The 111,429-nt window shown below is 40.1% G+C and overlaps 1 protein-coding gene and 2 long non-coding RNA genes across 4 annotated transcripts; 1 reads left to right on the forward strand and 2 right to left on the reverse strand.

Annotated features, from left to right (window-relative positions):
• Window positions 1-19,148: 19,148 nt before the first annotated feature.
• LOC130855773 (uncharacterized) lies at window positions 19,149-23,946 on the reverse strand. Its single transcript, XR_009054371.1, has 3 exons — window positions 23,867-23,946; window positions 22,782-22,928; window positions 19,149-19,463 (listed from the first exon to the last, which is right to left on the reverse strand). It is a non-coding gene; the product is annotated as an uncharacterized LOC130855773 (long non-coding RNA).
• A 208-nt stretch (window positions 23,947-24,154) lies between these two features.
• Window positions 24,155-25,437, reverse strand: LOC130855772 (uncharacterized). Its single transcript, XR_009054370.1, has 3 exons — window positions 25,302-25,437; window positions 25,081-25,162; window positions 24,155-24,912 (listed from the first exon to the last, which is right to left on the reverse strand). It is a non-coding gene; the product is annotated as an uncharacterized LOC130855772 (long non-coding RNA).
• Window positions 25,438-29,256: 3,819 nt separating this feature from the next.
• KLHL24 (kelch like family member 24) lies at window positions 29,257-64,470 on the forward strand. Of its 2 annotated transcripts, XM_057738839.1 has the most exons (10): window positions 29,257-29,368; window positions 30,213-30,289; window positions 32,759-32,894; window positions 34,302-34,343; window positions 37,207-38,187; window positions 48,342-48,526; window positions 49,651-49,769; window positions 53,494-53,682; window positions 54,769-54,957; window positions 60,242-64,470. In XM_057738839.1, exons 5-10 carry the CDS (start codon window positions 37,268-37,270, stop codon window positions 60,440-60,442), a joined length of 1,803 nt encoding a protein of 600 aa, XP_057594822.1. In that variant the 5' UTR covers window positions 29,257-29,368; window positions 30,213-30,289; window positions 32,759-32,894; window positions 34,302-34,343; window positions 37,207-37,267; the 3' UTR covers window positions 60,443-64,470. The 2 variants fall into 2 exon arrangements, with proteins under 2 accessions (XP_057594822.1, XP_057594823.1); XM_057738840.1 differs by lacking the exons at window positions 29,257-29,368; window positions 30,213-30,289; window positions 32,759-32,894; window positions 34,302-34,343; window positions 37,207-38,187 and adding an exon at window positions 40,334-40,566.
• Window positions 64,471-111,429: the final 46,959 nt, after the last annotated feature.

Raw genomic sequence — 111,429 nt, forward strand, 5'->3', positions numbered from 1 at the left:
TCATAAATCTCCATTTTCTTTTACACAGTTGATTCAGAGTTTTCTGATATTTAATGCCAAAAGAATCCTGAAGATAAAGAGTAAGCTTAAGGGAGGTGAAGCATTGGAGGCAGAGTGTAGATAACTCTTTTGAGATGTTTTTCTGGGAAGAGAGGCAGAGAAATGGTCTGACAGCTGGAGGTGGATGAAGAATCTCGTGAAGGCTTTTTTTAAAGATGGGAGACGTAATAGCCAGTTTGTGTGTGTGTGACACCCACTGATGGGAATGATCCAGTAGAAAGGGGATAAGGCAGAGCTGCAAGCACAAGCATCTTCTTGCCACCTCACTTAAAGTGCATAGTCTCTCCTGGAGTCTCCCTCACTTGTCTTGTTGATGCCCCCACATAAAAGGGCCACCAGTTCTCACAGTATTGTTTCCATTGTCAGACTACGACTGCTTGCCTACTTCCTCCCTAGGGGGTCTGTTAGTGGAATCCCTCCAGCCATCTTTGAGCTTTTTCTTTGTCTGGAGTAAAAGCAACAGATGATCTCTGCAGGGCTGTTCTCTCTAGGACAACCTCTGCTCAAGAGAGGCTGGCAGGAGTCCAGCTTTTTTATTTTCATGTGATTCTTCCCAAGGAGATCCCAATATTACAAAATTTTACTTTCCCTCACTAAGAAACACAGGCTACTCAAGAGCCCAGCTTGCAAATTGCTTATCCTCCAACTTGAGCCTGCCCCTAAGCCCCATGTTACCCAGGGCTGCAGACAGCTCAGCTTAATGAAGTTTGTTGTTACTTAATCCCTTCCCTTCACAACATTTTGCTTTCCAATTACAGTTGACAAAAGGGCACGCACTCATGCCTGTTGCAGTATATAACCCCTCTCCTCCAAGGTGGAAAGCCTGGTCTTCAGGTCAGCAGCACTCTCCCCTTCCTAGCCTACTGAACTCACATGCAAATGAACTTAGCGTACAGGGTCTTTCCCCAGGAGAACAGAAAAATTCAGTCCCAGCTGGCACTTGAGCTATATCTGAGTACATACTGAACAACAGTGATCCAAAAGGGCACTGCTGTAAAGCACTTCCAGTAAAAATATAAAAACAATGCAAAGGACCAAGTCAAGAACGATGTTGATTTGCCTTTCTATTGCTTCCTCTCCAGAGTAATGATTTGTTCCACTTTTCACTTCCCCTACTCATTTAGCAGTAAAACAAGATATGTAGCCTAAAATGTTTAACATCCTTGCTGTGAGGTACGATTCTCTACAGTCATATAGAAACACCTGGTAAAAGCCAGACAACTGAGTTTCGTTTCCTTATAAAATTGTAACAATTCATTAACCAAAACATTACAATTGACCAAAATATTTTAAATATCTAAAACCAGCTCCCTTTGTTGATTAAATTCAAATTGATTTACTAGTTTTTGTTTTACCACATTTTCTTACTAATGTAATTTTGGCTAAAATATAGACTGTGTTTAAGTAAAGAGCAACAAACCAGCCAAATACTCACTTTCTAAAATCTTCACACTTACTTTTAATCACTGGGAATAATATTTCCCACTTAGAAAAATAATTTAAACTAAGTCCCACTAGAAATTTTTAATGATATTGACTAAAGCATTTTAATACTAAATTAATTTACTTTCTGGGTTTGTTATATTAAAATCTGCACCTGTGCATATTTTAAGATTTAGCTGCCTCATATCCGTTTTTAGAATAGGGCAGTTATTAATTAATTAAATATTTTGTGTTGATCTTTCTCTAGATGATGAGTCCTTGCAATCAAAATCAACATTACATGGTTGTAGGAGACTCCTTTTGGGATTCTCCTCTGAGAAATGCCCTTTCTCATGGGGGTAATTTCCATAGACCTGTTCTTGTTGATTTCACTTCCTTGGCCACATTTGATTGGTCCAGAGATAGACACCCGGCCAAGCTGGGCCAATCAGATTTGGAATTGTATCTAGCCATTCTAGTCAGGATCCCCATTAAGAGGATCAATGGGTCACTAAGCAGATAAAAAAAGCAAAGGGTAGAAATGAATGAAGCATAGCTCAGAGAGGCAGAAATAAAAGACCATGGAGCATCAAAAAGAGAGGTAAAGAGGGATAAACAGCTTGGTTTCTGATGGCTTTCCAGCACCTAACCTGGTACCTCAGAGGCTCTCTTTCATTTAGTTCTCTGAAATACCTCTGTAGACTTGTGTCTTTATTTAGTTTATGCAAGTTTGAGTGAGTTTCTGGAACTTTGAATTGTCTTCTCTAAAACAACAATGAAGCGCTCGGGGCCTACTAAAGCATAGAGAACAACTAGCAACAAGAATAACGCTAAATTTCAACATGCTTTCTCGAGTTCCTGGGTCTGATCTTTGTTTCTTTGATATGTTAAGCACTTATATAGAGCAAATAATGCTTTCAAAGTATTTCTGACCGCAACACACAGAGTGACATCATCAAAATGGTGAAATAAGAGTTTTCTACTATCTTTCCTCCAAAGGTCACTGATTCCAACAATCACCCATGGACAAGAGTTCATTTGTGGAATTCCAGGAGTCCAACGGAAAAGTTACAGCACACAGTTGGAGGGAGAAAAATCTGATATTGGACACATTGATGAGAGTAAGATGAAACCATTTGACTTTACCTGTGTCACTCCTCCCCCAAGGAGCACAACTCAATGCCAATAGAGACCTACTCAGCCCATGATTTCTACCACAGGAGAACGTGAGAGTGTGTGAGTTAAGTACCTAGCTTCCCCAGCTGTGTGAGATGCTACCAAAGAGACCCACTTCTTTCTCACCCCATCTAGAATATTGAGGGGTGCTGCTTGACTTGGAGGCAGAAAGTGGCTGGTAGGCCAACAAATGGGGCTCGTGGAGGGTATCAAAGGGACAGAGGTCCTATTAACTGTGTCATGGACTCCATCAGGAAGCCTTTCCATGAGCTATCAGGAATACCTCACCTGCAGATCCCCAAATGGGCCACAAGAACCCCCAGTGCTCCACATGCCTCACTCACACACACCCCACCATTTGGTGGGCTCCCTGTGTGCACCCTGGAGAGCAGAGAGAGTGAGCCTTTGTAGACAGCTAGTGAGCACACACAGAAAGCTGGCCGAGCACTTCAGGATTGGGAGAAAGCAAACAAACTTGTGCATTAAGCACCACCCTAGCCTGGTTTTGCATACAATCTTAAGAGATACCCCCACCAAGAGAGAACAAGAAATGTGGAGTAGAGATATCCATAGAAAAGGTCTGAGAAAGTGTCAGAATCCCTAAAAGGACTAGCAGAAGCTATTTCTATTCCTTTCCCAAGCCAGTCAGCAAGGATTGAAGGAGGTGACTGCTTCTTCAAATGCAAGGATAGCAATGCAAGACTTAAAGAAACATGAAAAATCAGGGAAACATGACACTATCAAAGTAATACAATAATTTTCCAGTATCTGACCCCAAAGAATTGGAGAACTGTGATTTGCCCAATAAAGAATTCAAAATAGTTGTTTTAAGGAAGTTCAATGAACTACAAGGAAACAGAGAAACACAATTCGACAATGTCAGGAAAACAATACATGAACAAAATGGGAAGTTTAACAGAGAGATAGGAATCATAAAAAAGAACCAAGTAGATTTTTTGATGATGGCCATTCTAGAAACAATAAATGTTGGAGAAAGTATGGAGAAAAGGGAATCCTCCTGCACTGTTGGTGGGAATGTAAATTGATACAGCCACTATGGAGAACAGTATGGAGGTTCCTTAAAAAACTAAAAATAGAACTACTATATGACCCAACAATCCCACTAGTGGACATATACCCTGAGAAAACCATAATTCAAAAAGATACATGTACCACAATGTTCATTGCAACACTATTTACAATAGCCAGGACATGGAAGCAACCTAAATGTCCATCAACCGATGAATGGATAAAGAAGATGTTGCACATATATACAATGGAATATTACTCAGCCATAAAAAGGAACAAAATTGAGTTATTTGTAGTGACATGTAGTGACATGGATGGACTTAGAGTCTGTCATACAGAGTGAAGTAAATCAGAGAGAGAAAAACAAATACCATATGCTAATGCATATATATGGAATCTACAAAAATGGTATTGATGAACCTAGTGGCAGGGCAGGAGTACAGATGCAGACATAGAGAATGGACTTGAGGACACAGGGGGAAGGGAAAGCTGGGACATAGTGAGAGAGTAGTACTGACATATATATACTACCAAATGTCAAATAGATAGCTAGTGGGAAGCTGCTACAGAGGACAGGGAGATCAGCTCGATGCTTTGTGAAGACCTAAAGGGGTGGGATAGGGAGGGTGGGAGGGAGGGGATATGGGGATATATGTATACATATAGCTGACTCACTTTGTTGTACAGCAGAAACTAACACAATACTGTAAAGCAATTATACTCCAATAAAGATGAAAACATTAAAAAAAAAAAAAAGAACGAAGTAGAAATTCTAGAGATGAAGAATGCAATGAATGAAATGAAAAACACAATAGACAGCATCAACAGCAGATTGGATCAAGCAGAAAAAATCTTTGAAGTAGAAGATAGGTCATTTGAAATTATCCAGAGGAGAATAAGGGAAAAATTAATGAAAAAGAGTGAAGAAAGTTTAGGTGCCCTATGGAACACCATTAAGATAATATTCTAGGCACTATTAGAGTCACAGAAGGAGAAGAGAAGGAGAAAGGAGGGGGAAAGCTTATTTAAATAAATAATGACTGAAAACCTACTAAATCTGAGGAGAGATTTAGACTTCCAAGTTCATGAAAGTCACAGGTCCCCAAAATAGTTCAATTCAAAAAGATCTTATCCAAGATATAATAAAACATTCTAAATCTAAAGATAAAAAAAAAGATTTTTAAAAGCAGCAAGAGAAAAAAGATCCTCACATACAAGGGAACTCCCATAGGACTATCAGCGGATTTCTCAGCAAAATCCTTGAGGCAAGGAGAGAGTGAGATGATATATTCAAAGTGCTGCAAGAAAAAAACTGCCAACCAATACTTTACCTATCAAAGTTGTCTTTCAGAAATAAAGAAGAGAAAAAGACTCCCAGACAAGTAAAAGCTGAGAGTTCATCACCACTAGAACTGTCTTACAAGAAATGCTCAAAGGAATTCTTCAAGTTGAAATGAAAGGATGCTATTAGTAACATGAAAATATACAACATGTAGGTAAAGGTAAGTATATTGTCAAATCCAGAATACTCTAATATTCGAATATGGTGCTGTGTTAATCACTTAACTCTAATATACAGTTAAAGGGCAAAAGTACTAAAAATAACCATATGTATAATAATTTGTTAATGGATACACAATATAAAAAGATGTAAGTTGTGATATCAAAAAATAAAATGTGGGGGAAGAGTAAAAGGGTAGAGTTTTTATATATGATCGAAGTAAGGTTGTTATCAGCTTAAAATGGACTGTTATAGCTATAGAACATTTTTTGTAAGCCTTGTGGTAACCACAAATCAAAAACCTACAGTAGGTACACAAAATAGAAAGAGAAGGGAATCAAAGCACACCATTGTGAAAAATCATCAATTCACAAAGGAAGACAGCAAGAGAGGAAAAAAGGAACATGGGAACAAAACAGCCAGAAAGCAAGCAACATTTCATACGGCTATAGCTGCCATAGATAGTGATTCCTCTGATGGATCTGGGCAAACTGAAAACCACCTGGAAAGGATTCTCCATTCTATGTGCCACTAAGAACATTCATGGTTCATGGGAAGAGGTCAAAATATCTATGTTGACAGGAGTTGAGAAGAAGTTGATTCCAGCCCTCATGGATGACTTTGAGGGGTTCAAGACTTCAGTGGAGGAAATAACTGCAGTGGTGGAAATAGCAAGAGAACCAGAATTAGAATTGGAGCCTGAAGATGTAAGTAACTGAATTGCTGCAATCTTATGATAAAACTTTTCACTATTTTTTCTCTGTGCCTCATTTTAAATTTGAATTTGAATTGCTATGGCTTCAGGTTCACTGACTTTTTTCCTTCTGTCATATCTGCTGTTAATCTCATCTACTATTTTTTCATTTTACATATTGTATTTTTCATCTTTAGAAGTTCCATTTGGATCCATTTTTCATCTTCCATTTCTATCTCAGGTGTTCCTTTACCTTCTTAACCATATAGAATGTATTTATAAAAGGTGCTTTAACATTTTTGTCTTCTCATTCCATCATCTCTGTCATTTCTGGGTCTGTTTCTATTGGTTGACTTTTCTCTTGCTTATGGATCATATTTTCCCACTTCTTTGCATACCTGGTAATTTGTTTTATTGGATACCTGACACTGTGAACTTTATACTTGGGTGCCAGGTTTTGTTGAATTTCCTCAATTAGTGTTGGATTTTGTTCTGGTGTACAGTTAAGCTACCTAGAATCAGGTTGTTCTTTTCAAAGCTTTCTTTGAAGCCAGAGAAGCCTTTAATTTAGTCTAGGGCTAATTTAGTCTCACTACTAAGGAAGTAGCCTTCTGACATCTCTAGTTGATGCCTTGGAAATTATGAGATCTTTCTACCCTGGCTGCTGGAGCATAAACTATTCCCAGCTCTGTGTGGACTCCAGGCCTTGTTCAACTTACCACTTTGTTATGATCCTTTCCACAGCCTCAGTAGTTTTTTCTCACACATGTGCAGGTCACTCAGCCAAAGACTTAAGGAAGAGTTTTTTTTTTTTTAAATATACAGAGCTTTTCCTTTGTGCATTTCCCGCCTCTCCTATACTCTGCCCCATGAGTTCTAGCTACATTAACCTCTCTGAACTCCAGCTTATGTTTCTGGCTCAGAGAGTTCCTTCTCTCTGCACTGAGTCCATTTAGGATGTACACTGAGTCAATTGTAAAACTCACCTCCTTTGTTTTCCTTTGCTCAGAGATCTATTCTATCTGCTGTTCAAATTCCAAAAACTGTTGTTATATATTTTGTCCAGTGTTCTAGCTGTTAAAGGCTGGAGGGTAAATCCAATTCCTAATATTCAATCACGTCTGGAAGCAAAGTCAGCTCACAGAAATTAGACAGGAATCACCCCCTTTCTATTTAAAATACCACTGGGGACTTCCTAGGTGGCACAGTGGTTAAGAATCCACCTGCCAATGCAGGCGACACAGGTTCCATCCCTGCCCCAGGAAGATACCACACGCTGTGGAGCAACTAAGCCCGTGCGCCACAACTACTGAGTCTGTGAGTCACAACTATTGAGCCCATGTGCCACAACTACTGAAGCCCATGTGCCTAGAGCCTGTGCTCCACAACAAGAGAAGCCACCACAGTGAGGAGCCCGCACACCACAGTGAAGAGCAGCCCGCAGCTTGCTGCAACTAGAAAAAGCCTGTGCACAGCAACAAAGACCGAACGCAGTCAATAAATAAATAAATAAATAAATTTATATTAAAAAAACATTAATAATTATGGCAAATATTATTAGTCACGACAAAAGAAAAAAGAAAAAAAATCAAGTTAACACTATTATGTATTTAGCAAATACAGACATACTACCCATATTGTGCCAAGACTATTTCTGGTCATGCAAGTCTTAATGCAGTTCTTTGAGGATTGTGATAGAAGAGTAAAATGTTCCAGTCCTCAACATACAGGAGATCTTAGGGAACCTATGTATAGAAACCAGTGAGTTGATGGCCCACACTTCTCTGCCTATTATAATCAACACTTAGTTATGAAGTTACAATCATGCTGCCCTCCTATTCTTCATTTTATTACCACTAAAGATCCTATACATCATGTTTTTCTTATTTTTAAATGCATACTGTTCCTGCATGTTCACTATACAAAAAATCAGAACATACAGATAAATTAAAATGAAAGGAACATTCACCCAAAGTTTAGATATAGACTACAGGGGACAACAATTAAAATGCCATGTTTTAAAAAACTAAAACTCCTTGGCAAAATTTAATAAAACAAAACTACCAAGAGTATGAATGACCATTTAAATAAATGTAATCATAATTAAGAAATGTGTTTGATATGGAGCTAAAATCAGGAAAAAAATGACAAATGAAATTGAATCAAGAACAAAGAACCCAGAAATAGTTTCAAAATATCAGACCTGAAGCACTTACTATACAAAATAAGTAACACATATGAAACATTTAATAAATATTGGCAATGAATTAATATTGTCTTTAACACCTCCTGTTCACTATTTTAAGCTGTAGATGTATTAAAGAACTATTTTAAAATTTTTATTTTAGTGTATGATAGATAAGTTTAAGATTATTAAAGAAAAATAAAATGCATTTCCATTATAAGAGATATATTTTATACAGAGATACATACAAAAACCTCAGTGCAATGAAATGGAATAGGACCCAACCACAAATAATGCAGACTGGGGAAAAATATACAAGGTAAGTGTGACTGAAAAAGCTCATAAAATTCTGAAAATTTGAACTTTACATAAAAGAGCAGGTCTCAGCACCCACCACAAATGTAATTATTTTTAAAGTATCATTACTGCCCAGACTTTAGAAATAAATACACCTAGACATTACATTCACATTTCAAATTGGTCCAATTTTTCTCAGCACCAACTGTCAGGCAACAAAGCTCTTTATACCTTCGACCTAATCATTTAACTTCTGGAAATACAGCACCAAAGAAATTTGCATTCTGGGCAAAAGCTTTTATGCTAGTACTGTTTTAAATAGTTTAGACAAACAAACCTTAGAAAACTTAGAAACTGCAAAATCTATAGCTACAGAAAATATTTAATCAAACTAAGATACTTCAGTTTGATGCAATACTATACAAAACAATATGAACAATTGTAACCACCTATTGAGCGCTTGTTATGTGTCAAGTACTGTGCTGGGTGTTTAAATATCCTATTTTGTATTTTCACTTAACTGTCTAATAGTCTGTATCTTAGGTACATATTTACAGATGTAGAAATTAAGGCTCAGAGAGGTTATGTAAGGGCTCTGCAACTAATAATAGCAGACAGAGGACTTCCCTGGTGATGCAGTGGTTAAGAATCCGTCTGCCAATGCAGGGGACACAGGTTCGATCCCTGGTCGAGGAAGATCCCACATGCGGTGGAGCAACTAAGCCTGTGTGCTACAAATACTGAGACCATGCACCACAACTACTGAAGCCCGCACCCCTAGAGCCTGTGCTCCGCAAAAAGAGAAACCACTGCAATAAGAAGCCCGTGCACCAAAATGAAGACTAGCCTCTGCTAGCCACAACTAGAGAAAGCCTGCGTGCTGCAACAAAGACCCAACACAGCCAATAAATAAACAAATAAACAAACAAGCAAAACTTTTAAAAATTTTAATTAATAGCAGACAGACAAATCAGGTCTGTTTGACTCCAATACCTTTCAAAAACTCTTTGCTCTTATCATGGAGTTGCAGGATCCAAATAGGACAAACCCCAAAGCTTGTAGAAAACGTCAGAAGACATAAACCTTTGAGACCAAAAGGATGCAGTATTCAAAATAAAATTCTCTATTACTGGCCACCTACAGAGATCTTCCCAGAAAGACTTGTAATTGTGATTGCTACACAAGTTTTCAACACTGTACTCTTTGATTAAGTACCCAAATATGTGTTTTTGTTGATGTAATACCATTTTCAATCAAAAGCTTCATGCACACTTCTTGGCCCTGTTTCCAAACCCTTTCTCTGTATTTTCTCTGCCTCCTTGACACCCTTGTCACAAACTGTCCCTCTCATTCAATCAATTCCTGCCAGTAGCCCCCCTCCCCACCTCCTCGCATCACATCTACCCATCCCCCATGCCTCTCCACCAAAGGAGCAGATCCCTCTGCTGCAGGAGGGACCAAGCACATCTTTCAAGAGTTGGGAAAGAGAATTTAAAACTGATGTAACAGGTGGTCCTGAAAGCTCACTCCTGAGAACTGAGCAGGGCAGAAAAACACTGAAGGGAGTGGATCCGGCAACTCCAGGAGACCACTATGACCACCGCCCCCTTCCCCAGAGGAAGGGACTGAAGTCCAAGGGAACAGCCGCACCACGAGTGACCAGTGGGATGTTTTAAATTTTTTTCTATGTGAGATATAATAAATATGTAGTTTCAATGGTTTTATTTCACAAATTCTGAGATAAATATAGAAAGACTTGCTGATGAATGTAATTGCTTTATCAGTTCCTGTGAATGGACCCTTTGATATGTGGAAGGCATGAATTTAAAACGTAACTGATCAGGGAGGAACTGCAGATTTTTAAATGATTTGAGAATCATCAGGAAAACCTTCAGATACATATTGATAATGAAAGAGGAGAGAAAGAACCTACCTGCATTTACCTAGGACTGTCCAGAGGAGCGAGACAAGACTTAGTGAATTCAAATCCCTAAAAACGTGTACCATATAGTGGAGGAGAAATTCTCCATGCTCTGTTATAGCCTAGCTGATGCAATGGGTGCGTGGACGCTTGTGTACACACACACACACACACACACACACACACACACTCTGGGCTGAACTCAAGAGGTACAAACAGGAAATGGCTTTATTTGTCTCCTAACACTTCCTTTAACATGCCTCACCAGATCTCTTTTTTTAGCTCCTGGAGAGAACCTCAGGAAGATCTTAAAGTTTCTCAGGCTCTTGTGGTTATAGGCATAGCCTCAGTTGGGGACCTTTAAAAAGTCCAGTCCACAGTAAGCAAAAAAACTCACATCCAATCCAATACTTCTCTCTACCCCACCCCCTACCTGCGCCCCCTGCCCCAGGCTTGACCAGTGGTTCAGAAATCAACATTGGGTAAGAAGGCACGTGTGGTCTGCAATTTCACTCTCTTGTTCCACCTCATCTACCTCATCTTCTGGCTCTTTCAGGATCTGGTTAGGGGGAAGGGAAAGGAAAGGTCTCTCTTGACTAACTGAGTTGGCCAAGGTTCACATACGAGGTCTTTAGAGGGGAGGCATCAGTGGGATCTTCAGGGGCCACCATGGTTCCCTGATGTGGGTGATGTCCTATACTCTCTGGCTGATCTACTGCAATCCACCTCTGCATCGCCTGACCTCTGGAGATAACCACCACTTCCTCAGACTGCTGGAGTCCTGGCAGATAGCCCTCTGGGACAGGAGTCCAGCAGGGCAACTGAAAGCCCACCGCCCACGTCAGTGTCCATTTGGCCAGGGAACTCACCATCCTTGCCCCACCAAACTGTTGCCCTCTCTCTAACCACACCATCATAGTCTTCTCCAGCCTGCCTCCTACTTTCAGAATTCTCCAGGTTGGAAGCAAACACCAGTACCTAAACTCACTCCCAGGGTCTGTATGTCAGGCTTCCTCAAACTCTCTTAGCCCCAAGCTCTGGTTCTGCAGAAGCACAGGGGCTGTAATTCCTTGTCAGCCCATCACTTAACCACATCACTCCCTCCTAGGCAGACTCTGAAATGAGCCACCTTTGAAATCCTAGTCCCCTATGAGGCTGGAGGTGGGTGACAGAAGCTGATAGTCGCAGGACCAGCTCTGTCATCTTTTAGGAGGCCCTGAAGGTATGTCTAACAACATTCTTTAGAGAGGGGAGAGGTCCTTATCACTGGCTTTGAGAGTTTAGTCAAAATTCTGAACATCAGAAAAATCTCATTTCATACCCTTTTATATTAACAACAATTCAGTTCTATTTCTTGACATGGTTATTGGTTACTTGAGTGTGTTTACATTAAGAAAACTTCATTGAACTGTGTATTTATGCTTTGTGTATTTGTCTTTTTGTAGGTTATGCTTGCATAAAAGTTTACTTACAGGAAATGATCCTGAACCCATTGCATATTGGATTCTGTGCCAGGCATTTTACACATCTTATCTCATTTAATCAGGCTCACTACCATTTCGTAAGCATTTATTAGAGGTAATAAAATCAAAGCTGAGAACTGAAAGATGAGTAGGAGTCAGGCAGAAGGATAGGAAGAGTAGTAAAATGTTCTCGGCCAGAAGTTCTCAAAATGTGTTTCCAGACCAGCAGTATCAGCATCAATTGAGACCCTGTTAGAAATGCAAGTTCCCAGACCCTTCTCCAGTCCTACAGAATCAGAAATTCTAGGTGTTGGGCCCATCAGTATTTGTGATTCTAATACATTGTATAATTTTTTTAAGAACTTTTATTGAGATATAATTGACATACAATAAACTGCATATACTTAAAGTGTACAATTTGATTTTTTTCTTATTAGTAGTGTATATATGGTAATCCCAATCTCCCAATTCATCCCACCTCACCCCCCCACCCCGCTCTCCCCCCTTGGTGTCCATATGTTTGTTCTCTACATCTGTGTCTCTATTTCTGCCTTGCAAACTGGTTGATCTGTACCATTTTTTTAGATTCTGCATATATGTATTAATACACGATATTTTTCTCTTTCTGACTCACTTCGCTCTGTATGACAGTCTCTAGGTCCATCCATGTCTCTACAAATGTCCCAGTTTCATTCCTTTTTATGGCTGAGTAATATCCATTGTATATACGTACCACATCTTCTTTATCCATTCCTGTGTTGATGGACATTTAGGTTGCTTCCATGACCTGGCAATTGTAAATAGTGCTGCAATGAACACTGGAGTGCATGTGTCTTTTTAAATTATGGTTTTCTCTGGGTATATGCCCAGTAGTGGGGTTGCTGGGTCATATGGTAATTCCATTCTTAGTTTTTCAAGGAACCTCCATACTGTTCTCCATAGTGGCTGTATCCGTTTACATTCCCACCAACAGTGCAAGAGGGTTGCCTTTTCTCCACACCCTCTCCAGCATTTATTGTTTGTAGATTTTCTCATCGTATAATTTAAGAATCATTGATCTAAGCTGGGTAACAAAATGTACAAAAGCCTGGAGAGAATGTGGCTTCCTTCCCTTACAAATCATACCCCAGTTACAAGAACGATGATTCCAGTGCCTCACCTGAGATGGCAGCTCCAGGCCCAGCTGAGTCCATGCATAACAGAAAATAGAATAGGGAAAGGCTACCATCTGTTAAATACACCTATGCTTCACATAGTTTCTTTTATCTAATCCTCACTACATGCCTGTTATCATGCCCTTTTCACAGATTTGGAAATTGAGATTCAGAGACAGTAAGGAACTTTGCCTAACCTCACATAGCTAGTAAGTCCTAGAACTGGGATTTGAACCCAAAGATTTTTCTACAGCAGCCTACTGCTTCCAGGGAAAAGAGCTCCAAATTGAGAGATGAGTACAAGACGAGAACATGGGTTCAGCTCTTGAATGAATGGTACCAGATAGGGTGGAGAAAGGAAATCCAAGTCTCTCCCCATGTTCCCTCCTCTCAGACTCCCACTCCCCAGAGAGGAGATGACCAACGGGCAAGAAAAAGGAGGCCAAGCTCTTCTACTCAGGACTAAAATGGAAGTGAGGAACCCAAGCCCAGGGTTTCTCAGTTGAAAAACTCTTGTTAAAGCCTAATCAAAGCCTATGTTTCAGACAGAAGGCTTGTCGGAAATAAAGGATATAATTATCTGGAAAGCAACTTGATGATCTGTAGTAAGAGCCTGAAGCTTTCAGATGCTAACCTAATCATACCTATATACAAAATATAACAATGAGAATAGTTGTGATATATTATTAAGAAAAAGGTGGGATAAGTGTGATTCCAATCATGTTTAAAATGCCATATAAAAACACTAGAAGGGAACACATCGAAATGTTAAAATAGTTTTCCTCACAAAAGAGCTTAAATTTAAGAGAACGATTTATGTACCAAGATGCTGTTTATAGTATTTTAACAGCAAACTAGAAGCAACCTAAATAGTGAACATAATGAAAAGGGATAGATTACATTTTGATCATGTGATAGAATATAAAGCAACCATCAGAAGTAACAGTTTAAAAAGGTATTTTTGTCAAGTCCTTGGCTCCTGCCTGCATTCACCTGCCCCCAGAGGCAGGGTCCAGATAGCCTTCCAAAATGATGGAGAGAGGCAGAGCCACAGAAGGCGAAAATCAGCCACCTCTTCTGGGGCTTCCTGGAAATGTTCAGTTACGGGGGAAGGTCCTAGCTTTCCTCTCTCAGGGAACTCATGCCACTGTGGATCCAGAGAACCCCAGACTAAATGTGGCTGAAGCAGATTTAAATGGAAAGCAATCTGTTTAAATCTCCTCTCTTGCTGGCTTCACCCCCAGCACCCTACACATCCTAGATGGTGAGTTTCCTGCAAGTAGAAATGTGACCAAGTGACCTCTGAATCCCTGAGGAGGAGAGTATCATCATTTTCACTGTCAATAGTGATTTTTATCCGGTGCTGCCCCTTGTTCTGCACCAGGGCAAACCAGGCATTGGATTCTCTATGCCCAGAATCAGCCAGCTGCCTCCCACGAAGTAATCTGACCCATCATCAGCTCTGTAGGTAGTTTTTGTTGTTGTTAAAATGTATTTATTTATTTATTTTATTGGGTCTTTTTTGCTGTGCGTGGGCTTTCTTTGGTTGCGGTGAGTGGGGGGCTACTCTTCGTTGTGGTGCATGGGCTCCTCATTGCCGTGGCTTCTCTTGTTGCAGAGCACGGGCTCTAGGCGCGTGGGCTTCAGTAGTTGCAGCACATGGGCTCAATAGTTGTGGCTCACGGGCTCTAAAGTGCAGGCTCAATAGTTGTGGCGCACGGCCTTAGTTGCTCCGTGGCATGTGGGATCTTCCTGGAGCAGGGATCGAACCCGTGTCCCCTGCATTGGCAGGCGGATTCTTAACCACTACGCCACCTAGGAAGCCCTATAGGTAGTTTTATTGGAACACACATACAGAGTATATTTGTGACCATGAGAATAGTCATGATATTTATTAAGGAAAAAATGTGGGTAAAAATTATATATACAGTGTGATTCCAGTTTTAAAATGCTTAATGAAAAGACTAGGAGGAAACATACCAAAATATTAAAATAGCTTCTCCCTCATCTAATACAACAATTCATTATAGTAATTATGCCTACTCCACAAGGTGCAGGAGCAGGGTGATAGCCTCTGAAGAGTGGAATTGTGGGTGGCTTATTCCATTTCTTTGCACTGCTTTCTATATTTTCTATAATTCCACCACTTGTTCTTATCCCAAGAGGTGGGAGGCTGAGTCCTGAAGGAAAAATCCAAAGATGATCCCTGATGCTCAAGTGAACCAATCCCCTCTGCCCAAAAGGCACAGCCTGCCATCTGTCATGGGCCTCTGTGGAAGTGAAGATGCAGGTGGGCACTGGGCTTCCCTGAGAGGTCTGGTTCCCTGAAGGCCTAGAAAGACCATCCTGTGGGTGCAGCTGTCTTTAAAAGGTAATTAATTGTAAAATTAAATTTAAATTTAAAAAACCTGAACCATCCTGATTAATTAAACTTAATCCAATTTCTTTTTTTAAAAACCTGATCAAAGGAGGGCTATGATCTCCCCTCAGGGAAATTTGGAAATTTCCTGGTGCTGTCTCCAGCCCTCCAGCCTCCATTTCTGCCTTATCCACTCCTCTGGTTCAGAATCTCTTTGTAAACCAGAGAACAAGCTTCCCTCTGATGGTTTACTGATCTGATACCTCTTTATACCCACAGTTCACCCAGATCCTGTCTGAGCCTGGTGGTGACCCAGCCCTTGGCTTCTGCTAAGCCCCTGACTTCCTGTTCCTCCCCTGCTGGCCACCCACCCAGCCAGCACCCTCATACCAGCTCTTGGCCTTGTCCTCAGCACACAGATAGACTCAACAGGTAGCGATGCAGAAGAGTCAGATTTTATTTCTGGTAGTGACATCAGCAGGAGTTTTTGTGGCTCCTGTCTAACAGCACAGAAACTAGCTCAGACAATTTGAATGCTCTCCATTTTTGCTCTTTCTCTTTGTCTGCACTTGCCACTGCCTTTCTTCCCTCTAAGCTTTGCTGTTACCGTTAAATGTTGTCTCAAATAGAAGTTCTCTGATTGTGAATAGAGTCAGACCCATCAGTTGAACCTTAAGTCCCCCATCTCCCAGTGGTTCTTTAATAAAGGTTGGGAACTTGTGAAGTAAACAGAGGGAAAGTTCTCCAGAAGCACTGCCCAGCCTCCTGCTCTGCAGGGCTTTATATGTTACTTCCCTCTAGGCTGCAAATTCACCTTACACTCCAGGGCAAATTTCATTCCTGGGAAATCTGAGGTGCCTAGACCAATAATTCAGGCTTCTGTATCCTCATCTTGCAGCCAGTTCCACTCTAAACCCACTAATGAGATGGGAATAGTTTGTAACCAAGCCCCTGTCTTAAAACCTCAGATGACCTTCACCCCCTTTTCTTGGGTTCCCAAGTCCAAGCCAGCTTGGTATCCCAGGGATATGAAGACAATTACCCTATAGAAGAACCATGGACTTCTCAGGTACTGTCTCAGGTGCTATTGTGAAGTGTTGTGAGCAGAGGTAAGAGGACCCCACCTGGGGTCTTGGCTTACCTCTGGCCTAAGGTAAATGGGATGGACCTTGGGTGGTAACCAAGGGGTGTCAGACAGACCTCAATGGAACAGGAGCCTTAGAAACTGATCCCAAGACCACCAGCTGCAGGGGCTCTGCCCTGCCTCCTGCTGGGCTCCTAGGGGGCTCCTAAATTAGGTTGGGTTTAGCCACAAAGGATATCTAGGACCACAGTTAGGAGGGATGGGGTCAAAGTCAGATCCCTTTCCCCTCTGTAATAGTTTCGGTTCCCCAGAGAAACAGAAGCAATGGGATTTATTATCAGGAATTGGCTCACACAATATTGGAGGCCGAGAAGCCCCAAGATCTGCAATTGGTAAGCTGGAGAGCAAGGAGGACCAATGAGTGGTATAGTTCCAGTCCAAGGGACCCAACGGCATGAGAAGACTGATATCTCAGCTCAAAGACATCGGGCAGAAAGAGAATTCTCTCTTACTCTGCCTTTTGTTCTATTCTGGTCTTAACTAATTGGGTGAAGCCCATTCACATTGAGAAGGGCAATTTGTTTTATTCAGTCTACAGATTCAAACGTTAATCTCATCCAGAAATACCCTAACAGACACACCCAGAAATAATGTTTCACCAAATGTCTGGGCACTCTATGGCCCAATCAAGTTGACACTTAAAATTAACCATCACACCCTCACTGGGCCTCAGTTTCCTTGAGTACATTGAGGAGATTGGTTCTGGTGATATTCAATTTTATTTCTGATTCTATGAATGGACCTAGCCCATTCTGTAATCAAACAGGATAATAATGTTACCTAAAAGGTATGTGTTGTGAGAAGTAAATTAGATACTACACTCTATAAAACAGTGAGATTATTATTCCTTATTGATATTATTAAAGTGCTCGGCAAAGTTTATGTGATTATTATTGCTATTAATTATCATAATTATCATGCCCTCTCCCTGGCTTTTAACCATTATATCCTATTAGTTAATGCTATTACTACTGTCAGTTACATCTTGTAGCCCTACAGTTCCCTCACGTCGTCGCTATGTTTTACCCACCATCATCTGAATCATTGCTAACCTTAGCACCTGTTCTAAGACGTAGGTTTCATTATTATTCAAGTATAGTGAGGCAAACACATGAGGAGGTGACTGCCTTTGTAAAGATAGTTCATTATTCAGAGTTCCCAAAGGCGGGGGGCACATCATGCCACACAGGGCCACAAGGGGAAGCACTCGTGTTGATCAGGGGACAGAGGAATCGAGGGGAAAACGTGGGCAAGAACCCTCATTACGGTTTTCACAGGAAGGGGTAGGTAAGGCAGGGTAAGCAGGTTTAAGATTGGCTAGTTGGAATAATTTCAGCAGACTCTGGGGGCGTTGGGGCTGTCCCTAGCTGCCAGGTACTTAGCCCAGGTGATTAGGACAGGGGAACAGTGGACCAAAGGTGAGAGTTCCGTGAGCACCCAATAAACCAGGTGGTCAGGGTATGATCTTGAGTTGGTTGGTCTGTGCTCCCAGGGGAGTTGTTTGTTATCTTTAGGAAGTTGCTAACCCAGAAGACAGAACCTTCTAGTGTCAGCAAAGTTCCAAAAAGTATCAAAATAAAAAGACTTAACCCATCCCAATTCTTAATACACATCCTGACTAGGTATTAATCCTTACTATCACAGTTAATTCAATTGAAACTGAGAGTTCACAGTTAAGAGAGGTCTTTCTTTCTCTAACCTTCATTTATTCACTCAACAAGCATCTATTAAGCACTTACTATGTACGGAGCACTATGTTAAGCCCTGGGATATAAACAGGAAAAACAGTCCTTTTCTTAAAGTGGGAGTAACAAAATAAAATGTTTAAATGTCTTTAATAAATGTTACAATAACAGAAAGTCTGGTGTTCCATAATAGGAGAGGCCCCAAACACAGCCAGAAAGGGACCAGATTCCACAATGCCCCCAAATCCCCACGCCCACACCTCCTCCAACTCCATAGAGTGAGGCTCAGGAACAGAGCCTGTGGCAAAAGAGCTGAATAAATTCTCCTGTCTTCTCCCAACAGCTGCTCCAATAAGCTCCCTGTGAATAAAACCTTTGAATAAAATTATTTTCCTTCTCCATTTCTGAGAACTAACCATAAGGAAATCATGCAGTAGAAGCAGAAATCTATATGCAGAAAGAGGTGCATTGCAGAGTTATCAAAATTCGGGGGAAAAATTGATGCAACAGAATTATCCAAAACCAATGGAGTAGTTGAACAAAGTAAGTACACCTACCAATGCACATTATTAAGCAAAAAGAACTGTATAATGTCTCAGAAGGAGCACAGACCCGAGTCAGATTTTCTACGCTCCAGCCTTTGGGCAAACTAGTTAACGTTCCTGAATCTCAGTTTTCCCATTTATGAAAGGGGGGCTAGCTAACAATAGTTGCAACCTCACAGTGTTGTTGTGGAGATTAAATAAGATGACGCAGATAAAGCACTTAATAAACACCTAGAATAGTGCTCAGTAAATGTTGGCCATTACTGTTCTCATTATTAGAGTCAATGAAAACAGTTAATTGGGTGGACCTAATACATCACAGAAAATATTTCTAATACAGTCTTAAATATATATATATGTGTGTATATATAATATAATATAATATAAATGTAATCATATTCTGAGCCTATGCGAAATGTATATGAAATGTTTAAATAGTTGTATTGATAGCATAATGGCATTATGAGTAATTTTTTTTTTTAATTTATTATTTATTTATTTATTTACTGGCTGTGTTGGGTCTTTGTTGCTGCACACGGGCTTTCTCTAGTTGCGGCGAGCAGGGGCTACTCTTCTTTGCAGTGCGCGGGGCTCCTCACTGCTGTGTCTTCTCTCATTGCAGAGCACGGGCTCTAGGCGCATGGGCTTCAGTAGTTGCAGCACGTGGGTGCAATAGTTGTGGCTCACGGGCTTAAAACACAGGCTCAATAGTTGTAGCGCACGGGCTTATTTGCTCCACAGCATGTGGGATCTTCCTGGAGCAGGGATCGAACCCGTGTCCCCTGCATTGGCAGGCTGATTCTTAACCACTGTACCACCTAGGAAGCCCTATGAGTAATATTTTAATGAAAGATTTACTTTAATCTTATTGCAAATTTCTCTTTAATAAAAAATGAAAGGGAGGGATATAAAAATAAAAGTAAAAACAAAAGTAAGGGAACACTGCAAGTAATTGTATGCTAAGAAATTCAAAAACCATTGATAAATTTGTCCTGAGATTCATGTCTGCAGAGTTGATGAGCCTAAATCACTTTCAGACTGGGGAGAGACATCTTTTTTTAGCATATAAAACTCTAACTCTTCTCAATATGTAGCAATAACATGCTGATATAAGCTAGTTCCAAGCTGCAGGTCAGTGTCATTGAGACTGCCAAGAGGCAAAAGATCAAGACAGATCAGAGAGAAGGAAATAGAAAGCCACCTATTAAATGGTGATATATGAGTTTATTTTGCATGTATAGTATTAATTCAAATACATAAAAATATGTGTAAGTAGCTATCAACACACTATAAATATAGGGTACAAAGAAATAAAAGATTGGAAATACATTGCTAACAGTAGCTCTCTTTGGGTTGGAAGATCATAGATGATATCCAATTTCTTCCTTATCCCTTCTAAAGTTTTCTACAGTTGCCATGTAATACTTTTAAATTTGGAGGAAGGGACCTTTAAAAACTATTTATTTCTTCTTTTTAAAGCAAGGGATTATTCATGCGCAAGGTAAGTGGGAGAGTACAAGCCAGTAATGTCACAAATTCCCTAGCACATGTGTTTGTTTACTCCCAAAAGTCCCTGAGTTGGGAGCTAAAAATAGAAAGAGCTGGGGGCTAAATTGGGGGGGGCAATAAGTCCCACAAGAAGGGCTGTGAGCAGGGCGAACTGAGGTGAAGCACAGGAGTGAGGTGACTTGGAGGGAAAGGTGGTTGACTAGGGTCCTCCCTTAGAAGTGGGGCTACGTAGGCAGGTGGTGCCGATCCAGGGATCCAGCTTGGAAGGGCTTTGTGGAGGGTGTTGCCTCAGGATAGGAGGATTGTTTTAATAATTCAGTAGACAAATAATTCAGTTTGATCCCAAAGGAAGCAGCTGTGTCCTCCCCAAATCCCGTTAGTCTGTCAAGGAGGCTTAGCACTCCCAGAGCTGGAACTTGATTTCTGGTCATTTGTGGCCTCTTCTTGCCGCCCAACTCCTTCCCAAAGAGTTCTATGTGCCCCCAGGAATTCCTGATTTGGGTGTTTGTTGAATCAAAAGAAATTTTCCACTGAAGTCCTTTCAATCAAAAAAATACACAAATTTCCTGTACTTCTGAAACTAGACAGGCCTTTAGAAATAGTTTAGCCAAACACCTTCATGGGTGCAAGGCACAGTGCTCCTTTGAGAGGTGAGGAAACTGGGACTCAAAGAGATTAGGTGATCTGTCCAGGGTGGCTGAATAAGTTATGGCAGCGCTCCCCAGGATCCCTCTCTTTTCTGTGTAATTTTTCCATCACCCATGTTGTTCTTTGTCAAACAGGAAGAACCTTCCTTTGCTAGGATTCGTCAATGCACCGTTATGTCCTGTCACAATAGTAATTATCATTATATTTTGACAAAATAATACTTACCATTGTGTCCTCACTGAATAATACTTAACCATTTATCGAGGCCTATGTGCTCTTTTCATAAGCAGTCATTTGATTCTTATAATAAGAAGGTATTATTAGGTTTCACACAAAAAAGCTGAGCATTAGAGCAGTTAAATAAACCATCCACTGTCACCCTGGCAGTGGTAGCAGAGTCAGGATCTGAACCCAGTCCATCTGAATCCAAAGTTATCTTTTTGATCCTCCACAAAGAAACACTGTTGGTTATATATGCACAATGGAATAGTATTCAGCCTTAAAAAAGAAGGAAATCTTGCTGTTTGCAGCAACATGGATGAACGTGAAGGACATTATGCTAAGTGAAATAAGCCAAACACAGAATAACGAATACTGCATGATATCACTTGTACGTGGAATCTAAAAACTGTTGCATCTAAAAAATCTATAAGCAGAGAACAGAATGGTGCTGATAGGGGCTTGGGGATGGGGGGGTGGGGGAAGATGGAAAGATGTGGGTCAAAGCATGTAAAGTTTCAGTTAAGGAAGATGAATAATTTCTAAAGATCTAATGTAGAACAATATGATTATAGTTACCAATAGTTTATTGTACACTTGAAATTTGCTAAAAGGGTAGATGTTAAGTGTTCTTATCACATGAAAAAGGAAAAGAAGCTGGGGAAGGAGTGGCAGGCACCATTCCAGCTGCAAAGTGGTAAGAAGCCCCTGAAAATGCCCAAGAAGCAGGCCAAGGGGATGGATACGGAAGATAAGGCATTCAAGCAGAAACAGAAAGAGGAGCAGAAGAAACTCAGGGAGTTAAAAGCAAAGGCCTCGGGGAAGGGCCCCCAGGTCATAAGCGGAATTAAGAAATCTGGCAAGAGTAATCTCTTCCTTGTGCCTGAGGCAGTGATGATCCTTAATTCCATTCCTGGTTAAACATTTGAATTCCCTGCCATAACAACTGCTGCCCCCTATAGCTAGATGAAGTGTAGTCTTAGAACCTTATTCTACATTTAAGAATAAACTTTTGTTTAAAAAAAGAAAGGAAAAAAAGAAACCGGTAACTATCTTAGGTGATAGGTTAATTAGCTTGACTGTGGTAATCATTTCACAATGTATATGTACATCAAATCATCAAACTGTACAAACTGTACTGTCAAATATAGCCCAGTAAAATTTTTAAAATAAAAAAATAAAAATATCTTGACTACACATACAAAAAATATTCTGTTGGGGCTGGTCTTTCAAGGAGCTGATTCTCCATTAAAGTAAATTCAGTATTCCTAAGTTCTCTCATTAGTGCAACTGTCTTTTCTTTGATTAAAATGGCAACATTTAAGCATCTTGACATTACATAAGAACTAAATTCTTAAATTGGATTCATTCTGAACACCTCCATAGAGTTATCAGGATAAGAATTTTTACCTTGGATTTGTTTTTATTTCATTTGAGTGTGCAAAGTATGATGATGATGTATTATTATAATACAATAGTGATTTGCACACTCAAGCCAAAAAAAAAAGGAACCCAGGGTAAAATTTTTATGAGAACCATAAAGGAGAAATTTTAGATACTCCTTTGTGTGTGTTTGTTTTATTTTCCATTAATATGGCAATCTTCAAAAGTTTAGCATTGTAAAACATCAACTCTGGCATTTAAAATAATAAATAAAAAGCAAGGTGTCCTCCAATTCCTTACTAGTGCTGGGGACAAAGATCACTCAGAGTTCATCCTGAAAAGCATCTAAATTTAGAGATTTGCTACCGGAGCAAAACTTCCACGTACCAGTAATAGCACCAGACAGTCTTTCCAAAGTATGTCAGGCATGTGTTTGCAATGCTGTCACAAGCAGGGTCAAGAGTATCTGTCCCTGTGTGCTGGTGACCTGGGAGCTCTCACTGTTTTCTAGGCCAGTTGCAGAGAGATCTGGGGCTGGAAGCAAAGGAGATTGCACAATAGTTAGCACAAGTGCTTATTTTAATCACAGTCAGGCAAGGGCTTTTTAAAACTTTTTTTTTAATTTGAAATGTGCACATATGTGCATAGTTGTTTACTTTTTTTTTAATGTCAACGCTTACTGAAAGAGGAACTTCCCTGGTGGGGCAGTGGTTAAGAATCCGCCTGCCAATGCAGGGCACACCGGTTCGAGCCCTGGTCCAGGAGGATCACACATGCTGCGGAGCAACTAAGCCCGTGCACCACAACTACTGAGCTCACACGCCACATCTACTGAAGCCCGAGCACCTAGAGCCCGTGTTCTGCAACAAGAGAAGCCACCACAATAAGAAGCCCACGCACCACAATGAAGAGTAGCCCGTGCTCACCGCAACTAGAGAAAGCCCACGCAGCAACAAACACCCAACACAGCCAATAAATAAGCAAATAAATAAATAAATTTATTTTTAAAAAAAGAAAAAACAAGCTTACTGAAAGAAATAAAGGTCTCCCTCAACCCCTACTTTTAGTCCCGTGGTCTGCAACTCAAAGGCAACCACGGTTTAAGCTTAATGATGTAGCCTTTGAGTATGGATATTTTATTAGCAGAAGCAAACTGTTTTTCTACATCTCGTGGGCAGTCTCTTTCTCTTTTTCAATCTTATAAACGCTCATTGGGAAAAACAAAAGAAGGACAGGACCCTGGTGCCTGTTCAGAAAGTCTGGTTTTGGTTTCCAGGTTTTCTAAATCACTTCATTTCTTCTGGCTTGTTTATCAAATCTAGTTTACAGAGATTATATGTTCTTTTACTCTTCCTTTCTTTCCTACTTTACCCCTCCTAAAGCAGAGGACAAAGCATAGAGGACATAGCTAGAATTGGTGGAGAAGGGGACAACAGTAATAATAAGAACTTTGGTTGTTATTGAGCACTTACTGTATCCCGGACACTTTTTTTTTTCTCATTTCAGCTTCAAAACAATTCTATGAGGTAGGTGTTTTTAATCCCCATTTTTGCAGCTGAGAAAACTGAGAAAGATTAAGTCATTTACTCAAGGATATATAGCTAGTAAGGAACAAAGCTAAGTTTTGAATCTTGAGTCTTCAAGTCTAAAGTCCCAGGGGAAACACTTAGATTTCAAGTCTTTACAGGGAGACAGAGAACATGACTGTCAAAGTGCTAAGCTACGTAAAGGAGTGAAAAATGACATCGCGCAGATTAGGGTGATCCCGGCCTAGCAGTGTGTGGGAACTGCTCTGAGATCTGCATTAAAGTTTTTGAGAGGTTGCACTGTTCACAATAGAAGCTTCAGACAGAGCATCCAATCAGCACAGTGTCAGGTGAGCTTACTAAACTGAGAATTCTTGGGCTGGAGATGGGCGTACTAATCTCAACCAACACAATTCCTTAAGAAACTGGATAGAGTCTTTCAAGAACAGGAAGCGTCTGCCGCATATACTCACGGTCAGGTCCAGCCTTTTCATACCTGCTGAAGGATTCTTGGAAGGCTGCCCATTACGCAAAAGGGAACCAAAGATGGACAAGACACACTGTCAGAAACTGCAGGCATTTGGGAGAACAGTGCCAGAGACAGCAGAGGAAGAGCAAGTTGGAATTAGTACATGTCTCTTAAATGTCACAGGGTGGCAAGAAACTGGAGATGAAGTCAAAGTCCGCAGGGACCAGCAGCCGGAATTCTGTATGGACTCATATCTCTCTGTGGGGCAGACTGCTGAGCAGCGCTAGGACGGGGATGATGGTCATTTTTTAAAACTGGCCTAAGCTTGTGACCAGATGCCATGAGCAGGAGAAGACACGTTCCATACGTGTTCATACCTGAGAGGGTTTTGCAGAAATCTCGTGACAAGGTGTTATGAGGTGTCCCTTGGAGAACCAGGCCTACCTAAAGCAGTCAGGGCAGGAGTAACTTCCAAAACATCAGGTTTCTTCAGAGACCAGAGGGGCCACCTGAATTCTCATTACTGGAGAAGTAATTAAGGAAGAAAAGAAGGAGGTGAAATTAGATGTCCTTGGGGCAGAAGAATGAAGAGAAAAACAAGGACGGGCATCACATGCAGGGAGGATACAAGTATGCCTCAGTCCCCTGAAGTCAGAGCCCAGGGCTCACGGTGATAACCAGGCATCCTTACCTGCATCTGGTGTCGCAAGTTCGGTCACAAACAGGATCCAAGGCCACCTAGGTACCAATTCCTGGCACCTATCAACTTCAACCTGTGAAAGATGGTGTTGAGAACAAAGCAAGGCTAGCCACCCCACCCATCCCACTCCCAGGAGAAACACTTCTTGTTTCAGAAGGAAAAGCTCCAGAATGGGAGCAGGGAACTCACCTTCTAGGTGGCAGAAGACTTACCTCTTTTCCCAGATCTCAAAATGGAAAATTTTCCAACTATGTCTTTCCTTGCTAAATCCTAACACTATTATGTTTGACCCCAAGGTTTAACTGGCCTAGGGGGACCCATGACTATCTGGGCTTGGGTAAGATAGCCTTCCTAGTAACTATAGAGCCAGAGAGAGTCAGAATTCTGTACCCAAAAGAGCTACAGAGATGAGTCACGCCTGTCTTCACCAGAGAAGGGAGGGAAGGGGTGGGCCTCAAGACTGGAGAGGTTCAGGTGCCATGAGCAAATAGTGTATTGTGTTCACTCTTGTCCTCACTCAACACTTTGAGGAGGTATTGTGTAACAAACTTGCTGAGATGTTAAATATGTCTGTGGAGCAAAACAGGGTGGGGGTGGGGTGCACTGAGATAATTTGTTATTTATGGTATCTCTGTCTTCTGAAGAATTGAACTCTCTTGTTTGAAAGGCGATGAGTGTGAAAATGCAAATTACTGGAAAAGAGATGGCAGGGGTAGGGGTAGGGGGTGGGGGTAGGGGGTGGGTGGAAGGGTAGAGGGGATTGTCTAGGAGGAAGGTGGCAGAGATCATGGAAAGCGAGGAACCCCAAGCTTATGGCTGGAGAGAGGCTCAGAGACAGGATGTATGGTGGGAAAAGAAGAGTAGCTGGTACCAAGGAGGGGCTGGTGAGGGAGCAGAGATGGTTAAAGGGAATTGTTATGGGGTTTTGCAGTGTGAGATGCTATGTAATTCTCTCTTTGTGAAACCTTCAGTAAAATCTCCATTCATCAAGTGCTTTGCAGCTGGGGCTTGTTCCAGGGGAGGAGCAAATGTGCTGAGCCTGTAGCTGGTCGAAGGATCCAGCTGCATTCAAGGGCTGGGTATAAACGCAGTGCTGGTGTCACATTATAAAGGATGTGGGAGGTGTGCACAGCTTCACAATAGGTGAGGGAGAGAGACGATCAGAGAAGGTGGCACCAGAGATGGGCCTTAAAGGATGACCAATATTTCTACTAGAATTAGGGACAGGGGGACTGCAAGTGCAAGAGACCTGGAGCAGAGGCAAGGAGGTCTGAAAGTGTGTCATATGTTTAGCGAGTGATGATTTACCGAGTCCCAACTGTTGTCTGCATGGAGAAGAGAAGCAGGCTGGAGAGAAAAAAAATGGCTGGAGGAACTATGGATGCTTGGCCACCTTCAAACCCTAAAGGCTGTCATAAATGCTCTGGAGAGCAAAACAAGGACTTCCATGTGGTATGTGCAAGAATATGGAGCAATATACTATATCCCTGAAAGGAGAGGAAATAGGTCTGGAGACCCTCTGATTCCCCTCAGTCTAAGTAGCTGCCTCCTTCAAACGACCAAGCTGACAGAGACTGTAAACACTGTGTAACATAGATCATGTTACCATCACTCAGTTTCAGCAGATGGCCCCTGGACTTAAGAGCTCTGCTTCTAGTCCGGTCCCAGCGGAGGAAAAGGCTGCCGAGCAGCCATGCTTACTGATATGTGGGGTAGGCGTAACTCCCAGGGCCCTCTACCAATGCCAAAACCACCTCTATTTGGGGGGCTGCCTGAGGAGCTCCAGCACCTCCCAGGTAGTCCCTGCCTGTCTTCCGGGCTGCTGTCCTGTGAGTCCCCTCATTCCCTTCCACTCTTAGAATCGTGACTGATCACCCTGCTCCCATCTGCCCAGAGAGAATCATCACGTGGACAAGTCCAAGTGGATGCCAAGGAGTCTGGAGGCACTTTTTTTTCTCTCTAGCCCCCTTAACCTCAAGAAGTAGAGATCATCACTCCACCGGTTAACAGATACGTATTGAACATCCACTAGGTATACTACAACACAAAATGAATAAGACATCATCCCTGACCTCAGGGATTTCAGAGGGTACTCAGTGGGAAAAGGCATGTAAATGCAGTTGACCCTTAAACAACAAGGGTTTGAACAGCAAAGTTCCACTTATATGCAGATTCTTTTTTTTTTTCAGTACTAAATACTACAGTACACCATCCAGGGTTGGCTGAATCTGTGGATATGGAAGCAGGGATACAGGAAGCAGAGGTATGTGGAGGGGTGACTATAAACTACACACAGATTTTCAGGTGCGCAGAGGATGAGAGCTCCTAACCCCTGTGTTAGTGTGATGTCACACAGTTAGTATAACTGCTAGGAGGTAAGGACGGGCTGCTGTGGGAAGATGGAGGGGAGATACCTGGCCCAGAGGGCAATGAGGAGGAATGGAGGGTTTCCAGGAGAGAGGATCCACGGGCTGACTCCTGCGAGGAAGAGCAGGAGCTAACTTAGTGAATGCGGTGAAGGGGAGGAGGGGGCATAAGAGCATAGGGGCAGGATATGGATGGGAATGCCCTGGAGACAGCAAGACTCCTTAGGGCAAGAGTCCTGTGGGAAGTTCACTGAGGCTGGTGTTCAGGCTGCAGAGTTGGGCCCCAGGGTGCATCAAGAATCTGCACTTTCAGGGAGTTGGAACTTTACAACGGTAGTGAGGACCCACAGGTACTTAGTTGCCTGCCTACTCAAGGAAAAACGAAAAGCCATCCAAGAAAGGACGTTGTATACTGTTTACCTCATCATTGAATAACAGTCTTAATAACATAAACATTAATTATTTAACCAGAAATTTATGATATTGGAAGGATAGGGGACAGGAATGACAGCTCCCTTAATAGGAAATAGACACATATTATATGGAAAGATAAATGTAAATATCAGAATAGCTCAAATAGTTGAAAGTGGTTGCTTCTGGAGAATCAAGAATGAGGAAGGATGGGAGATGGTACTGCTGTTGTACTACTAGACTTGTAATATTTAACTCTGTAAATATACTTTTCAGAAAGATAATTGTGTGCCTATATTACTATATATAAAATTATTTTTTTTAATGTGTCAACCCCAGCCTCAGCACTTAATAAATGAGTGTCCAGGGCCAAATCTTTATCCTCTCTGTGGCTTAGTTTCTTCACCTGTAAAATAAGATAATAACACTATCTTGCTGGAATATTATGAAGATTAAAGGATCTATGTAAAGTACCTAGTGCTCTGTCTGGAGCTTGGCAGACACTCAATAAATGGTAGGTATTCTCATTTTTAATAACAGATGGAAAAGAGGTATAAAAACCTTTTTAAAAGGCCTGGACACAAGCCTTCTATATTATCTACACCTCTGGTCATTGGAACACATCCCCTTATTTAATAAAGGCATAACTGTATTCATAAAGTATGGAAGAGAGGGAAGTTATAATTCTGATATCAAAACCCAAAAATTAGTTAAATGTTTCAAAATCTGGAGGTATACTCAACCTTGAAAAAAATACTTGCAGAAACAAAAAGACAAAATAATGTCTTTCGTGGACTCTGCTTCAGAAAACAGGGATTTGTGGCAACTTTGTCTGATTGTATGTACGTTTAAAACAACAACAAAAGGTAACCCAGGATGATACAGGTGACAGTAACAGATTTACAGAGAAATTTTAGTTTCCCTGAGCCGTCTAGCTACCAGGGTTCTAATCCCTTTCACCTTTCAGGTCCTCAGATTTCCCGATTGTATAACAAGGGGTCAAATAAAAAGGTCTCTAAGGCTAGTCCCAAACTCTAGGGTTCTGAGAATTCTTGATTATGTGCTTTTGCCTTGGGACGTGGCAATAAACATCCGACTGAGGTTTCCCACTAGGCTCCTAACACGGATGCATTTCCTTAACCTATTCCAACCTAAAACTAAGCGTTTCCGAATCAACAGTCCTAGGGTTGGATCTCCTCAAGCCCCGCACCCGACACCCGCCCTATAGCGGTAAAACCAAACAGCTGGGGCGGCCACCCCCTGCCCCCCCCATGGTAACTACATCTCCCAGGGTCCCCCGGGGCGGGGGGTGCCCACTCGGATTGGCCAGGGGTGCGTGACGCTCAGTGTTTTGGCCTGGGCGGTCACATGTTTCCTTTGTTGTGAGCTGCGGAGGGGCTGGTGGCTCGAGGAGACGCCGGCGCTGGAGAGGACGCTGCGCCGCCGGCCGCTAAGGGACCGCGGGGGCCGCCGCTGCTGGCCACTGCTCTGGCTGCTTAAAGGTACCCGGGGATGACAGCTCCGGGACCGGCCAAAAGGCGAGGAACCGGCAAGAGCCGGGGGCGGAGGGGCGCCCGAGGTCCCGACGACGGGGGTGTCTCCAGGAGGGAAGCCAGCGGCGGCCGGCCTCTTGGAGCCAGAGGAGGGGTCCGAGGAGAGATTGCGGCTGGGGCTGCAGGGCCTCTGTTTGGGGCGAGGGGGGCTCCGGGGCTCCCCTGGGGGTCGTCAGCCCCCGTAACGACACTCTGAGAGAAACGGCACCCCCAATTCCTCGCACTACCGCCCCGGAACTGCGGCGCTGCTGGCGCGCCCGCTGGGGGCGGATTGGGAGGGGCATGGCCGCCGGGGCCGGGGGTGGCAGGTGCGGGTCACCCCTCCGCCTGGGCGACGGGGGACGGCTGGCCGACAGGGCTGGGGAGAGGGGTCCTGCGTATTGCCGATGGGCTCCGAACGGAGCGCTGCTCTTTTTTAATCGAAGGAAGCTCTGAGAATGCGAAGGTTTGAAATCGAGCCCTCCTGTTTGGTGGGGGCGACAGTTTGATCCTGACGGGGAGGACTGACAGGGTCAAGGTGGGTCCCAGGGCTGCGGGCCAGAGAAGCCCCATTAGAGGCACATTGCGAAATGTGCTCGGCGCCGTCACCTGACCGTTACCCCCGCCCGCGAGCCTTTGTTTACCGCCGCGCGGCCCGCGCCGGGAGCCGGGCCCTGGAAAGACGGTCCCCCCGGGAGTCGGGGCGGGCGGGGGAGCGGGCGTTCCGCCGCCGGCGTCCCCGCCTAACCTCCCCTCCTTCCCACCACTCCAGGCCTCGGTTTCTTAATTTAGTTCCTAATGGCCCCGCCCCCAGGTTCTGGACGCTCGGAGGCGAAGACCGTTAACGCGGCGGGGATTGGGCCCTGCGGTGCTTGCGGGCGGGACGACGGGGTGAGTTCCGAGTGTTTACTGGCGGGTGTCTTGTCGCGAGGTGGACTTGGCCGGGCAGCTCTTCCCCGCCCCCTTGAAGGTGATCTGGAGGACGCGCGGGGGCGCGCGCTCGCCTTTGGTGCAGCTGCGGCCCGAGCGGAGCCGCCGGCGGTGCGCGCTCGCGCCGGAGGACTCGGGTGCGAGGCCCAGCTGTCCCGCCATCCCTGGGTGGCCGCCGCAGCTTTTTGCCTGAGCCTGTAGGCAGTTCTGGGGCCCACGGAGGACCGGAAAATTAGCCCTCTCTAACTCCTGTCGCCTCATCTACCCAGATGGTAGGAAAAAAGCCCTCAGGCGAATTAGTTCTTGCCTGTTCTGAAAACAAGGTTTAACTAGCTTAATAAGGACCATAACGCCACATTTTACAGTGCCTCACAGTCACCCCTGAGGCAGTGACTATTCACAATTAATTTTAGTGGATTTTAATGATTAATCACTGTTCTCTTGAAGAGCTTTTAAAAAATTGTCTTAGTATTTGCAGCTACAGACTAAGTCCACCAGCGAGGTTGGTTTTTGTGAAGTACGTAAAATAGATCAAAAATCTGCCTGCTGTCGACTAATGTAAAATTAGAACTCTATTTTTAAAAAAGATAATTTGAGGATATCCTGCCCCCCTCCCCCCCCAAAAAAAAAAAACCAGCTCATCTGTACACCGGTTTAGATGAGTTGTTTCCTTGTTTGGGGCTAATAGCTCACTCTTCTGTGATGACAGTAATAAAATCTACCAGAACAGTCATTTTAGCCACAGTGTGTTGAAGATGCGGTTTTCCTAATCTGTGATTTAATAGGGTACGTGGGTTTTATCAGATTTTCTTTTCCTATAAATCTGTGTGAATTCACCCAAAATGGTGCATTTCTGTAGGAGGTAGATTGAGCTCCCTGGTGGGTGAAGCAGGAATTGAGTATGAACAATTCTCATTGGCTGTGCATTCTTAATTTATTTTTAAAATTCAAGCTGGAATGACTACGCCAGAAGGAGTAGCTTCTGTGATCCTGAACTGCCTCATCGCTTGTGCATTGAAGGCATTTAACATTTCTAAATAAGTACACGATGCAAACCTCTAACCTTTGTAAAAAATAAAACTACCACTCATAAGCCTGCTTATCCAGACAAAGCCTGTGACTTAGTCTCTAAACAGAAAGAAGAAATAATATTCTGAGTTGGAGCTATCAGCTTTAATTTAAATTTTCTTGGCTTTTGTCCAAGTTGCTAAAACCTTAATGCTCTTTCAAAAAACTTTGTTTTAGCTTCCTTGTTTTTCTGCCATTTTATTAAAACACAAAGGTCAAGCGGGTGAAAAACAAATACTATTTATTAATCGAGGAGCTGCAGGGTTTTTTGTGTATACTTTTTACTTTCCTAGGAATTTGGGACGTCCTTTTTCAATACATATTTATGTATGGACTGTATAAAAAATGTAAATAAAATATCCTAGTATATCCTCATAAGTATATATGAACTATATAAGCATATACATTTTGTATGATTCTATTTCTGTTGTGACTGAAACGAAGAGTATGTGGCCACTTGACAACCGTTAACATTTTAAAACCCTTATTCTTTGTCATATTAAAAACAGTAGCTAAACTAGCTTTTTTCAATTAGAGTTTGTCACTCTGCCTAAATTCATCACCCAAGGGATACAATTTTTTAGCATTTGGCACATCTTAAAGCCTACTAAATTGATGTCTAAAAGTCATTAGGTTTTGCTCTTTACTCAGTGCTTTCTAAAACTTACTTCTGTAAATAGTTTGTGTCACCACTAAGGCAAATAAAAATCACTGACTTAAAAGTGCTTTTATACATAGAGAAGTCATGTAAAATATTGAATCTCAGACTTGTACAAGTGGCAGAGTACTGGGTAGTGTCCTTGCAGATTTAATTCATTCTGATAAGAGAACCAAAAACATTTTGCTGAAAGAAAGCATAACTATATTATATATCTACAGGTCTTAAGATTTTAAAATAAAAAAAAATGCATTAGATATCTAAAGGAAACGTTTCTAGCAAGATAAAACCAAAGACATTAAGTTTACGTGTCAAGTAGGTTCAATAGGACAGCTTTGCTGAGACAGCTTTAGTTTGAGAAAATGCTTCGTTTCAGATAGTTCCATGTTAAATATAATTTCCTGGTTATTTTTAAATAATAGATTTACAATGTTACAGTGTTTTCTGGCTTTCTGTTGAGTTACTGTATCTTTAAAGATAAACCTCTTATTCCTTAGTCTTTTTGCTATTTATGCTATGTCGTCCTTCACTCAAAATTCAATTTGAGAAAATGGAATGATGTGGAGCATAGCATGTAGCAATTCATTACTGCAAGTTTCAGGGACCATGTTAGTCAAAATGTTGTTGGTATTTATTAGTCTTTGTAAGCCCCCTCACTAACCCATACTGTCTTAAGGCTGATAGTAACTTCTTTCTTTGTATAGGGTTCCTGCATTCTAAAGGAAAAATAAGCTTGATTGAAGTACAACTACACTCTAAGATCAATTCTGATACTGTATATCTCCTTTGGACTTTGTACACCGATCTCCTCTGTTTCTTGCCCTTAAACCTATTAGGTTGGTAAGTATTACCTAAAAAACCCTGCAGAAAATGCCCAGGTGAATTGCCTTGCCCTTCTGCTCCTTAAGGTATAATTCTAGACTAGATCAGTCATGAGAGAATCTATTCCAATTTGCACTCTAGCAGAAATAAGTTGTTTTCTGCTAGAGAAACACTGAGAATTTGAATCTATCTTAGTATCCATCTTTGAGTTCTTGTTTGATTCTAATCTTAGCCAACCCACAGTATCTAAAATTGTATCTGAATCCAGTATTCACACTCCAGTGGCAGGCAGAGGGTGGGCTCTCTAGAATTGTTTCTTGAAATGCTTGAACCCCTACATTGGCTCAGGATCTTATTGTCTGATTGGGAAAAAAACTTACTTAGCTAGGACTAACAGTCCCCTAATTTGACCAAGTTGAAATATTCTTTACCAAGGTACACACAAGTTAGGTTGACTTCTGCAAATAAGGAAACAAGCAAGATAACATTCACCTCACAGGCAAAGCATAATCAGGCTATAGAGATGTGTGTTTCTGTATACATGTAGAAAAAAACCAGTAGTCCATATCTTGGTTTTCGGGATCCACTTTTGAATTTGCCTAAACTTCTTAAGAATTTATGAGCTCTATTTGTAGATATCTAGGCCAGAATCCAGAACCACTTGTGTTTAAATACTATTAGTATTCTGTGTACAGTTCAAATTTCCAGTACTTTCTCTTAAGCATTCCTCTCTTCCCCTTCCACCAAAAAAAAAATTGTGTTGAATTGGTTGGTTTCTACAGGTACTAAAGTCTATAAGGATCAACAAAGCAGAAGAAATATGTGTTTATAGACTAAAAGATTTAATATAATTGATAAGCATGATGATTCTAAATGGATAACCTAGATAACAAAGAATTAGAAACTAAAATTTTTTTCCTGAATTACCCAGAATACTTGAGATTTTCTCATTGATTTCATAGTTATACAAAATAAAATGACTGAACTGTTTGTTTTGGGTAATATTGATAGACCAACTCAGAATTATTTAATGACCCCAAACTCAGATGAAGCATTAATTATCAGACATTCTTCAAATACCCAATGCAGAGTTGTCATAGGATATGTTTCCTCATCTCACTTCTACCGTTAGCTTGATGTTGGCATGAATGTTTGTTTACTCCTCTTTCACTCAAGAAACCTTACTGCAGGATAAAATTGTCAAGTAAGGAAGTTGATAAATAGGGAAACTATTAGATATAGCATAAAATTATTAATTTTCTTTAAGGAATTATTATTCAGGATTGGTTTTCTATGTAAAAGCAAACTTCCAGAGACAAACTGAAATCTACTGAAACCTTTTTTCAACATATTGGTGACTAATGCCAATTATACATGAAGTGATTACTATTTGATTTATATGTTGCTGTTCTCCATTTATTTTAGGTGTGGAAAAACTGGGGCTTAGATCAAGCAAATGCTAAAAAGGTATTATATTTATAATATTTATAAACTAAGCATTGTTGTTAGGAAATGTAAATCATTTTCTTTTAACCAGGGGTCACTTAGACCGTCAGAATAACAGGGAAACATTCTATCCTCAATATCATATAGGAAGGTAGCATTGCAGTCATTTCTGTTACCAGATAAACTATTTACACACTCCTTTCTGCTCCCTCCAAATATGCTCAGTCCCTCTTCTGCCGTTTCTCCAATCCTAGAGACACATAAGTTATCTCCATTCATTTTTCTGGGACATAGGCCAAAAACATGTAATTTTTAAATCTACCTAGCTAGCAATCTGAAACTAGGTCTACAGCATTGAGTTCTGCCATTGAAAATAAACCCTAGAGTACCCTTAACCAGAAGAATCTTTCTCTTAAAAATCTTCGAGTGAGAGTGTAGCTCCAAGAGTAAAAGCTCCTGAAGGAAATGAGGGAGAGAAAGAAAAGGATACTAGCTTTTGGAGAAAAATCATGTGACTTTGGCAGTCAGTGGTTGAGAGTCTGCTCCCCCTTTCATCCACTAACTTATGTAGGTATTATTTTCAGTCATTGTATGTCTTTGGAACAAACATTGTCTTCTTTTGTCCAGAGATGCCTACTTATTTGCTACTTTTTCCTAATGGGAATAATGATGCTTTGATATTTGCTAAATATTTAGAAGAATTCAGTCTAATTTTATGCTTTGTTTGCTTGATTGTGTATGAGTTCATTTATGATAAATCTTAAACCTATATTAGATATTGTGCTTTGAGATGTGTTTAAACTTGTCTTTACATTTTTGACCATTACTAGTTAAAATAAAATACTTTGTGTAAAATGGGAAAATAAAGTCTACTGAATTATACCTGGAAGCCCAAAAGATACACTCTGAAATGCATCTCATATTCCTAAGACACTCTTGTGCAAATCATTTAGTCTGTCACCAATACAAAGAGTTTATATTTCATGCTGTTGTGGACTAGTTCATAGGAGTGTTCTCAGAAAGTCCAGAGACGGTGAGGCTGTCCAAAAAGCCAGGCAAAAGCTGTCTATGAGGTAGTCTTTTTTACACACAAAGCAGTAGGCAGGTATCTTGTTGCTGTTGAATGCTTTTAATAACAGGTGATTTTATAGCTGTTGTAATTCAGGATTTTCTGGTAAAGCAGTGGAAGACCTCTTGGCAGTCAACAATCAGGGAAAACAGCCATGAGAATTAAGGGGCAGAAAATAGCATAAAAAGACCTGTAACTCATGTAAAATTTTAACTAGCCTTATATTACTGCAACTCACTCAATATGCTATCCCCGAATTTATCAGATACAGATACAGTAAGATACCAGATAACAAATACCAGATGCAGTAAAATTATTAGATACAGAAAGCAGAGTATCTTTTCATTTGTTTACTTGTCGCTTTTAGCAGAAAGGGAAGTGCTTAGTACTTGTAGTATGTTATTTTGTTTTGCATTCTGAACACATTGTCATTTAAACTTCGAGGAAACAAAAATGTATGGAGGGACATCCCTAGTGCTCCAGTAGTGAAGAATCCACCTTCCAGAGCAGGGGACATGGGTTCAATCCCTGATCGGGGAACTAAGATCCCACACACCACGGGGCAACTAAGCCCGCATGCCACAACTACTGAGCCCTGTGTGCTGTGGAGCCCACGCGCCACAATTAGGGAGAAGCCCGTGCACCGTAGCAGAGGATCTCACATGCTGCAACGAAGATCCGGAGTGTCACAACTGAGATGCAGCCAAAAATTAAATAAGTAAATATATATTTTTTTAATGTATGGAGGCAGAATCCAATTACAAATACATTTTGGATCATGTATCAACTCACAGAGATGTGAAAAGAGAATAGGAGTAGAACAACCGCCTTAAAAATCAAAATTTAAGAGAATTGATAGCTATTGTCCAGTGTCTCAATCTAACAGTTACCTGTTTATAGCCGTTTCTGAGGGAGATTTCAGGATGTTTCTTATTAGTGAAAAGGAGCAGGGCATAAATAACGTACGTTTTAAAAAATCTAGAAACACAGTACTATATAATTATAGTGCAGATTTGGTAGGAAATAGAGAAAAACAGAAGATAAATAAGTCATTTATCCTTTTGACATATGTGCCTCCTTTTTCCTATATCTAGATGCACTGATACTTAAATTTTTCTATTTTCTTTGCATAGGTTTTGATATCTGCTTTTCACTTACTATCTGGTTAATGCTTCCCCATGTCATTAAATAGTCTGTATAATTTTTAATGGCTGCAAGGACTGTGTTCCATCCTCAATATGTACTATGTTTTAACTAATCCCCTCCCTATTGTAGGGTACTTAGGTTATTTTAAGTATTTTCTTTTAATACAGCACTGAACATCTGTAGATAAATCTTTTCATATCATCCTGATTATTTCCTTAGGAAAGATTGCTAGAAAGGGACTTACTGGTCGGACAACATCATTGATAGATATAGCTGAAGTCTTCTCTATCAGCACTATATTAAAATAATAAACATTTACATTAGGATTTGAATGTAGTCAAATTCTTTGTCTTGCAGCATTCTGACTTAACTCTGCATTCAGTAGATGAAACCCAGTTGTGTAAAAGGGAAACAGAAGGGTATTAGTAATTCACAAAGTATAGTATCCTTTCAGCTGGGGAGTTTAAGTACTGTTACAAATTACCCCTAATGTTCTAATTGTATAAATTTTTATTTATCAACTTTTACTAAAATGAGATAGTGCTCTGTACCACGCATGAAATACATTGATTGTGTAATTTTATTGTAGTGTTTACATCAAAATGAACTTATGTAATTTGAATACTAAACTTTTTACACATTGAAATGTTTTAATTTTTTAACTTTTAGCCACATAAGGAAGATCCCTAACAGTTATTTCTCAACAATTATATAGTCATCTGATGTAACAATGGTACTAATATTGGGACGGAGACTAAACAGAGAGGATCTCGGGGTGCGTGATTCACCAGCAACAAAGCGTAAAGTTTTTGAAATGGACCCTAAATCTCTGACAGGCCGTGAGTTTTTTGACTTCTCTTCAGGATCATCCCATGCTGAAAACATACTCCAGATATTTAATGAATTCCGAGATAGTCGATTATTCACAGATGTTATCATTTGTGTGGAAGGAAAAGAATTTCCTTGCCATAGAGCTGTTCTCTCAGCCTGTAGTAGCTACTTCAGAGCTATGTTTTGTAATGACCACAGGGAAAGCCGAGAAATGTTGGTTGAGATCAATGGTATTTTAGCTGAAGCTATGGAATGTTTTTTGCAGTATGTTTATACTGGAAAAGTGAAGATCACTACAGAGAATGTACAATATCTCTTTGAAACATCAAGCCTTTTTCAGATTAGTGTTCTCCGTGATGCATGTGCCAAGTTCTTGGAGGAGCAGCTTGATCCTTGTAATTGCTTAGGAATCCAGCGTTTTGCTGATACCCATTCCCTCAAAACACTCTTCACAAAATGCAAGAATTTTGCATTACAGACTTTTGAGGATGTGTCCCAGCATGAAGAATTTCTTGAGCTTGACAAAGATGAACTTATCGATTATATTTGTAGTGATGAACTTGTTATTGGCAAAGAGGAAATGGTTTTTGAAGCCGTCATGCGTTGGGTCTATCGTGCTGTTGATCTGAGAAGGCCACTATTACATGAGCTCCTGACACATGTGAGACTCCCTCTGTTGCATCCCAACTACTTTGTTCAGACAGTTGAGGTGGACCAGTTGATCCAGAATTCTCCGGAGTGTTATCAGCTGTTGCATGAAGCAAGACGGTACCACATACTTGGGAATGAAATGATGTCCCCAAGGACTAGGCCACGCAGGTAAGCAGACCCTTTACATATTAACTGCAATATAATTAACAAAAGTTTTTGTTCTTAAAATATTTTAAAACTTCCTGAGTGTAATCTCAGCGTAGTCATTTATATGTGTCACCTACATGTGGCTTTGTGTAATTTGAGATTTGTTGTAGATTATAAATAATTAGAATTTCTCTCCCAACGAAGCCTAGATTCAACAATAGCATTTTCGTTATTGTTGTTCTAAGCTATGAGACAGTATTGCAGAGGGTCTTTGTAGCTATGCATGTTTCAACCTATTTCTTCTAATTTCAGTTAACCTTTGTTGGGTACCAAGTTTATTCCACTTTTTTTTCCCCCAAAAGATCTTTGGATGTAAAGGAACTAAGGACTTTGTTAGACTCTGTTGGACTGCCTGTACTAATAAAAAACAATGTCTATATTCACAGACTAACCTTCTTCCTAACAGACAACATGAAATATAGACGTGAAATGAGTAAGCTGGTATAGATTGAAGGGATTCTCAGATGTAAACCCAAGGTTTGAGATCTTTTCTCATTTCCATAGTTACTATATTTAAAACTGTCCTATAGGATTTAACTCATAAACTATAGAAAAATAATCTCTATGTCTTAATAATGGAAGGAATAGTATTAAATGTATTTTATTGTGAATAAGCAAAAATTGGCTATTATGAGAAAGATTATAGTATAAAGAATCTTTTAAATATATTTCTAACAAAGCTAACTTTTTTTGGCGTATGTGGTAAAAAAACACAAAATTTACCATCCTAATCATTTTTAAGTGTACTGTTTAACAGTATTAAATATATTCATATTGTTGTGAAACTGGTGTTTATTTCCCCACACCATCTCCACTTTTCCTATAAATTTACTATAGCATAGCTCTCAAACCACATTTTTAGCATTGATTTTGATTATCATTTTGGAATGTGATTAAAATTCAGCATATTGTGAGATAACATGTTTTAATTAAAATTCAGCATATTGTGAGATAACATGTCTTTAAAACCTACACTAGTTTGGATATAGCAAGATTTAATCTGTTTCCTTATATACAAAATGAGAATTATGATAAATAGTACTTATACTTCACAGGTTTTGCCGTTGAAACTGTTAGATGCAATAATAACTATTAGATGCAATAATCCTTAAGGTACTCAGCAAAGAAAGTGTTTAAAAAATTACTGGCTATTACTAGTTATATAGTATAGTATTAGTCGAACCCACTTTACGAAAACTCCCAGTCCTTGACAGTCTGAACATTTTTTATAAATTGGATATAATATTGAGTAACTATTATTACAAAAATTATGTAATATTTCTTTGTATTAGGGTTAGAGTGCATTTTTTTCTTCAAAGTCAGCTGACTTTAGTTAAAAGTAATTGTTTTATAAGAAATAAATAGAAAATATTTTACTCCTAGTCTTTTAACAAAGAACAAAAAACTACAATTTTATTCTGTAAAATATACTGATAATTTTTTTTTAAGATCTTCTTTTAGGACTGTTAAGAGACTTCAGCTGAGCCTAAGTGAAATGTGAATGTGAAAGACCAAGGTTCTTAAATTATTAATTAAGAAAGCTAAACAGCTTTGGTGCTGTTCCAGAACTTTTCTGAACAAACAGTATCTCTCCAAGGGGAGAACTGTGTATTTTTCCAAACAGGATCATCTGTGGTAGACAGAATGGTTTGGGGTCAAAGAGAGTTAATAATATCTATCTTACGTATCTCCCATCTGCATAGGATTAGAATAGGGACCAAGGAATATATGTTGTAGAATCAAAAGTCATTTATATTAAAATTATTTTTTTATAAAGACATGACCAGAATGAAATCACAGTGCAGCCTGAAGGTAGTTAGGCTTAGATTATAAGTAGAGAATTTTCTGATTTTCTTAGATATTTGATATACAGATACACAGTTTTACATCCAGTTTTTAAGGGAACCAATCCATTTCATACAGTGAAACACATCTGTATATGATTACGATATCACTTTTCTTGAGGAAGCTAGTAGAAAAAAAATCAAACTATAGTAAAATTGAATTTGCAGACTTATAAATATAATAGCAGAAATTTATTTTATGTAAGTTTTATATTTTATGTATTATATGAGGAGTCTAAAGAGGAATCCTTTATTTTACAACTCTGCCATCACCTTCTGTCCTTTATATTCTGTCTTCCACTTATCTGTTACTGCATGTTAGTACTGATCACTAGGAATTTCCTTACCTGAACAGTATGTATTATTTATACAGGTTCTCATCTTTCTGAGAAGCTACAGACTTCTTTGTAAGAGGAGTGATGTCTTCACTTCTTCAGCTGCAGCTCACTCCTCTGATTTCTGCTGCAGTCACTCTACTGAAACTCCTCTCAATCGGGTCATCACTGACCTTCTATTTGTTATTTGTTAGCCTCTTCTCAGTCTTTATTCACGTGGATCTCTCTTTAGGATCTGACATTTTTAATTGCTTTAATCCCTCTTGAAATTCTCCTTCATTAGCTTCAGGAGTACAGTTTCCCTCATGGTCCTCTTCTCCAGCTACTCTTTTTCAATTTGATAGCTCTTTATCTAGTGTTTGGAATGCTGATATTCCCTTGGTTCACATCGCTTCATCTTTCCTTGGTGCTTTTCTAGGTGATCTCATCTATTCTCATAGTTTTGATTACCATGCTTGCTATTGACTATCAAAACTATATCTCCAGCCTAGACTTTTTCATTCATTCATTCAGTCATTCAGCCAATGTTTTTTTAAAAAATTATAAATCAGAAATAAAATAAAAATAAATAAATAAATAGAATAGTGTGGGCTTCCTAGGTGGTGCAGTGGTTAAGAACTCGCCTGACAATGCAGAGGTCACGGGTTCGATCCCAGCTCCAGGAAGATCCCACATGCCACGGAGCAACTAAGCCCGTGTGCCAAAAAAAAATAATAAAATAAAAATAAATAAAAATTATATAGTTACACATATATGAAATATATATTTACTTGAAGATGCATCTTTAAAACAGCAACATAAGCAAACGAAACCTCAAAGTTAAGGATAATGCTTTCATATTATTTAATATCCAATCCATATTCATATTTCCCCAATCTTTTCCAAACTGTTCTTTAATGAAACTAGATCCAGCCCAGGACCACTCATTGCATCTGGTTATTTCCATCAAGTCTCTTATTCCAAAACAGTTTTTCTCATGATTCTAACTTGCTCATGGGCAAGTTGTCCAGAAAAATATTGCACCTTCTGTAGTTAGTCTGATTGCTTCCTTATGGTGTCACTTAGCTGCATTTAGCTGTTTCCTGGAAACTGGAAATTAGCTTCAGCTCGATGGAGACAAGTTAAATACTTTTGACTAGAATTCATTCCAGGTAATGTGTATATCACATTGTATCGCATTAGGGGACACAGCATATCTGGTTGTTCTACCATTAGTGATGCAAAGATTAGCTCTGGATTAAGGCAGTGACAGTCCAATCCCACCACTGTACAGTTAGGTTATACTCTTCACATCATCCAATATTTCTTTAGTGTTTATTGTGTGCCAAGTATTCTCCAGAGCTCAAGCCATACTGGATAGTCTTACTTGTGTATACTCATGTGTCTCTTAAATGACAGAGAAAACCCCAAGATACAGTATATTAAAAACAGCATGTGATGGCAGTTTTCTAAAAAGAGGATATAGTACATAAGACCATGAAAGCTTTGATAATCAGTACTGCCAATTGTAAACCTTGGGTACATAAAGAAAAAATAGTGGAGACCAATCACAGAAGGAGTAAAGCTTAAGAATAGTTGTTTTTATTAATATATGTTATACAACTTTAAATTTCTGTACTAATACGTAATACTGGTTTTAATAAACACCTAGTGCAAGCCTCATGATGTGTTAAGAGTACTGGCTTCAGAAATCAGATAGGCCTGGACTAGAACCTAGCTCTACATAACTAGTTAATTCTGTGACATTTTGGCAAAGCACTTTAGCTTCTCTACATGTCAGTTTCCTCATCTGTAAAATAAGCATAATACTATCTACCTTGTAAGATTGTTGTGAGGATTAGAACTACCATATAAAAAATGCATAACTTGGTATTTGACACCAAAATGCTTAATAAAAATTATTGCTGGTTTCATGAATAATCAAAATGCATTTTAAATTTGTGCTGTACTTTTACAGAGTAGGAAATGTGGATTGAGAGACAGAAATGCTTGCTATCAAATGGTTTATTTTAAGTATAAATTGTTCATACCTATGGGAAAAAATCTGCCTCACTGCATTAAACAATAGAGACTTAATTATTAAATCTCTTATTAAAGCTAAGACTTAATACGTTTATCATTTTGAGTTTGGAATTGGTTGATTAAGTACTTGTCTCTTCTCTTTCTACTGCCTCTTGTCTGATCATCCAAGTTACTATATAATGGAAAATAGGAACCTAATTGCCATAATGAGGACAAGATTCCAGTTCTTATTCAATAAATCAATGAGAAGACTGAAGTTAAGTTTTTTTTTTAAGAAATAATATTTTAGAACTCAGTGTTCTGAATTTTTGTTCCAGTCTCCCTTAAGACTGATAATCTATTATATCATTGGATGCATGGTTTACCATTTTTATACGTTAGTTCATTGTTATTTTGAAATCATTTTTACATAAAAGTACTGTATACCTGTCTAAGTCTCCCTCTACCTGACCCTTGATATGTCAGTTCTCACCCCCAAAGGATACCTCTGTTACCAGTTTTTTAACTCTTCTCAGAAATATTCTTTGCATACAGAAGTGTGTGTGTGTGTGTGTGTACACATACATCCCTACTGTTTTTTATGCGGTTGGTAGTGTACGTCTCTCACAGTTCCTGCACCTTGTTTTTATCACTTAAAAGTGTCCTGGAGGTTGTTCTGGGAAATTTCAAATTCATTCTTTTTTAAGAGATGTATAGTATCACATTTATGGAATTTATGGATACCATAATTTATTTAATCCATCTCTTAGTGATAGACATTTAGGTTGTTTCTAGATTTTTTTCATCGCAAACAGTGCTCAGTGAATATTCTTATACATATGTCTGATAGTTTATAACATAAATTACCAGAAGTGGAATTGCTCAGTCATAGGATATGTGCGTTTTAAATTTTGGTAGATATTGTAAAAATTGACTTCCAATTTATACTTCATCCAAAAATATGAAAGTCCCTGTTTCTTCACTCCTTTCCTGGCACAGTGTATTATTAGTTTTTGTAAATCTTTGCTACTCTGGAAACTGAAAATTTGTATCCCATAATTTTGATTTGCATTTCTTTAATGTGGAGGTTTGAGCCTCTTTTCCTGAGTTTGAAAACCATTGTAGGATGTTTTCTTCTGCAATTCATTGAACTCTAGTGTATCAAAATTCTGATTGCATGTAATTGAAACCAGCTCACCAACATAAGCATAGAAGGGAGGCAGATGTATTAAAAGGATACAGGAAGTGGTTATCTTGTACAAACTAAGGGCAGAAATTCAACAGGACTTCCAAGAAGACTAGAACAGGCTTCTGAAAAGCCATCATAAACCAGGCTCTGCCCTCTCTTTTCCTCTTGCTTCTGCTTTTCTCTGAATATCTGCATCATTCTCTCTCGCTAGTCTGGTTGAATAGGACCACCCATGGGATTTGGTTTCTATATTACAAGTTCAGTCACTCAGAGAGACTGAATCTCTCCATCTTACATGGAGAGATAATCTCTGATTCCGCCAGACAACTTCCTCTGGACAGTTACCTGTGGCTTTGTGAGCAGGATCATGTAGCAGAGAAGTGATAGCTGAAATTTTTGTCCCATATGTAAGAGCACACAACTCAGTCGTGACTATTAATAGTAAGTTTTCTCCTTTGTTCTTTCTTAACTTGAAGCAAAGAGGAGGGAATGGAGTAATTTATGTTAATTAGAGATAACAAAAAATAGTGTCCATTTTCCTATCTCCAAGAGGTAACACTGTGGCATTTGGCTTTATTCTTCCCTTTTATTCTCTAGGAATTTATTATTTCTTTTACAAAGTTGTAATCTATTTTATAGTCTGCTGCTATCATTTTTAATACATGGTAAACATGTTTTCATGACATGAAATCTGCAGTGTACCGTAACCATCCCACCCACATTTAAACTTTCTCATTTTTTACCAGTGAGATGAATATCTTTCTCGCTATATAAGCGCATCTGTGATTAGTTCCTGATAATAAAGTCTTAGATAATTGCTTATTTTTAAGAGTAAACATTTTGAATCTTTCAGTCAGTACAACCATTTCCCATTCTGCCTATTCTAGTTTAAGGTGGAAAGCCTGACCACACAAGTTGAAACTGTCCTTACTAAGTTTAGAAATCCTTAAGGTTTATGGCTGGCATAGCCTTTTAAGGGGTCATTTATGTTCATTTATATTGATGAACCATAATCCAGTGATTCCTCTAGGCTCAGAAACTTTTTTTTTTTTTTGATACAGTAAGATCAGACTGTTCCGGACAGATTTAATGTTAATTATGAGAGACTGATTAACTTATTTATCTTTTAGTTTATATATATATTTATTTGCAATAAGAAATGGAACTGTCAAACAGACTAGATATTTCAAGTCAGCCTATCCAGCATACTTTCTTACTATGAGCAAGTTACCAGTTGGGAAGCCAAAGTTTTCAAAAGTTGTTTGGAGTCCAAACAAAGGGAGCTAGTAGATCTTTAAAACCAGAGTATTCTCAGCTAGTATAGCTTGAGGAAGTCTCACCCACCATAAAATATTCTTACCAAAGAACCAGTAATGTTCAAGTTAGCTTAGCTAAGGTTCTCTTTTCCTTTAGACAATAACTTGAATGGACACAGAAAATATTTGCCTCTGCAGTTATTATGTACTCTTTCATTCATTTGTTCATTCGTTTACTTACTGCTTCTAGGGCTGACCAATCCCCTCTTTTGATATATAGTTAATATATTTAGTTTAGTAACTGTCGCATCCTGCAGACTAGAGAGCCATTCAGTCTCTTTAAGACTTAAAGTCTCATATCTCTATTTGAGTTCATGTTTTGGTGTGATGGCTTGGTTTTCAGGTATTTTTGAGTCTTGGAATGGTGAATAGACTATGTCACTAACACCTGTCTCTTCTCCCTTCCAACTTCCCACTATATGGAAACATTTCCTTTTGTGTTTTTTAAATATATTCGGTTATTTTTATTATTAGCCAGGATCACCTTTTGACCCCTTTCTGTTGGTGAAAGTTAGTTTGGCAGTTCATCTGTCTCTGACATGTTTGCATTGATAATAAGTAGGTCTGTAATTTCAGCCAGCAAGTCCTTTATTTCACCTTTTGAGATTCTTAACCTGGTAATTACATACATTTTATTGATTTGGTTTAGAATATTCTGTGGATTTTTAATTATTTTATCTTTCACATAAATCAGAGAATGTGATCTTTTAATTTGATCTTTTCTTAAGTTCATAAGAGAGTGTGATGACTTTTTTTTAAGCTCTTAATTGGAATATAATTGCTTTACATTCTTGTACCAGTTTTTGAAGTACACCAAAGTCAATCAGCTGTATTTGTACACATTTCCCCATATTCCCTCCCTCCTGCAACTCCCCCCCACCCTCCCCATCCCAGCCTTCTAAGGCATCACCCATCATCAAGTTGATCTCCCTTTGTTGTACAGCAGCTTCCCACTAGCTATCTATTTTACAGTTGGTAGTGTAAATATGTCTATGCTAGAGAGTGTGATGACTTTTTTTAAAAAAATATTTACTATTGTAGAAAAAAGATAATTTGCCTGTCACACTTTACTAGGAGCAAATGGTGAGACTTAATACTAAAACAGCAAATGTTTGTTACAGCAGAAAATCAGAATTTTCACTTTAAAGGGTTAATGAAATAAAGTAACATTCACTCTACAAAAGAGATGGTATGGGTATCCAGAATTTTATTCATCCTGTACTATCGTCTTGGCTGCTTTTTTATTCTAGTTACCATTATCAGCTGCAACTCATTTCCTTTAAGGCAATCATCTTCCTGCCTGAGATAAGTATTTTTCTGAGCTCAAGAAATAAAAATAACTTTTATTAACAGCCTCTAATGAGAACACCAGACTTGTCTCTAATTAAGGTAAAAGCCATTTGGTTGCAAATAAGACCTTCAGTGAGGCAGAACTACTAGTTTGCTGATCCTTTCAGATAAATACACATAGACACTAAAATAATCCTTTATTTAGTGAGACTAAATGTTTTAGCCATTAGCTTTTTGTGCTGTTTTCTCTTCTTGTTCCAAGGTACAAAACAGACATATGTTTAATGGGCTAAGAAGTCTTAAAGCAAGCAAGTTCAAGCGAAGGGAAAGTGTAAAACAAAATGCTGTAAGAAAAGTACAAAACAAAATTCTATCAAAATTCTATGTAATAATTAACTTGATTTTGTATTAAAACTATTAAGAATGACTGAACCCCAGTGACAGTATTTAGCAGTTTTTGTTTCACTCAGTCAACAAATAAGACTTTGAGAAATATCACCTGGGTTTGTCTTAGAAGTATTTTAAGTAAGCATTTAGGAAATAGTACTTCTATGGAAATAGGATAGATTGGTCAGTGGTTATACTACCAAGTGTCTGGTGCTACCCACTATTTACTTGTAATACTTTCATTTTGGAATTATTTGGAAAATAGTAAATATTATTTATAGTATATGAGTCCTTCTGATAATATTTTACTATATTCTAGGTTAGGGTTATATAATTTGCTGGGGTTCCTAAAAGTAATTTTTATTGCATCCGTGAACAAAATTCTTTTCTACAATATATATTTCTGATTTTGTAATGGAAAAAAATATTCCTGGCATGGACTAGGTGAATGATTGTTAGTTAAAATAGCTGTAAGTGTAGCTAAAATATAGCAGCTCTGTTAAAGAGACATTCCAATGTCACTTAACTGTATTTTTCTAGTGTGATTGTAAAACATCACACTAACTAAAACTACAAATAAGTGTTCTGATGTGGTCTTTTTTCCCTCCACATTTAAGTAAGAGAAGAGGGATTATTAGCGTTTTTCTTTGTAAGACTTAATTTTGTAGCAGCCATAAAATGCAATTTCAAGACACTTTCATTTCCATGAGCCTTATGAACAAAAAGAAAAAGTTTGGATAAGCTTTTAGTTTTTCCTGTCACTATTTTAAATTTAAACTGCAAAGTAGAAGAAGCCAGTAATTAACATAAACCTTAGGATTCCCTTAGTGCTTTTAAAAGTTGTCTTTTCCACTCTAAAAGTAGCCCATGCTCATTATCGTTTTGAAAATTTGTGTTGATAGAAAGGAGGAAGCCACACAATCCAGAGAAGACCATCATTAGCACTTTGGTATGCTCTCTCCAGACACATTAGTCATATAGTATTGATCAGACCTCCTGTACAATTTTTTGTCTTGCTTTTTTCCTTTAAGCATTCTTTATTATAAACTCTGTTAACATCTTTAGTGACCACCCAACATTTTGAATTGGATTACCTTAATTTACTTAACTTTAAAAAAATTATTTTTAGGGAATTCCCTGACAGTCCAGTGGTTCAAACTCCACACTTTCACAGCCTAGGGCGCGGGTTCAATCCCTCATCCAAGAACAGATCCTGCAAACCATGTGATGCAGGCAAAAAAATTATTTTTTAAAATAATGTCTAAACAAATACGTATACTCCTCTAAAGTGTACTGAGATTGTACTGTGAGCTCATTTTTTAAGAACTACCAATCTGATGAAAAAGCACCATTTTCCTACACTTAGAAATTCTAAGTGCATTGTCTTACTTGTGTGGTAATGCATATCTGAATTGCTGCAAGAGTGCATTTGAAAGTCATCTTTAATATTACCAGGGTTCTAGTTGAATTAGGTAGGATCTTTGGACTGCTTTATAACTTTTAAGGTAAAACTCATAGAAAAAAATATCCATAGCAGTTTTCTATGGAAAGATATCACTAAATCCCTTGTAAATGTTCTCAAAGTAAATAATTAGCAGCCTGTATTACTTGGCACATACTCAGAGAACAGACTTAACTCTTTACTTTATAGTAGTGTTCCACTTTGTTTATGACAATGGTATGCTTTTAGGGTTTTAAACAGTCTTGGCTATTTTAATTTATTATTTATGCATTCTTATAATAATTATTTTAGGTCAACTGGCTATTCTGAGGTGATAGTTGTCGTTGGAGGCTGTGAACGAGTTGGAGGATTTAATCTTCCATACACTGAGTGTTATGATCCTGTGACAGGAGAGTGGAAGTCTTTGGCTAAGCTTCCAGAATTTACCAAATCAGAGTATGCGGTCTGTGCTCTAAGGAATGACATTCTTGTTTCAGGTAAATAAAGAATTATTACAGTAGCTACTCTCAACTTGATCACAGCTTGGCTGTTTTAAACCGTAACAGTGTCTCAAAAGAAAACAGTGACAGGAGATATGCCCATTTTAGGCAGATCATATTATACAACAGATAAAACTAAAAATGACTTTTTGTTCTTAAAAACAGACACAAGATCATGCAGAATGATTTACAAAAGATTCACCAGAAAATGCCTTTAATGATATCATATTTTTAAAATTTATTTAATTTACAATGTGTTAATTTGTAATGTACAACAAAGTGATTCAGTTATACACATATACATACTTTTTCATATTCTTTTCCGTTATGGTTTATCACAGGGTATAGACAATAATTCCCTGTGCTATACAATAGGCCATACCATATTTTAAATGCTCTCAAATGCATATAGAATATGGTACAATTTTTATAACTTTTACCTGTTTACTGTGTTTTAAGGAACACAGTAAAGTATGCAAAAAGTCCTCAGAGTTAAGCATCTCTAATCCACCTTTGTTTTCTGAAATTCTCCCCAAAGTTTATGAAATAGGATTTTCCTTAAAATTCTTAGTTTGAACTTTCATTATAATATGTGATATGTTACCTCTGAAATCAGACCAACAAAGTGACAGGCTTGAAGTATAACTACAGTATCTATAATCTGAAGTTTGTTAATGAGTTAAATAATTTTACTAGCTTTGCAGGTTACTATATTACTACACATTGAACAATACAACAACACATACTTTATTTTGTACAATGGTATGATTTTTTTTAAATGGGTGATTTTTAAAAATTTTCCTAGAATAATTCTTTTGTCCAGTGCTTCTGTTGTCTGACTCTTAAATGAACAGTCTTATACATTTGTAAAATTCATATTCTACATTTTATTATTTGGAGCATATAACTATAATTTCTCAAGATAACAATTGACAAAGTTAAATCTGCTGTGTAGAACTACTTCCATTTTAAGTTTTAAGAGGGTCCTTGTTTCATTTATTGAACTGAATCCTCAAATTCTTGGACTGGGTGATAACTCAGTGTTTTCATTATCTGTGCCTTTGACATAGATCCCTTGATGATATACATGTTAGTGTGTGTGCATTGTTTTGCATTTAAAGGTGGAAGAATCAATGGCCGTGATGTCTGGATTTATAACTCACAGTTAAATATTTGGATCAGAGTTGCTTCTCTAAATAAAGGCAGATGGCGTCACAAAATGGCTGTCCTCCTTGGTAAAGTAAGAGAAACCAGTTTTTATTATTATTGCTGGTACATTTCCAGAATAAATACTACAGATGAATCCTTCATTTTACTCACCCATTGGGTATTTTGGACTCAAATTGTGTTTCCTTCCATTTCTAACCTCAATACATAAACTGAAGCTGTAAACAATTTGACACTGTACTTTTGAATGGATATTTTGTTCTCCCAACTTGGAATTTGTAGCAGTGCAGCACATTTCTCTTCTCATGCACTACTGGAATCTAAATGCCTGAGAAGCAATGGAAAATAAAGGAGTTACATGAAGCACAAAACAGGCTGATGTCTAATCCAAGCAGTCTTTTTCCTTTTACTGACTTTGACATTCAAGCCAAGATATATTTATGTAGAGTGATATTATTTTATATTTTTTATTTGTACAAGTAGGGACAAAACAAATAAGTGTTAAGATAAACTCACTAACATATTTTAAAGCAAACTTATTATTGGCTGCAGCTAACAAGTATAAAAAACATATAATTTGATTCTGGACCATTCACTGTCCTCACGAACTTGAGAATCACTTGTAGGCTAATGGTTTCCAAACTTTTTAAGAGCAACTACGGCCACTTTTTGAAGTTAAATCTAATATAAAAAGCTATTACATAAAGCAGATAAAAATACTGCTGTGTACCAAGGGCTAACTTGGACTCTTTAGCCCTTCCCTGCCTCCATCTATAGCAACTCCTCCAAAGCCTCCAATTGCTCAGATTTAATGAGCAGTCTAAGTAAAAGCAGCATACTTGCTCGCACATTTTTTTTTTTGAAGTATAGCTGTTTTACAGTATTATGTTAGTTTCACGTGTACAGCATAGTGATTCGTGTTTTGGGGGTTCTGTTTGTTTGCGTATTATATTCCATTATAGGTTATCACAAGATGTTGACTATATCGCACATATATTTTTTTTCGCACATGTATTTTTGACTGGTTCCCTAGTACCCTCTTCTAAAAAGATTGCTGTCTCTTAAGCCCTCCCATGAAGACATTTTAGAGCCACCAATGAGAAGGCAAACTGCTCTAGCTGGAACAGAGATGATGCCAGGAACCCTTCTCATTCAGCCACCCAGCAGTTCTTATTCCCTCCCCCTATTTTCCCACAGAAGCTTCTTGAAATCCCTATACTATAGAATACTATAGTTGATTCCTAAGGGTATTGATCTAGTGTGCTGCTGCTGTTGTTGATAAGACCAGTGAAATAATAAGGACCTTGAGCTAGATGTAATGGAAATAAAATACTGATAGAGTGGGACTTCCCTGGTGGCCCAGTGGTTAAGAATCCGCCTGCCCATGCAGGGGACACAGGTTTGATCCCTGGTCTGGGAAGATCCCCCATGCCGCGGAGCAACTAACCCCGAACACCACAACTACTGAGCCTGTGCTCTAGAGTCTGTGGGCCACAGTTACTGAAGCCTGTGTGCCTAGAGCCCATGCTCTGCAACGAGAGAAGCCAGCGCACTGAGAAGCCTGCGCACAGCAACAAAGACCCAAAGCAGCCCCGCAAAAAATTAATTTAAAAAATTTAAAAATTAATTAATTAAAAAAATACTAATATTTTCTAAAATCACTGGCTTATTAGTACCTATTATGTTATGTATAGTTTTGGTAGCTATACCCCAAGAATGACAAACTATTACTGGAAAGAGGCAGCTAAAATAAGGGGTTGAAAAGAGATGAGGCCTAACTAAAAACATTATAATTATTTAGTCTGAACATACAGAGGCACATGAAAATGATTGATGACTCAAGTATCATATATGGATTGGTAAACACAAATTTATTTAACAAATATTAGTGTACTTGACTAGAAGATGCCCAAAACTTGGAAGCACTAAATCAAGAAATAAAAGGAATCCTTCCTACCTTACACAGCAAGTACTCAATTCATGGAAAACACTTATCCTAACAATTACAATATGGGCTGAATTCAAACCTATAAAGTTATTTAAAGTTGTAAACACTCTCTGTTAAGGAAACCTAGGATGGTTTGGAATATAGAATCTTAGAGCAAGAAGGAATCTTAGAGAATATTTAATGTAACTTTTTCAATTTACAAAGAAACTGAATCCAGAGAGATCAAGTCATTTGCCCAAGGTTGCACAGAAAGGCATAAAGCAGCGGCAAAAGCTCAGATTTTCCTAATCTAGAGGCCTTTTATCTTGAGACTCACAACATATATTTTTAGTTTATGCATATAGGGGAATAGTATTAAAGTTTAATCCTTAAAATTATATTATGTAATAGGTATTGTTATTGTCTACATTTTTAACTTTTTTTTTTTTTTTTTTTTGGCACACGGGCTTAGTTGCTCCGTGGCATGTGGGATCTTCCTGGAGCAGGGATCAAACCCATGTCTACATTTTTAAATTGAGGAAATTAAGATGGAGTCTCAGAGAGGATAGGTGAACTGCCCAAGCAAGATCTTACTTGCAGTGGCAGAGCTAAATATGGACCCTACCTCTCCTGACTTCAAAGCCTGTTCCCTTAAGTACTACTTTGTGCCGCAGTTTCCATACCCCTTCTAGCTGCATGACCTTGAATAAGTTACTTAACCTCTCTGGGCTGCATGATGTTGGAAGAACAAACCCACCAACAGATCATTTTAACATAATGTGAGAAATGCAAGATTGAAATAACATTGCTGCTGAGGAAATTTGGAAGAGTACAGAAAGATAGATTGTGGACACATTTGAATGACAGTGTATAAAGTTTGGCTTTGACCCCTTAGGCATTCATTGTTAAACTAGTAAAAGGAGTTGATGAGGTGTGTTAGGAAGATAAATCTGTGGTTTAGAGAGTACAAGGGTAGAGACTAGGAGATAGGTATGAAATGATGTTGACCTGGAGGTAGGGTAGTGGCAGTGGGAAACAAAAGGAAGGGACAGATGTGAGAGATGCTGTGAAAGCAGGTTGAGTAGAGCTTAATTAGATATGGATGCAGAGAAGAGTTGATGATGACTGTTCATTAGAAGAATTGTAGATGTTAAACTGGAGAGCTTCTACAGGTTAAAAGTTTCTTGTATATCTCATGATGCTTAATAGATTATTCCATATGTAACTGATTTAATAAACGGCTTGTTGATTAGTTTATCTGCCCTACCTTCCTCATATTTGTGAAAAGAAAATGTGCATGAAAGCCCTTTGAAATACACAGTCTAGAGTTCATTGTGTATCAGGTACATAGGCACTGCAGGGACTAAATTAAAGAAGATAGGCCCTGCCTTCACAGATCTCGTCTAGTAAACCTTACCTAATATTTTAGTTTCATAGCTTTGTAACTTTATAATATTCAAATATTTTCACCATCCATGAGTATGAGCATTTATGCTAAATCGTGTAATTCTCAACGCAAGCAATATTGCTCCTAAGGGGATGAAGATTGGTTCTTGAGGGGGTGAGGAAAATCATACTGTTTTGTGTATAAAGCACAGATAATATACAGTACATAAACAGATATACAATATATCTGTGGTATTAAAAATTTCATTGGAGGGGGCTATTATGAAAAAAATATCTAAAAGGGCTTCTTGGTGGTGGTGAGAGGATGATAAGTTTTTTAGAAGGTCCAGAAACTGAGCTAAATATATTGCAATTACAAGTTACCAAGGGCTTTTAAAGGGGAAAGATCCCTTAATTCTTTAGCCAACTAGTTAAAAATTCAAACTTTTGATAATTAAGATTTTTCCATGTATTTTACATATAGGTATATGTTGTTGGAGGCTATGATGGGCAAAACAGACTTAGCAGCGTAGAATGTTATGATTCCTTTTCAAATCGATGGACTGAAGTTGCTCCCCTTAAGGAAGCAGTGAGTTCTCCTGCCGTGACTAGCTGTGTAGGCAAATTGTTTGTGATTGGTGGAGGACCTGATGATAATACTTGTTCTGATAAGGTAAGCCATGTTCTCTTACAGAAATTAGCGATGATATACACAAGAAGAGAAATACAGAAGGCCTATCAAGTAGGTAGTTTGGTCCCTCAGTGTGAGGCGCCTTTTAAAAATTGTCTGGTACTTTATACTTTGGGAGGAAAACATTGAGTTTCAAGTTACTAAAGTGAAATTATATCTAACAATTTTCTGTTAAAAGTGTGATATAATCTTTTTGAGATGGGACTAATCTCAGTGTTGAGATCTTGTACTAAATAAACCATTTTAAAACCTTTTACTGGTTTAGTTTACAGAATCAAAAAATTATTCACATAAAGCACAACTGGGAAGTGAATTAGCAAAGGGTAAGACAGTAACTTGTTATACTGCTTCCAACTGGGTCATTTTCTGCATACTTTGAAAATATTCCTTAGAACAAAGAAAAAGAAAGAAAACCTCTGTAATGTAAATACAGGATGGCTCAAAGCTGCTGCAGTTCATTGAACTCCTGGGACAAAAGAACATGTGCCATCCTGACATCTCAGAAAATACCATTTATTCTGCAAGCAAGTGTTTAATGCCTAATTCATTTAACAGTAGTTTACTGAATTTTGTCAATCAATAAATTCTTTTTATAAATTAAATTTTAATATAATGTGGTCAAATGTTACATATATAGAATTCATTAATTCAGAATTTGTGATAATTCAAAGTATACTGAATTCAGGTTCGCTCATGTTCTTTTGAAGAAAGGACTCCCTAAACATATAAAGAAATGTGTTCAAGTTGAGGCATATTTATCCTACATAACAGAATTTTTTAAAAATCTAGACTGTTAATTTTAATGGGAAAAAAAGGCAAACCTGGTAGCCATTCATCTTGGAAGCAATCTGTGTTTGTTTGTTTCTCTATTCTGCTTGGTAGTAATAAACTTGTATTTCTTTTGAGAATTTCTTAACTCATATTTCACTCTCAAGCCAACCTCCCTTAGTTCTGTGAATTAATGGGATTTTATTTTTAATCATGTTTCGGTATATTGGCAGACTTTTTATTAAGTGAATTTGCATTTTTGTTAGAAATTTTAATTAAGTATTTCTATGTATTATTTAGGTTCAATCTTATGACCCAGAAACCAATTCTTGGCTACTTCGTGCAGCTATTCCAATTGCCAAGAGGTGTATTACAGCCGTATCCTTAAACAACCTGATATATGTTGCTGGTGGACTGACCAAGGCAATATACTGTTATGATCCAGTTGAAGACTATTGGATGCATGTACAGAATACATTCAGCCGACAGGTAATAACATAAAAGTCCAAAAGAAAAATCATTGTAGGAGAGACCAAGTACAGGACCAATATGAATATACAGTAACTTCACTATTTATATATTTCATGTGTGCTTGGATTATTTCAAAATTTTTTAAAACTCCACATAAAGCATATAGTATACTTGTTTTGAATTCCTTCCAAGGAATTTATTGAAATATTTACTTTTTACCATCCCATGGTAAAGTAGGTATTGCATTTGGGCTGTTGGGTTTTTTTCCCCTTGATGTTTTTCAGAATCCTACTTCAGTTCTTATTGCTCTCTCTTGCATATTTCAAAATAAAAGAAATGTTCCCAAACTGGTTTCTTTGCTTCTGTAGTTAGAAACTAGGTAATTTGTTGTTTTTTGTTATAAAGAAAATGGCTATACTTGGGTCTCTTTCATCCATGCTCCACTTGTACCCTTACTCTGCCTCTACCCCCGCCCCAGAAAGGCCTTCCCTTGGCCTTTTGATTCATGGCTCTACCTTCTTTTCCTCTACCATCAAAATACTTGATGGCTCTGATGCTGGAAATTGGGCTCTACCTATAACACTCTCCCAAAGATCATTACTAATAACCTCCTGAATCTCATTCATGTTCTCTTGTTTTTTCCTACCCAACCCTTAAATATTCCTTGAGTCTCTTTTCCCTGCCCTTTTCACAGTTTATACTCCATTCCTAAGTGATCACATTTACTGCTCAGGATGATGACTTCCCGTCTTATTCTCCATTAAAGCCTCTCTGCTGTGCTCCAGACTCAAATTTCCAACTGTCTATTTGATGTTTTCTGTGGTGTTCCAAGACACCTTCTTCCCCAAGCTTACTTTTTCTGTTTCCAAACAACCTAGTGAATGGAAAAACTCTGTTTCTCCCTTACTCACAACACTTCTGACACCAGACATGTGGGTTTATTCCCACACAGACCGACCCTCCATCTCCAGCTGGTGTCTTACAGTTCAATTCAGTTCTAACATGACCTCAAATTAGCTTCAAATTCCACAAGTTAAGGACTCAGTCCCAAAAGACTGTCACTGCTTCAGGTGCCAGTCACAAGTCTCAGGTTTTCACCAGTACTTCTGACCAATCAGCTACAAATCAAGGGTTCCACAATCCCCCCTCCTTGGGTTCAGTAATTTGCTCAGGAAATCACTTATGTTTACAGGTTTATTATATGATAAAGTATATTACAAAGGACATAGATGAACAGCCAAATAAAGAGGTACCTAACATCAGGTCTGTAAGGGTCCCAAGCACAGAACCTTCTGTCCTCGTGTATTTGAGGTACACCATCCTCCCAGCACATGGATGTATTTATCAACCCTGAAGCTCTCCAAATCCTATACTTTGGGGATTTATATGGAGTCTTTGTCATGTAGACATGATCAGTCATTAATTCAGTTTCCAGCCCTTCTTCCCTCTCCAGAGAAGGGAGAGTGGGGTGAAACTTTGAAGCTTCTAATTGTGGCTTGGTCTCTCTAGTGACCAACCTCCATCTAGGAGCCCACCAAGAGTCACCTTAGAACAAAAGACACTCCCATCAACCAGGAAATTCCAAAGGATTTAGGAGCTCTGTGTCAGGAACTAGGGCCAGAGGCCCATATGTATTTTCTATTATTTCTCACCTGGAAACTTTTTTAAAAAACTTTTCTTACTTTCTCTTAAATTGAACCAATCTATCATGTCAGTTCTGTGTCCTCAAGAGTTTCTCCTATTCTTTTCCATTCCTGTGGTTCCTGCTTTTGTTCAAGTTCTCATCAGTTCTTACCTAAACTAAAACAGTGTTTTCTAATTAGCGTGCCTTTCTCTAATGTCTTGCTTTTCTAACCATTTTGCCACCATTTATTTCCTAGCAAATCTAATTTTGTCTCTCCTCTGGAAACATACTGAATAAAATCCAAAAGTTTTCCCACTTCGTCCTAGGACTTCTGTTGTCTGACCCCTGCTTGCCCTTTCCGCTTCACATTCTTCACCTTTACCCCACAGTTACGTTGAGTACCTGTTGCTTGCATTTGCTATCCAGATGGTGTGTGTTCTGGCCTTGGTTCATGCTGTCCTCTTAGCCTTTAATGACTTTTCTACCTTCTCTGCTTGCAATTCTATTCATCTTTCAAAGGCCACTTCATAGTTACAACAAACTGAGGTTGACCTGTTCAGAATTAATCTCATTTTTTTTTTCTGATCTGTCACTGCACTTATATTTCTATTATAGAAGTCATATATTTCCTTATAGTTATAAATGTTCATTTCTATACTGGAATTCAGTCTTCTTAGGGATACTATATTTTCTAACTCATCTCATGTATCTTGTACTTATTGGTGCTTAGTAAATATTTATTGAATAAGTAAACAAATAAGAGTGAAGTAACAAAGGGTCCTAATGTTAAGACAATTTTGTATGCAAAGTAAGAAATATAGACTGTAACAATAATGACTAAGGTTTGAGTATAACACCATTTTTCTAAAGTTGTTGACATTGAGGTGTAGTCTCCAATTAGTAATGTATTCAGAGTAACATTGCCTCAGCTGATGAAAGGAACATAATAGGATCTTCAGCTTCATGGTACAGAGGGAACATAATCTTCTATTCCTCTTATATCACACTTAAGTAAAATGAACCACATTTCTCTAGTTCAGTGTCCTCCTGGAAAGGACAGTCTCTAACTCTGTAGGTGAGAGTGTGCACTGCTGCATAAGAACCCTTGTTATGGTCACATTCACCTGGGTGACAAGCATTTACACTTACTTTTAAATTTTTTAACCAAAGAGATTGTTTATTGATTTATTACAGTGAGTGTTTTAAAGCATAATACATTTTCACTGAGAACTACTGTTCATTTAGAACTTGCCTATATACTGTATAAAACAATGGCAGAGCTTAGGAAGATAATGAGCAGCATCCAACATAATACAGGGCATCTAATGAATATGTTTTTTAACTAAAATGATTGAGATCAAACTAAGGAAAAATAATAGGACATAATGGCATATTTTGCCTAATTAAACAATGACTGATATTTGACTTCAGAAATTTCAAGGAATATTTAGATCAGAAATATATTAAATCTATTATAAAAAGACAAATTATTGAAGTCTAAATGTAGTATTATGTATCAAATCTCTTGAAACAAAAAATACCGAGATTTCTGGAATTATCTTTTCTCCCCTGGTGCAATCTTTTTGTTGTTGTTTGTTTGTTTTTGACTATGCGGTGTGGCATGAGGGATCTTAGTTCCCCGACCATGGATCTAACCTGTGCCTGGTCTAACCTGTGCCGCCTACAGTAGGAGGGCAGAGTCTTAATCACTGGACTGCTAGGGAAGTCTCTCCCTGGTCCATTCTTACTGCCAGTACTTCTAAGTGTATGTTATTGTATATGTATATATTATTGATAGGCAATTTTTGAACCATCTGTGTTTCCCTACCCTTTTAATACTAATCAAATGAAAAACGATAAGTCAACTGTGATTTCATGGTAGACAGCTGCTTGAGTCAAAGGTTGTGGTTTTTTTAAGTGCTTATAATATCAAATGACAAAAAAAAGAGCTGAAAAAATGAGCTCTATTTTTGCAGTCCTAATGGACCCAGCCTTTTTTGTCTGTCTGTACCTTGCCGTTTCCATGCCTTTTGACTTTCTATAATTCCTGAAAGGCACAACTTGCTATTTTAAACATATTTTGCTTTTTAACTTTCATCAGGAACATATTTTTTTTGTGGTTTTTTTTTTTTTACTGACGAAAAATTTTTTTTAACCCTTCTTCAGCGGACTGGGTATTTAAAATGTCATTATAATAAGTTTGGAATAATAAATGAAAAGAAGTCTGATTCTTTTTCTCTGTTATTGGCATTTTAATGTTTAAGCATTATAAAAATAATAAGGAGAGGGGTATTTTTTACAATGTTAAGATTGTTTCATTTAAGTCATAAAAAATAACATTAAAATTTCATGTATTAATAAATTATTTTTCTTACTAGCTGCCATTAGTCTTGAGACTCTCATAGAGTGAAATAAACTGCTATGCAGGTGACTTCCTGATAGGAGTGAATATCTGTTTTGAAGGTTGCTTGCTTCATTTAATTCTGAGCACTATTTATGAAATGATGTTAATAACAAGATCCTATAATTACATAGTTTATCAAAGTGACTGTAAAGTTCAGTAGTGCAAGCCAGCTTGTACTTGGAAACCAAGGATGATGTGGTTTTTTATTGTATTCAGAACTTTCAAAATGTATAGAAGGAGCTCATTGTGCCTTGGATGAAAAACATTATAGTTTGGCACATAATTGGTACAATTCATGGGTGGTATTCTGCATAAAAATTTGTCATTCACTAATGATAATGGGCTAAATCATTCTGGGTGTATATAAACTCTAATGTAGGCATTTTTTAAGTAGTCACTCATTCTTCTAGACCCAAAGATACTATCCCTTATTATAGAAATCCACCAAGATTTAATTTTTTCTGCAAGAGTGAAATTTATATACATCAAATCTGACCAAGTAAAAATATTTATTGTACTCAGTGGTAGAACCCATCTCATTGTTGGTTATGTGGAAACAGGATAATAATATTTCAATAACTTTCTAAATTAAAGTGAAATTTAAATTGAAGAATAATTGACCTGCAGCATAACAAGATTCATGCAATAGGGAGAATTTTAGTGTAATTTCTTTCTTTGAAGATTCACTCTTATCCTTGCAGGAGTTTGTTTTATATAGTAATTGTTGACAGAGAAGAGTAAAATTTAGCTAAGAATCTCACTGTGTGGAAAGTTAACTATAAAATGTTATCTGGGGAGTTTCTTTGCTCCAGCAAGGCCCTTGACAACAGAGCTTTGTTAATTTGATTATAACTCTCTCTCATTCATTCATTAAACTTGTGAGTAGTCCCATATAATAAATAATGTTCCTACCCCCTGATCATGTACTAGCCACTTTCTATAATAAAGGACCTTCCTGTAATAGGAGAAGCAACTCTTCAAGGATGTTTTTGTTCAGCTACCATTAAGTTAACTAAAATCCTTCTCTCAGTCCACCACTCCCACTTCACCTTCCGTATCTTGACCCCAGTTACTGGCATATATTCTATCTTAACAGTCCCTTCACCTATGCAAATTTATCTAGTATTCACACATAGAGCAGGAGTTGGGCAAAAGGGAGCTTATCTCATGTCTCCTTCTTTGACTGTGTTAAAGCATGTTTTATTTTACTTTTCAGTTTGCTACCAAATCCCTTACTGTCAACAGTTAATTTTTTTTTTTATTTGGTTGAACAGGAAAACTGTGGTATGTCTGTATGTAATGGTAAAATATATATCCTGGGTGGAAGACGGGAAAATGGAGAAGCCACAGACACTATCCTCTGTTATGATCCTGCAACAAGTATCATCACAGGGGTAGCTGCAATGCCCAGGCCAGTGTCCTATCATGGATGTGTGACTATTCATAGATACAATGAGAAATGCTTTAAGCTCTAAAACCAGGATACCTCACCCAAGAAGCCACAGCAATCCAAGATGAGAGATTTTAAAAATTCCAGAGTGGGAACTTGACATATCTCCTTTATGCCATATGCCCAAAAAAGTAAAAATAATAATTGTGGTGCCTTTCTCCCCAAAATATCAATCTTTCAAATTGTAATAAAGCCTTTTCTGTAATAGGGGGAAAAATTGTTATTGTTGAAGGTAATAGTGGTCTTTGCTTGGGCTTTGAGAGTGTACCTTTGTGAGTATTTGTAAGAAACCTTTGTGGAGTAGGAAATAATGTCTAACTGCATACCTTTTAGGAATTTGTGAATGGTCTCTTCATTTATGTATGTTTATCTGCAAGACTGTATATTCCTTATTTTGTCACATATGTACATATATATATATAGAAAATTGCATGACAAGTTTTCATTAGGTTGAATCATATAATGCTTAGAATGCTTAGGACCATTCTAAGGGGTAAAACCAGTTTTAAAATCTTTGTTACTAAAAAATACATCTACATTGATGAATTTTATTAGTATTTTTCTGTAATTGTTAAAAAATATAACAACAATCTGAGTATCATAAAATACTGAATTATTATGACTTCATCCTTAGAATTGCTTTCTTATGTTAAAGCTATTTTTTTGGGAGGAGATAAAAAAGCAAGTGCCCCTAAAATGGGGATTAAAATTACAAGTTAGTTCCTAAGAAAAAATTATCTAAGACCATTGAAGGGAAAATGACCCACTGTGGCTCTCAAAGGTATTTATGTATCATCTCTAAATCCTCTAAGGGAAGTGCCTTTTCTTGAACCTGGCAGAAGAGTTGAAACCCACTTTGCAATATTATCTCGCGAAAAACAGGGACAGATTTTCTCCCTACCCCAGTAGGGTTTAACCTCATTAGTATGGTGCTTTGGGTGAGGACCGTCTTCCTGGTTATCCTACTTTCTTGTAAACAGCTAAAAATCCTGGGAGTCTCTACTGTCTAGCTGCCCTTAAAGGATAAAGCAGGGACCACCTATCTCAGTGGGTCCATATTTCTTTTAAAGTTAACTGTCTGAAGAAACCAACAGCAGTAGTTGCAGTCTTCTAAGATAAATCTTCCATTTGGTACCCATTGTGTAAAATAATGGTCAACATTCTCACGCTTCTCTACATCAAATTGCTTTTGTCTAGATGTTTCAACTCCAGTTTCTAAAACTTACTAGTTTTCAGAGAAGAGTGTAAAACTTTTTTTCTAAGGCAAATGGAATGGCAGGAACTACAGCATAAGTGATTATCGTTATTCCTGGGCGGGACAGACACAATTTATAACATTTTAGGGATGTTCCAGGTAGCCTGGAACTTTCGACTTCCCAGGCACTATTGTTGTCTCACATAATTATATACTCCTTGCCATAAGAGAAATTATGCAAATATGTGATTATAGTGTCACCAAATTTCTGTTAAAACCAAGGTATAATCAAAAGCCTAACATTGATAAACTGCTCTTTTTTTCTTATGTTAGAGTGATACAGAGATTCCAGATAGGCTATACAGCATCAATTTTAATGCTTAGCTGGAATCTGAATTCTGAGGAAAACTAAAAAATTTAACAAATTTTTAGGGAATTTTTATTTTTCAAATCATAGTTTGAAACGATGTGTGCACCCTTTTGTGATAATTATCAAAGCAATTCAGATACCAGTTTTCTACCATTTTAGTTGAAAGACAGTAGTAGATACAATTGGGATACTTGTTTTAATTTTAGAGTAAACATCTACTTCTGCATCATACCTTTTGTAGATAATGGAAGCTATTTAGTTCAGAAATTCTTTGTGGTACATGAGATAAGGTATAAGAAAAGTGTTCTGTAAATGCTGAGGATTATACATATGATACTTGTTATTTTCATGTGTATTTGTAAATTCATGCCCATCCATAAATACAGACACTTCATAAAAAAAACTTTCTCAGCATAACATGTATTTTAGTACCTTAGTCTATTATAAAAGTATTAACTACTCGTATTTTGTTATACATTTATTTTTAATGTTCATGTGTTTATTGTAGTAAATTTGAAATGAAATCCTATAAAACAGAATTTGTTTAAACATCGACCTCATGCCAATATTGTTTAATTTGTTTCTCTACATAATTTAAAACTACATAAATTAAGTAGGCCACCAAGAACTTAGCTTGAATCCTGTAAAATTAAAGTAACAATTTTTAAAGTTACTCAACTGATACTTTTTCTTTATCTTCCTTTACTGATTTTTGATGATGTTAGCATTGATAAAATAATAGATAAAATATTTAGCATTGATAAAATAATAAATTTAGGGTATAATTAGTATATCAAAAGGGATTTTTCAACCAAATTGGTGTCAGATTATATTCATACTGTCATCACATAGTTGACAGATTTTTGAGTGACGCTCATATAAGCCTTAGGGTTAGTATGTATGTATATACATGGGTATATATGTAGATAGATACTATGCTCATCTACATACATATATACAAACACCAAGAATTTTATCAGTTTCTGATGATCAGAAAAAGACATATAAAATAAAAATCAGTTGACTGTATTAAATTCAGTTCCAGAAGGTTTTTGGGTTTTTTAAATTTGGGCATTTCTAGAATACTTTCTTATGTGTGAAAGTACATGATGAGTATTAGTATGATGACTCATATACAGTCAGAATCTATGTAATGCATACAGTTTTACAAGATCAGAAAACAAATTGGAGGGAGATACAAGTTTGCTAAATCTAGCCGTTGATACCTCAGTGGGAAAGGAATTCAAGAGTATTTTTTGTGGATCAACAGAACTGTAATTTTTTTTTTCATGGACTTTAATCATTTTTCATGCGTTCCTATATGTGAGTGAGCTCTAAAGTGGTCTGATTTTTACAACATAAAGGCCTTCTTTTCTGTTCTAATCTTCCCACTAACTTTACTGCACAGGTATGAAATGGTAGCCTATTGGATCTTCAGTAACCTTTTTTTTCCCTAGATGACTGAAATATAGGTGTTTATTCCAGTTAAACCAGGTGTTAAGGAAGAAATGATGTAAATACTCAGGGAGGGTATTAACTTGTCATTTTTTGCCTAATTGGAGTATTTAAAGTGCCATATCTAAGTAACTTTCAGTCATGGTTCGAGAGTAAATTCAGTTTGGTAAAGGGGCTTCACACATGGCAGTGGTTTAAACATTCATTTTTTTTATATTTAGAAAGATGAAAATGTTTTGTGGACTGATACATTTTCTCTTAGTGAATATGAATTGTTTATGTATCTCTACTGTCATACCCTTTTTGAAACTCAGGAAAGACAAAGGTTCAGTTATACTACTTTTGTCAATATACAAACCAGGTGTATTTTTTTTTTCCTGTTGTCTGGTTATGGCAATAGATTTTTTTAAAAAGAAATGCTGTGAGAACCCATACATGAAAAGAGAGTGTTGAACTGTTTGTGTGTGCCTTTTGTTTCTTGAGATTTATGTGTGGAAGAGACATCTACTCCAGACTGTATTTTCAGAGAGAAGAGATTGCTGTTTATGTGGTGCCAAGTGATAAGATAACGCCTCTTAAAGGCTTCCTGTGGACTGCCTTTATTTTCCTAAACTCAAGACACCAGTTAACCTCAACACGATTTTGGCCTTTAGTAGAATTTCTTGTGTATTATATTGAAAGCCAGCTTTACATCCCCTCACCTCATTATTCCTTTCAGTTACATAAATAAATTCACCATATCAAGAAACCAGAAAGAGGCAATTCGGTTGGCCTTTAAGGCAGTAGGTTTGACTAGCTAGCTATACTTACTGTCACATCTAATGCTAGGCTTCAGAAACCACTTGAGCCAAGAGTGTGAACTGATAATTCCAGAGACATTTGCAACATACTTCAGACTTCTTAAAAATGTTTTTTATGACTGTTTTACATTTGTGTGATTGCCTTAGATGTTAAATTTACTTAGTGCTAAAGATCATCATTAAAAAATGTTTTAGAAGTAATAGTTATAATTTATTTTATGTATTGTCCCAAAGAAAAGAATTTGTTTTAACGTTTTCAAAATAACTGCATCTGAATTTATGTGCCTTAAGTTCTCTAGTGCTATTTCAACTTTTTTTTTCAATCTAAATAAAGCTTACCTTAGATAAGTTTCATACTTGTTTCCTATAGAGTAAATTTCCCTTCTTGAATTATTTTAATGAGCACCAGCTGTGTGGTTGCTTGGCAGAAAGAATGTTAAGGAAGGTTGTTGGGTGTTTGGAGTTTTATTATATTTTGGGACTTTTTTTGTTTGATGCCAAGGTGCTTTTTAAGATATTAAGAGAAACATCTATCTTACATTGATTAAGCCCTTGTAAACATCATTTGCAATATCTACATCTGAAGTCAGAAAAGTAAATCTACTTATTTTTGTTTCATCCTTATGTACTTTTTTTTCCTCTACATTTAACTTTCTTGAAAAAGTTCTTAATCTTTCCTTCCCTAACACCCCTCCCCATGATTTCTTTATTTAAATCTTGTTGAGAGTTTCTGGAGCTATCTAAGACAACACAGTTTTGGAGTTGAACAGAAGCATAATGTGCTTTACAACTTGTACAGACCTGTGGCAGCCAAATGTCTTCTGCTTTCAGAGGCTCCAGAGTCTTCACAGTGAAAAAAAAAAAAAACAAAACTTTGTATTTCTTTTTTTATTTAGTTGCAGCACACTAATACTTATATGTCTTGTTTAAATATACTTTGTGCATAGTTTAATTTTTAAAAAGTTGTGTCTAATGAAAAATGTCTTTTAACCATTATTACTTGACTATGGTTGTATTAAATTTTATTTACGAAAAACTTGTTTTGTCTTATCTTAAATATATTCAAGTGGTTGTTTGAGAAAGGAGTGGGGGTAAAGTGTAATACATATGTTACAAATTAATATATGTATTTACTGGTATGTCCACAAAGTAACTAGAAGGCTAAACAAAACACTGAAAACGTTGTATGTGAGAAAATTGTGGCTTAGGGACAAGTAAAAAGGCAACTTCACTGCATACGCCTATAGAATTATGTGTAATTATATATAAATATATATATAATCAAATTTTTAGTGTGAACCACATGACTTATCTATTTAAAAAATTTTTTAATTATGATTTTAATTTTTTAATCATGAAAGTGATCCATAACATTTGCACTGTAGTGTTCTTTTAATTTGGCTCTCAAATATATCTGTATAGTAATATTGTGAATAAAGAACGTAAGAAATTTTATTCCAGGTGTCAGAGAGGGCACATTGCAGAGGCAATGTCTGATTTTATATTAGCAAAAGTAAAATCTTGAAGAGGTGTGTTACAGAAGCACAGACAAAGCTTAGCTTGTTAATGCTTAGTTTTTAAATTGTGCCATCCAAATAAAATGGCAGGTTAGAGTGTGTCTTAAATAATAAATGTTAAAGCTGTTTTCATTTCACTTAATTCCTCTGTAGCCACACCTGGAACGTGGATGGGCCTCATTGGATCTGATTCCAACCAGTGCTCTGCCATAAAGCCGTTTAGCCTCTCTGAGCCATCTTTCCTTATTCTAGGAAATGCATGCAGTCATAATACTCACCTTACAGGCTTGTTGGATAATAGGATGTGTGTTGAAGAGTGAGTACAGCTCTGGCACAGAATAGGAGAATATAAATGTTGGTTCCCTTCCTGTATATTTTGTCTTCAGGACGAAAAAGCAGTATGCAAAGTCAGGGAAGGAGTTGAAAGAATTAAAAGCACTTGTTAGCTTACATTTGGGAAACCATGGACAATGGGGTAAAGAATAGAAGCCTCTTGTGATTTATATTATCTCCTTAAAAAATAACCTGTACTCTTAACAGAATGAGGGGAAAAAATGGGCTAAAGCTGCCTTCTGCCTCTCTGCTATTAACTGTTAATGGAGACTGAGAAAATCAAAAGGCATGATTTCCTCCTGATTATGTTGGGGTCTTTTATATTTTATATAATGTTTTGACATCTTTGGAGGACCTTGCTGGCTGGGGAGAGACTGCTTCTCCCAGTATTAGCTAATTGCTAGAGGCAGTAAACGGTTTATCAGTGAGCCCAGCTTTCATATATAAACCAACCAATCTCCTGTCCAAACCTCCAGCCACCTCCTTTAACTCTCACACACCAAGCCAACATTTCCCGTGCCCTGAATCACTCTGGGGCCAGGTACCAGACTACTAAGAACCACCCTCTGTGTCCCCAAACCAGCTGGAGTTATTCAAACTAGCCAACCCTTAACTGTTTACCCTGCTATGCCTTGACTTTCCCATGGAAACCCAGTAAAGGCTCTGACCTATGCTTTCCCTTCATTTCTTTCTGCCTCCTGACTGACACTGGTGCTTCCCCTGTAGTCCTGCATGACACACTGTGCCTCTTGTTTCTAGGAGAACTGTAAGTAACATGAAACTTCTTTCAATGGCGTTGACTGCTCCATGTTATCACTCAGTCACCTTTATAAGACACAAATCATGTGTTCATGTTTATATTTCAGTAGCATGCTTGGCACAGAGGTGCTTAATGTTTTAGTGAATGAATCCACCAATTCTGGTTTTTATACAAGAGCCTCTATATGCCTTAAAACAGGATTTTTGAGTCATAGTTTGATGAACATAATAATTGATACATTTGTAACATAACCATAGTGCCAATCAGTCCAAAGAGTCAAGGCTTTGAATACTCATATTGTTTTATTTAGAGAAAAGCACAGCTGTGTGATAAAGGAGGAAAGAATTTTAAAAGGTGATATTTACTTGCTTAATACACTCCATTCTACTGAGATGTGGTGGGCGATACCAAACATCTCCTACCAGATGCTTTCAGCCTATGACTTGTAACAGGAATACTAAGGCACACGTGTTACTGGGAGACAGCTCTCTTCTGATGGTGGATTTGGGCTTCAGGACTCCCCATCTGCTTTATCCAACCTTCATTAGACTACATGGCAATGTGTTATGCTTCTATCCAATCTTCTTTTCCTCTCTCCTTCACTTGCTTCTAGGATCCAATAGCTCTCCCAGCCTTCTGTCTCTCTCCCTCCATGTTTTCCCTCACAGGGCATTTTCTTACATGTTTTATTGAAATCCTTGCACATTTGATCTCATCTTGGCATCTGCTTCTCAGAGGACACTGGACTAGCATACTTGGTAAGTGGGGGGAAAAAAATCCCATTAATGTTAAACTTAGCACTGTGGGGTGATCCACTAAACCTGGTTTTCTGAAAAGTCCTAGTTGATACACTTAGACTAGGCTTAGTGGCAACATAATGTGAAAATACGTTTTGAAGTCAGAACTGTATTCAAATGCTAGCTTTAACATTCATTGCTTCTGTGTCTTTGGGCAAGATATTCAAACTTTCTGGGCTTCCGTTTCCCCTCTTCCTACTTAGGCTTGTTGTGAGGATTAAATTAGAATGTAAAACCATGTAATGTCTCAGCAAGCAGCCCTTCCCTGATTGCTATTGTTTCCTCACTTGACAGCTTCTGGAGGGCGGGGCCTATCTTATGAGATTAGTTCCACAGCATCTTGCCCCGTGCTTGGCAGCAATTGGAAAGAAGAGACCAAAGTCTAGTACTTGGCCATGGTGCTTAATCAGGAAGTTTATAGAATGATAGGGGAAGCAGACATATGAACAGATAAATTCTATATAGTATGATACAGGAACTTACAGGATTCCAGGGACTGAAAACTGTGTAAATGGGAATAAAGAATGAGCACTTGAAGTATGATCTCTTTCCAGTTGCTGCCAAGAACTGGATAAAGTGCTGTGGGAGTAACCCTAACCCTAACACTCCAGAGCTTTATGTCAAGTGAGGAAATACATAGCAATCGGGGAAGGGCTGCTTACTGAAGACATGGAAATAACATTATACTAATGTCCTAGTTTGTTGCAGTTTCCACTTCTCAACTTGTGATTTCCATATGCCTACCATTCATAAGATTGTTTGTTAGCAAATTTGACCTCTGGCTCATAGTCTTGCTCTTTAATTTTGATTTCTGCCATTATTCTGGGTCATTTAAGCACATGGGACCCATCCCTTTGGTCTAGCCTCACATTGTTTTGACCTCTAGTCAACAAATCTTCACTCCCACTCACTCCAAGTAACATACAAGGCCATTCCTCAGATCATTTCATCACCCAGAATTATTCTTCCTGTGAAACCTTAAACTCTAAAGGCTTTCTGTCTTTTGCCACAGCCTTCCTTTCCTTCCATCTCATTCTGTGACTTTCCTTGTGAACCTCGATCTCCAGTCCTCTGATACCTCTTTATTGCAGGGCCCTGTGTTAGCCATTATCCCTTCCCAGCCTGCATTCCATCATCACAATGTCATTCCAACACTCTCACCAGCACTCAAAATTTGCTCACCCTTTTGATTTCCCATTCCACCTACTCTCCTACCGCCTCCATGTGTATCAACCCAATGATCTGCCTTCTCTGCTCCTACACCCAAGCTGTTGAGCACAGGTGGAGAAAATTAATTAGCTGCTAACGTATACCTCTAAAATTGTGTGATCTCCAGCTTCAACTTGGCAAGATATTCTTGGCAAGGCTTCAGCGTGTACCTACTCTCTCCTCTTCCCTCTCTCTATAACATCTCACTCACCACTCTCCTGGCGTACTCCACTGTCTTTTCTTCTGTTCTCAGCAGTTGATCTTGCTTTCTCCTTATAAGACTTAAAGGACATGAAGTAGAATCTCTCCTCCCATACTCATTTCCTATATTCTCTCTTCTGCAGAATTTAGGTGTCCCTCCTCCATCTGAACTCTGAATCCCAGCATCTTACAGACTTCCTTCTACCTCCTTCTCTGATTTTCAACCTCTCTGAGTGCTTTCCCATAACATTTAAACATACTCTAGCCTCTCCCTCTCCCATCTTTAAAATCCTTTCTGCAGCCCTAAGTTCCTTCTTTGACTGTACCCTCTTTTTCAAATGTCTCTCCTTTGCCTCACTTCTTAATACGCTACGATCTGGCTCACATACACCACTACCGAAATCACGCTCGCTAAGAGCTCCAATTACATCTTTGTTGCTTATCCTATTTAACAAAGTTGATGCTCCTGATGACATCTTCCTTTCTTGGCTATAGTCATACTTTTCCTTTTCCTTCTCTTTCATAGCTCTTCCTCCACCTCTCCCCTAAATCCTCAATCATCCGGCTTCCTTCTTACTCTGCAGATAATTATCCTGGGTAATTTTATTCACTACTATGGTTCCAGTTATGAGTATATTTGATGGCTCCTAAATCTAAATGTTCAGGCAAGATACTTATATCCAAATGTCTTCCAGAAATTTCTGTATGAGGCCTTAATATGGAACTACTAGAACCTGAAACTCAAAAACTGCTTTCTCCAAAAAGATTTATCTTGTATTTTCTGTTTAATAGCAACAAAATTGACTTTATCAAAACCAGAAACCTAGGAGTAATTTTTCCTGTTATTCAGTCATGCATTCAAATATTGAGTACCTACCTTGTGCCAGGAACTCTTCCTCTTTATATCTAAATCTATATATCTAACCATCTATCTAAATTTCCATTCTCCCTACAATGCCTTAGTTTGGGCCTTCATTATCTGTTGTATGGAAGAGCCTTCTAAGTAGTTTGTCTAAGATCAAAGTTCCTTGTTGGCATGCAACTGAGAAAATACTATCTAAATAGGGGAATCATTGGAAGGTAGCAGAGGCTCACAGAGTTGACTAGACAGCCAAGTATCATACCTGGAAAATGGGCATAAACTCGGGCAGCTCTAGAGAGCTCTGAAGCAGGACACACACAATGATCTTTAAGCAAAAATAATCCGGATAGAACATCCCTACACATCTATCATGCTAATAAATTTATCTTTACTTTACCTTACTTTACCTTACCTTGAAGGAAATCCCTGATGGAAACACTCAAGGAGCTGACACCCGTTCATGTACCTGAGTGGCTACGAAGGGCTCGTGGGAGCATGGTGGGGGGATCTGAATTCCTTAGGGAGAGGAAAGTTTTGTTTCTTGTCAAAATAAACACAATATGGAATTCCCCAAATCTTGAGTGGGGTGGGGGAGGGGAGGAGTGCTTTGTAGACTTACCCACCTCCGAGCCTTGGCTTTGTTCTGGAACGCCTGGCCTCTGGCTATCTGCCCCACATCCTCTGAAAGAGCTAGGATTCATTTCCTCAGGGGAGCGTCCGTGATTACCCTCTTCCCATCCTGTGACTGAGCGGGACCCTACGGGGCCTTCCCAGAACAGGGCCCGCCCTCCCCACCCCACCCCCCATCCTTCACCTGCCTTTTGTCTGTAGAAAAACTTTAGTCAAAGAATAAATTTAATCAGAGACGTGAGAACATGCAGAAAGGAAAACAGCCAAGCAAGATAAAATACTAACAGTTTCGCCATTAAACAACGTCAAGGACTTTTGTTTCCTCTTCAAGGGCTATAGATAATATTCTGAGGCATGTCCTTTGAGCTGGTTTGCAGATACTGAAACCCCCACCAGGTGGAAGACGTTAACTATGCTGCCCACAAGCACAAGACCCTAGACCAGTTGGAACCAGGTTGGTGATGTTGACTCCCAGTTACCTCACCACCAACCAATCAGAAGAATGTCCACGAGCTGATCACACACCTCACCCTACCTTTAAAAACCTTTTCCTGAAAGCCTTCGGGGAATCTGGGTCTTTTAAGCTCTAGCTGCCCTGGACTCCTTGCTTGGCCCCGCAATAAATGCTGCACTTTCCTTCACCACAACCTGGTGTCAGTAGATTGACTTTATTGCATGCCGGCAAGCAGACTCAAGTTTGGTTCAGTAATAATCCCAGTCTAAGTTAGATGAGCTCTTATGTACCCCCATTACCTCCTTGATGTACCTCTGTGAGAGTACTTTTCTGTTTACTTGACTCTTTACCTCCCTCTGCCAGATTATGGACTCTTCAAAATCAGGAACCATCTCTTATTTGGTGAGGTCCAAGAATCTAGCCAAGAATCCAGCCCAGAGGAGAGGACTAGCTGGGGAAACACGCCTTAGTAGGTAGTTTTGGAAAGCCCAAGGTCACTGGAAAGTAAAAGGAGAGAGAAAGTGGCTAGAAGGTAGAGTGACAATGTCAAATGGCCTAGTTTGAATTTACCTAGAACTGAAAAGTCTCATCAATATGTGTTGTCACATTTTTAATGATTTCTTAGCATCTTACATAACAGTGACTTACCCTGACCTTATCATTAGGTTTTGGGTTTCTGTCTAAATTTAGGTTCTGTAGTAACTCTCTCCTGGCTTCTGAGTCCAGATCAAATGCTACCTCATCTATGATGCCTTCCTGATTCCCCAAATGGATTTATTTTTTACTCCTTGAAGCAAAGACCAAGTCTGTCTTGTCAACCTAACTCTATCCCTAGGACCTGGCAAAGTGCCTGGCACAGAGTAGGTAATGAATATTTATTTGACTGATAATCACTATGGAAAGCAAAAAGGATATGTTGAAAAATAGATGAATAAGGAAGCTATAAAGCCTGGAAAGGTCTTTAGCGATCCCTGGTTTTGTTCACACCTACTGCGTCTCTCTTGTTATGCTAACTGGCTCACTGGAAGTCCTGATGGGTTGTTACCCAATCTTTTATTCCTGACTGACTTTGCTACTGCTATCCCTAACCCTCACTTGTACCCCTACCTCCACATCTGCAATGACCCCATTTTTACCAAACGTATATAAATTACTTCCAGCATAGTGCTGTGAAAAGTTCCATGGACCCCCACCTCAGCACAACAACTGTAATTGGTGAACATTATTTTAAAAACATTTAAAGTCTCTAGAAATTGTCCTAAGGGCATATAATAAGTGAAGAAACATTTATTCAAAAAAGTCTACAGAACAGTCTGTAGCGCTTAAGCCACTATACACTCTCTACCTCACTTCCCCCACCCAGCTCAATGTGATGGAAGTTACACTCCACGTGGATGCCGTCAAGAAGATGAGGCTCACCTCTTCCAGGCAAAGATGTCTCCATGGGATGGGCAGGCCACCAGCATTTCTCATTCCCCATGGCTCCAAGTTGCCTAGGCTAATTTCCAGGTGAGTATCGCTGAGAGGTAGAGGTACCCTTCCTCCAGCCAGCCCCTACTTGGATGGCAGAGGTTCCACACCAAAAAAGGCAGGTCAAGCAGACCAGAGCCTACCACCCCAGCACAACACCCTGCTTGTAAAGCTGATTGACTTTATTTCTAAGAGTGTGGAGCTGTTCAAGCCTGAGGGAGCTTTTGAAAACAATGCTGGTAGACAGTTAAGAGAAGGCTGATAGCTCGGAGAGATCAATAAACACAGGCCAGCTAGTTTACCAGTGAGAACCAGGGAAAGAAACAGCTAAGAAGACCCCTCCTGGGATCAGAATAAATATCAAAGGCTGGCCTCAAAAACTAACCCTGCAAAGCAGTCAAAATTAAGTTGAACTTCATAAAAGTTTTAAATTTCTGTGCTTCAAAGGATACCATCAAGAAACTGAAAAGACAATCTGCAGAATGGGAGAAAATATTTGCAAATCATATTATCTGATAAGGGACTTGTATCTAGAATATATAGTGTACTAGTTTCCCTGCCTTTTAAGGGCACCTCCATTCTGTTCTCATTAGTGGCTGTTACTAGTTTGCACCTGTACAACAGCATACGAGGTTACGAATTTCACCAGAGACCCTTTAGCATTTATTGTTTGTGGACTTTCTCCTGATGGTCATTCTGACTGGTGTGAGGCAATACCTCTTTGTTCTTTGGATTTGCAATTCTCTAATTATTTGTGGTGTTCAGCATTTTTCCTTGTCCTTTTTTTTTTTTTCCTCAAAAAACTACAGTGAGAAGAATTTACCTCTTGAAATTGTCTTCTTGAAAGCTTTCTCTGTTTTGAAATTTTTGTCAGTTCTTGACCCCAGGACATTTTTTGAGGGCAGGTGTCATTTACAGCCTTGCAGTCCTTGTGAATTTTAAGTGATGATAAGCACTGCGTTTAAAGCGGCTGTTGCAGGAAACAGCCACAAGAGGGCAGGATTTCTACAGTCCCAATTCTGGTTACTAGGGCAACAGAGCCTTCTGGAAAGTGGTGTTCCTAGGTTGTGAACTGCAGTGGAATGTGCCAGGACAAACCCCCAAAAGCTTATGCCTCATTATTCATGTTTGTTCTTTTAATTTAATTTTTATTTTTTATCAGTAAATTTGATTACAGTCTTGTGTTTGTTCTAGTTGTACAGAATCTGGTTCATTTATACATATACATATATCTATTCATCTTCAGATCCACTTCCCTTGTAGGTTATTACAGAGTGCTGAGTAAACCTTACTTGGTACATGGTGGTCTTTGGTGATTATATATTTTATATGTACTAGTATATGTATGTTAACCCCAATATCCTAATTTATCCATTCCTCCCATCTTTCCTTTTGGTTAATTATAAGTTTGTTTTCTAAGTCTCTGAGTGTTTTTCTCTGTGGAAATACATTCATTGGTGTCAATTTTTAGATAAATCTATAAATATCATAGGATATTTGTCTTTCTCTTTCTGACTTACTTCACGTGGTATGATTATCTCTAGGCTCATCTGTGGTGCTGAAAATGGCATTGTTTCATTCCTTTTTGTGGCTAAGATTCCACTGGGTACATGTACCACTCCTTCTTTGTCCATTCATCTGTGGATGGACATTTAGGTTGTTTCTATGTCTTGGCTACTGTAAATCTTGCTCCAGTGGACATTTGGGTGCCTGTGTGTTTTCAGTTGTGGTACTCTTGTGTTATAGGCCCAGTAGTAGGTTGGCCAGATCATATGATAGCTCAATTTTTACCTTTTAACAGCACCTCCATTCTGTTCTCATTAGTGGCTGTTACTAGTTTACATCCCACCAACATCATAAAGGGTACACATTTCTCCACAAACCCTTCAGCATTTATTGTTTGTAGACTTTTTGCTGATGGCCATTTTGACTGGTGTGAGGTGATACTTTTTTGTAGTTTGGATTTGCATGTCTCTGTTTGTGATGTTGAGCATTTTTCCATGTCCTTTCTTTTTTTAAAAAAAAAAAAGTGTGAGTAAAATTTACCTCTTGAATTTGTCGTCTTAAAAATTTGCCCTGTTTTGAATTTTTTTGTCAATTCCCGACCCCAGGACATTTTTGGTGGACAGGTGTTATTTTATGGGCCTGCAGTTCTTGTGAATATTAAGTGACCTTTACCACTGGATTGAAGCCTGCTATTGCGGGAAGCAGCCACAAGTCAGCACAATTTCTACATCCTCAACTTTGGTTCACAGCTCAACAGAGCCTTCCTGGAAGTCATGTTCCTAGGTTGAAAATTAGAGTGGAATGTGCCAGACAAACCCCGCAAAACTGATGTCTCATTACTTCTTGTTTGTTTTTTTAATTTAATTTTTATTTTTTATCAGACTAAATTGATTACAAAGACATGGAGGCAAACAAAATGTCCATAGCCCAATGAATGGATAAAGAAGGAGTAATACACATACGCAATAGACTATGACTTAGCTGTGTAAAGGAATGAAATAACACCATTTGCAGGAACATAGATAAGCCTAGAGATAACCATACTAAATACGTCATAATCAGAAAGACTAATGTCATATGAATATCACTTACAGGTGGAATCTAAAAATACATACCACTGAACAAATTGAGAACACATAAATAGACTCGGGGACTTAGAAAACAAACATATGGTTACCAAAGGGGACAGAAGGGGTCGAGGGATAATTTAGGAGGTTAGAATAAACAAATACAATCTATTTCATGTATAATAGATAATCAACAGGGACCTGTGTAGACCAAGGGAGGGCTATCAATGCTCTCTAATAACCTATGTGGGAAAAGATGCCGAAGATGCGCATATATATATATGTACAACTGAAAAACATTCTGTATGCCTACAACATACACAACACTGTATATCAAAATAAAAATAATTTTAAAAAGTGGTAATGAGGGGCTTCCTTGGTGGCACAGTGCTTAAGAATCCACCTGCCAACGTAGGGGACATGGGTTCTATCCCTGGGCTGAGAAGATCCCACATGCCGTGGACCAGCTGAGCCCGTGTGCTACAACTACAGAGCCCACGCACCACAACTACTGAAGCCTGCGAGCCTATAGCCCGTGCTCTGCAACAAGAGAAACCACTGCAATGAGAAACCCATGCACTGCAATGAAGAGTAGCCCCCACTCGCCACAACTGGAGAAAGCCCGTGCACAGCAACAAAGACCCAACACAGCCAAAAACTAAATAAATAATAAAATAAATCTTTAAAAAAAAGTGGTAATGAGGCACAAGATTTGGGTGTTTGTTCTGGCATATTCCATTCTAATTTACAAGCCCAAATAGGATTTCCCCTGGCTCTGGTTGCCAGCATAACCAGAGTTGTGCTCCCCAAAATCCTGCCGCCTTATAGCTGTTTCCCGCAAAAGCAACCTCAAAACAATTGCTTATGGGCAGTTAATATTCACAAGCACTGCTGAGCTGTAAATGATTAACAATTTTTAAGTGCACATTTCAGGGTCACGAAGTAATTCGCACTGTTGTGCAACCCCGACTGCCATCCACCTCCAGAACTTTTTCATCTTGCAAAACTGAAGCAGTCCCCATGAAACACTCACTTCCCATTCTCCCACCCTCAGCCCCGGCACCCACCATCCTACTTTCTGTCTCTGTGGTTTGGACTGCTCTAGGGGCCGTGTAAGAGTGGATCAATCACTATTTGTTCTTTTGTGTCTGGCTTATGTCACTGAGCATAACGCCCTCAGGTGCATCCACACTGCAGCCTGTGTCAGAATTGCCTCCCTTTTTAGGCGGAACAACTTTCCATTGTGTGGATGGACCACGTTGTGCTTTTCCATTCGTCCATCCATGGACACATGTAACATCTACATTAATTTCTCATGTCTTACAATGTTTGTAGAATAACTTCAGAAAGTGCTATGAACAAAATTCATTTGCCATTAACTTTTTTCTTAAACTTTTTATTTTGAAAAACATCAAAGCTAAGAGAAAGGGAAGAATACATGCAAGCTTCACTTGTGTTCAGGAATTCATGCTGTACGGTATTCACTCTATCCCCTGTGTGTGTGCTGTGCGTGTGCGTGGGCCTGTTTGCGTACATGTGCCGTGCACGTGCAGAGTTAGTGCGTGCATGGGCGTGTGTGTGTGTGTTCAGACGCCAGTATGTGAGTGTGTGCTGTGCATGTGCAGAGGTGCGGGTGTGCTGCACGTGCTTGTGTGCACACCTGTGTGTTTGCTGGAACCACTTGCAAGTTGGTTACAGACTGAATTGGGCCCCAGATGCCTCTGCTCAAACAATCCTGCGTAGCCAGGTAAAGGTCCCAGATCTCGGGCATTTAAATGAATGGAGCAGGGTGTCCTAACACAGTCTGTCTTCTGATCACCATCACTGTCTCAGTAATATCCTTCACACCTTCTTTAAGCCCCATTCAGGGTCCAGCTTAGGCCCCCATTACATTCAGTCACCTGCCCTGGGTGCCCTATAAGCTACAATGTCACAGTTGGAGAGCATGGCCAGGGCTGGGGCCATCCCTCCTGTTGGCCTAGCCTCCAGGCCCTAAACTTGGCTCCTGTGTTTCCATCGCTCAACCAGGCCCCGACTCGGATGGGGTCAACACCTCTTTCCTCACAGGGTCCCATCACCCAATCAAGGGGTTTCATTCTCCCCAAACTCAGCATCAAGGGTGGGAGGCGAGGGGGACAGCCACCACTGGGTCTCCTTCATGTGAGACCCTGTGCTTTTGAAAGAGCAGGCACCTGCACGCAGGGGTGGGGTGGTGGGGGGATGGCATGTGTCCCGTGATGGGCAGGTGGGTCACTGGGTGGGGACGGGCCAGTTCTTGAGGAGTTCCGCTGTGGGTTCTCTGCTCACACGGCTTTTGTGCCCCAACCTCTCCCCGTGTCTCCCCTCGAAGACAGTGAGGTGCCCATGCTGGGTATCAGCCCCAGGGCATGAGGTCACCTGACTGGGAGCCATAGGAGCCCCAAGTACAGGGCTCTCGGCAGCCCTGAGCATCTTGCACGGAATAGGCCCACAGAATAGATGGACCATCTCTCCCTGCCTGGACCATGCAGGACTGTTCTGCCTGGGCTTTCAGTGTGGCCGCCTCCCACTGGAAGTCTGGGATGCTGGAATCAGGCCACTTCTTGTCTGTTCTTGCAGGAGCCTGGGCTACACTACAAGAAGTTCCTGGCTCACCCCAGGATCTGGACCATCACATGGCCAGAGAAATTGGTAACATTTTTGTTTTGCCTGTTGAAATGTTTAATGACAAAGATTTTGTTCAGTTTCTTGATGTGGGTGAAGGGTGGAACCCGACATTGATTTCTTCTCCAAGAAATGTACATCCTAGTTCCCACACCGGGGTGAGCCCCCTATCCAAAGATGAAAGACCCCAAGTGGGTGACCTGTGTCTCCTAGGAAATCAGCCCTAAGCTAGTTTACACCTGATCCGGTTCTGTCTACATGGTAGATTTTGACCTCTCCACGTCCTATGTACTGATTATGTTTAGAGCTGACCACGTGCTGTCTACAATAAGAACATTTAGACCTGACCGTGTTCTGTGTACACTAGGACCATGGGAACCTGGTAGAGACCCATTCTGACTGCAGTCCTAGGAGTTTCAGGGGGGATGTAGAGACCTGGGTAGAGACCCAGCCTGGCCTCAGTGCTGGAAAGCTCCATGCCTGCATCTGAGTGTCTGGGGTCTGGAGCTGCGTTGTGCTTGTCTAGGTAACAGCCTCTGTTCTCAATGTGGTTACCTGGCCCTCCCAAGGGTCAGTGCTGTGGTCGGGGCCTTAGTCTTTATCCCTGCGAGGTTCACCTTCCCTGGGGCTTGGGGAGAATCCTCAGGTGGGCTACCTGGTAATTATTCCCGTTTACCAGCACGTGCATGGAGAGCAGGGAGGCAGCTTTACCTGGTGAGCTGATCGCAGGGCACGAGGATCGGGCAAAAACCCAACGGGCAACAGGTGAGGCTGCTGCTGTGCTCTCCTCCGGTCAGTAGTCCCTACTCAGCAGAGAGCAGAGCTGCCCCTTGTCTTTCAGCCCTGCCATCCTGTGAGTTTTCTCAACACCAGTGAGACAAAAAAGGACCGAGCCTGCCAGCACCAAGGTAGTGTGTTCAACTCTAGCGTGAAAGCTTTAAAAACAGTTAAAGTCACACAGAACCAAAGTGAAAAGAGGAGGCCTTCTCTGGGTCAAGCGTGGGAAGAGGAGACCAACCCTACACTTCTTTCTGCCATCCCAGGAAGTCCCAGAAACCCATATCATTTCCACATTAGGCGGCCAACCAGCAGAGCCATGGTGTCCTGACCAAGGGGACGTGCGACCACAGGTGCAGAGTCTGGAGAGGTGGGGTCACCCTGGTGAATGTCGACCTGTGACCCCAAGTGCAGGACCTGGGGAGTGGGGGTCACCCTGGTGAGTGTGGAACTGTGACCCCAGGTGTGGGGGGTCTGGGGAGGTGGGGTCACTCTGGAGACTGTGGACATGTGACCCCAGGGTGCAGGGTCTGGGGGGGTGGGAACACCTGGTGAGTGTGGACCCATGACCCCAGATGTGGGGGTCAGGGGAGGTGGGGTCACCCTGGTGAATGAGAACTTGTGACCCCAGATGCAGAGTCTGGGGAGGTGGGGTGAGCCAGGTTGTGTGACCCCAGGTGTAGGGTCTGGGGATTGTGTGGGTCTCACCCCATCTGCATGAGTCAGGATCACATGTATGAGGAGACCCCATATCTGCTCTTTGCCTGCAGTGGTTCTTGTTCCCTCTGAGATTTCCAACATCTGAATCGAGGGTGTTGTCCTGATTAAGACCAGGAACGAGCACCCCTAAGAATGGTCCCCATGTGCCACAGGAGGGTACCATGTTGCCCCTGAGGTGGAGGATGGTGCTTGGGCCTCCCACATTTGTGATAAAGGAGAGTTGAAATGGAATCCAAATTAATAAGACATTATTTTAAGAATTTATATTAAGTCAAATAAAACACAGGTTGCATACCCTTTACCATCATCACCATTTTAAGTGCATGTTTCTGAGGCATCAGATATATTCTCCTTCTCATGGAGCCATCACCATCATACCTAGAGCTCTTTGCCTTGTAAAACCAAAATTCCACAACCATGAAAGTCTCACTCCCCACCCCCTCCCACCACTCCTGGCACCGACATCCACTTCGGTCCCTGAGTTGTCGACTCCAGGGTCTCTGCTGGAGTGGAATCCTGCAGTGTTTGCTGAGGAGTCATTTTGGAAGAGCTGACTTTCAGTCTGAAGCTCCGTCTGCTTGCATCTAAAGAGTCTGCATTTAGGAAGAGGGTGTATAAGGAAGGGGGTGTACAAGGAACAGGGGTGTCCAGAGTGCAGATGAGCCAGGACCTGCCCAGCTGCCTGTTGGGCCCTCTGGTCCCATCTCTTGGGCTGTGCCTCATCTGCATTTTCACTGTCCCCGCTGGCACCCTTGGGGTGTTGTTGTCTGAGTGAGATTCCCCTGGTGCCCCTGCTCTCCTTCCCTCTTCCTCCTGGTTAGGGAGGGGGCTCCTTGCTGGGTGGTCTCTACTCCTGTGGCAGGAAGAACCCTGCAGCATGGATCTGTAGAGTGTGGGGTGTGGTCCCAAGAGCATGGGGCCCACATAGGAAACAGCATTGAGGCATCACAAGTGCTAGGGCTGCCTCATCACTGACAGGAAATGTGGCCAAGATCCTCCTTGGGAGGGCGTGGTGGGTGGCCTGGGACCCCAGAGACCCCATTCCTATCCTGGAGCTTGGAAAGTGCATCCTCCATGGGCTCCAGATTCGCCCCATGTCTCAGCCATGTCCCTCTGTCCTGTCTTTGAACTCAGGAAAACAACCTCTACTAATCATTGTCCTCAACACAGGCCTGGTCCTATTGATATTAGAATTCTTTAATTTAGGTGTCCTGGGATAGCAGCTCTCTTTAGGCCTAAAGAAGGAACAGCTCATGAGTGTAAAACATTTTCAGATGAAACTAATATTAGATGGAAAATAATAACTGTCTCTATACTACTCAGTTGTTGACTTCTATTAGTCATGATTCTCCTGGTTTTAGATATGATGTGGGGATTATAGAGGAGTCAACATTTAAATCTTCATAATTTGTGTATTTGTAGCTTCAGTATCATGACTGACCCATAGTTTTTATGGTTTGGGAAGAGTTATTGATTTCATGTGTCATGTAAAGGATTCACGATGATGATAGGGCAATTAAGGTTACAATAATGGGGGGGTGGAAAAAGATATTCCGTGCAAATGGATATCAAAAGAAAGCTGGACTAGCGATACTCATATCAGATAAAATAGACTTTAAAATAAAAAATGTTACAAAAGAAAAGAAAGGACACTACATAAAGATCGAGGGATCAATCCAAGAAGAAGAGATAACAATTATAAATATATATGCACCCAATATAGGAGCACCTCAATACATAAGGCAAATGCTAACAACTATGAAAGAGGAAATCAACAGTAACACAATCATAGTGGGGGACTTTAACATCCCACTTACACCAATGGACAGATCATCCAGACAGAAAATTAATAAGGAAACACAAGTTTTAAATGACACAATAAATCAGCTTGACTTAATAGATATCTATAGGACATTACATCCAAAAACAGCAGAGTACATGTTCTTCTCAAGTGCACATGGAACATTCTCCAAGATAGATCATATTTTGGGTCATAAATCAAGCCTTGGTAAACTTAAGAAAATTGAAATCGTATCACGCATCTTTTCCAACCACAATGCTATAAGATTAGAAATCAATTACAGGAAAAAAACTGTAAAAAACACAGACACATGGAGGCTAAACAATATGCTACTAAATAACCAAAAGATCACTGAAGAAATCAAAGAGGAAATCACAAAATACCTAGAGACAAATGACAATGAAAACACAATGATCCAAAACCTGTGGGATGCAGCAAAGGCAGTTCTAAGAGGGAAGTTTATAGCAATACAATCCTACCTCAAGAAACAAGAAAAATTCCAACTAAACAATCTAACCTTACACCTAAAGAAACTAGAGAAAGAAAAGCAAACAAAACCCAAAGTTATTAGATGGAGAGAAATCATAAAGATCAGAACAGAAATAAATGAAATAGAAACAAAGAAAACAACAGCAAACTTTAATAAAACTAAAAGCTGGTTCTTTGCAAAGATAAATAAAATTGATAAACCTTTAGTGAGACTCATCAAGAAAAAGAGGGAGAGGACTCAAATCAATAAAATTAAAAATGAAACAGGAGAAGTTACAACGGACACGGCAGAAATAAAAAGCACCATAAGAGACTAGTACAAGCAACTATATGCCAATAAAATGGACAACCTGGATGAAATGGATACATTCTTAGAAAAATACAATCTTCCCAGACTGAACCAGGAAGAAATAGAAACTATGAACAGACCAATCACAAGTCAGAAACTGAGACTGTGATTAAAAATCTCCCAACAAACAAAAGCCCAGGACCAGATGGATTTACAGGTGAATTCTATCAAACATTTCGAGAAGAGCTAACACCTATCCTTCTCAAACTCTTCCAAAATATAGCAGACAGAGGAGCACTCCCAAACTCATTCTACGAGGCCACCATCACCCCGATACCAAAACCAGGCAAAGATGTCACAAAAAAAGAACATTACAGGCCAACATCACTGATGAATTTAGATGCAAAATCCTCAACAAAATACTAGCTAACAAAATCCAACAACACATTAAAAGCATCATACACCATGATCAAGTGGGGTTTATCCCTGGAATGCAAGGATTCTTCAATATACGCAAATCAATCAATGTGATACATCATATCAACAAACTGAAGGATAAAAACCATATGATAATCTCAATAGATGCAGAAAAAGCTTTTGACAAAATTCAACATCCATTTATGATCAAAACTCTCCATAAAATGGGCATAGAAGGAAATTACCTCAACATAATAAAAGCCATATATAAGAAACCAAAAGCCAACATCATTCTAAATGGTGAAAAACTGAAAGCATTCCCTCTAAGATCAGGAACAAGACAAGGATGTCGATTCTCACCACCACTATTCAACATAGTTTTGGAAGTCCTTGCCACAGCAATCAGAGAAGAAAATGAAATAAAAGGAATCCAAGTTGGAAAAGAAGTCAAACTGTCACCGTTTGCAGATGACATGATACTATATACAGAAAATCCTAAAGATGCCACCAGAAAACTACTTGAGCTAATCAATGAATTTGGTAAAGTTGCAGGATACAAAATTAACAGAGAAATCTCTTGCATTTCTATACACTAACAATGAAAGATCACAAAGAGAAATTAAGGAAACAATCCCATTCACCATTGCAACAAAAAGAATAAAATACCTAGGAATAAACCTAAATAAGGAGGTAAAAGGCCTGTACTCAGAAAACTATAAGACACTAATGAAAGAAATCAAAGATGACACAAACAGATGGAGAGATATACCATGTTCTTGGATTGAAAGAATCAACATTGTGAAAATGACTATACTACCCAAAGCAATCTACATATTCAATGCAATCCCTATCAAATTACCAATGGTATTTTTTACAGAACTAGAACAAAAAATCCTAATATTTGTATGGAGACACAAAAGACCCCAAATAGCCAAAGCAATCTTGAGGGAAAAAACTGGAGCTGGAGGAATCAGACTCCCTGACTTCAGACTATACCACAAAGCTACAGTAATCAAGACAGTATGGTACTGGCACAAAAACAGAAATATAGATCAATGGAACAGGATAGAAAGCCCAGAGATAAACTATGGTCAACTAATCTATGACAAAGGAGGCAAGGATATACAATGGAGAAAAGGCAGCCTCTTCAATAAGTGGTGCTGGGAAAACTGTCCTTTGTCTCAGGAAAATTCTGGAATGAGCAGCTGCTGCAGGGAGGAAAAAAACCGCGAGTTTGTTCCTTGTGGTCTACAAGTGTTCTCCTTATACAGATGTTGCAAAATTCTGCTAATGTAACTGAGCAGGACCCTGTAGGTCCTTCCTGGGGCGGCCTCTTCCTCCATATCCTCTGCTTTAGCTCCTCTCTGAAGTGGCCAGATAAAAGTATCTCAAGCACATTTCTGGAGTTTTTCAGATGCTAAAAAACAACACCTAAATGGAAGAAATTAACTACTTAATGATGACGTTGACCCCTGTGACACCACCCTGTTACTCATAGTCAACCAATCAGAGAATTGTGCAGGAGCTGATCTCATACCTTGTGACCCCCTCCCTCACCTGGCCTTTAAAAATTATTTTCGGAGCCCTTCTGGGAGTTGGGAGGCTTGATCCACCCATCTCCTTGCATGGCCCTGAAGTAAGCCTTTCTCTGCTCCAAACTCCCACCATTAGGTATTGTTTGGCCTGGGCGACGGTCACAGTGGGCAGGGCCCCCCAATCTGGACACCCCTCCAGGACCCCCGACGGGGCTGGGCGTGCCCTGCGCTCCCGGATGCTCCCTCCCCCCGTGCCCCCACCTCCCGCCCGGAATCAGTAAGTGCAGAGCGGCCCCACCCCCAGCGCCCAGAATGGAGCCAGGTTTCCGCAGAGACTCCTGGCTGGGGTCTCCTCCCTCCCCAGTCTCTGAACTGTCCTGGAGCCCCATGGGAGGGTGCCCTCACTAAGGCTGCCGGTTCTGGAGGGACCCCACGGGCCGAAGCCGTGACTGTCCGTGGGACCACGGGCCAAGGAAGTGGGAGCGGACCCTCCACCGGTCCCTGGGACTGCAGCGCGAGACCAACTTTTGAGGTGCAGGGGTTCGCTCCCACCCGCTGCTGCTGTTTAGGAGGAGCTGCAACGCAGCGTTTTGTCCTGGGGGACTTTGGTTCCCCCTCTCGCCCCTGCCCTCGGCCTGGCTCGCTGGGCCTGGTGAGAGTGGGGAGGGGGTCAACCTGAGTGTCCTGAGGGGACGCGGGAAATGGGGCAAGGGATGTGCAGTGTCTGGCTGGAGTGTCTGGCTTACAACTCAGCCACAGGCTGCAGGCCCCTTATTCAGCCAAGTCCGTGGGCTGCTTCCTCTATGAGATGAAGTACCAGGGGGGAGGGGACGGGCTGGGACTGGGGCAGGTAATGAGGGACATCAAAAGATTATTCTTAATTAAGGAAAACAAGGGATCCCAAGTTAAGGAATTTAGCGCTTTTCTATGTATGGGAAGAGGCAAGTGTCTGGGCTTCTGAATGACTCCTTTGATATGCACCTCAGCTATCTTGGGGCCAGTATTCTGTATTTTCTTATCCCGAGTTTCCTCAGGGCTCACCGGCTCACATTGGAGGGCTGCAGGTGCTGATGACCATGACATCCTTTGTTTACTGATATTCCGTTTCTCACAGGCTTGAGGGGTAGCAGTAGCGTTGACTTGGGGAGCAGCTAACAACATTCATCACAGCTCATGGCCTGATTGAATTTGAAAGAAACAGGAAAATGAATGCTTCTTATGGAATCAGAGAATGTGAGGCCTGGCAATCCCAGGAAATGAGGAACACCCCATCCCATTTTCCAGAGGAGAAAACAGAGGCCCAGCAAGGTGCAATCCCTCCCCCAAGCTGCACTCACCCCTTCTGCCGGCTGTGTGCTTCATGAAAGCAGGACTCTTCCTGTCTTGTTCACTGCTGAACCCCAAACAGGACCAGGCACCAAGCAGCTGCTCCAAAAATTTTGGTTGTCTGTATGAACAATGTTATTTCTTTCTTTCCCACTCTTATTCAGGATTGTGCCAAGAAATCACTACATTGCAATGTAATTTGATAAAGATAAATCACTAGGTTGCCATGTAATTTGATAAAGGTAAATAAATATTTATTGAGTTTTGTTGTAAGGGCTTAGGCTTTGAAGGTAACAGACTTGGTTTACATCCTGGTTCTGCCACTCAAGATCTGTTTGGCTTTGGGAAAATTATTAAGCCACGCTGAGCTTATTTCCTTCTTTGTAAAAGTGGAACTAAAACTACCTGAGGCAGCAGAGCACCTGCACTGCAGATGGGCAGTATTTAAATGCACTAAGTGTTGGCCTTTTTCACTTTTTCACTCCTTCTCTTTGTTCATCCCAGAGAAGATGTACAGGAGGATATAGCACTTTTTAAAAAGTGGTTTTAATGTATTTCAGATAATATACATTTTTCTTGTAGAAAAGATTATTTGACTATAGAAACATAAACACATAAAACCACCACAAATTCATATTCTATGGGTTAGGTATTAGTAGTCCCATTTTATAAATAATTGGGCAAATGCCAAAGCACTGGGGAGTAAGAGGACTCAAATCTGGGGCACCCCGACCCCAGTTTCAAGACTAGGGCATTTTTTTCAAATCCATATTTCATATGGTCTTTGTTTCTCATCCATCCTTTGTGTCTGCCTTTCTCAAGAAGGCTCACGGGCTTCCTAGGTGGCGCAGTGGTTGAGAATCCGCCTACCAATGCAGGGGACACGGATTCGATCCCTGCTCCAGGAAGATCCCACATGCCGCGGAGCAACTAAGCCCATGTGCCACAAAAAATAAATAAATAAATAAAGTTACATTAAGTGGGAAGAAAAAAAAAAAAAAAGAAGGCTCACATCCTCCCCTTTTCACACCCTCCCTGCTGGCTGTGCTCTAGCCCCTGCTCTGTAACACCTGCGTGCATAGACGTGCCTGCTTCCCAGGTGTGTCACAAGCTTTGCCAGGTAGCTGCCACGGGCACTGCTTGCCGTCACCCCAGAGCACCTAGACCCTTCTGGTGCATGAAGTGCACCCTCGTCACCATGTGCGCATGCCAATCCCCTTATGCGTCTGAGCCAGGCTTGGGGATGACTACAGTGTGCATTCAGCTATGTTAGGCACTGGGATCAAAGTGAAGTTCCCAACTTTTGAAGTTGCAGGCTTGAGGGGCAGACGGTGACTTAAAGTCGGGTCACCTGACTTAAAGGGGGCTGCTGATTGATTTAAAGCCAGGGCACCTGACTTAAAGCCTGCGTCCCTGGGCTGCAGCATGAGACCAAATTTTGAGGTTCACAGGTTCGCTCCAAGCTGGCGCTGCTGTTCAGGAAGAGCTTCCAACAGTGCCTTAGTCCAGGGGGGACTTGGTCCCTTGTCTTGCCCCTGCTCTCAGAGAGGGGCCACCTGCTCTTCCTGAGGGGAATCAGGGAGGGGGAAGTGCAGAGTCCCGGCTGGAGTTGCAGCACCCCTGGTCTGATGGCAGGGAAGGGGGGAGGGTGGGGGCTGTGTGATGTCCCAAGGCTGGACTCGCCAGACGGGACTCAGCCTCCTAACCTACCCCCCACCACTATAGTTTCCAATAATATTTATTTGCATCCAGGCTCTTGGTTTTAAAACTCATCCACAGGCTCACAGTTACTTTGATCCAGCCAATTCCTCTGTGCTCTTACTTCTATTAGGTAAAGTACCAGAGGGAGGGGATGGGGGATGGGACTGGAGGGCCCCAGCAGCACCGGCCTCAGGTGACTAAAGAGATAGGGGACCCTCACTATCACACACGTCCAAGGACCCTTAAGGTGGAATCGAGGGGGCCCGTTAGAGGCGGTCCTTGCTGCCTCAAGTGAGTATGGATCACCCGGCTGGTGGGGAGCAGGCTGACCCCTGAGAAGTATTGCTAGGATGATGTGGTCCTCCCTCAGCTTCAAGGATGTGGATGGGCTTTAGAGCTTCAGTTCCCTCCAGCCCTCCAGGTCTGACTGCACCCCAGTGGCCTTGCAGACCTGGCTTCCTGTCCCAGGAAGAATCCAGACTGCAGAGATGGTCGCTGAGGGCTCCAGCTTAAGAAGTGCTGTCCCCTGGGACTCAAAGGTGGAGGGAGGAAGGGTGAATGGAGTAGTGGGGTGAAGTAGGGAGAGGTGACTGCCCTGGGAGACTTTGAGAGAGAAATACGCCCACCCCACACCCTCCCCCCTGCAACTGACCCATTGATGCCATGGGATTTAGGTGCCTTTTAGTTGGGAGATGCCTCTGCTTCTTCACTCCTGTGTTCAAAACTATGAAAAACCAACTCTTCATCCTCTTGCTGCTTTGCCAGGATTTTTAAAGCACTGTTCTTTTAAAGCACTGGTTCCCTAAACTGCAGTTTGGAGCTGTCCAAGCTATTTAAAAGTGTTCTCCTTAAATTGAGACGAAATCCTACTCTTTTGGAAAAACTGCCTTCACCTCAGAGGTAGCTTCCTTCTACTGCCCTCTTAATCCCTGTGCTCAAAGAGGTTGGTGATTTATTTTTTACTTGGTGTCAAAAAAAATCCTTCCCCATGCACCCCCCCAAAAAGCTTTCCTAGAACATAGGTGTTGCAAAACTATCACAAGGTTTTGCAGTTAGTATACACAGGTTTTGCAGTTAGTATACACGGTTAAACTGCATAGCAATCCCTCCAAGAGCCAGAGGTGAGCGACACCTTTACTTATTTGATTGGATGCCCTTCAGGTTCAGGAAGGTCCCATTTTTACGACCCAGCAGATAAGACAAAGCCCTGGATGGCTGTGGCTGTGATGAGATAACTTCCGGTGATTTTATTTCCCTTACTGAGCTGCTGCTTCTAGGTTAAATTCACTTTGTTGCGTGTCCCTTTTTAAAGAAAGACTGACAAAAGTCACTCTAATAGGTCAGGGGTCTGAGCTCAGAGTTTGTCGAAGGTACTCCCACGGAGGAAGGTGGATAAAAATAGCAGGAGAGTTGACAAGTACAGCCAGGACACCTGTGTTCATGGTGCGTGCTAACAAAGGCCAGCATCTCCTCACTTATCTCTGGGGGAAGTTCTGATGCTTTCACAGGATCAAACTCAAGTCATATCCAAGCTAGGGGATTTCCCCTGAGCATAAAAGGACGTCCCCATCCCTAGCAGGAGTGGCTGTGGAATCTTGGGCAGTTTTTAATGGTCAGATGAGGAGAGTTTGCCTAGAAAGGAACCAAAGGTCTGCTCACACGTTCCAGTGTGAAAACGCTCACGGACATCAAACCTATACTTTTCTTGTGGGGGCTCCGTCTCATGTTTATTCTTCCAGACACACTCCCAGCATCCGTTATTGGGAGCAGGAGCCACTGGGCCCAGTGAGCTTCCCAGCGTGAGACAAGAACTTTCCTAAAACTTCTAAATGTTTCTTGAAAAATAGTTCCTCTGAGGTTTGTGAGTTGTTATTTCATTGTACTGAAAAAACTTCCTGTTTATCTCCAGGTCTCTGGTAGTGCCATGGCATATTGCTTGAATCCTTGGTTTGTCTTAAGGAAACCTTGCTCTTGGGGGTTTTGATTAGAGTGCCGTGTATGACAGGGTTTCTTGATCTGCAGGTGGACTTCTGATTTTAAAACCCTGCATTTCAGTTAGTAGGAAACAAAGATGTTATCTGTTTCCAGAGAAGTTTTACATAATGTTCCAGAAAGTAGAGGCTTTGATTTTCCCATCATTAGATGATTTGAGTCCACCAGCATGACTAAAAACCTTCAGATTATACTGACTAGAAGGAATAATCACAGAGGGGGAAAAAATGGTTTAATGATGGAATGTTTATTTTCACCTGCATTTGAATCTATTGGAACCCACTGAATGAATTTCTGTTTTGCACCATGTGTTTTTCTGTCTTCCCTTCCCTGAAACCCGGACCTCAAATGCCACCTTTATTCACAGAAAGAAAGGATTTTTCCATTTGGAGGTCAACTAGTCAGAGGTGAGCAGTTAATATTGTGTCTAATCAATATCCCACAGTTTCAGAGGGGCTTCAATCCAGAACAAAGAATGAGAATAGGACTCTGATGGTACCAGTCTCACCAATTGGGAGAAAGTCTCTATACCAGTTGGGAAAATCATTTCATGAGGCTTTGTATTCTTTAATCAGAGATAGGACCAAAGGATTTGTATTTCCTTCATTTTGAAGAGAAAACGGGCTAAATTTGTTCTCTGTATTTACTTTTTCCATTTTTGTCACGTTAATATTTTAAAAACTCCTGTAGATCCCTACAGTTACCCAAAGTCATCTTGCCTTGGCAACAGCAGCTAGTCCTCTGGAGTCACAAGCTGTCAAGACAGAAAATATAAAATGCAACTCAAATAAAATGCCATGTGGTTCAAGACCATCCTACAGTGCATTAGAATTGACCTTCCAGCAGATGATAATAGAATTTGCCTTTAACTCTGCCTTTTTCCTGATTGAATATAGGTGGTCAAGACAGATTACAGAACTTGAATTCTTTGTATGGTGTTCTAAAAATTCTATCATGGTTTTTCTCTGGAGGGAAGCATGTTATCCAAATTAAGCGGGTTGGAGTTACAAATCCTTTCTTTTGGTTCTTGTGGAGGTTGGTGATAAGTCCAAAAACAAGCTCAATCAGTGGGTAAGGCAAGAAGTGCTGTCTTCTATGCCATTTGAAATGGACAATATAGAGTAGAACCTTAATGAGCATTCAGTTTGACCAGTGGCTATCTGCTAAAACTTGTGGCACAGAATAAAAACATACTAATGCCTACCTATATTTTCAGTCTTTTCTGTACTAGAAATCTCATTTATCAGCTTTCTGTTTGGTCTGTGAACTACTAAATACATAGAAAATATAGTGTATGTTTTCCCTAAGTAAGCAACTGTTGGGAAGTCCTTTATTTGGCTACATATTCTTGGGAATCCTCTTGAAAACCAGTAGCTTTTAACTCAGTAAATATGGAAGGACTGAAGGCAAGTCTTGAAAAGTGATAAGGGGGTGATAAGGATGACTTATTTGGGAAGGTTTACCCTTGTCCTATGATTTTGTTGCCTGCCTAGCAGTGGGGAACCCATCTAAGCTGGCCTGCGGTGGGCTCATGTCTAAACTGTGAACAACAAATTTATCCCTTTGAATCTAGGACACCCAGAAGTGGACGAGAGCTCGGGGGTCATCTGTTGACTCTAGCCGTTTAATTTGACAGATGTGGGAAGTGAGCCTCAGAGAGGGGATGTGCTCAATCAAGATCAGGGGACTCACTCAAAAATCCTCCTGACTCCTCCTCTCACAGAGAAACACAGGTTCCCTGAAAATCATTCCTGCGGTGGCACTATGAGCTCTGATGATCTTGACTAAGTTGGGGATGGTGGTAAAGGGTGGCTGCCACCTTCAATGGGAGGAGCAGGCTTGAGGCTTATTATTTGGCTCTGGGAGCCCGTGCAATATTTAGCCCCTGTAGATGTCATTGAATTGATACAAAGTCATTGTGTGCAGCCTTCACTGTTCGTGAGTGTGTTTTCTGAAAAAGAAATGCTCATGAAGAGTCTTAACTTTCTATTTTAAATGTCAAAACTAAGTCAGCCAAGCCAACAGAGACATTGTATGTGTTTACAGTTCAAGAAATCCGCAAGAGAATCCTTTATTCTGTATGCAATGAAAGGTCCATACGAAAAGAAAAAAAATTTTCTAAAATGTTTTTTCATTTATAATTCAGAACATCATATTTATAACTCTGCATTTCTTATGATTTAAAGCCAAGTCACATGAGTTACAGGGGAGCAGCTGATTGATTTAAAGTTGGGTCATGTGATTTAAAAACCAGTGACAGCATTGACACTGAGAGAGTAGCATAGCCATATATATACTACCAACTGTAAAATAGATAGCTAGTGGGAAGCTGCTGCATAACACAGGGAGATCAACTTGATGGTTAGTGATGACCTAGAGGGAAGGGATAGGGAGGGTGGGAGGGAGGCTCAAGAGGGAAGGGATATGGGGATATATGTATAAATACAGCTGATTCACTTTGTTGTATAGTGGAAACTGGCACAGCAGTGCAAAGCTATTATACTCCAATAAAGATGTGAAAATAAATAAAATAATAAAATAAAATAAAGCTAACCTATGTATCCTTTCAGGAAAAAAAAAAGAGAGAAAGAAAAAAAAAACAGTGACAGCTGATTGATTTAAATCCCAGTCACATGACATGAGGGAGTGGGGTGCTAAAAACTGCTATTTCATCTCTGGCTTGGAATATCATATTTACAACTTGATTACTCTTATGACTTAGAAAACTTGAGCTGTTTCTCCATGGAACCATCAGGAGTAAAATACAGTATTTCAGGTTCATTCTTGAAACCAGCTTCTCATGGTTAAGGTGTGTTGACTAAAAGATCTTCCTACTCCAAGAGATTCTAAACCTCTGTAGGACACTTCACTGCAATTAGAGAAAAAAGAGGAACGAGATCAGGCTAGCAGCTGCACAAGGCCAATGCAGCCCCCAGGGCTAGTTAAGGAGGGAGGGCTGAGAGTTGGCATTAGAGCAAACAACCTCCAGAGGGCCCCGAAGCACCGGCAGAGCCGACCTGCGGCTCCCACTTTGGCACCCCCGGATCAGATTTGGGTTTGGAGATGGGGTTGCTGTAAGGAGGTGAGCAAGAGAGGAGGAGTTGATTACCAGCCTCCTCTGACTCTCCAGTGCAAATTGCCTGGCTTCACAGAGGGAACAGAGTTTTGCTTTCAGCATCTGATAGGGCACTTCCAGACTGGTTGGGTGGCCCAGTGGCCTGACAGGCTGTCTGTGGTGGGACTGCACCTTGTTTCTCCAGAAGCTGTACATCAGGGGGTGCACGGGTGCGGGCACCCATCCCCCCCACCCCCAAGGGGAATGGCACCCTGCCTGGCTGTACCCTATGAGTGTCAGGTACTTGAAATGACTGCAAGTTTTTGACTTCAAGGAACGTCCACATAATCCCTTCTGCCTCATAATGTGTGGGATTCACTATAATGGAAGGACATTATAAAGAACAGGTAGAAAACTCACCTGGTTTTCTCCGTGTAGGAGTTTGTTGGGCATGAATCCCTCCTACGTGAGTAGATAGCAGAGGATTTTTGTTGTTGTTGCTGTTGCATTTTAGAGGGTTTTTTTTAAGCTCTTTATTGGAATATAATTGCTTTACACTGTTGTGTCAGTTTTTGCTGCACAACAGAGTGAATCAGCTGTATTTATACATATATCCACATATCCCCTCCCTCCCGTGACTCCTTCCCACCTTCCCTATCCCAGCCCCCTAAGTCATCACCCATCACTGAGTTGATCTCCCTGTGTTATGCAGCAGCTTCCCTCTAGCTATCTGTTTTACATTTGGTAGTGTATATATGTCAATGCTACTCTCTCACTTCATCCCAGCTTCCCGTGCACCACCACCCCACCCCATGTCCTCAAGTCCTTTCTCTACATCTGCATCTTTATTCTTGCCCTGTCACTGGGTTCATCAGTACCATTTTTTTAGATTCCATATATATGAGTTAGCACATGGTATTTTTTTTTTTCTCTTTCTGGCTTACTTCACTCTGTATGACAGACTCTAGGTCCATCCACCTCACTGCAAATAACTCTATTTCATTCCTTTTTATGGCCAGTAATATTCCATTGTATATATGTGCCACATCTTCTTTATCCATTGCTCTGTCAATGGATATTTAGGTTGCTTGTAAATAGTGCTGCAATGAACATTGGAGTACATGTATCTTTTTGAATTATGGTTTTCTCTGGGTATATGCCCAGGAGTGGGATTGCTGGGTCATATGGTAGTTCTATTTTTAGTTTTTTAAGGAATCTCCATACTGTTTTCCATAGTGGCTGTATCAATATACATTCCCACCAACAGTGCAGGAGGATTCCCTTTTCTGCACACCCTCTCCAGCATTTATACAATGTTGTGTTAATTTCTGCTATGCAGCAAATTATATATATGTGTGTGTGTGTATACATATATATATTCTTTTCTATTATGGTTTATCACAGGGTATTGAATATAGTTCCCTCTGCTATACAGTAGGACTTTGTGGTTTATCCATCCTATATATAATAGTTTGCATCTGCTATTCCAAAACTCCCAATCTCTCCCTCCCCCTGACCTTGGCAGCCACAGGTCTGTTTATTATACCTGTGTCTGTTTCTGTTTCCTTGTCATGTTTATTTGTGTCATATTTTCAATTCCACATGTAAATGTTATCATATGGAATTTGTCTTTCTCTTTCTGACTTACTTCACTTAGTATAATGATCTCTAGGTCCATCCCTGTTGCTGTAAATGGCATTATTTCATTCTTATCTTTTTATGTCTTGAGTAATATCCATTGTGTATGTATACCACACCTGCTTTATCCATTCATTTCTCAGTGAACATTTAGGTTGTTCCTATGTCTTGGCTATTATAAATAGTGCTGCTATGAACATAGGGGTGCATGTATCTTTTCAAATTATAGTTTTGTCTGGATATATGTGCACAAGTGGGATTGCTAGATCATATGGCAACTCTCTTTATAGTTTTTTGAGGAACCTCTATACTGTTTTCCATAGTGGCTAAACCAACAGCTTACATTGCCACCAGCAGTGTAGAGGGATTCCCTTTTCTCCATAACTCTTCCAGCGTTTGTTATTTGTAGATTTTTTTAAATGATGGCCATTCTGACCAGTGTGAAGTGGTACCTCATTGTAATTTGGATTTGCATTTCTCCAATAATTAGCGATGATGAGTATCTTTTCATGTGCCTCTTGGCCATCTGTATGTCTTCTTTGGAGAAATGTTTATTTAGGTCTTCTTCCCAATTTATTTTCTTTCTTTTTTTTTTTTCCCAACGTTTTTTTCCAGTTTATTTTTGATTGAGTTATTTGTTATTTTGTTATTGAGTTGTATGCGCTGTTTGTATATTTTGGAAATTAAGCCCTTGTCAGTCTCATCATTTGCTAATATTTTCTCCCAGTCCATAGGTTGTATTTTCATTTTGATTATGGTTTCCTCTGCTATGCAAAAGCTTATAAGTTTGATTAGGTCCCATTTCTTTTTTGCTTTTACAATAAGTCCCCCTACATACGAACAAGTTCCATTCCAAGAGCGCATTTCTAAGTCCAATTTGTTTGTAAGTCCAACAAAGTTAGCCTAGGTACCCAATTTACACAATTGGCTATATAGTACTGTACCATAATAGGTTTATAATACTTTTCACACAAACAATATATAAAAAACAAACAAAAAATAAAATTTTTAATCTTACAGTACAGTGCCTTGAAAAGTACAGTAGCACAGTACAACAGCTGGCTTCGAGTGAACAGGCAAGAAGAATTACTGACTGGAGAAGGGAGAGGAGGTGGAGGATGGTGGAGCTGAAGGATCATCAGCAATGGGAGATGGAGGGCAAGCTGCAATGTCACTCACGCCTGATGTTGAAGGCACAGGTTCTGGTTCCTTGCTGGATTCAATTCTTTCTGTCCCTTTTGAAAAAAATGAGCCATTGATGTCTTGGCAGTAGCTCCTTTTTTCTCATCATAGATGACAAGGAAGCACTGGATTGCATTCTGAATGGCCGCTGCAACCTTCATGTACCGTCCTATGTTGAGGTCCTGTGCCTCAAAAACTAACAGTGCCTCCTCAAATAAAGAAAATCCCCTTGCCATTTCCTGTGTCGTGAATCTCTTGAGTTTTTCAGTTACTTCTTCCTCTTGTGCCTCTTCATCCTTTCTCTGGGCCTGCAGTTCCACTCGGTCTTCATTAGTAAGCTCCTCATGTTTCACAGCAAGGAGTTCAATGAATTCGTCCTCTAGCAGATCTAGCTCCAGCTTCTCTGAGCGTCACTACGTTGCTGAAGACCTCTTCAGACGCCTCATCTACCTTCTCAAATCCAGAAAAATCATGAGCAAACTGTGGACAAAGTTTCTGCCAAACCCCATTCATGGTGACAGTCATAACCTCACACCAGGCAAAGTCAATGTTTTGTTTGTTTGTTTGTTTGTTTGTTTGATGGCCTTGTAGATATTATAGTCTTTCCAAAATTGTTGCAAGGTTGTTCCTGATTTGTCACTCACCTTTACTGCCTGATAAGAAGTGTGACGTAAATAATATTTCTTGAAAGTCGCTATAATTCCCTGGTCCACAGTTTGGATTAGCAACATAATTTTCGGTGGCAGATGCACTACTTTGACGTTGGGATGAAAGTTGTCCATAAGTGGGGGTTGGCCCAGAGCACTGTGGAGCAGCAATAGAGTGTTGAATGGGATTTGCTTCTCCAAGTAATATTTCTCTAACTCTGGGATAAAGTGGTGGAAAAAACAGTCCTGGAAAATGGCCTGTATTCCCCAGGCTCTGGGGTTACTCTTCCACACAATAGGAATAGAGCCCTTAGCTATGTTTTTAAGTTTTCTTGGGTTCCCTGAATGATAAACTGAGAGGCTTCAGCTTCATATCACCGGAAGCACTGCCACCAAACAACAGAGTTAGCCTATCCTTTGCTGCTTTATAGCCTGCCATCAACTTTTCCTCTTTACTGTCGTGCTTTTGGTCTGGCATCCTCTTCCAGTATGGTGGTGTTTCATCCACATTAAAACCCTGCTCGGGTAAATACGCACGTTCATCAATAATTTCTCAAAGCATCTCATGAAGTCCGTGGGCAGCTACCACATTGGCACTTGCTGCCTCTCCTAGCCTTGAACAGATGAAACCAGCCATGGCTGGCATTAAAAGATTTTTGCCGTATTTCCTCTTCAAGTCTTCATAAAAGCTTTTAGCTTTCTCTTTAATCAGCATTAAGCTGAGCAGGACTCGACACTGATGTTGAGCCTGCATCCACACACTGAAAAGTTTCTCCCTCTCCTCCAACACATTTGCATGCTTCTTTGATATTTTGTCAACATCATCGGCACAGCAGACTTCACATGTTTGATGATCTTGTCCTTGTTGTTTAGAATCGTGCCAATGCTTGAACGATTCGTGTTATAAGAATGAGCGATGTCTAGCATCTTTTTGCCTCGCTCCACTCTCTCAATTATTTTCACTTTTGTTTCCATCATTATGGCTTGGCACTTCTTAGCAGTACCAGCTACATCACCACTGCTTTTACGCTTCCTTCCAGACACCTTGGGCTTGAAATAAAGGTACTGTACTCTCTACAGTACTGTAAAGTACACAAAAGCACAAAAGACAATGTGCACCAGGCATATGCACTAACTTACATGATTGGACATGCGAACACACGTTTGCATCTTTGAAAGTTTGCAACTGTGTTGGCTGTGGGTTTGTCATAAATCGCTTTTATTATGTTGAGATATGTTCCCTCTATACCCACTTTGGTAAGAGGGTTTATCATGAAGGATGTTGAATTTTTGCAAATGCTTTTTCGGCATCTATTTAGATGATCATTTGGTTTTTGTTTTTCCTTTGTTGATGGGGTGTGTCACATTGATTGATTTGTGTATGTTGAAACATCTTTGTGACCCTGGGGTGAATCAAATTTGGTCGTGGTGTATGATCTTGTTATGTGTTGTTAGATTCAGTTTTCTAATATTCTGTTAAGAATTTTTACATCTGTGTTTATCAAAGATATTGGCCTGTAATTTTCATTTTTGGTAGGTTTTTTTTTTTTGTCTTTTTTGAATTTGTTACCATATTGCTTCTGTTTTATGCTTTTTTTTCTTGCCTGCAAGGCGTGTGGAATCTTAACTCCCCAACCAGGGATTGAACCCCCATCCCCTGCACTGGAAGGAGAAATCTTAACTGCTGGACCACCAGAATAGTCTCTGTCTGGTTTTGATATCAGAGTGATGGTGGCTTCATAGACTGTCTTTGGAAGTATTCCTTACTCTTCAATCTTCTGGAAGAGTCTGAGAAGAATCAGTATAAGTTCTTCTTTGTATGTTTGGTAGAATTTGCCTGTGAAACCATCTGATCCTGGACTTTTGTGGTAGGGAGTTTTTTTTGTTGTTTGTTTTTAAAATTTATTTATTTATTTATTTATTGGCAGCGTTGTGTCTTCGTTGCTGCACACGGGCTTTCTCTAGCTGCGCCCAGCGGGGGCTACTCTTCATTGTGTTGCACAGGCTCCTCACTGCGGTGGCTTCTCTTGTTGTGGAGCACGGTCTCTAGGTGCACCGGCTTCAGTAGTTGCAGCACACAGGCTCAATAGTTGTGGCTCACAGGCTCTAGAGTACAGGCTCAATAGTTGTGGCACACGGGCTTAGTTGTTCCTTGGCATGTGGGATCTTCCTGGAGCAGGGATCAAACCTATGTCCCCTGCGTTGGCAGGCAGATTCTTAACCACTGTGCCACCAGGGAAGTCCTAGGAATTTTTTAAATTACAGATTCTATTTCACTTTAGGTGATCAGTCTGTTCAAATTATCTGTTTCTTCTTATTCAGTTTTGGTTAGCTGTGAAAAAACAACATACATTTTTAGATTATGTTAGCACCTAAATATTTACCATGTATTAGACCACAAAAAGGCAAAGAAAAAAATATTAAAATATTTTTTCTAATAGAAAAAGTATTGAAATGTTGTTTAAGAAATTGGGATAATAATACTAATTAAAATAATGACAAATTGTTCTAAGCTTAAAGACTACTTTATCTAATTTACATATTATATGCTAATTGTTTTATTGTTTTTAAGTACATGGAATGTATTCTCCTTTCTAATTTAATTATTTTCTTTTACCTGTATATTGTGAAAAAAATTCAGTTGCACATAATATTAAAAAAATTACACTTTAATAGGAGATATTAGTCCATATACATTTACTATAGTTCTGAAAATACTTGGGTTTACATTAACCATGTGTGCTCTTTTTTAAACCTAGTCTATTTTCATTATTTTCTATCTTAACTATTCTGTATTAATAAAAAAAAAATACTCCTTTCTACCCCTCCTCTTTGGGGATTATATATGAGGAAGTATATCTTATTTATTAATCTCAAATTTTCAGCTTACATTTAAAAAGCAGACACAATATCAAGTATTTAATACTTTTCACCTCCACCTTGAAAAAACATGGATATTAAAATACTAATATAATTACCTTCCCTAGTCTATATTTTTTACTTCCTGTTATGTATAGAAAACAACCAAAAACATGAACGGTTTATAAGAAAATGACAGATTTCAGAAAATTCGGAATCTGAATGCACTCTATACATAGCTTCTTGATAAAGACAGAAAAGTGCTAGACACTCAGAGGCCCCCTGCTTCCCATCCTAGGGACTCCCCTTAAGGTTTCCTATTTTTCTGATGTCTAACAGAAAGACCACTTAACCTGTATTTTGTATTTTATGTAAATGATATGATGCAGTATAACCACTTTGGGGTTGGGCTTTTTTATTCCTTTTGCTGTTTGTGAATACACCTGTATGGTTTCCTGTTGTGATCCTGCATGGCCACCGTTGCATATGATTCCATAGTGTAAATATTTAACTATTGGTGAATTTATTCCAATGGGTATGACAATATGAGTGACTTTCAGTTTGTGTCTATTGAGAACAACCCTGGTATACAAATTCTAGAACTTGTGCTTTGGTGATATGTGTATAAATTTTCGTTCAGTATGTGTGTAGCAGTAAAATTTTTGAGTCATAGGTTTCAAGTGTTTATCTTTTTAGATACTTCTAAATATTTTTGAAACATTTGTATGAATTTTCATCCTCAGCAGCAGTGAATGAGAGTCAAGGATTATACACATTCTTGCCAAACTTGATAACACTTATCATTTTTAGCTGAGCTTTCTGGTTGGTGAGTGATAATTCCAGGCATTGGTTTTGTTGCATTTCATTGATTACTAAGAAGCCAAGCATCTTTTGATGTGTTTACTTAACATTCTGTATTCTCTTTTTGAGCATTTCTTTTGGTATATTTTCCCCATTTTTGCTATTGCATTATCTTCTTATTGAAGGACTTGTTATTTAGGAGTTTTTTATATATGCCTAATATGAGTTCTTCTCTCTTTCTGTCTCTCCTTCTCTGTTTTTAGATGATTGTCAGTTTTTAATGTTAATAACATCTAATTTGTTATTTTCCTATTTATTTATTTAGTCTTATTCCTATTTATATTTGTAGTCTTCTCATCGGTAGCAGAACTCATTATTTATTCTAAACCACAGAGATGTTTTCTTTTCTTCAATAAATCTTATTTTTAAGCTTTAAATTTAAATTAATTTTCCAAACAAAATAAATATGCTGTATCATAGTGAAAATTAATTTTTCTATGTCAGCTGAAAAAGATTACATTTATTCCGAAAATGTTGTATTCAGCTTTCTTTTCATTTGCTCCTACTTCTCACTGATTCACAGAGGTAAACATCACTTCATCCATGCATCTGACTTTTCTCTGACATCTCATAGTCATTCTCACCAGTTCTTCTTGCCTCCTGAAATCTTTAGCAATCCCATCATACCACAAAAGCAAAAACCTTCCTTGGGCTTTTTCCCTCAGAAGACTGACTATTTCCACATTTTAAATGGGAGATTGCAATAGGTTAGGAGAAAATTCCACAAGAGTGTCTTTTTTTTTTTTTTTTCCACATCTTGTATCAGCCTCTGCTTGAACTCTCTGTTCACAGATTTTTGTACAACACATTGATGGAATATGCCAGTTGTTTCTTTCCTTGGGTCAAAAGGCATAATAATTACCTGCAAAATAAAATAAAGATGGTATTTTTCTCTGTTCAAATGTTGGACAGGATTGCTTGCATCCTAATTTAAAAGTTTCAGATGACTGAAGCTTAAGATTCCTGAGCTTTAATCCATACCTACACCATGCACAGCATCCAATTGGACTACTTTACATCACCCCATGAGACTTTTGTGTGCAAGTGGAACAGATAAAAATATAAAACTATTGTTGTCTGTTTGTGTCATAAAATAATTTTTTGTCTCATTTAAAATTTTTTTTCTAAAATCCAAAAACGTGTCAAGCTAAAATATTGGAGTTTCAAATATGGTTAAGTCAAATTTCTTTTCAGTTTTAGTGATGATAGGATGTCGTGAGAGATGTGACTTCATTAAACAGAATAGATAAGATTCCTTCATAGGCCTGATTGGGGAATATGAAAATATTCCCTGGAAAAAGTTGGACATTCTCTAGTTCTCAAGTGTTGAGTAAGATGGTAGTCAGGGCCCTTCACTGTCCTGTATGTGAATCCAGATAATTGTGAGAGGTGGGGATTAAACAAGCAGCCTAAATATCCTTTATATTTGTTTGTTGTACTACTAGTAGAAAGAGGAAGTGTCAACGTGTCACCATGGTTGATATAGCCAATAAGCTGCTTAAAACTACACAGAAATGTACCTGCTTGTATTTTCTGCGCAGTTACCCTCTCTTTTGGTGTGCCCTGATACCTCCCTCAACTTATATACCAACTCCCACAGCATTAAGCAGAAATGCACAGAAATCTATTCTTTGGAATTATGAGGAACGGAAGAATCAAATATTTTATAGCATGTTTTATACAGGTATACACGTCCCCTTCTTCTTCTATGTGATGCCATGCACGGAGGTTCAGTAGGTTCAGGGGATTCTGGAAGCACCAAGGTCTGTGGGGTTAATCATAGCTGCATTCATGTACAGAAAAAGAGAAGAACCTTATCTTGGTCACTTTCTCGATGCTCATAGCTGCAAAAAGAATAAAGCAGCAGAGATCTTAGAGAGAAGAGCCAACATTAAATGAAATGTTCTGCTTAGTCTAGGCATCCTCTCATGATAGCCTCCCATAGCTCCTTGAATCCCCACATACTTGCACAAGGGACAGTGCAGTATTACTAGAGCATGTGACTCCTTCAGATTAACATTATTGTTGAAAAAAATAAAAAGTTCAAGTGATAGGGTTTGAAAAGCGTTCACAATGGGAGGGAAACTACTGGAACAATGCAGTCAGCATCCTTTGGATGGATTCATAATGTTGTTGTTTTGGCTGCTTCAGAATCTGTAGTAGGGATTGGTGTGCTCCATGATGTAGTCCCACATCTAATAAGTTTGAGGTGGAATAACCCATTAGGAAGAAGTGCACATAAGGAAGGTTAGTGAGTCAAGCTCCTCTGTCCTCCATCAGCAGTGGGTGCAAAAGGATTTTGCCCAAGTGCCTCCATCCTTTGATGTCCTAAAGTTTTCACTATATGAATGGTGTTTTGTTTGTTTGCAGGTCAGGAGGCTTTGTCTCAATATCCCAATTTAAAAAGTGTTATCACATGTCTGCTGGAAAGAATAGCTGACAATACTGGAAAAAACTGAGAGTTATCCTTAACAATTAAGCGGTCTGCAGCAACAGAGATGGACCTGGAGATTGTTGTACTGAGTGCAGCAAGTCACATATGCTGCACTCAGTATAACAAAGACAAATAGCATGTGATATTGCTTATATGTGGAATCTAAAAAAAAAAAGGTACAGATGAACTTATTTGCAAAAGAGAAGTAGAGTCATGAATGTAGAAAACAAACATGGTTACCACGGGATAAAGTGGGGGAGGGATAAGTTGGGAGATTGGGGCCGACATATACACACTACTCTATATAAAATAGATGACTATTGATAATAAGGCCCTGCCGTATGGCACAAGGAACTATACTCAAAGCTCTGTAGTGGCCTATATGTGAAAATAATCTTTAAAAAAACACAAGGGTTTGGGGATTATATAATAAATATATATGTGCAAAACCTTTAACGTGAAAGGAAAAATCTATTAACTCTGTGGTCGCTGTTATGGTGTAAACATTTGGTACCTCTAATTTTCAAATTTTGAAACCCAGTTCCGATGTTGATGGTATTAGGAGGTGGGGCTTTTGTGAGGTGATTAGGTCACGAGGCCAGAGACCTCAAACATGGGATTAGTGACCTAATAAATGTAGCCCACAGAAGCTCTTATGCCCAGTCATTTCATTGCGGAGCCAGAAGACCCACATTATGAACCAGAAATTTGTTCCTCAGCAGACACTAAGTTGGCTGGTAACTTGTTCTTGAACTTTTCAGCCTCAGCCATTATGAGAAAAAAAATTCTGTTCTTTATAAACTACCAAGTCTCTCGTACTTTGTTTTAGCAGCCAAAGAGGTGACTGAAGAGAAATATCTGTGAGCTCGAAGACATATCAAGAGAAACTTTCAAATCTCAAAAGAAAAGAGAAAATGGGCAGGAAAGAAATCAACAGAACAGAACAGGGTAATCAATAATTGTGGAACAACAAAAAATGCTATGAAATATACGTAATGGGTATAATAGGAGGAGAATAAAGATAGCAAAGAACAGAAAATATTTTTTGAAAATGACTGAGAATTTCCCCAAATGAATTTCTGACACCAAAACCACAACATCCAATCTCAGAAGATAATATGAATAGCAAAGAAAACTATTGACCAATATCTCTCAGAAACATCGATGCAAAAATCCTCAACAAAATATTAACAAATTGAATCCAACAATGTTTTGAAAGAATTTTGTATCATGAATGAGAGGGATTAATCCTAGGTATGCAAGGCTGGTTCAGCATTCTAAAGTCAAATAATTATATCCATCATATCAACAACCTAAGAAAGACAATCATTAGTATAGCAGTAGGTCAGAAGACCTTTGAAAAAAATCCAACACCCATTCTTCATAAAAACCCTCAGTTAAAGAAATAGACTGGATCTTTCTCAAGTTGATAACAAAAATCTATAAAAAACTTTTATCTTACCTCATGGTTAATGGTAAAAAACCATAAAGCTTTTCCACTAAGTTCAGGTAAAAAGCAAGGATGTCCCCTTTCATCACTCCTTTTCAATATTTTACTCCAAGTCCTTGCTAATGCAGTAAGGTGCAAAAAAGGAAAAATACAGTTGGGTAGAAAAAAATAAAAGCAGCCGAAATAAAAAGTGGACCGAAAAGCTTTACAGACACCTCACCAAAGAAAATAGACACTTTGCATGTAAGTATACGGGGCATGTAAGTATATGGAAGAATAATCCAGAACAATAGGAAATCTCATTTGTTCTTGGTGAAAATGAAAAGTAATAAAGCTACCTTTGTAGTCAGATTGACACATGCTATAATACTGAACATTCTCTTACCATACAATCCAGCAGGGGTTCTCATGGCTTTATACTAAAAGTAGTTCAAAACATACATCCAGGCAAAAAAACCTGCAAATGGGTATTTATAGCACCATATTCAATATTGCCAAAATGTGAATGAAACTAAGTGTCCTCAAATAGATGACTGAAACAATATACTATTAATAGATTCTGGGAATGGAATAACATAGAGCACTAAAAAAGTAAGCTATCAAGCCATAAAAATATACGGAAATTCTTTTTTTTTCTTTTGGTGATTTTATTTTTTAATTTAAATTTTATTGGAGTATAGTTGATTTACAATGTCGTGTTAGTTTCAGATGCACAGCAAGTGATTTAGTTACATATATGCATATATTCATTCTTTTTCAAATTCTTTTCTCATAAACGTATTCCCAGAAGAGTGAGTAGAGTTCCCTGCACTATATAGTAGGTCCTTGTTGCTTATCTATCTTATGTATCTTAGTGTTTGTCTGTTCACCCCTAGCTGCTTATATATACCTACCACCCAACTTTCCCCTTTGGAAACTATAAGTTTGTTCTTTAAGTCTGTGAGTCTGTTTCTGTTTTCTAAGTTAGCTCATTTGAATCACTTTTTAGATTCCACGTATAAGTGATATCATGCGATATTTGTCTTACTCTGTCAGACTAACCTCACTTAGTACGATCATCTCTAGGTCCATCCATGTTACTGCAAATAGCATTATTTTGTTTTATTTTATGGCTGAGTCATAGTCCATCATATACATGTACCACATATTCTTTACCCATTCATCTGTCGATGGACATTTTGGTTGCTTCCGTGTCTTGGCTATTGTAAATAGTACTGCAGTGAACATTGGGGAAGATGTGTCTTTTGGATCTGTGTTTTTCTCCAGATATGCCCACAAGGGTGAACTTGTTGGATAATCTGGTAGCTCTATATTATTTTATTTCATTCCTTTCATTTTGTTTCATTTCATTTCCATTTCAATTTTTTTGGAGTATAGCTGATATATAGCATTACTTGTTTTTAGACTTAGTGATGGTGAGCATTCTGACTGTTGCCAGGTGATACTTTTTTATGGTGTTGATTTGCATTTCCCGCACATTTGGTTGAACAAAAAGGGCATTCCAGTTTTTCCATAAGATATTAGGGCTGCACTAGTATCCTATGGAAAAACCCAAACACCCTATTTGGCCAACCCAATCATTGGCGAAGTTGAGAAACTTTTCCTGTGCTTTAATGGAGAGTCCAATTTTCCTCTTGAAATCTGGTTCCTGCATTCCACCTTGTTTTCAAGTGCATTTTGATAACTTACCCCAAGACATTTTTCAAGGGAAGGTATCATTTAGAACACTGTAGGCCTTGAGAATTGCCATGCCCCCAAGAACAGGTTTTCAACTTCCTGTTTCAGGAATTGGCCACAAGGCGGCAGCATTGCTTCCAGCACCACTGGTTACTGGGGCAACAGGAACCTTTGGGTAAGTCCTCTGCGGAGAAGAGTGGCTTCTGCCTGTACAAAAACACCAGGGCTTGTGTCTCATTCCTTTCCCCACTTCCAGTTCATCCCGCAGAGAAATTCCAAACTGGGCCAAACCAGCTTCTGAGGGTGCTATTTTCCACCTGCGGAGAGACTCTAAAAAAAGGAGGCTGGAGTGGGGAGCTGTGGAGATAAGGTAACTTTTCCAGTCACTTCCAGCCCAGAAGCATCCACCATCCTTTGGGTGTCCCAGGCATGTCTGAGCTGTAGGTTGGATCCCATGCCCCTGGAGATTAGTGACCTAGATAGTGGGGATCAGGCAGTCCACCTCTAGGGCCATCTGAGTTGTTGCAACTGGCCTGATTTCATTCCTTTCATGGCTGAGTAATACTCCATTGGACATATGTAGCACATATTCTTTGTATATTTTTCCTTCCAAGGACATTTAGGTTGCTTCCAGGTCTAGGTTCTTGTAAACAGAGATACACCAAACATTGGGGTACCTATGTCTCATTGACTTATGGTTCCCCCAACACCTCCCCACAGGAGTGGACTTGCCGTACCCTCTGAAGCTCTTGTTGAGACTTTTATGAAAATCCCTCCGGTTCAACAGTGGCTGTGAGCAATGTACACCCCCATCACCAGAATGGCAGGGTTCCCTATTCTCCCTGCCCTCTCCACCATTTCTTGTTTTGCAACTTTGTGATAAAGGCCTTTATGACTGTGGCGAGGTGATACCTCTTTGTAGTGTGGATTTGCGGCTCTGGCATGTTTGGATAGCCAAAAAAGGCATTCGGGTTTTTTCATAGTATATTTTGGAAAAATCCATATGCCCTTTACATCCTAACCAATCACTGGCGATGCTGAGCAGCTCTTCCTTTACTTTAGTGGTGAGTCCAGTATACCTCTTGAAATCCAGTTCTGACAATTTTGCCTTTTTTTTTAGTGCTTTTCAATATCTTACCCCAAGACATTTTTCGAGGGCAGGTGTCACTTCCAACCCTGCAGGCCTCGGGAATTGCCATGTCCCTGAGCCCTGGTTTTCAACTTGCTGTTTTGGGAAGCAGCCACAAGAAGCATTGCTTCAAACCCCACTCTTGTTACTGGGGCAACCGGAGCCATCCGGTGAGGCCTCCACATTTTGGGAGGAGAGTGGCCTCTTTCTATCCAAACACACAAGGGCTTTTGTGTATTTCCTTCCCCGTTTCCCATTCATCCCCCAGAGAAATTCCACGTCATGAAAATCTGGCTTCTGACTGCGCGATCTTCCCCATGTAGGGAGACTCTGAGGAAAGAGACTGGGGGGAGAGATGTAGAGATGAGGTGCCTTTTCCAAGCTTTTCCCGCACAGAGGATCCATCATTTTTGTGGGTGTCTCAGGCATATTTGAGCTGTAGGTTGGTTCCCTTGCGACCAGAGTTTTGGGACCTAAGTTGTGGGAATCAGGAAGTCCAGATCTGGGGCCATCCCCATTGCTGCAATTGGCTTGATTTCATTCACTGCATGGCTAAGTACTATTCCATTGTCCATATGTAGAACATCTTCTTGATCCATTTTTTCCTTCCAAGGGCATTTAGGTTGCTTCCAGGTCTAGGCTCCATAAACATAGTTGCACTAAATGTTGGAGTGCCTGTGTCTTGTGGATTTATGGTTCTCCAGAGATCTCTGCCCAGGTGTGGATGTGCCGTATCCCGATAACTCTATTCCTGAGACATTTAGGAACTCACAACTGTTTTCCAGAGTGGCCGTGAAAGATGTATATTCCCACCATCAGAGTAGCAGTGTTCTGTTTTCTCCTAGCCCTCTCCAGCATTTCTTGTTTTCTGCCTTTGTGCTGGTGGTCAGTCAGGTTGAAGCGAGATGATGCCTCTTTGTCATATTGATTTGCATATCAGGCAAGTTTGGCTGGCCAAAAAGGGCATTCAGTTTTTTCTATAATATCTTATGGAGAAACCCCTACGCCATTTTCGCCTAAACAGTCATTTGGATGTTGAGCACCTCTTCCTGTGCTTTAGAAGCGAATCCAATTTACCTCTTAAAAGCCAGTTCCTAAAATTCTGTCTTGTTTTCGAGTACTTTTCAATGACCTACACCAAGACATTTTTTGAGGGCGGGTGTTATTTCCAACCTTGCAGGCCTTGGGAATGGCCTTGTCCTGAGCCTTGGTTTTCAGCTTTCTGTTTTGGGAAGCAGACACAAGGTGGCAGCATTGTTTTTTTTTCCACACTGTGGTTACTGGGGCAACCTGAGACTTCCAGTAACACATCTGCTGTTGGGGAACAAGAGTGGCCTCTTTCTGTCCAAACACATAAGGGCTTGTATCACTTTCCTTCCCCTGCTTCCTGTTCATCCCCTGGAAAAATTCCCAGCTGTGCAAAACTGGCTTCTAAGGGTGCTGTCTGCCTCCTGTGAGAAGATTCTGAGGAAAGAGGCTGGAGGGGGGGAGATAAGGAAATGAGGTGCCTTTTCCAAGCTTTTCCCGCCAAGAGGGTCCACCATTTTGGGGGGTGTCTCAGGCATGTTTGAGCTGTAGTTTGGCTCCTGTATGCCCAGAGATTTGGGACCCAGATAGTAGGGATCAGGCAGTCCAACTCTAAGGTCATCCCCGTTGCTACAACTGGCTTGATTGCATTCATTTCACCGTTGAGTACTTTTCCATTGTCCATATGTAGCACATCTTCTCGATCCATTCTTTCCTTCCAGGGGCGTTTAGGTTGTTTCCAGGACTAGGCTCTGGTTAGCACAGTTGCACTAAATGTTGGGTGCCTGTGTCTCCTCAACTGTTGTTTCACCCAAGGTCTCCACCCAGGAGTGGATGTGCCAAATCCCCTGTGGCTCTATTCTTCAGACACTGAAGAACTCACAAGTGTTCTGCACAGTGGCAGTGAACAATGAACACTCCCACCATCAGGGCGGCAGTGTTCCCTTTGCTCCTACCTCTCCAACATTTTTGTTTTTTGTCTTTGTGCCGATGGCCAGTGCGGTAGGGGTGAGGTGATGCCTCTTTGTCGTGTTGATTTGTGTTGCAGGCATGTTTGGCTGGCCAAAAAGGGCATACCATAAGATATTATGGAAAAACCGGATATGCCCTTTTTTGGCCAGCCGGGTCACTTGCAATGTTGAGCAGCTCTTCCTGTGCTTTAAAGCTGAGTCCAGTGTATCCTTTGAAATCCGGTTTCTGCAATTCTGCCTTGTCTTCCAGTGCTTTACAATGCCTTACACCAAGACATTTTTCGAGGGCAGGCGTTATTTCCAAACTTGCAGGCCTTGGGAATTGCCGAGCCCCTAAGCCCCCGTTTTCAACTTGCTGTTTCGGGAAGCGGCCACAAGATGGCAGCATTCCTCGAGCCCCACTGGTTACTGGGGCAACCTGAGCCTTTTCGGGTAAGTCCTCCGCTTTTTGGAACCGAGTGTGGACTCTTTCTGTCCAAACACACCAGGGCTTATGTCTCTTTCCTTCCACTGCTTACCGTTCATCCCCCCGGAGAAACTGCAAAACCGGCTTCTGAGGGTTCTGTCTTCACCCTCTGGGTGGATTCTGTATAAAGAGGCTCAAGGGCAGGATGTAGAGATGAAGTGATTTTCGAAGCCCTTCCTGCCCATAGGGTACACCATTTTTGTAATTGTCCCATGCACGTTTGAGCTGTAGGTTTGCTAGTCTGTGCCCGAACTTTTGGGACCTGGGTAGTAGGGATCAGGAAGTCCAACTCTAAGGCCATCCATGCCATTGCTGCAACTGGCCTGATTTCATTCATTGCATGGCTGAGTACTAGTCCATTGTGCATATGAAGCATACCCGTTTGATCCGTTTTTTCCTTTAAAGGCATTTAGGTTGTTTCCTGGTCTAGGTTCTTGGAAACACAGCAGCACTAAACGTTGGGTGCCTGTGTCTGGTCGACTTATGGTTCTCCCAAGATCTCCCCCCAGGAGTGCACGTTCCATATCTCCTGTAGCTCTCGTCTTGAGATTTTTAGGAACTACCTACTCTTCTCAAGAGTGGCCATGAACAATGTACATTGCCACCATCAGAGTAGCAGGGTTCCCTTTTCTCCTAGCCCACTCCAGCATTTCTTGGTTTTCTCTTCTGTGCCGATGACCATTCCATTTGGGGAGGGGTGATGCCTCTTGTTCGTGTTGATTTGCATTTCAGGCATGTTTGGCTGGCCAAAAAGGGCATACGGGTTTTTCCATAAGATATTATGGAAAATAATATTATTATTTTAGGTTGCTTCCAGGTCTAGGCTCTGGTAAACACAGTTGCACTAAACATTGGGTGCCTGTGTCTTGTTAACTTAATGTTTCTCCCAAGATCTCTGCCCAGGAGTGGATGTACCGTATCCCCTGTGGCTCTATTCATGAGACATTGAAGAACTCACAAGTGTTCTGCACAGTGGTGGTGAAGAGTGAACATTCCCACCATCAGAGTAGCAGGGTTCCCTTTTCTCCTAGCCAAGCCCAGCATTTCTCATTTTTCTCCTTTGTGCTGATGGCCATTTGGGTTGGGGTGAGGTTTTGCATTTCAGGCATGTTTGGCTGGCCAAAAAGGGTGTATGGGTTTTTCCATATTACCTTTTTGGCAAGACCAGTCACTGACTATGTTGAGCAGCTCTTCCAGTGCTGTAGAGGCAAGTCCAGTTTACCTCTTGAAATCCGGTTGCTGGAATTCTGCCTTGTTTTTGAGTGCTTTTCAATGGATTACACCACATCGGTTTTCGAGGGCAGGTGTTATTTTCAACCTTGCAGGCCTTGGGAATCACCCTGTGCCTGAGCCCCGATTTGCAACTCACTGTTTTGGGAATTGCCCAAAGGTGGCAGCATTCCTTTGAGTCCTACTCTGGTTATTGGGGCAACCTGAGCCTTGGGTAAGTCCTCCGCTTTTTGGGAAGGAGAGTGACCTCTTCCTGTCCAAACACACCAGGGCTTGTGTCTCTTTCCTTCCCCCACTTTCCATTCATCCCCTGGAAAAATTCCAAGACGTGCAAAATCGGCTTCTCAGGGTGCTGTGTGCCCTCTGTGGGGAGACTCTGATGAAAGAAGCTGGAGGGGGGGAGATGTGGAGATGAGGTACCTTATCCAAGCTTTTCCCACCTAGAGGGTCCATTATTTTTGTAGGTGTCTCCGGCATGTATGAGCTGTAGGTTGGCTCCCCTGCAACCGGAGATTTGGGACCTTCGTAGTGGGGATCAGGCAGTCCAATTCTAGAGCCATTCCCATTGCTGCAACTGGCTTGATTGCATTCATTGCACGGCTGAGTACTCTTCCATTGTCCATATGTAGCACATCTTCTTGATCCATTCTTTCCTTCCAAGGGCATTTAGGTTGCTTCCAGGTCTAGGCTCTGGTAAACAGAGTTGCACTAAACATTGGATGCCTGTGTCTCTTCAACTGTTGTTTCTCCCAAGATCTCCGCCCAGGAGTGGACGTGTCATATCCCCTGTGGCTCTATTCTTGAGACACTGAAGAACTCACAAGTGTTCTGCACAGTGGCGGTGAACAATGAACATTCCCACCATCAGAGTGGCAGGTTCCCTGTGCTCCTAGCCCTCTCCAGCATTTGTGTTTTTTGCCTTTGTGCCGATGGCCCCTGGGGTAGGCGCGAGGTGATGCCTCTTTTTCATGTTGATTTGCATTGCAGGCATGTTTGGCTGCCCAAAAAGGACGTTCAGGTTTTTCCATAAAACCTGAACGCCTTTTTGGCCAACCCAGTCACTGGCAATGTTGAGCAGCTCTTCCTGTGCTTTAGAAGCGAGTCCAGTGTACCTCTTGAAATCCAGTTTCTGAAATTCTGCCTTGTTTTCGAGTGCTTTTCAATGCCTTACACGAAGACATTTTTCAAGGGCAGGTGTTATTTCCAACCCTGCTGGCCTTAGGAATTGCCGTGTCCTTCAGCCCCGGTTTTCAACTTGCTGTTTCAGAAAGTGGCCACAAGGTGACAGTATTACTTCAAACCCCACTCTGGTTACTGGGGCAACCTGAGCCTTTGGGTAAGTCCTGGGCTTTGGGGGAAGGAAAGTGGCCTCTTCCTGTACAAATACAGCTGGGCTTGTGCCTCTTTCCTTCCCCTGCTTCCCGTTCATCCCCCAAGGAAAATTCCAAGATGTGCAAAACTGGCTTCACAGGGCGCTGTCTGCCCCCTGTGGGGAGACTCTGAGGAAAGAGGCTGGAGGGGAGAGATATGGAGACGAGGTGCCTTATCCAAGCTTTTCCCTCCCAGAGTGGTCAGCATTTTTGTGGGTGTCTCCGGAATGTTTGAGCTGTAGGTTGGATCCCCTGCACCTGGAGTTTTGGGACCTTGGATTGGGGATCAGGCGTCCAATTCTAGGGCCATCCCCGTTGCTGCAACCGGCTTGCTTTCATTCATTGCATGGCTGAGTACTATTCCATTGTCCATGTGTAGCACATTGTGATCCATTCTTTCCTTCCGAGGGCCTTTAGGTTGTTTGCACGTCTGGGATCCTGTAAACACTGTTGCACTAAATGTTGGAATGCCTGTGCCTGCTCGTTCTCCCAAGATCTCCACCCAGGGGTAGACCGCCATATCCCCTGTAGCTCCATACTTGAGACATTTGAAGAACTCACAATTGCTCTCCAGAGTATCTGTGAACAATGTACACTGTAACCTCAGAGAAGCAGGGTTCCCTTTTCTCCTAGGCATCTCCAGCGTTTCTTCTTTCTCGACATTGTGCTGATGGCCAGTTGGATGGGGCCAAGGTGATGCC

Source organism: Hippopotamus amphibius, chromosome 6, assembly GCF_030028045.1.
Source record: "Hippopotamus amphibius kiboko isolate mHipAmp2 chromosome 6, mHipAmp2.hap2, whole genome shotgun sequence".
Lineage (NCBI taxonomy): Eukaryota > Metazoa > Chordata > Mammalia > Artiodactyla > Hippopotamidae > Hippopotamus > Hippopotamus amphibius.

Bases quoted from the DNA above. Each gene is read 5' to 3' on its own strand.
- KLHL24 (XM_057738839.1), top strand. From the start codon at position 37,268: ATGGTACTAATATTGGGACGGAGACTAAACAGAGAGGATCTCGGGGTG. The intron at 38,188-48,341 runs GTAAGCAGACCC...TAATTATTTTAG, and splicing joins CCAAGGACTAGGCCACGCAG to GTCAACTGGCTATTCTGAGG. The intron at 53,683-54,768 runs GTAAGCCATGTT...TGTATTATTTAG, and splicing joins ATAATACTTGTTCTGATAAG to GTTCAATCTTATGACCCAGA.